Here is a 144,179-nt window from a genome sequence, read left to right as displayed (position 1 = left end):
AGGATACGCCCAGATTGGGCTTTGAAGATTAAGGAAGAGGTCACCAAGTGGATAGGCGCATGGTTTTTGCTAGTATCTGAGTATCTCACTTGGTTGGCCAATATCATCCCAGTGCCGAAGAAAGATGGCAGAATTTGGGTGTGTGTGGACTTTAGAGATCTGAACAGAGCTAGTCCGAAGAATGACTTTCCCATGCCGCACATCGATGAGTCGGTGGACTTCATCGCAGGTCATGCATTGCTCTCCTTCATGGATGGATTTTCTGGGTACAACCAGATTCTGATGGCACCTAAAGACAGAGAGAAAACCACATTCACTACGTCATCAAGAACCTACTGCTATCGGGTGATGCCGTTTCGGCTGAAGAATGGTGGGGCCACCTATCAAAGGCTGCAACCACAATTCTGCATGATATGATCCACAAAGAGGGCGAGGTGTACGTGGACGACATGATTGTCAAGTCCAAGGAAGAAGAGGGCCACTACACCGCCTTGAAGAAATTCCTCCAACGGATCAGAGAATACAAACTGAGGTTGAATCCACAAAAGTGTACTTTCGACATGACAGCAGGGAAAATGCTAGGTTTCTTGATTACAAAGAGGGGCATTGAGGTAGATCCTTTCAAAATCAAGGCCATCCTAGAAATGCCACCACCAAGGACTGAAAAGGAGGTGCGAGGCTTTCTGGGTAAAGTGCAATTCATAAGACGGTTTATTTCAAAATTTATCCTACTATTTGGTCTCCTAAAAAAAGGAAAGAAATTCTGATGGGATGATCGATGTCAATTCGCTTTTGAGCAGATCAAGTAGTATTTTCAAAATCCGCCTGTGTTGTCGCTGCCAAAGCTAGAGAAGCCTTTGATTCTCTATCTGTCAGTAACGGACACAATGATGGAAAGCATGCTTGCTCAAGTATCTGAGGATAGAGTGGAGAAAGCCATCTGTTATCTGAGCAAGAAAATGCTGGATTGTGAGACCTATTACACCCTGTTGAAGAAAACTTTCTTAGCCTTGGTATGGACTACTTGGAAGTTGAGGCACTACTTGTTAGCTCACTCCGTAATTACGGTTTCGAGATTAGATCCCATCAAATATCTCTTTGAGAAACCAGCACTTACGGGTAGGCTAGCCTGTTGGTTGCTACTTCTCTCCGAATTTGATCTGAAATATGTCACTCGTAAGTTGGTCAAGGGGAGAGCTGTAGCGGAATTCCTGGCAAATCACCCAACAGAAAGGGATGAAGTGGTAGAATACCTGTTCTCAGATGAAGCTATTCTGTAAGTCTAGGAAGGGATTTAGACAATGTACTTTGACGGAGCGTCTAATTAATACGGCTATGGGATAAGGGTGTTGCTGATAGCACCCAACAATTCCCATATACCCTTAGCCTTCAAACTTCGGTTCAAGGTATCCAATAACGAAGCAGAATACGAGGCATGTATTGCTAGTTTGGAGGCCGCCCTGGAACTAGGGGCAAAAAGGTTGAATGTAATCGGGGACTCGAACCTAGTTGTGTCTCAAGCTAAAGGAGAATGGAAGGTCAAAGAAGAAAAGATGAAGATCTATCACTAGACCTTGGATGTTTGATTCCTAGATTTGAGAAGCTGACTTTCACGCATCTACTAAGAGAGAACAACAAGTTCGCTGATGCCTTATCAACTCTATCTTCCATGATAGACATCCCACTTGGAGTCTGGATGCATCTGATCAACATTGAGCAGAGGCATACGCCGGCCTATGAGACTATCGCCGCAATAAATGAAGCGCAAGATCAAAACCCTTAGTACTATGATATCTGGAACTTCTTGGAAAATGAGGTTTATCCACCAGGGCAAAATACCAAAGATAAAAGGGCAATACAGCGAATGGCCGTTCAATTTATCATCTGTGGAGGTAAACTGTACAAGAGGCGTCATCTAGGAATGCATAAGCTGTGTGCCGAAGCAGAGGAATCAAAGCGCCTAATGGAGGCCATCCATGGAGGAAAGTGCAGAGCACATATGAACGGAGTAATGTTATCCCGGAAGATTCTTAGGCAAGGTTACTACTGGTCTACTATGGAGGAGGATTGTATCGATTTTGTTCGGCGATGCCACAAATGCCAAATTCATGCCAATCGCATGGACATCCCGCCGTCGAAGCTGTACAGCATGACTTCACCATGGCCTTTCTCAATCTAAGGAATTGATGTCATCGCCGCGGTCACTCCGAAAGGGTCAAACGGGCATGAATACATTCTGGTAGCAATTGATTACTTCACAAAGTGGGTGGAAGCTCAGTCTTATGCAGTGTTGAAAGCAGCGCATGTGGCCATGTTCATCTGAAACAACATCATTTGCTGTTATGTCCCAAACGAGATTATTTCAGATAATGGCTGCCATTTCAAGAAAGAAGTGATCGACTTGTTGGAGAAATACAATGTGGCTTTTCCTAAGTCATCTTCATACAGGCCGCAAACCAATGGAGTTGTTGAGGCCGCCAACAGGAACATCAAGAATGTCTTGTAGAAGATGGTTGAGACCTACACGGACTGGCCAGATAAATTGCCATTTGCACTTTGGGGCTATAGAACTTCAATCCGGACGTCTACAGGGACAACTCCTTATTCTCTTGTCTATGGGGATGAAAGTTGTTCTGCTAATCGAAAAAGAAGTTCCGTCGCTACGAGTTATGGCTGAGTGTCAAATAGTAGAGGCGAACTAGCAACAAAGCAGGTTCGAAGAACTAATGCTATTTAATGAGAGAAGGCTGAAAGCATTGTACCATCTTTAGGGTTATCAACGTAGGATTGCCAGGGATTTTAACAAGAAGGTTAAGTCCAGGAATCTCAAAGAAGGGGATTTGGTGCTGAAAGACAACTGAGCTCCCATTCATGACCCTAGGGGCAAGTTCAGACCCAATTGGACTAGTCCTTACATTATCAAAACCATCTGGTCGGGTGGAGCTGTTATTCTTATAGACCTGGATAACCAAGAATTTTCCCAACTGACTAACATGGACAAGTTCAAGAAATACTATCCCTTAGAAGCTCGCTAGGCCGGAAACCCGAAAAGGCGACGTAGGCAAAAGTTAGAGCACAAAAAAATTGAAAATAAAGAAAAACTGAGCATGCAAGGTTAAAAACCCTAAAAGGCAGCCTTGGCAAAAGTTAGAGTGCAAAAGGAGAGCATCAACATTCGAGTGAACCCGAACCGAACTATGTAAGGCCTGATTCCCATCTTCGGGATACATAGGCAACTTCATCCTGAAGTTCGGCCGTAAGCACCTCCAACTCAACTATCATGTCCATGTGTTTGATCAGGTCATCTTTGTATGTTCTTTATCTAAAAGTTTGTTTGTGATCCTTACTCTAAGAGAAGAGCTAGCTACAGTGCTGAACAGTGTTATTCAAACAAAGGGCAATTTGGGATCTTTGGATTTAGGGTTGTACATCTCAAGGATAGATTCCGTGCGTGTTAAGTGGTGATCTTTATCGAAAATCATTTTGAAAAGTTTTGATAAAAGTTGATTTTTGCTCAAATTTTACCCATTACAACTTAGACCATTTTTGGACCAAAAGGAAAGCTTTCAGTGCACACACCTTTAATTTCATTGATTTCAATAAAAAGTTCTCCAACTCTCTATACAAATCAAAGTCGCCTTTATTACATTCAAAAAACTTGAAAAGTAAGATCAAAGCAATAAACTAGGAGCATAGATGAGTCAGGTGCTCCTGCGTCCCCCGATTGTGCTTGTGGAAGCTTCTGATACCAAAGTGGGCCCGATTTGTGCTTTATCCTCAAGCCAAGCTAGGCATTCGCCAGAAAGGGCGCAACTGAAACTAGGGGCAGGGGCCAGAAGCTTTCTCATTCTCTAAGTAGTGAGGTACCTAGCTAAAAGTGATCCTCAAATAGGGAATGAAACTGGGTACTCTACCCCCTCTTCTGGGCAAGTCTGACCATGTCCAAACTGACGCCTGAACTGGAATGAAAAGTAAAATACACAGTGTGTCAGGCCAATCAGCTAAATGCCAAGTTACCTCGTTATGCTGTAGCTCATTTCGGTCAGATTAAGCCAGGGGCAATGCCAAGCAATGTCAGCAACAGACCTATTGCACATCCAATGGCACCATTATCCTTCATTCGAAAAATCCACTAGCTGTTAGTGGAAAAAGTATGCCCGAGCTGAGTATGCAGGGCAAGAGTCCACTACTTTCAGCTTGTCCATTAGCCACACCTGGGGAGGGATGAAAGAAAAGAGAGATTAAAGCATAGAGAGATGTATGTTGAGAGAAAAATGAGAAAAGAGCTTTGAAAGAAAACCAGAGCATGAATGCCGAATGATGTGAGAAACACATAAGAGAAAGGGTGGGAAACAATACCTGAAGAAGCAATGGACTTCTCGCGAATTTGGTAGTCTCTCATCGATGGAAGGCGTCTAAGCCCATCAAAGTCTCGGCCAACACCAAACTAATGTAACTCTTGCCCTCTTTCAAACCATGGGCCACTTTGATGAGTCGAATGCTAGACCCTCATAAACTAGGGGCAAGAAGGAAATGAGCCAGCATGCACAAACAAAGGGCGTGTTATCGAAAACCCCACCAAAGAAGATTACCTCAGTCGCCAACTTTAGAAAATCGATGGATTAAGCTGGGAATATCCAGCTCTCCATTGTGAATCAATGATCAAGCCTCGTGTAGAATAAGTCTGCACATCCATCCCAAAGTTTGGACGTGGCCAAAGCTGGGTTGAGGTATGATTTCCTCATTGTGACGGGATTCCATTAGCACTTGAAATTCTTCGATTGTCGGGCATATCTCTTGTCCTCCAAAGCTAAAGATATGTGTAATCGGGTTCCAGCATCTAGCCGCGGCATGAAGGAACGAAAAACAAAGCGAAAAACAACTTAGTGGAAAAAATTCATTTATGTCGAAACTCCAGAAATTCACCTTTTTTGAGCCATCTAAAGTCGTAATCCAATTCGAGAGTTTTTCAGCAAAAAACGGCTCCATTTGTGAAGAATTTGCAGCCAAAATGAAGAAATTACGAAGCTTAACCTTTTGTAGAAGATAAGGTAGTGAGTGGAAGCTAGGTGTCAATAATCTGGAGGTCCTGTACATCGATGGTCGGCAAGGCTCGTTAATGGCCGACAAGAGGCATTGATGGCCGGCAAGCCACCTCTCATGGCCGGCATGTGGCAAGCAACCTTTGTTAGTGGCCAACAGTCTCTCACTTCCCTCTTTATGCTGAATAATGCTAAAAGCATGTGTTTTGTTATGCTTTTAGTCTATTTTAAGGTCTTGTTTTCAGTCCTTTTGGCTTTAACAAGTTTGTTATTTTGTATTTCAATTGTTGTTTCATAGTTTTTCTGATCAAGTTGTATTTTTCTCTGTTTATCAAGATGTCATCATTTTTTTTATCGAGTTGTTGTTGTGTTGTTTGTCGAGTTGTATATTACTTTTTTTATTTTTTAGTTGTTGGTCAGTTTATTACCCGATTAAGAACGTTGTGCCAATACAAGTGTTCAATTTTCATTATCAAATTCAGCCTCATTTCCATGTTAAGTGGTGCCCATGATGCAAAATACAATACTTTTTCAAAAAAAAAAAAAAAAAACCTAGTTTCATTTCGATCATGGTTGTTTTTACAAAAGTGCAGTAAAAGTTTTTAAAGCAAATAGAACCTATCTGAAGCTGTACAATGTGCTAAAACTATAAACAAAAAGAAACTAAGCAAAAATACAAAAAATCAGCGTTGGTCACCTAAAGCTCGAGAAGCCCTCTTCATCCTCTTCCTCGGAGGAAAGGACTCTGGGGCACTGTCCCCGTCTGCGCCACTGTCAGAACCTAGACCGGAACCCGAACTAGTGTCATCATCACTCTCAGCCTCAAAGCTCGTCTCAGCATCGCCTCCACTCTCGAAACCTGAGGCGGCATCATCACCTCCATTCTCAAATGACTCTAAATGCTGACTCGCTGCCTCCTCAGAGTTGCTCATCTCTGCATCATCATCACTCAGAATGGGCTCTGAAGGGCCACTCCCATCTCGAGTGCCTCTGGCTCTACCTTGGCCATGTGCGGGAGCCTGTCTCTCTCTTCTCCCTGCTGCTAGAGGAAGTATTACTGTAGACACCCCATTTTTGACCGACTTTAAGACTCAAACATCATCGATTCAGCGCTCGGTGATGATGCATGTTATGCTCGTTTTGAGATCTCAGAGTTTTGGCTGAGAGCCTTGCCTCCAGGCCTCGGAACTCTTTGTGCTTTGGCTCGGTTTGCGGACCAAGTCTTGTTTTCCCTTCCCAGAGGGAGGGAGTGGTCTTGTAGACCATCTCTCTTTGGTCGTAGACTACTTTTCCTGGTCGTAGGCCACTATTCCCGTTTGGAGACTAGTTTCCAGTTTTTGCAGCCTTCGGCCGCGCGCCTTGTCTCGGGACCGCTTAACATTCTCTGTTTGGCATGGTTTTTGAACCACACCTTGTTGCCTCTGCCTAGAGGAACACTATGGTCCGGGAGACCACTTTTGTGGTTGCATACCACTTTTGATGCTCGTCAGCTAGTTTTCAGGGCTTTTGGCTGCGTGTTTAGCCTCCCGATTTCTCGTCTTGCATCCGCTTTGGTTTGTTTTTGGTACAAACCTTGTTTTCATTGTTTGGAAGGTGGTACAAGGGTGGGAGACCAGTATTTCTCCTTGGAGACCACTTTTCCTTTCTCCAGCTAGTTTTCTAGTCAAATAACTGGCTTTCTTGGTCTTTGGGCCTTCTTTTCTGGTCGGCCACCACGCCACCACCTTGCATTTAGTGTGTTGACCTCTCCCACCTATGGCGACCAATTTTTGCTCTGGTTGACCACATAAATTGGTCAGCCGACCACTTTTACTAGCAGAAAGTGGTCGGCTGCTTTTTGGCACCTTTTGGAGATATTTTGGGACAGTTGACACAGCTGGAGAACATTTGAGCCATCCTCCATACACGTGTATAGACAGATGGCATTGAAGCTTAGCTTCTCCAAGAAGCTTTAGCTTTCCTCTTCTATAAGAGGGAGGCTCCTCCTCCCTCCTCTAGGTTCAGAAAAACCAGCTGAGAAGGATAGATATAGCTTTGTCTCTATATTGCTTTGTTTCTTCATTTTTGTGCATCAAAAGTGTAGATTTGTCTTACTTTAACACATAAACACACACTCAAACACCTTGCTTGGGTTGTTGAGGCTTCTTGAGTTTGTTTTTGGTGTTATTGGACCGGTTTAAGCTCAAAAAACTTGTTGAAGTTGCAGCCTTGAAATGGTTCTACAAGGGTGAGTTTCTAAGCCTTAAAACCCCCTTTCTTACTTAAGATTTTAGCCCTTCTTGCACACGTTTTTAAGCTTACTTCTTAACTGATAAAAGTTTGGTTTTTTCATGCTTAAAAAGTTTGTTTAAGATCACTTTTGTGTTTGGGGTTGTTTACCCCCTCTTAGGCCTTGTTTGGCCTTGTTTTTTAGCCTTTTTTATGACCTTCGGGACCACCTTGTTTTGGTCTTCTCACCACTGGGATGGTATTTTAAGATCCTAAGAAGGAGAGGGCCATCCCCTCTCCTTACATCTTCAATACATGCCTTAATATGCCTCATGTTTGAGCGCCTTTGTCAAGTGTTTGTTGACCATGTATTAGCTTGTATTTGTGGCTATTTTGCTGAGGCATACCACTATTTTTACTTGCTTTGGTCAGTCCTTGCATGGTTCACACACTTGTAGTGTAAATCACACAATCTAGTCTTGTATGCCTCATGTTTGAGCATGTCTTTCTAGCTTGTTTTGGAGCCATCTCAGTGGGTTTATGGTGTTGTTTCAACATGCCTTAGATCTGTTTTGGGTTGGTTTGGTTGACTCTTGCATGCCTAATACACTTGTAGTGCAAATCCCTTAAACTAGCTTTGTATGCTTCATGAAGTAGCATGATTTTTTAGCTTGGTTTTGGTCCATTTCAGCATGTCTTTGGTGATATTTTACCATGTCATACCTCTGTTTAGGTTTGGTTTGGTTAGCCTTTGCATGCTCCATGCACTTGTAGTGCATTTCCATGATTTAGCCTAACATACCTCATGCCTTGACATGTCATTTTAGCATGCTTTTGGCTCAACTTCATGAAGACTTTGTTCATGTTTTAGCATGTTTAAGGTCTGATTTATGCTGTATTGGTCATTCATGACTTGTTTTGTATAGCTATAGTTCAATCTAGCTTGTTAGCCTTGTGTATTGAATCCTCTAGCATGCTCTATTTCGCCTATTTCAATGATTTGGCATCATTCATAATGTGATTTCAGTTCATATTTCATGCCCATGTAGTCACATTTATTACTCATTCAATGCGTTGGAGGGTTTTCCCTTTTATGTCTTAACATGAACCATTGCGTATGCCTTCATGCCTTTGCTTGTGAGCCACCATTTCAGTGCTTATTTAGGGTTATTATGCCATGATATAGCTCTGATTTTTATCGCTTAAGTCATCCCATGCTTGGTCTTAATAGGTGTAGTGTAATCCACCTTATTTGCCTTGTATGAATCATGCCTTAGGCCCTCCATGCTAGCACATTTTGGCTTACTTCCATGCATGTTTTAGAATCATTTTGGCATGTTCTAGGACTATTTTGGGTTGCCTTAATCACATGCTTCATGTTTTGTATACCTGCAGGACAAATGCTCTTGCTTGCTTCAAGCTTTGAGCACCATTGCATGCATCACTTGTGTTGTGTACATGATTTAACATCATTTAGTACTTCATTTTAGAGCTTATAGCTTGCTTATATCCCCACTTCATTCATGCTTTGAATGCCTTTAAGTGTTGTGCATTTTGGCCTTGTTATGGCTTAGCTTGCATGCTTGCATGCCTAGGTACTTGGGCCCTTATCCCAGCATGTTTTGGTCTATGATTGGACCTATTTAAGCTCTGTCCATGCTAGATTCATGCATGTGTGCCATGTATTGCATGCCTCCTTTGTGTTGCTCTTTGCAAGCTTTCATGCCTTAGGACCATAGCATGCTTTGCTTGTGTTGTTTAAATGATTTGGCATCATTTCTTGCTTTATTTCAGTGCACTTAGTGTTGTTACACTTCCATTTTTGTCACTCTTTGAGCACTCTCGAGAGTTGTGCTCTTAGGCCTCTTTGATGGCCAATGCATTGTGCATGCATGCCTTGCTTTATGTGCCTTCATTTCATCACCATTGGCCACTGATTTGGGCATGACTGAGGTCTACCCCCTTTTGGTTTAAGTCCATTTAGCATGTTTGTTTACACGCTATTCGCATGCTTATTGTTCATTGCATTAAGTATGCCATCTTACATTGCATTGTACATGCCATGTGGTTATTTGCATTGTGCATGCTAACTGATATTTGCATTGAGTATGCATGTTCTTAACATTGCTAAGTTGCCCTTGTAGCGCATTGTGCATGCATGCATTAGCATTGTCTGCATGCCATTAGCTTTGTTAAGTTAATCGTGTCACATTGCATTGAGTATGCCATGTAGTTCATTTGGATTGTGTATGCCATGCTTGTTTGCATTGTGTTTGGAGTAGGTGTTAGTCCAAACATGGGAAATGAGGGACGTTTCATACTTAAAGTGATGAAACGTGCCTTAATTCTCAGTCACTGACACTCTTGATCATCCATGATAGAGTTTTAGGCTTTATGTGTTTACTAGTGCATTCATTTTCATATTGAATTGTGCAACTTTGCCTCTCGGCAATCATGCATGAAAATGCGCAATTGGTGGCTCAAGGGTCGAGAACCTACACTCCCTTGAGTTCATGACATGATAGGGAGGGTGGTTGTGCACACATATCTTGCAAATACATTGCCATGCCCTTTCTTGCTCTCTATTGCAACAAACTGGAGTTCAGCAGCAACAACTGGTCGGCTAGCCAGAAAAAGTAGCTGGCCGGCCACTTTTCTTGGTTTTCAACAACAAAACGTGGTCGGTAGGGGTTTGGAGAGATCAATAGTGGTCGGCCACCCTCCCACTGGATTCCCAAGGTGAATTTTCAGCTTTCTGGAGCTTGGTGCAAGTTTCTGAGAACAAATGAAAACAGAGGCAAATCGGGGCATTGCATTAGATTTCCGAACGAGGTGACCGAGCATGCATCCAGTCTTCTCCCTCAGAGAACCTCGTGCTTTTATTGCTTTCCTTAGCTGTCATGCTTAGATAGCTAGGTTTTGCTTTGGTTTGTACTTTTAATAGTTAATGCGTTTAGCTATTTCAATTCATTTTGTAATAATTAGTTAACTAGGATTAGTTAATTAATTTGTTGTGTAATAATTAGTTTAATTAGCTTAGATTAGCTAGTTAGCTCTTATTCGGTCTGTCCCTCAAGAGAGCCAATTGTTGTAATAAGCGTGCGTGTGTGTGATATATGTCTTCCAATCCCCATTTCTTTCTCTCTTTTACTTAACCGCTTACGATGGCTAGTTTTAGGGCACGTTTCATTTAGCATACCTTATGCTTGCATGTTTGCATCCATTCATTTGTATTGCATGCACCGGGCTCGGCGCATCATGCTAAATGCATTGTATTTCAATTCCAACTTGAATACATGTACCAAGTTGCATCTCATATGGCATTCTTAGGATAGCCGAGCCTATTTTAATTGTATTTTCGCATGTGTTGCATTAGCCATTTTAACATGAACCAGGATCATGCATGATTTCTAACTAGTTCCTTATTTTGGCTCAGAGTACACTGTGAGTGTTTACGCTTTAGCATACGGCATGTGTGTTATTGACTGCCATGAAAGCATGCTTGCCATGAGGCTATTTGCTTATTTGCTATAACTGCCTGAATGCCTGTGGGTGAAGGTTGGATTACTTGAATTGGGACAATTCATCAAAATCCACATTTTAGCCTACTTGCGAGTAGCGAATTTCAAACCATTTTCCAAACAAACGGATATTCAATGCTTTGTTCCAAATTAGGCGATCTAGTCTATACTTGTTTTGTTGTGCGCATCACGTAGTAATTCTAGCTAATTAACCGAAATAAGAACGCATGTGTTTTCAAAAACTCGATATCATGCTTAGTTCAGGCCGATCTTTGATCGGGCGAGCGGGGGTGCTCTTTAAATGACCTTCCCCAATCGTACCCAAGTTCCTGAGCCGAGGCAACTTTGGTGATGACGGATACATGGCCTTAGGCACGAGTCAGGATTTCCTAAATTTCCCCAAAATAAAATATTTAGGTGGTGACTCTGTATCTGGCAAAGCAGTCCATGTTTCGCACTTCTTTACAAAAATCAGTTTTCCAAAACGATTTGCCGAATTTGGACTCTTTGGTGATTTATCAATCTCACATCGCACATTGTGAGATCAGATTAAGAACCGTGACATTTGAGTCCAAACTATAGTAGCTAGAGAGCAAACGAATTTCGCGCCTTCGCAAAGTGCGGAGCTCGGGAGCCCTCGAGAGCGCGTCTACAATTACTAGTATGGGTGCTGCAGCTGCAGCTACCGCTGATGCCATTGGTATGAGTGGAATTTGAAAAAGACAGTCGTTGCATATCAGTTATAGCATGTGTATCAGATGCAAGCATAGTATGCAAAATGAGTATATGTCGAAGTCAGATACAATGTGTGAATACAGTATGTAAGTGCAGTGCGTCAGATGTGGTCTATCGATGCAATGTATTAGTACAGTTTGGGAAGTTTTCAGTTGAAATGTCAGTGTCAGTGTGTCAGTGAAAATTTGATGTCTGAAATGTAAAACTGAAGAAATTACTTGAACACCATAGAGGCTGAGCAGTGCCTCTCTCCTCTGTACCATACCCATCAGCGAGGCTATCAACTTGAGGGTACCTCCTCTATACTCGATCGATGGCTGCAAATGCAATTTGAATGATTAGTATCTGCAAATGAACATATTTGAAATAAAACATGGAGTGCAAGTGCTATAGTGTGGTTCATACTGGAGTCAGGCCTCAGATCCCAACAAGCTTATGACCAGCAGCTGCAGGCTCAATCGGGACCTGGTAGGCATCCCCAGTGTGTCGCCAGCAAGTCAGTGTTGTGGGAAGCTCTGGCCAAACAACCCTTGGCCCCGCTTAGCAAGCCCCTCTGCCACGGGCCCTGCTCGTCCGGGTCGTTATGGGCCTCGCTCTTGCGGCAGGAGCTCTCGCCTCCTCAACTCCATGAACACTAGTCAAGGGCAGCATCACGTGTGTCTGGATAAAAGCTATATAGTTGCCCTCCACTAAGAAAAAGTCGGCGTCCAGGCCCACCATGAACTAGATGACCTCCTCAACGAATAGGCTCTCTATGGATCATATGGACTCTGGTGGAGCCATCGGGACGATCGGGTTGCACAGGCCTATAATCTGGCACATGAAGCACTCGCCCAAGAACCAGACCTGGCAGACCGGGCCTTCAAGCAAAATCCTGTAGTGAGAGATGGCCCAGGCGCCGGCAAACTGGTCCCGGACCCCCCTGGCATCAAGGCCCATGGCTGCCACACGATCTGCAAATAGAAGTTGTGCAAATTATTAGTTGCTGTCAGTTGCTAAATGTGTGAAGCAAAACAGTTTCAAAGAAAAAATGACTATGTTTCAGATTACCTCATGGGCAACTACTATGTCGAAGTATTGGTTAAAGAATATGAAAGGCTCACGAGTCCTACGGCGAAGCTGACCGCCATATATCTGCGAATAGGGGGCTGTCAATGGAAGCTCCTCTACAGGTTCCAAGGCGAGAGTCGGAAAGTATGCATATACCCATAGTTGCAAGGAAAGTGCAACGATATGTGATCAGTATAGTATTGAGCAGGTGCAGAAAGTGAAAAATGGAAAGCACAGTGTCTGAACAGTGTTTGAGCAGATATAGAAATACGAAACAGAAAGCATGTATTGAGATAGATATAAAGCAAAAATTGTAAAGAAAATATGAAGTACAAAGAGGGAACTAAGATGTGTACCTCTTAGGCTCACTAGTAGCCTCTAATCAAGTCTCCCCGCAGATGAGAGGTAGAGCTCATATGTCTGTGCAGTGTGGTGAGACCAGCTCCACCCTAGTTGTAGAAACGAACCCGAGGAAGGGTCACCAAGGTACTTAGCAAATGTAGGCCTATGGTATTCTACCTGTTCGAAAACAAGGTGGTACCGAAGATGAACATCAGGAAGCCCCTGGCGTAGTGCTCGATCTCCTCTATCGTCTTGGGCTTGGTCCCTCTGAATCGCTTAGCGAACCAAGTGTATCTGACCATCCATGTCCGGTATATGGGTGGGTATGCCCCCAGCAGCTTGAACCAGGCTGCCTCTCACTCCTCCATATCTGTATCGATAGGGATCAGATCGCCTCCTATGTCTAAGCTAGTGATCATGGTAAAGTCTTAAGGTGTCATCGTCATCTTTCCTGCGGTGGAAAAGTGGAAAGAGTTGGTGGTATTCCACCACCTCTCCACCAACACTCCTAGGAGGGAACAGCTTGTGGTGACCCGAGTCAAGCCAAAGCAGAAGCGGCCAAAACCTACCTCGTCAATGATGTCTCAAACTCCAACTGGGAGCTTGTCATACCAGTCTCGAGTGATCGTAGCACCATAGCCTCTAAAGGCGTGAGACTCGCCCTGCGGTAGAGAATAAATGCATCAGATATAAGGCAGTGCATGAAATGCAATCAGATGAAGGCAATACATGGTCAGATACAAGGCAGTGCAAGAAATGCAAATAACTAAAGGCAAAAATACATGAAAACAGAGTTCATACCTCAATAGCAATGGCCGACAAGTGAGAATCTGGCTCCCTCAGCAGGAGGTCCTCCGGTGCGCCGTAAGCGAACTCAGTGAAGCGTCTGATGCCTCCGGAAGTGGGCAATATGTGTGCCTGTAGGTGATATCTCACCGGATCGAAAGGCCGTACCCTTAGTGGTAGCGGCTCTGGCTTGGCCTCTTGCTCGAACTCTGCCTCCAGGTCAACCTCAAGGTCAGATATCGGCTCCTCTACCTCCGGCACAAGTGGAACTACTGGGGGGAATCTCGAGAGGAGCCCCGTCATGAGAAATCTCATCCGCCATCTGAAGATAGGTGCAAGATGGGTGAAAAGTGAAGAAAAATGATAAACTTGGAAAAAGCCAAACCTTAGGAGAGAAAAAATGGAGAAAAAAGTCAAAGTCAAGAAAAGTGCACCAACTCGAGGGAAACTCGAGGGGAACAAGCCTAGAATGGTGGAAATGAGGAAAGAAGCACTGAAATCAAATTTCAATCAGTTAAAAGTGAAGGAAATAAAGAGGGTTTAGCAAATCAAATTCGCATAGGGCGTTAGAAAATGCATAGAAAGTGCAAATCTAGAGAGAAGTGTCTAGAGAGAGAGGGAGAAAGATTTCGAACTTAGGTGAGTGAGGAAATGAGCCGTAGTGGCTCATACTTAAAGACCTAAACCAAAATGACCAAAAAACCCTCGATCTGCCATCGATAGCCAGCAAGGCTTATCAGTGGCCGGCACCTAGCCGGTGGCTTTCCCTTATGGCTGGCAGGTGGTTGGCGGCTTCCCTTGGGGTCCAGATGATGTTTTGTGTCCTTGGTTTTCAAGAATTGAAGGGATTGTTCACTGTTTGGCTCAAAATGTCTCTACGGAAGCTCAAAACTATGTTTCGGTGCGTGATTTTCATCGCTTATCAACATGAACGAGGTGTATCCTTTAAACATATTGTAACTCTTCCGAGAGGTGAATCGGAAGTTGCTACTGAGTTTGTTTTCATCAAATCATGCTTTGGTATCTTGCATAGAACATGCATTTCTCATTCATTGTTGCATGGAACATGCATTTCACTTTGTGGCATAGAATGTGCATTTGCTCTTAAATCATGCATGGAATGTGCATCCGTTTTTAAATCACACATAGAATATGCTCCTGTTATCAATCATGCATAGAAAATGATTCTTGATAGTTTCTTTCTCGCATTGAACATGCAATTAACATTGTATCTCGATTATTTGTCTTACATAGAACATGCAGCCATACTGTATCGCACTTGTTAAGTCTCTTTCCTATACATGCACAATATTATAAGTACGGTTCATTCAGAGGAGTTCCAGGTAAAATCATTCTTGCCCTTCAAATCGCATCCTTCCACTCTTCCTCCTCTCATGTGAGACACATTAGGACCCCTTCGGTTAAAAACATTCAGATGCGTCCCGGTGTTCACACCACTCCTTCGATTAAAAACATTTGGGTGCATCCCGATGTTCACACCAACCCTTCGGTTAAAAACATTTAGGTGCGTCCCAGAGTTCACACCACTCTTTCAGTTAAAAACATTTGGGTGCCTCCCGGTGTTCACACCACCCCTTTGGTTAAAAACATTTGGGTGTGTCCCAGTGTTCACACTAACCCTTCGGTTAATAACATTCGGGTGCATCCCGGTGTTCACACCACTCCTTCAGTTAAAAACATTTGGGTGCGTCCCGGTGTTCACACCACCCCTTCGGTGAAAAACATTTTGGCTGCGTCCCAGTGTTCACACCAACCCTTCGGTTAAAAATATTCAGGTGCGTCCCGGTGTTCACACCACCCCTTCAGTTAAAAACATTTGGTTGCGTCCCGATGTTCACACCAACACTTCGGTTAAAAACATTCGGGTGCATCCTAGTGTTCACACCACTCCTTCAGTTAAAAATATTCGGGTGCATCCCGATGTTCACACCACTCCTTCGGTTAAAAACATTTGGGTGCTTCCTGGTGTTCACACCAACCCTTCAGTTAAAAACATTTGGGTGCGTCTCGGTGTTCACACCACTCCTTCGATTAAAAACATTTAGGTGTTTCCCAGTGTTCACACCGCCCCTTAGGTTAAAAACATTTGGGTGCGTCCCGATGTTCACACCAACCCTTCGGTTAAAAACATTCAGGTGCGTCCTGGTGTTCACACCAACCCTTCGGTTAAAAACATTCGCGTGCGCCCCGGTATTCACACCAAACCTTCCGTTAAAAACATTCGGGTGTGTCCCGGTGTTCACACCAATCCTTCGGTTAAAAATATTCGGGTGTGTCCCGGTGTTCACACCACCCCTTCGGTTAAAACATTCGGGTGTGTCCCGGTGTTCACACCATCTCTTCTCCTCTCGTATGAGACACGTTAGGATTGTTTGTATCGGTTAAAAACATTCGGGTGCATCCCGGTGTTCACACCCTCCCTTTCCTCCTTACGTATGCAACGCACTAAGATCTCGATGGAGACTTTGGGAACGCCCGATGGTTGTATCGATCTTCACCTTTCCTGCGCGTCGCGTAGTTAACCTTTAATTTTCTTACATCCTTTCTTCCTGAAATGTAGTTTGGGCTTGTGTTTCTTGCGCGTTGCGCGTAGTTTTCTTTTCGTGATTGGAATTACTATGTCCTGTTTCAGTTTGTTTCACTGTGGCATTTCTTTGCATAGCATTTGCATTTAAATATTTCATTGCATAGCTTCATTGCATGATCATAAGCTATGTTCTTGCATCATGCATATCATTTGCATTTTACCCTAGAACTACGCTAGTTTGATTCCTTGCAAAGGGATATGTAGGCAGCTTGCGGGCGCAACCATCCGTTTTCTATTTTGTTTGTTTGTCCAAGTCTTACGGCCTTGTCAAAATGGGTCATCTTTAGGCTTTGACATTCACTCGCGTCGTTTCATGACTCCGAGTTCTGTCAAAGAGAGGCAATTGTAGTCATCCCATCTTTTATGGCCTTTCAAGACTTGGATATTCTTGCAGGTACATCCGATAATGAGTTTGTTTGCACACCAAGCGCTCAAAGTCCTCAGCGGAATGCCACAGCTTTGAGCCTTTCAAACCCTGTATCTATTTTGTCTCCTTTTTGGACCATGCCTTGGCCTTTTCATCCTGCAATCTCTGGTGGCCTGTCGGCCATCTCTGGAGGCTACCGACCATCACTTCTTGTCCGCCGACCATTGATGTGCCTTGTCGGCCATCAATGATACCTTGCCGGCCACTAGTGTTTTCTACAGATATTTTATGCCAGCTGTGCCGGCTGTTTGCATAGATGGTTGCATCTATCCACACATGGAGGGATGGATCTCTTTGTATAGATTTCATGTTTTCTATATATAAGGACCCCCTCTCTCATCCTTTGGGGTAAGAAAATTTTAGACTCAAAATTTTCCTCTCTCTCTCTCTCTACAAATTTCCTACACATTTGCCTAAAATTCCTACACTCTTGCCTATACCCCCTTAACCAAATCCCCTCATCTCTGAGCTGAGGTGTTCTTGGGCTTGGTTTGAGCTCTAGAAGGCGGCATTTGCTTGGAATTGTTGCTTGGAATTACTCTTTTCTTCAAGAGGTATAATACTAGCTTTGTAAGCTTGCTTTACATACTTGTATTCCTATCTTTTTTTTCATTGTTTTGGGTTGTTTTTAAGCTGTAAAAAAACTTGTTTTTATGGGCTGAAATTGGTGTTTTTGGCCATTTAAAGTTAGGGGGTGGTTCATCCCTCTTTATTCCTTGTTTACAAAACCTTTGCACCTTTGTTTTCCATTTTCAAATCATCTTTTTTTGGTCCTTTAAACACTGATTTTCAGAGTGTTTTCAGCGGTAAAAATCATGTTTTGAAATCCAAATTTGGAGGGGTCAGCCTCCCCTCTTTGTCTCTTGTTTGCTAGCCTAGTTGGTGCCATGCTTTAGCTTAGTTTTCTAGCTTGTTGTAGCTTTATTCCAACATGCTTTAGGCTCTATTTTGGACTGTTTTAACTCTATTTTGGGTTGATTGTTGCATTTGAGTCTTGTTTTGCATAGCTGTAGTGTAATAGTCTTCACAAGCTTGGTGTCTTAGGCCTTTAGACATCACTTGTTTATGTTGATTCTATGCTTTTGGTGCTTTTCATACTTAATTTCAGCACTAATCACCTCCGCAACCTCCCTTCTTTCTTGGTTTTTCTTTTTTCTTGGAAAGTTGTTTCAAGTCACTTATTTGCCTAAGTGTAGAATTGAGGTTTCATACTTAATGGTTTAATCCCTTAGGGGATTCATTACCAACGGTATGAGACATCTTTCATACCTAAAGCAATATGTGTTTTGAGCCTTCTTTCCATTAGAGGACTTTAACTCACCTTTTGGACTAAGTTGGATTAAAGAATGGTTGGTAAGTTAAAATCAGTAATTAACAACTTGGAACTAAAATTGAGCATGATAATAACTTGAATGTTGTGTGTTCAATCGAATGATAATTGAATGCAAGGAACATTGGGACATTTCATACTCAAAGTGATGAAATGTGTCAAGTTTCCTTGGTCTCCATTGCTCTTGATCATGCATGATAGGGTGATGTTTCTTGAGTGTCTTGTTTTGCATTTATTGAGCTTGCACATCTTGAATCACAAGCCATCATGCAATGAAATTGCTTGGATTGGTGGTTTATGGCTTAAGTTCACAACTCCTTGGATTTGTTCATGAAAATGAGGGGTGAATTGTGTAGACAATCCTTAGAAATACCCTTTCTTTGCTCTATTTGTCCTCTGTTGCAGCATGATGATCCAGTGCATCAGTGGCCGGCAGACCACTATCTACGGCCGGCAGAGCACCATAGATGGTCAACAGTCTTTGCCAATGGCTGGCTGGCCACTGATGCAAACCTCAGCAGAATGTTGGTAAGGGGCAACAAAATTTTTCTGGAAGTGTTCAACCGTGCAAACAGAGGCTTTCGAGAGCGAAGCGAAGGTGTTTTCTAGCAGAAATTGAGCATGCGCATACACATCTTTCATTTTTGAAGCGGAGCAGTAATTAGTTTAGTCTAGTTACTTAATTAAATTATTAGTTGCAATTGTTTTGTAATTATTTAATTTGCTAGTTAGCTAATTAGTTCATTTGTTGTTGTAATAATTAGTTAATTAGTTTAGCTAGTTATTCACTTGGTTTGTAATAATTAGCTTAATTAGCTTAGCCCTAATTAGTTGCTAGTTAGTTTTTCTTTATTCATTCAGACTCTCCTTCGTGAGAGCGTAATATAATAATGTATATATCTTCCAACCCCACATCTTTTTCCCTTTTATTTACCCTCTTTTGATGGTTAGATTAGAGACATGTTTCAATTAGCATACCTCATGCTTGCGTCCATTCATCTTGTCTTGCATGCACCAAGGCTTGGCACATCAATCAAACTACATTGTCATTTCAATACATTCTTTGAATGCGTGCTTAGATCGCATATCTTGAATTCATTCATATGTCATATTAGTAGCCGAGCTTAGTAATCGCATATTGCATGTGTTGCATTAGACATCTTGTATAATTAGGGATCATGCATATTTTTCTAACTCATATCTTCTTAACTTGGAGTACTAGGTGAGTTTTTAGTGTTTTAGCATACTTGCATGAGTATGAGTGATTGCCATGTCTAGCATGCTTGCCATGAGGCTAAATGCTTACTTGCTAAACTTCTTGAATGCCTATGGATGAAGGCTTGTTGTTTGAACTGGAATGATTCAACGAATGTACGTTTTGAGCCCACTATGTTTGGTGGCAAATTCGCAAACTTTAAAGCCCACTTGAGGTGGAAAATTCAAACCCTTTTCGCAAACAAACATGAAATTGAAATGTTCCAATTCTTGCAATTTTAGTCTATACCTACTTGTGTGTATCACATAATAATGCTAGCCTAAAAACCAGAACAAAAGCACATAATGTATATAAAAATCATATCATGATTAGTAGAGGCTGATCTTTGATCACGCGAGCAGTGATGCTCAATTCATGACCTTCCCCTCTCGTACCTAAGTTCCCAAGCTGAGGTAACTTTGGTGATAACGGACACGTGGCCTTTGGCATGAGTCATAAGTTTTCTAAATTTTTTCAAAAATAAAATATTTAGGTGGCGACTCTGTATCTGGCGAAGTAGTTCATTTTTGGCAATTTGATTAAAAATCGATTTTTCAATAGATCTACCGTATTTGGACTCTTTGGTATTTATCAATTTCACATTGTACTTGTGAGATTAGATTTAGAACCACAGGAGTCCAAACTATAGGGCTTCTTTCAAGCTTTCGAAAGGGAGCGCGAAAAAGGCGAGCTACAGTAATCGAAAATCAACCATCACAGATGGTGGCATAGTGGTGGAGCTACCGCTAGGGGAGTCTAAGAAACACTGTGCACACAGAGTTTGTACACAGATTGAAAATCTATAAATAAATAGGTTGCATGTTTGTTTGAGATCGAGTGAGAGAAAATGTAATCTCTAGAGTGAAACACAACATCTCCAGATAAGGAGAATTCTAAGAGAGTAGAGAATTTAAGAGTTAACAACGAGTTTATTATGTTTTGTATAGTTTATTTATGATCGAATAAAAGGACTATTGGAAGTGGGAAAGGAGTGTATACCGGTTATGTAGATATACAAAGAGAGGAAATAAAATTGAATAAACACTCATTTAATTCAACCACAAACAAATTGTACAAAATAGAGCAAACTCTTTGTTAACTCTCAAATTCTCTACTCTCTTAGAATTCTCCTTATCTAGAGATGTTGGGTGTGTTTGGTTTAGTTTTGGGAGATAAATTTTCAAAAAAAAGATTGGGAAAATAGTTTAGAAATTTTTTTGGTTTATTTGGTTGTATATTTTAGAAATAGTTTTGGAGTATGAGAGTTTGGGATGATTTGATAGTTTGTTGTAGTTGAGTAGATGTGTATGGGAGAAAAAATGATTGAAAATGAAAGAGTAGAGAGAAAAAGTGATTGATTGACGTGTAGGATAGAGAAAGTGATTTTGAAAAAAAAAAATCCAAAATTTCCAAAATAACTTCACTATTAAAGAGCTTGTTGGAAACACTCCCCCTTGTCACATTATGTATATATCCATTCCGTAGTGCTCTAGGAGATAACACCCATAGATGTGTAGCACAGCGCCAAGGTAGTACCCATGTTGCCCCATGGTGACCCCGAGCTTGGCCCAAAAGCACAGTTTAAGGTAGTCGAAGACTTGACAGCGATAGAATTTGGCATTATCACCATTTAATGAGTAATTTCATATTACATTAGTAGATATTTATATTTGGATTGGATTTGTGGAAAACAATAAATTTGTACTTGATTTTGGTTTTTTTTTTTGGGGGGGTATTTGATTTCATTTCTAGTTTTTATTAGTCGGCAACATTTTTAAGATAGTATTACCGTTGTACTCAATATTTGTTATAGTCTAATGAATAGACAAGAATATAACGCACAAGGAAGATAACATGTGTCACAATAAAAAAGAATCCGATTCACAAATTTTAAAATGTAAATATTTTTTATTTAATTTTTTTGAATAGGTAAAGCTGCTCATATTTAACGAATAATATTTACTTCTTTCTCATAATAAGCACAAGTTACTGACTAGTTCATTCTGTTTATCCTATGTGTTTCAAATGATGGGAACTATAACTGTATAGAGTAATTCCAACGCTACTATCTACTTTTACTCTTTAAAAAAAATGTGTTTGTTAATGATGGAGGACACAATTTTGCGTGTATAAAGCAAAAGTGGGAATTGATGTAGAGTCACTTTTCTAGTTTTCTTGCACCTATAAAGTAGAATTGAGAATTCATGTAGAGTTACAGTTTTTTAGTTTTCTCAAAATCGCCCTACAACATTATCTCTGCTTAGATATATAGATTTATGAATTGTTTTAAAATTATTTTTTCCAATTTTTTATTCAAACTTGTTTCAATTTTGCATAATTTTAAATTCATGATTGTCTGCCAATATATATATATATACATATATATAATTTTTCGGGCAAAAAAAAATTTTTTTTTTTATCATGCAAAGAAAAATTTATTAGAAAAACCAAAAAGTGAAAATTGTGCAACTTTTGGGATGCAAGCACCTTGTTGCCGCAGCAAAATCCGATTATCTTGTATAACCCAATCAAGGACCACTGGTACTTACCCCCGAAAGGCCTAATACTGTAGGAGAATCACTGAATAGTAGAATAAAAAATCAGAAATAAAAAATTAAACTATAACACTGTGGGAATGCAACTCGAGTTGCACCTTATTTCATATTTGTGTAATTTTTCCCTCCCATTTTTCACTGATTCCACAAAATAACATTTAGGTATTTTAAATTTTTGGTACAATCATCAATCATGTGTTTGATTCTTTTGTGTTGAAAACATGTGAGAGAGAAGGAATTCAATAAAAAGAAAAGTCCTTAAGGGCATGTTTGATTGGAGGGATTAAAGCATGGGATTGGGATTATTAATCCGTGGGGCCAATTATCCTATGTTTGTTTTGACACTTTGGTTTAGGATTATTAATCCAATGGATAATTAATCCAACAAATTTGTAGGATTATTAGTAATGGGGTAGGGGTGGGATAGTTAACACCACACTAATTTGATAGGATTATTAATGCTTCACTAATAGTGAAGTGAATCAAACATGACCTAAAGGTATAAGTATTTAATACCAAACTTGATAAGCAAGTAAAGTTCTAAAAAGGTTTACCTTCCCTAATTGAGCTTGTTTGTGGACAAAGTTGATTTAAACAAATCCTCTTAGACATGTGTAAAAGTCCCATTTGCCCAAGCTACACACACAATTACTTCAATCAGCACACTCAAATAGTTTGTGTGAACTACACCAATTCATATATATAGAGAGAGACTTAAAAAAATATATACATTATTTATTGAACTCATTTTCGCACAGAATATACGATTTTATAAGCCTTACAAAAAAAACATGTTTAGTTTTAGAAAATGCCATGGTGATTAGCATTCCCATGCTGAAGGTGGTCTTGCTACTCTAATTTCAAAAAATTAGATATGTTGCATGTCAATTTACAAAAATAGCAAAGTCACATTCTATATATATTTTTTAATCGGAAAAAATTAGTGATTAGTTGTTAAATTAGGCACTTAGGGGAGTTAAAAGAATACTTTCTCCATTTTTTTTTTTTTTGAGCAGCAAAAAAAAAACCCCTTTATTGATGAAAATTGTCAAAATGAAATTACAACAGATAAAGGAAGAGGCAGTGCAAAAGGCATCAAAGCAAACCTCATGATCCCAACTAGGTTGGCACCGTGAGGACAGCCCAATCATTTGCCAGGACACCACAAGGTTGAAGAGAAAACAACCACAAAAATACAAGAAAAAACCAAAAACAATCCTCCAAGACAAACTTCCCTCTGCGGACAGACTCCCACTGCAATACTGCAATAGTCCAGCTTCAGACCACTGCCACTTCCACCAACATACACCATCACAGCAGCTGGTTTAATAGCAGACCACTCCCACAACCAGCACACAAAACTCCCTCTGCATCAGTCCAGCATCACCAAACATGCACCAAGACAGCAGCAGGCCTACTCAGATCACCAAAACCTGTCCAGATTAAAACAGAACCATCTTCCCACCCAGCAGCAAAAAACCCAGCAGACCTCACCAATGCAGACCAATCCACAACCTTAGAGTCTAAATACACTCCTCTGCTGAGAAGCAGCCAGAGATGCTTGCTCCAAGCAAAAACAGTCAAAGATCACTGCCACTACCTAAGCAAAAACAGCCAGAGTGCCTCCAGCAGCAAGCTTCACACTGAGCAAAACCAGCTGCCCACACACCAATGCCTAACTCAGCCAATACCCCTGAAGCAGAACCTTACCTGTTGCAGATTATTCACAAAATCAGTTACTGAATAACCTGAGCAGAAAGAGCCAGCATCTTTGCACCACAACGCAACTCGCACTTTAATGACCTCACACAGCTCCTCAAAATTTGGATGAATGCCATTAAAGATACAATCATTTCTTAATTTCCAGATAGACCAAATCATGGCCAGAGGCATGGCCTTCCAAATCACCCTCTCTTGTTTTTTCAGTCTTGTACCAACCCACCAATCAAAAAGACAGAGCACAGTACCAGGTTGAACCCACTGCAAACCCCACCAATTTAGCATATGTGCCCAAACCTTCCAAGCAAAAGGGCAAAGAAGAAGCACATGATTTAGACTCTCCACTTCTTCATTGCAGAAAGTGCAACTCACATTGGCCTCATCAGAGAGCACTCTAATTCGTTGCAAAAAGCTGGAGGTCTTTAGCCTTCCTTTCCATGCCAACCAACCAAAAAATTGAGCTCTAGGTGAAGAAACATTATTCCATAACAGATCTGAAACCTTTCTCCATGCAAGCACTTAGAACTTGCATCCCACTCCACTCATAAAAGTAAAACCCAAGATCTCCCCTTAGGAGAGACTTTATGGCCAAATGAGTAAACACACGAAAAACTATTGAATGCCCTACCTTCTCCACTAATCACAACATCTTGAAACACCATGTCACTATGTTCCAGGAGCACTCGATACAATCCCTTGGTTCAAAGTCACATTCTATATAACCAGGTTTTACATAATTTCATATATTATAAGTTAACTAATATCATCAAATCAATATACAAATAAACACAATTTATTTTATATCTCCAATTGGACAAGAATTAACACTTTTGGCAACAAAAAAATTGGTCGCTAAAAGTCTATTTTTGGTCGGCAAAAGTTATCCGTGACCAATTTTTTTGGTCGCTACTTTGGTCGCCAATTGAGGGTCGGCAAAAGTAATTCGCGACCAAAATTGTGGTTGGTCGGCAAAAGTTGGATTTGCCGACTAAATTTTTGGTCGCTAAATATTTAATTACTGCGACTAATTTATTTTGTCGCCAAAACACTTTTGTCGCGAAAAGTAATATTTTCCCGACCAAATTTCTTAGTCGCCAATTGTCACATTTCGCGACCAAAAAGTTTGGTCGCCAATTATTACATTTCGCGACCAAATTTTTTGGTCGCCAATTATCACATTTCGCGACCAAAAAAATTGGTCGCCATTTGTTACTTTTCGCGACCAAAACTTTTGGTCGGCAAAAGTGAGTTTCCACGACCAAAAGCTGTTTTGGTCGGCAATAGATGTATTTTTTGCGACCAAAACTCTTGGTCGGCAATTGTCATTTTTTGCGAAAAAAAATTATTTATTTGTCGCGACCAATAAATTGGTCGCCAAAGCAGGAAAACAATACACTTGTAGTTCCTAATAATTCATTCATTCCATAATAAACCTATAATTTTAAAGCATCATTCAAATTAACTGAATCATTAACATTCGACACAATACATAATTCATTAACATTCGACACAATACAACTATTCTAAGTTTTCATTCACAAGTCACATCCATCTAGCTAGATAACAAGGTAAAAGCTACATACTAAACTTTACATTCCCAATATATACATTCATGCAGCAGTGGCATGAAAGTTACCCTTAGATGGCTTCACACATTCGCTTGCTTCTTCCATTCTCTGAATCACTTATAACAAAAGAAGCAGAGTATCAATTGAAGTATCCTCGAAATAACCAGTACAAGGTTGGTTTATTTAATTTATATCAGTGCTCAAATTTACAAGCCTTTTCCCAGTTACATGTCAATAATACCAAATTAAAAACCTCACCTTTTCCTTCTCAAACACCTCAGACGAAGCATCAGGTGGAACTAAAGGCCAAACTGCAGGCTTAGGCCAAGGTAGCATGCTGAGTGAAGCACTGCACAAAAGAAAAATATATTAGAGAGAGAGTTGGAGGACCACAGTGCAACATCAAAGGAACTCTTTGGCAATGCTGACTACTACTTTCAAATAGGATTGGTATGCTAAAAAGTTGTGTTTCTACCTGTTGACAGGACTTCTTTCTATATCTGATCCATAACCAATTAGTTATGCAAGCCTCATGAACTACAACATGGGGAATTACATTGCAATAAGCAATAATTTTGGTATTAAATTTGTAGAAACAAGTGAACAAATGCATGGCTATTCTTTTTTTTCTTAATAAAAAAAAAATGGGGGAACTTACTGATAAGTCCCATGTACTAAGTTCAAAACCCAGCTAATCCCAAAACAAAATACTTGCACCAATTAGTCCAATACATTTTTAATTGTTACCAAAAAATCCTTTTTTTTTTTAATTTACAGACACTGTTCACATCTTACTACCGTCGGACTTCCGTCAAACGGTCGCCGGAGACTCGTCGGAATGTTCAACATCGCCGGAGACTCGTCGGAATGTTTAAAACATGTTATGAAACTACAAAATTTTACAGTTCTAAAAAATGTTATAAAACTGCAAAATTTTACAGTTTTAAACCATGATTCATTCCAGCACCAAAAAAAAAAATTGAAACTGCAAAATTTTACAGTTTTCACCGCCTGTAACTAAAACTCAAAAATTACTTGTTCAGAATTCAAAAATTTTCTCATTACAAATCTGTGTGATATCTGTACAAATCTGAGTCATTACAGATCTGTTTCAATGATATTATAGATCTATTTCATCATCAACAACAACAACCATAGATCAACAACTATCCCAAAAAAAATCTGTAAATAGAGAGAGAAAGAGAGACAAATTGACAAAGATATATACACAAATCTGTTCAATCTAAGCACAGACCTGAGGATGAGCGTCTTCTTGTTCTTGTTCTTCATCGTCTTCTTGTTCTTGTTCTTGTTCTTCATCGCCTTCTTGTTTGACTTTAGGACTGAGATTAGGGTTAGAGGAGGAGGCGTAAAGAGGGAAGCAAAAAGCAGAGAGAGAGAGGGGAAAGGACTTTTGGGTGTACTCAAAAAGTTATGGGATTAAATGGTGTCCACATGTTCCACATGGGACCTATGGGTAATTTTCCCAAAAAAATGCTTGTTAATTGTCACAGGGAAACCATTGAGAAATAAAAATAGAATGAAACATATCATCGCATCTATATGTCAGTAAAAAACATGCCTGGACAACTATTTTTTCCCTCAAACTCCATTTTCGGTTGAAATAACAAATGTTGATTACTTCCACTCACCAAGTTACATAGTATAGTATGAAAACACTGCACTATATCACACTAAGTATATGGAGTTTGGAAGTCACTTGCAATGCGTGTAAACTTTACCTTAATCCGGCATAGTGAATAAAGATCACCTTGAAGGCGATAAAACTCTGTTTCTATATCAGGTGCCACTTGTCCATCACTATAATGAGAAGCAATTGTATTGATTAAAGCCAAGCAAGCAGTTATCACCCAAACTTCACGCATACAGAAGGGTAACATACTCTGAAAAGAACACCAAGAAAAGAGAGGTAAAAAGGATAATAATAAATAACGTTTCAATAATAGCTTAAAAAAAGTACTATTATTACTGTGAGTGAACATTGAACAACATGTCAAATACCTCATGCAGTGCCAATGCCTTTGAAAAGCCGATAATAAATGAATAGCCCCTTGATGCAACCTCAAAGGGACGATTCAACTTGAATAACAGCTGCAAAATTGAGATGTATAATTGCAACAAAGTTAAAACACAATTGCAGAAAACCAAGTACCCTTGAAATGTGGCGAGACAAAACATTTAAAGTTTTGACAAATATAACAACCACTGTAGAAAACTTAAGAAAGTATGGCTCCAGTGAGGCAATTAGTATAGATATTAGAAATTAAGTTTAACAATAAAATGTAGAATTAAGTTAACTATGATATACTGAGCACGTACTAAAGCAAGTTCAAGCAGTGCATCCCAATTTCCAATATGCAAGGAGAATAATATAAGTGTTACTGATAAATGAAAGACTCAACGCTACGAAAAATTTTACATGCCATAAATTGAACATGATTGAGGAAAACAAATAATGCAATAACTTCTGGTATGAAAAAAAAAACATAATTTTCCATTATGTATAACTTCTCCTGTTATTATCTAAAACCAACCTAAGTTAATCCTACTTCTTTATCTTGCACACCTTTGCTTGGCTGGCAAAAAAATACTGTCTAAATTCAAATTCTCTAAATGAATCATCTTCAGTAATCTGTGTTAATGGTTTGTTCCCAGGGTTTAGCACTGCAGCTTGATCATCTCCATGGTCCATTCCTCCAAAGTCCCAATGTTCCCCTCACATAACTGCATTACATGAAAAAAGTAAACACATACGAAAATTGACAGATATTTTTTAAATTGGCAACACTAATGAAACACATAAATTGACAGCTACTTTAATATTGTCGTCACTAATGAAACACAAAGAATGAATTAATTTTGTGAATCAAGAGAAGACAACAATGATTGAGAAAACACAATACAAATATAGCTAGAGAAAGATGTTTGATGATTACTTATAACTTATAAGAACATAGAGATTCAAATTTCGCATAGTAAGGCCACTGAGGGACTTCAAGTCTTCGAGACAGAGTGCTAAACAACAATCTACATACCCTAAGGAAATTGACAGTTGTTTAGTAGGAGAAACAATCAAGAAGATGAAAATAAGGCCCCAACATGGTCTATTTTTAACATGGAAAAATTATATAATACGATCTTAAAGAGTGAATAAAGAAAAATTCTTGGGGGGGGGGGACAATAGACAAAAACTGAGCATGCTCATTCAACAAAGCCTTATTCAACTACAAGGAATTCACTACACAAAGCCATTTTGTGATTCACTGCCATCCTATAGTATGTCTTAAACCAATTTCTAATGATACTGCCTTGAAAAAAGATGTGTACTAAAATAATAAGCATGAACCGGGGAAATTGAATTCCCAACTATGCTGGACTGGCATCAAGTGTCGTGTCCCTACATACCTGTATCCAATTGAACTTTTCCTGTTATTATGACAAAAATTATAGACTGGTTGTCATATAAATGAGCTGTGATTTGTCCTTTTCGTGCCTTGACAGAGAAAAAAACTAACAGCAATAACAATAACAGGATGGAAAAACATTATTGTCCTTTTTTTCTTTTGGGTGTAGGTAGGTGGGTAGGTGGGTGGGTGGGTGGGCAGCAGGGACATGGGAGGGGGATGGACCAAATTGCATCATAAATAAATAAAAAAATGTTGTTAGTTCATGACACTTTAAAAAATGTAGCTACTTACCTCATTACCATGCAAATCAACCAGTGTTTTCAACTCAGCTCTACAGAAAAGTGCTACATGTACATGTCCTAGCAGAAAATATAATAGCTAAAAATCACAGAGAATAAGGGTAGCCAAGAAGACTAATTAGAAAGACCAACCAATGAATTTGCTTAACTAATGCAATGCAATAGTGCTGAGCAAACACAAGTACCTTGCTTATTGGATATGCTACAGGAAAACAAATCCAAACAAGAACGCAGACAAATGGGGCTACAACTGCACCAATAGCCAACCCATATCTAGAACAAACAGATTGTGGTATAATCTGTTCATACAGACTAGTAGTAATTAGCGCATGCAAATTCCCCATGCTGATTTAACTAGGAAAATTGAAACATCATGATGCGAAAAATAAATTTGAGTTTTCTAAAAGCACTTCTTCAGAAAATGTATCCATGCTACAAGAACATAACTCAAGTTTTCTAATAAGCACTTTTTCTAATGGACAGACACATTCCCACCTCAATTGCCCATGTCGCAAATTGCAGGGATAAGAAATCAGTTTTACGTGGGTAAAATCGGGCACGAATACCCTAATAAACCATAAATTGCACTGCAAATTCAAGCAGCTGTCCACCTGCTCCAAATTTTATAGCTCTCTTCTAAAGAAATATTACCTAAGATAAATCCCTCACCTCTCCAAACAGAAGTATCAATGTAACTGAAATCAGGATGGCACCCCAAGCAGTGATCAAACTATACAGAAATATGGGAAGTGCCTGAGGAAAAGAACATCTAAAAACATCAAGTACTTCACGTTACATGTTACTAAAAATAGCTTGGTTCAACATGTCATAATATATGTACCTCCATGGCAGCAGCATTGCATATAAGCAGCAGCATTGCATATAACCACAATAATTACGAATCTGACACAGTTCACCCAGAAATCCAAAGTAGGTTTTCTCAATGAAAACTTGAAGGGACAAATATAGTCCAAGAGACAAATGGTAGTGCAGATAATAAAATACCAAAACTGGCAACACATACAAAAACACCGAGTACCCTAGATTTATCCCTCATGTGATCTTGAACATACAAACCTTATAGTACTTAATGGACCAACCGCTGGCATTGCCTCCCAAGCTCTCCTTCCAAGATTCATACTCCGACATGGAATAAAACGCTAGAACTTTCCCATTTCTGTGAGTAGCATGTGCAACAATAAATACCAGTTATTATAAACTTCACTTTCAGTTCCACTAGACAGTAATGGAAGTAAGATTGGACAGGGATTAGCATTCTTATTCCTTCCAAGATTCATACTCCGAATTGTCAAAGTCCCTTTGGTTTGAGAATCAAAAGCTGGGTTGTCAATAAGAGCATTGACAAAAACCCATAGGTGGTTCTTCACTGCATGGGCTTTGAGATTAGCATTCTTATTCTTTTTATTAACAATACTCATTACATAGTTTGTAATCTAGTTGGTAACATAATACCACCATACTAGTAATTCTTTCACTCAATCTTATTGTGCTCATAATATTCCCACCAATCTAATATGGAAAACATGCATAGCCTAATTGTACTCATAATCTAGCTGTCAATGGACAAAGCACTTTTTTTTTTCTTTTTGTTTTTTTTGATCGGCAAAAAAAAAAACTTTATTGATGGAATAAACAAGTACAAGGTACAGGACAAATTACATCAATAAAGGAAAGAGAAGTGCAAAAGCATCACAATGAGCTAAATGATCCCAACTAGATTGGCACCACAAAATTCAATCTATCATTTGCTAGCACCCCAAGGTTGGTGAGAGACCAACAGAAACAAAAAAAAAAAAAAAACAAATAGAACCAACCAACCAATAAACTACACACCAGATGCTAGCAGAATCTCCATCCATAGATAGAAGCTCCCAACCTCAAGCTGCTTAGCCAAGCTTCACCTTTCAGCAAATTGATGAGTACTCCAGGCATCATGCAGCTTTAATCACCTGTAAACAACACCAAATCTGACTGGTCTGGTTTAACTTGACCATAGAATCAGTAGCAGCAGCTTTAAGCACCTGTAGACTCCCCTCTATGTGTTCCACAGAGTACAAACTAGCATCACCTAATGAAGAGCTCTGAATCATAAAACCAGTAGTAGAGAGAAGCTGCCAAAATGTGTTACACAGAGTACAAACTAGCATCACCAACTGCAGAAAACCAGTAGTAGAGAGCAGCTGCCAGAATGGATTGGAGCATACCCACACCTTCAACAATCACCAAGACTATGTAGCCTCAAACTCAACTAGTAGAAAAGCAGTAGTAGAAAGCCAGTAGCCCATATCTGCAGCAGATGTTTGATGCATCCACCATCTTGGAAAAAGGCATGGCTGGCCAAATATTTAGCACATCTCAACCAATTCTGTTGTTAGCTGAACCAGTCAACAGAGCTGAGCAGGACAGACCAGCAAATTAGACTAACACATACCTGAGACAAAACACCCAACCCATACCAGACCAAACCAGAGCAGACAACCTATGTTACATGGACTCTTCAAAATAAATCAAGTACCCGTGTCGGACACCTGACACTCGGACAAGGGTATGGGATACGTGTCGGATACTTTTCAACGGATACTTCTTATATAATTGTATATAACACTATTATTATATGTACATATTGTTGTATAATTGCTATAAATGTCATTTTGACACTATAAGTTAAATATAATACCATTTTATCTCACATATTAGATTAAGAATATAAAAATATGACATTTTTTTGCCGAGTCTGCGTATCCTTAAATTTATGATTTGATGAGTCCGACCTCTAGATACATACCCGCACCCAACACCCGTACTCGAGTCCATGTAACATAGCAGACAACTAACCAGCATCAAGCATAACAGAGCAGAGAGCAACTAAGACACTGCATAATCAAACATCAGAACAACTAAGACACTGCAGCTAAGACACCAGAGCAGACAGCAGCTAAGACACCAGATACCATCATAGCAAACCAGCCTCAGATCAACAGAACAGTGGAAATAGAAGAAGTGATTCATGAATTTGGGAGGCGCAAGGATCCAGTCCTTGGAGACAAAAACTGGGTTGCATCCATAATAAATGCTGGAGGTATGGATAATTATCTCTCTGATCTATTATTATTAATCAGGAAGCATACTCAAGTCTGTTTTACACTTTTTTTTCAGTAAATATTTAAAACTCTTTCTGACTTAGGTCTCTTAAAAAAATGGTTCATGTCATCGGTTTTTCTGTCACCTTATATATATACTACTGTTTGATTGGATATTCATGATTAATACTCATTAAGGAAGTAAGTAATGGATGAGAATAGTTTTTGCATGTAGCCAGTAATATAGAACTGTTAAAAAAAACTGGGTGATCTACTCTTGAAATTATCAGTTTTCCTTTTTTTATTTTTTATTTTGGCTTGAATTTACCATTATCAGACCAATACTAATGCCCCGTTTGAGAATTAATTATTTTAGTTGATTTTTTTATTTTTTATGAAAATATATGCAAAAAGTAAAAAGAATTATGTGACAACTTATACTGACTTTTTACCTACAAATCCATATTGCCAAACGAAACCTAACTATCTACATGAAGAATAATAATGTGCCATTTGGGAATTGATTATTTTAGTTGATATTTTTTTATTTGTTTAAAAGACGTTCGAAAAATAAAGACAGTGATGTGACAATTTATTGTGAGCTTTTAACTACAAACTCATGTTGCCAAACGAAGCCTAACTATCTACATGAATAAAAGAGAGAAAGATGAGAGTTTTTATTTTTTTTTGTTTTTTATCGACATCAAGCCATGCACACGCAAGGATCACAATTAGAGCCAAGGCTTGCCCGGTATGGATGGGTTCCAAAAAATTGATTGCATATAAGAGATTTTTTGAACCTCAGACTTTAGAGGCATTACACCCCTAAACCCTAAGCCTGACCAGTAGGCTAAGGAGAGTTACTAAATTCATTTCCTATTGTTTATTCATCTGTCTACTGCAATTATTGTTGTTGTTATTGTTCTCATGGATTTTTTTATTTTTTTGCTTTTTATTGGTGAAAATTAGTTGTTATGAGTTAAATTATTGCCAATAAAAATTAACCTTCTCACCCCTACAAAGTACGAAGTGCTTGCTTTCTAATTTAACTCTCCTTAAGGAGAGTTGAACTTATAAACTTCCCTTAAGACTAAATCCTCAAAAGAGTCATGGTGACCGAGTAAGCTATGCCTAGTTGGTTATGGATTATTTAACTATGTGAAGCAAATCTGGTAAACACATGGATCAAAATCAGATAATATTCTGAATAATGCCTTTGATCATTCGTTTTTTTTTTCTAGTGTAAGACTACTTGTGCATACTTCTTAGGTAGTTTTTCATATGTTGGAATTTAGGTGGAATTCTGTAAGAGGTATTGGTCTTCAAACCTTTGTTAGTTGGACTGTGCTGCATATATGTTAATTATTATAGCTAGTATAATATATTATTATATTTTAGTCATTTAAACAGACTAATTATTATAATAATTATTTTTTAAAAAAATTTCAAGGCTAATTGCAATTGCAGAGTCTTGGGAGGACTTTTGAATAATTTGTGTATAGATAGTTAGAACAAATAATAGCATTGGAGTACATAGATAAAAAAGAAATTATGCAAAATATAGAATTACCTTTTCTTTTATTTTTATGTTTTAACCAATAAAAAATTGAAGAGCATGGTTAGACTTACTCTAAAGTCATACCTTGATTCTCATCGATAGTCTTTTTGTCTTTGTTGATAAAAAAAATAAAAATAATGAGACTTATCACTAATTTTCTCAATATAAAAGCTCATGTATGTTATTAGGTAATTTTTCTTTTCTCATAATAAATTTAAGAAAAATAAATTTTTTTTTTTATCAGCAAAGAAAAATTTCATTAACAGCATGAAATTAAAGGTACAAGAAGATGACATGCATCGAGAGAGATTCAGAAAATACAAAAATACCCCTACTACTGCTACTCGCAACCATACAACCAACCCCTTGGCCTCATGATTTTTTTTAAATAGAAAAAGTTAAGAAGGACTTAACTAGAAAATAAAATACATGAAACCCCACAAACCTCTTTTCAACAAATTAAAATTATCTTTCCAACACCCAAGTTGCTGAACTCCTCTGTTCAACCCAATTATTTTATTTACCATATCTGCAGCCCTCCCAAAGCCCACACCACCCAAACTAAATCTTTTGAACAACCCACCCTACCAAGACCCACGCCTATACTGCTACAACTCCCTATGCCCTCACCACCCACGCCTATGCTGCTGCCCACACCACGCCTAAGCTGCTGCCTACACCAACCATGCCTATGCTGCTGCCCACACCACACCTATGCTGCTACAACTCCCAATACCCACACCTACGCTGCTAATCCGACCAAGAAAACTCCATAGCCAACAACGGAAAACTCCAACTCCTATGCTGCTGCAACTCCCCTGTTGAACTTGACATTGCAGCTCCAACATTAGCTGTCGTAGACAGATCATCTCCCATTGCCACCACTATCTCTTCCACTGCATCTTCAAAGCCAACACCACTAACTCACACCCACTGCAAATCCACACACCGACCAACCGCTGGGACACCTCCATACATTTGGAAGAAGATCACCTCTCAAACTCTCACACGAAGAGGAGCGCTCGAATGAAAACCAGACAGATCTGGACCGACTTTGACACCCATGTTTCCGCCTAAACAAAGCATCTATACTTCTCCACCAATCGGAACCAGAGTTCACCCCTCAAGCTCCTACTCGCAAAAGAGCGCACAAATGAAGATCCTGGACGTCCCCTGATAAATCAGCTATAACAGGCCCTGAATCACCAAAAAATAAAATCTATCGCAGCAACACAAAACACACGTAGGTGGGAAAAATAGGGGAATCAAGTTTATTGGAGGAAAAAACTAACAAACGAACGCCGGAAAGAGCTAGGCCAGCAGACCGCCATAGCCAAAGGCAACGGCCGACCGGCCCAAAAAGAGGCCTGGGAAGGAGGTTTTTAGAGAGAGAGAGAGAAAGTTAGAGAGGTTTTGAAAAGAGACCACTTTTAGAAAAATAAATATTTTTATTTAGAACTTAAACTGCTAATAGAGGTTAACATATGAAAAGTATAGCTTAAAGTAGTTATTATAATGCATTAGTTGTTTTAAGCAAAAGTTTGATATATGCATATCCATATGTATAAGAATAGCTTTGGTTGAGAAGACTTGTTTTTGTTGCCTATTTTGCCACTAGCTTCTTTTTGAATTTTTTTATTTTCATTGTATGGTTGGTGAATTAATTTGGGTGGTGAGCTTTTGAAAACTACGTAAGAAAATTTGGTTCATTAAATGAGGCTAATAGTCCAAAAGGAGAGATTTTTTTTTTTAGTTTTTTTATATTTTAAAAGTGATGTTAGAGTGATTATTTTTATGGTTGTTATACTTGCAACTTTTGACTATTGTATCTTTAATTTTTGTACAATTAAATACCAGTAATTTAAAAAAAAAAAACTAAAATTGCTTTAGAGAATCCGGACTCATAACTAAAAGTCTTAAATATGTATTAAAAAAAAATATATATATATATATATGTATGTTTTAATTGTAACTCTTACCAGCATTTTAACTATTTAAGTTTGGTTTCAAAACTTTTATGAGTTTTAAAATTTGTTCAAATTTGGTTCATTTTACTTTTTTATGTTTACAAAACTAAATGAGCAATTAATTGTTCAATGTAACATTTCGTTCTTTTTTAATTTCATTTTCTATATTTCAAGTAATTTCATTTTAAACTTTAGAATGGTTGAATTTTTGATAAAATGAAGATTCACACAAATAAGATCAAAAAACATATAAAATTGAAAATTGAAAGCTGAATGTTGAAAATTAAATAATAAAAACTAAATGATAAATTTATTAAATTGAAAAGTTGGTTGTTAAAAAATTAAGTGTTAAACATAAGATCAAATTTAAAATGTATTATTTGTAAATTATAATTTTTAATTTTTATATTGTAATGAGAGCGTCGACAATGGAAATAGTGATAAAGGTGATAATGATAGAGAGATAATGTAGTGAAGGTTAAAAAAAAAATCAAAAACCAAAATCAACCACAAAATGTATAACCTCGTCACAAAAAAAAAAATGGACAACTCGCCGTGCGTTACACGGGCCTACCTACCTAGTATATATATAGGGATGGCAATCTGAACCCAACCTGACGGGGATCTGGCCCTCCGACCTCGATTAGAACGGTTTTTCTCCAAAAACAAATCGAAAATGGTATTCAAAAATGAATCCCCAATAACTTTTGGGCAGAGAACGGTGATACATTGCCTATCCCCGACCTTGACCCAGTGTCACGGCCTTGGATTTGCTGAACCAACCCTCAGTCTTTCCAAGCCAACCGTGCGGCCTTAGATGCTTGTAGCACGCCTTGCTTGCACCTAAGTATGCCTTTTGTGGAAGGGAGCTAGGAGAATGCACACATAAGAGAGACTTGGAGAGAACACTTGGAGAATGCTAACTTTGTATTACTTGGGAGAAGGCTTACAACTCTTGGATACTTAGGTTGGTTTGGCCAAATGAGGGCCTCCCCTTTATATAGCCTTACATAGAATATCCTAGAACTACTATGGTGGAGAGTGTTCTAGACACTTCCTCCTATTACATCTAATAGACTATTCTAGATCTACATAGATGGAGGGGATTCTAGATCCTTCCCTTATCCTCTCAAAGTGCCTATTCTAGAATATACAAGACTTATGTACAAGCTTCTAGTGTTAAGTACAATTCTCTACAATACTCTAGGAAGTTCTAGAGTCTTCTAGGCAATTCTCTTATAGCCTCTCTTCTTGTAGCCATTCTAGAGAGTTCCAGAACCCTCTAGCATCCTTTATGGTCTTCATACTTTCTCAATTCTTCCAAGAGCTTCCAAGCCATTTCAATAGTCTCTTTTTCTTAAGATTTCCTCCTGTTGGACAATTTGGTCTGGTCAAGTTGGCGGGTCGTGACACCAGGCACCATCCCTGTTTTCCCCAGAACTGAAATCACTATTAAACCCCTATGTCTTTATATATAAACCAAACCCTAATACAGCCTCACACACAAACCGTCTCTCATCTTTCTCTTCCTCTTACTTAGATTTATCTCTCTCCTTCAATCTTGCGTCACTCACCGTTGCCTCAAGAACATCACAGCAACTCCGACGGCTTTCCCTTCTCTGCCTTCTCTCTTTCATACAAGCCCTAGTTTTATCTCTCTAAAAGCTTCCATGGCAAAACTAGGCATCAGATCGCCATCGATCTCAGAACAAATCTATGCAGATCTGAATCAATCGCTGACTCTCGCTCACGCTCAAGCTCAAGTTCACCTCCATCACCCTCTATCGCCGACTCTCGTTGATTTCAGCATCACTCGCCGCCGTCGCCATTGTTTCTATCATCATTATTGTCAACATCGTTGTCTTCAATCATCAAGCTACCGCCGTTTGAGAGCTACGTACTACCACAAATTTGCTGTCAATCACTCTCTACTTTCATCCACACTGATCTTTTTCTATTTTCTCTCTCCAGATTTGTCATCGATCCACACCGATCTGTCGTCGTCATAACCAAATTGTGTACTTTTTTTTTTTTTTGGTAATTGTTGATCTGTTCTGGTTCTTATTCTTCTTCTTGAATGTTGTTGTTGATGATGAAACTGATCTATAATAGTATTGAACAGATTTGTAATGATTCAGATCTACATAGATTTGTTGTCATTTGGGTTTTTTTTGAGCTTTGATTTTGATTCAATGAGCTCTTCTCCACTAAAATTGGAATATATCAAAAACTGGGTTGCAGAGATATCATGTTGGACGTGGACCGAAGAGAGACAATCGACCAAAATGAGGATCAAATACTTGGGTTGTGGAATTTTCAATATCGGGGGCGAGGGCGGGTGGGGGGGTGGATGGGTTCCTCACCGAGGATCGGGGGCGGAGACGGGGAATTTTATATCTTAAGGGATCAGGGACAGGGAGTGTAATCTCTAGCCCTGCCTCGGCCCGTTGCCATTCCTATATATGTAATAGTTGAAAAAGTTTGTGTAAGGCGCGGACTATTATTATGGTACATTTGAATTTAAAAAATACAACAAATATTTCTCTTACAAAAATAGAATAAATGATTAAATATATGATAGAATTATTAAGAGAATCAAAAAAGATAAAAGAGATAAATTAAATCTAGAAACAAAATTAAATAAAATGTAATCATAATCACTCTATTTTATATTAAATTATCAAAAACAATTTTTGAGTTTTTAAAATAGAATTTTTTGTTTCTAGTAATTTTGTAAAAATATTTTAGTTATTTTTTATTTCTAGATACACCTAATCTAGATGTACTTAAAAGTAAATTTTTTAAAAAATTAAAATAAAAGAAGAAGTAAGCAAAAACAAAATCTACTATTTTTTTTTTTAAATCTTTTCTAAGCTTTTTTGATTTTTTAAATATTTTTTGATTTCGTTTCTTGGAGTAGAGTTTAGAATTTTTTTTTAATTTAAATAAAATTCACTAAAAATGAAAATAAGCTAATTAAAAAATTATCAAAAATGCAAACCGATAAGATTGCCAAAGTTTGCCTGTGGAAAGAAAAAAACAAATAGATAAACGAGGATAAATTATAAATATATTTTTGAAGTTTATTTAAAATATAAATTGTCTCTTATGGTTTAAAAAATTATAAATACACCTTCGTCAAAAAAATTTATTTAACAGAATTAATCGTAAAATTAAAATTTCTAACTGTTCTCCTGCATAATAATAAAATTACTTGAATTATTAATTGAAATAAAGTTCTAACATTATCAAACACTGTTAATTAATTTAATAATTTATTAATAAAATAGGCTATTTGTCAAATGTTTATATTCCGTTCAATTATTTATGTCCGAACAACTAGTTTATGTTCATAAATTTATATTCGATCATTTGACTTTTGTTCTAATATTTATATCCGAACACTGTTTGTGGCGTATATTGAAAGTTTGTACTATGTGTAAATAGAATTACCCAAAAACAATACCTTTATGAAAGTTGATTCTTCCAAAATAACACTCAAAACTCCCCCCCCCCAAAAAAAAAAAAAAAAAAAATAGAAAACAAAGCAGCAAAATAGGAAATAAAAATAATCCAAACAACCTTACTTTGTCATGTAATATGTAAGATATTTTAATGGTAAATTAAGAAGCATATAGGACCATGAGCAATCCTTTTTTAGTAAATTACAAAATAGGATCTCAAATGACTAGTGAAACAAAAAGAGGATCGAGTGCAATTACCGTTAAAAAAGGTCAAGAAAACATGTCGTCCGTCCTCAAGCACGAACCAGGATCCTCTCCTTAATTTTTTACTTATTGGGCCATTGGGCTCAATTTCGATGATCTAAACCGTTCATATTTTAAGATTTGTTGAATATATTATATTTGTAAAAATCAAGTTGATCAGATATCAAAAAGCATGTATTCGGAAAACTGTTTATTAAATTTTTTTAAAAAATGATTTTGTGGCTCGATGATCCGAACACATGGTTTCTGACATCCGATCAATTTGATTTTTTACGGGTATGATATACTCAACAAATCTTAAAATGTGAACGGTTCGAATTATCGAAATTGAGCTCAAAAGTGAGTCCAATGGCCCAACAAATAGGGAGTTAAAGAAAGAAATGAAGGAGAGGAACTTGATTCCTCTACAGCTTATATATATGAAATAGATATAGTGCCTGTTTAGTGGAACTTAACTTCAGCTTATTTCAACTTATGACTTAATTTAAGTCATTCTGATCTGTTTGGTGGAAATTAAAGCAGCAAATTATAACTTAAAAAAAGTCATTTTAAGCCAATTTTCTCAAGTTGCTCCGGAGGTGTTTCTAATTTCCGCTTAAGCGCAGCTGTTTGGAGGGGCATGAAATGACTTAAATGCCCCTCCAAAACTTCAACAATTACGGTTATATAAATAAAAAAAATCTCATTTTTGTCTCTTCTCTCTCTGTCTGGCGATTTCTGGCCATTTCGGGCGATTTCCGCCGAACCCAGAGATCTCTCTCCCTTGCTTTCTCTCTCTCTCTCTCTACTACAGCCATGGCACCGAACCTAGGGTTTGTCGTCGTCGGGTTCAGAGGATGGATCGTGATCACCAGATCGCGACAGATCGCGATTTTCGACGAACTCTCTCTCTCTCCCTCGCTCTCTCTCTCTCTCTCTCTCTGCACATCCATGGCACCAAACCTAGGGTTTTTTGTCGTTGGGTTCGGAAGGTGGATCGCGATCGCCAGATCGCGGCAGGTCGCAATTTCCGGCGAACATGAACCAGAGATCGCGGCAGATCGCGTGCAACGTCGCCGATCGGATCTCTCTCTCTCTCTCTCTCTCTCTCTCTCTTGCACCGATGAGAACTCTCCAATCAGATTTCAGTATTTTTTAATAAAAGAATAATAATAATAATTAAGCCATTATTATTAACAATTTTAGTATTAATTATTAACATTGATTTCAAAAATTAATAATTTTAGTATTTTTAGTATTAATTTCAGTATTTTTATATTAGTTAATACTAATTAATAATTTTATTATTAATTGATTACAAAAATTCATTAATTGAAATAATATTGAACAAAATAATTAAACAAAATAAATTGAAATAAAAAAAATAAATTAAACAAAATAATAATAAAAATAATTTATTAATATTGAAATAAATTGTGCAATTTATAGCCATTAAATAAATTACACAATTTAATTGTAATGAAAAAGAATAATAAATTAAAAAAATAACAATTGTTATATTATTAATTGTAATAAATTCTTTTTAATAAAAACAGAATCAAAAAATTTAATAACAATTGTTGATTATTGTATATTTTTGTAATGAATTAATTATTAATTGACACAAAGTAATAACAATTGTTGATTATTAATATTAATTGATACTAATAAAAATTAATTATTAATATTAATTGATACAAATTAATAATTTTAGTATTAATTCAGACTAATTAAGCCATTAATTGATACTAATTAATAATTTTAGTATTAATCGATAATGATTAAGCAATTAATTGATACTAATTAATTTATAATGACAAAAAATTATTACAATAATACTTCCATTACATTTTTATCAAGTGTATCAATTTTTATATTAGTTGATACTAATTAATACTAATTATATTAACTTTTATTAATTAAATAATTTTTTTAAATTAAAATTGAAAAAAAAATGACAAAATTCTCATTTTTATATCATATAAGGGCAAAAAGGTCAATTATACAGAAAAAGCTATTTTACAGCTTATTTACCAAACACTATTCTGCTACTTAAATCTATAATCCCACAATTATACCAAACAGGTTACCAGCTTATGCTCACAGCTGTAAGTTATAATCTGTTAAGCTATAATCTATAATCACTTTCTCACAGTTCTACCAAACGGGGCCATATACGTGTGATAATTCTACAAATAATTAATAAACATAATTATATTAAATTTTATTTTGGTGCTTCTGAATTTTATTTCCTTTCTCTCCTCTCTATTGGTCATTAGATTTATAAGTAAACTTTTTTCAATTTTTTCTCTTAAAATTTAAATATTAGAAAAAGAAAATAAGAATAACATTTATGAAAGGTAAAAAAATAAAATAATTACAATAACAAATTAAAATGCATAAAAATGTCCGTTTCATTTCATAAAAATACAGAGATGTAGTCAAAATGCATAAAAGTGTTTCTTTAATTACATTTGTTTTTGGACCAACATGTGGTCAAATTTAAGGTTTAAGATTTTTTATTTTATAATAGAACATAAAAACTATTTATCAACATGTTTCAAATTAATATATACTATTATAAATAATTCACCTTAAATTGCTTAGTTATGTTTTGGTCTTTGTTTTAGAAATAATTTTGCTATACTAATGGTAAGCGACTTTTTTAAATATAAAATTAATTAGTTATTATCATATTAATATCTATAAAAATAAATATTTTTTAATTATTATTGTTTTTTTGAGTACAGTAGAAGCCTAAATTGCTAGGAATATAATCTTCCATGGAAATGGTCATAATTCTACCTAATTATTCTAATTTCTCGAGGTGAGTATGGTTTAGATTGGTTTGATTTAGCCATAAATTAAGACCAATCTATTACATACAGTTCTGTCAAATTTGGAACCAAACCAATCCATGAAAATCTTGGAAGCAATCCGAACTGAACCACTAAACCACGGTTCGGTTTGGTTTGAAACCACGAATTTTAAAAATAGTATGATTATTTACTGATAAGCTACTTAAGTCACAGCAGAATATATGTTTTATTACATAATTGAAGCCACAAGCATTGAAGCAGCTGAGAGAGAGCTGTATAGGTATGAGAGAGATAGGAATATAACTGAAAAGTAGTTAGAGAAGAAGTTAGAGTTTGTTATAACAAACTCTAACCATTTTGTATAAGTGTAAACGCATGTGAATTGATCATTGAGAATTTAGTTTCAATTTTTGTTATGGTATCAGAGCCACCACAAGCTCCAATGAGCATGGTGTAACAATGGTGATTTCATCATCTTCTTCTTCAAATTCTCAATCTATACCGTCATATCTGAGTCTTATTCTTACAAATTTCAATTCATTAGTCATTGTTAAGCTTGATTCTACAAATTTTTTGATTTGGAGAAGCTAGCTTCAGAATGTACTTCGAGTGACGAATCTTCTTGATTTTGTTACTGGTCTAGTACCTTGTCCTGTACCAGATATTCTTGATTCCTCTGGAACTGTGCCAAATCCTGAGTTTCTAAAATGGATGCTCGTCTTTTGAGTTGCATCACTACAACACTCTCATCTTCTATATTTTCTTCAGTCATTCATCACCAACACTGCTTCCAAGTATGGAGTGCTCTACAGAAGAGATACACTTCTTATATCGTTCTCATATTCATCACCTGAAAAATCAATTACAATCAATCACAAAAAGAGGTGCTTCAATGGAGGAATATTTGACCAAGATTAAGGAGATCTACAATCAACTTCGACCTGCATCTTCAATGATTGATGATGAAGATCTTATACTTCTCACACTAAATGATTTACCTGATGAGTATGATTCTCTCAAAACTGCTATACGTGCTCGAGTAGAATCTATTTCAATGGAGGATATATGCTCTCTTTTATGTTTAGAAGCCATACATATAGATAACAAAGCGAAACTTGTTCTGCAAAATGAGTCTCCAGTTGCTTGTGCTACAACTAAAAATTCTAAGAATTCACCATCTTATTCTTAGTATTCTAGGACTCATTCCTCTGCACAATCTAGTTACGGAGGTAGAAATACTTTTCGTGGTTTTAGAGGTGCAAGATACAGAGGAGGTAAATCAAATCAATCTCACAGAGGTATATTTGGAGGAACCAGTGGCAGTTCTTCTAATTCTTCTGGTTGTCAGATATGTAGAGGTTTCAACTGTATTGCTTGGGATTGCTGGTTTCACATGGATCCCAACTATTAGACATCTCAATCTTTTTCAACCTCTACTCCTTCAATGCCTCAATCTAAGGCTTATTCAATCACTACAAATTTGAATTCATCCAATTAGGCTTCTTTTCCTTCAAATTCCTCTGCTACACTTTGGTATATTGATTTTGCTGCCACAAATCATATCACAAATGACCTTGGCAATCTTCATCTCTATCATCCATTCCAAGGGCAAAATCAAGTGATAGTAGGAAATGGTCAACATGTTCTTATTCAACACATTGGTAATGGACTGTTACCTACTCCACAATATTCTTTTCAGTTTAATAATCTTCTACATGTTCCTACCATTTCTTCTAATCTATTATCTATTCATCGATTAGCTAAGGATAATAATTATATAGTTACTTTTGATGCTAATTCCTTTGTTGTTCAGGAAAAGCTTAAGAATCAGGTTGTGTACAAAGGTCCTAATGTAAATGGTCTTTACCACTTTGCCTGTTCTTCTCCACAGTCTCTTCTAGCTCACATTGCTCACACTTTCTCACATATTTGGCATCAAAGGCTTAGTCATCCTTCACCTTTGAAATTTCATCATATTACCTAGCATTTATCTACTAGTTCTAGGAATAACGATTGTACTGAATTTGCTTGTACACCATGTAGTGTTGCTAAAATTTATAGAGTTCCTTTCAAACTATCTAGTTTTACTGTTAAACAACCATTTTCTCTTGTACATAATGATGTTTGGGGACCATTTAGTGCTTCTATACCTAGTTATAAGTACTACTTGTTGTTTGTTGATGATTTCACCAGATTTTGTTGGATTTATCATCTTTATGCTAAGAGTGATGTCTTTTCTACCTTTTTGGTGTTTAAGGCTTATGCTGAAAACCGTTTCTCTACTACTCTAAAAATTGTTAAGGACTGATAATGGGACTAAATTTGTTAATAATAAAATGCATGACTATTTGACCACTTATAGTATTGTTCATCATCTCACTTGTCCCTTGTCCCTATACACCAGAACAAAGTGGCATAGCTGAAAGGAAGCACCAACACATCACTGAGACTAGTATTGCCTTGCCTTATCAGTCATCTCTTCCCCTTAAATATTGGTTTGAGGGTATGGGTACTATTGTATTTCTCATTAATAGGATGCTTAGTCTTTCTCTTGGCCACAAATCCCCTTTTCAACTTTTGTTTCACACCATTCTTGATTATAATTTTCTCAAAGTGTTTGGATGTCAATGCTTTCCTTGGCTTATGCCTAATATGTCTCACAAGCTAGAACCTAGGTCTACTCCTTGTGTGTTTTTGAGTTATCATCCTACTACTAAAGGTTACAGATGTTTAGATCCAATTTCTGGAAAAGTTTATCTTTCTAAATATGTCCTTTTCAATGAGGCTTGCTTTCCTTTTTCCCTTCAGTCGACTGATTCTTCTTCTTTCTCTACTATTCACTCATTTTTCTGGCCTACCTCTATCCCATCTCCTGTTTCAAGGTCTGCTTCACTTGTTTCTCTGTCTTCTTAATTTGTCTCTAGGTTTGCATCTTTGCCTCCCTCATCCAGCTCTGTCACGCTTTCTCAGCCTGGTGCCTCTGCACCTATTTTACCTATTGTTTCTGAGCCAATTCATCCCTCTTTTGTGCTTGTACTTCTCCTACTTCTACTTATCTTCACCCTCCTCTTTCTGCTTCATCTCCTATTTTTATTTCTTCTATTTAGATCCATTTACCTTTATCTTTTGACCCCTCTTCCTCGACTGCGGTTCCGTCTTTTTCTACTGCAATTCCTCTTCTCAACACTGACCCCATGATTACCAGGTCTAAGCCATGTCATCTCACTCATGCTCCTTCTCTTGATCTAACTCTTACTGAGCCAACTACAGCTACTCAGACTTTGGAATCTTCTCTTTGGACTGTTGCTATGACTGAAGAGTTTACTGCTCTTCAAAATCAAGGGACTTAGAGGTTGGTCTCTCTTCCTTCCAACCAGACTTTCGTTGGTTGTAAGTAGGTATTTCGTATCAAGAAAAATTCTGATTGCACCATTACAAGATACAAGGCTAGGTTAGTGGCTAACGGTTATCTTCAACAAGGGGGTGTGGATTTTCAGGATACCTTCAACCTAGTTGCCAAACAACCAACAATTCGTATGTTGTTCTGTTTAGTTCTTCAACATAATTGGCCACTCAAACAACTTGATATATCTAATGCCTTTTTGCATGACACACTAGAGAAAGAGGTCTACATGGTTTAGCCACAAGGTTTCATTGAGTAAGCATTTCCTCATCATGTTTGGAAGCTTCAAAAAGCTATCTATGGTCTTAAACAAACCCCAAGAGCTTGGCCAAGGTTTCAAGCTTAGTTCCTCTGACTCTTCTTTGTCTGTTAGACAAACTCCTGCTCATATTACCATCTTATTCATCTATGTGGATGATATTTTTTTAACTGGTAGTGCTTTCTCCATGAAAGAGCTTGGTGATATATCATATTTTCTTGTGATATTAGTTCATTCTCATTCGCGAGGATTATTTCTCTCCTAGCAAAAGTATGCTAGTGAACATTTCAGAAGGCAGGAATGGTTTCGTGTAAGCCTTGTTCTACTCCTCTGACGCTTAAATCCACACTCTCTCCATCAGATGACTTGCCCTATTCCAATCCTTCTTTTTACAAAAGTTTGGTAGGTGCTCTACAGTATTTTACTATTGCAAGGCTTGATTTGGTCTTAGCTGTCAGCCAAGCTTGTCAACATATGCAAGCTCCTACACTTGGTCATTTTGCTATGGTTAAAAGACTACAGAGATATGTTAAGGGTACTATTCATCATGGTCTTAGTTTCAATCCTAGACCCTTCACTCTTCATGTTTTTTCTGACTCTAATTAGGCAAGTGATGTTCTAATAAAAAGTCCACTTCTGGGTTCTGTGTCTTTTTGGGTCCCAATTTAATTTCCTGGTCTGCCAAGAAGCAACCCATAGTCTCTGGATCCTCTACAGAAGCTGAGTGCAGGTCCATGGCAAATATTGCAGCAGAGCTGCTTTGGTTGCAGCAACTTCTCAAGGACTTATCTGTTTCTTGTTCTTCTCCTCCAGTCCTTTGGTGTGATAACATTTCTGCAATATCCCTGGGTTCCAATCCTACGTTCCATTCTAGATCTAAACACATTGAAGTTGATTGCCACTTTATAAGGGAAAGAGTTGTTTCTAAACAAATTGCTTTATCTTACATCCCTATTGCTGATCAACTGGCTGATATATTTACCAAGCCCTTAACCTCTTTCAGGTTTCATTAACTTAAGGACAAACTAATGGCCCTTCCTAGTCCCATAGTTTGAAGGGGGCATGATAGGCTACCTAAGCTATAACAGAAAATGTGTTCTATTACACAATTGGAGCCACAAGCATTGAAGCAGCAAGAAAGTGAGAGAGAGTTGTATAGACATGAGAGAGATAGGAATAAAATTGAAAAGTAGTTAGAGAAGAAGTTAGAGTTTGTTATAACAAACTCTAACCTTTTTGTATAAGTGTAAACACATGTGAATTGATCATTGAGAATTTAGTTTCAATTTCTGTCATACAATATGATCACAAAATATTATTTACAACTTAAAAATTGTTTACATTTTTTTTAAAAAATCTAGTTCTATCACTATACAAAAATATACTTAAATAGTATAGAGTTATAATTTATATATAGATACATATATAGTTAGGAATTGTTTGAAAAATGCTAGATTAATATATTTTTTGACTTTTTACTAAAAAATATGAAATGTGGGTTGGGGTTAAAGTCATGTCGTAGAAAAGTGATGTAACCCAAACAAGTCATGTGCTATTTTAGCACATGCCAAACAAGCTATTGATACTAATAAAATATTTTTCTATTTACAATCTGTAACAATTTATATAGGTTAACTCCTATTTAAAAATGTACTAACCTAACATTTAACAATTGACTTTTGTAGATCAAAAAATATATATAATCTAAACGGTCCAATTCCAACTAGATTCATCGTGAAAAGTGATTCGCTTATTTCAAAACCGAACTATGCATTGAGAAAATCAAATCAAGCTGTACGATTTGGTCTGGACCGGACCGATTTACATTTTTTGTGAAAATCCCTATAATTTCAATGTAAAAAGTTTATATTTATTATACCTTATTAGTCGTGATTTCTTTTTCCTTTGATAGTTATATATGATCAAGGTCATGATTCAATAATTATTTAATTTCAACTTCACTAAATTTTAATTTTTAAATTATTAATAGGGTAAATTACACCAATAGTCCCTATATTTTAACCATTGTATCACTTTGATCCCTATAATTTAAATTAATTCACTTTTGACATTGAATTTATAATTTTGTCTTAGTTTTGTCCAATTAACAGCAACTGATAGCATTTTCTTATGAAAAATGTGCAAATAAGTGGCATGTGCCATCATTTGAGGGACGAAATTATAGACTTGTATAACTCAATGAGTCAACCTTGACCAAACTCAATGATTATTTTTTGTCAAAACTCCTGATGGTATTATCAATAGGACCAAATTGACACAAATCCAAAATTTATAGTCAAAATTAAGCCAATTGAAAATGTAGGGATCAAAATGACACAAGAGGCAAAATATAATGACTACTAATATAATTTATCCTTACTAATTAATATTTTCATCAATTTGATTACAAACCATGCAATGATTTCTAAAAAAGAACAAAATCAATTGAGTGATGAGTTTGCATAGTAATACAATAAGTGTGAAAAAATGCCAAGGTAGGATTAATACCCAAAACAATGAATTTTTTTCTTAGGTTTTGTGTTAGGAACATTTTCTTCTCATTTATCATCATATACATATATATATATATATATATATATATATATATTTGTATTATTGTTTACCTTGATTGGGTTGCTAACTTAGTCTGTCAATGTGAATTAAGCAAGCCAATCCAAAACCATTGTGCATCCAAAGGGTTCCTCAAATGCTTCGAAAGACTAAGAATTATCAGAATAACTATGCACCAAGGGTAGTTTCTATTGGTCCATATCACCATGATCATAACAACCTCACGCTTCAACACATGCAAGAGCTCAAGTGTAGAATCACAAGTAAGCTAGTCTCAGATGACCAACAGTTGCTTCAAGACTTACACGAGCGGTTTTTCCAAAAGGTCAAGCAATTGAGAGATTGCTATGAAGAGAAATCAACAGATGAATACAATGATGATGAATTCATAAGGATGATGCTCATGGATGGTTACTTTATTTTGTATTTCATTAACTATGTCACTGAGCGAAAAGGACATAAGGTTGAAATAAAAAAAAAAAACCACAATGTAGCCTTTATACGATAGGACTTGTTCTTGCTGGAGAATCAACTTCCCTTCCTTGTCATCAAGGAACTTATTAATCACCAAAGAATATATTCAAAAGGTTACACGATGAAAATGATTGATATGTTCATCACCGATAGCATTATGGCACCAAATGTAGGCAAGAATATTGAAGAGCTATGTCTTTTGCATCTTCTATGTTAGGTTTTATTTCTTGGCAATCCCGTTTGACAAAACTCCTTTGAGTTGTAATTTTATTCACACTTTTATTTCAGTGAGGCTATGAGAGTTTAGATGCGAATCCAACCCGAATTGTGCTTTTCAGAGAAGTTTGTGATGCTAATGCATTCAAAAGTTGCCTGTTCGATCATGTTATATTTTTCCAGTTTTTCCAGTTTTGGCCTTCCCGCTCAAGCGGGGAAACGGGCGCTCGAGCGGATATTGGAAGCTCTCAGCATCTCTGCAGTCGCCTGAAAAAATACTGGTGGGTGTGATTTTACGCTCGAGCGGATTATCCTACGCTCGAGCGCATCTCAGTTTGTTCGCACGCAGTTTTTGGTCAGTCCGCTCGAGCGGGCTGTGTTGAGCTCGAGCGGAGATCGCGGGACAGATTCTATAAATTCGCGTGTTGGGTCAGATTTTAGGATAACTACTCCAGATCTACTTTTTGGGTTCTAGGGTTTATATCTGGGGATACTTTGGGAGTTTTCTTTGATATTTTTTAGAAGAGTTCTTCAACTCATGGTTTAAAGAGAGTACATCAAAGGTTGTGTTTTGTTCTACAAAAGAGAGCTGTTCTTCAATTGTGGATTCTGAAGAGTTCGAGCCTGAAGCTTTGGTGGAATCCGGAGTGGCTCATCAGAAAGACAATTCCGTGGTGAAGATGGGGTTGGAAGAGGCACATAAAGGTTGGTTCAATTAGGCGTTGTGGATTCGCTAGGTAATTGAGAGTATACCTCTGTAATTCCTTTAATTCTTCTTAGTGGATTGTCTTGTGGCTGTTGCCCGTGGTTTTTTGATCACAGTTGGAGGTGTCCAATTGTGGTTTTTTCCACGTTAAAATTGTTGTGTCTCTTTGTCTTGATTGTTTGATTATTTGATTGGGATTGTTATATTCTGCTTAAAATTGATACATAATCACAAATCAACATCTAGGGGATTTCTAGACTTTTTTCATTCTAGATGTTCTGCACAAAAGACTTGTAGGTTGCAAACATGTTGAACTTTGTGTATCAAATCGATACACTTTTCGCAATGTTGAGGAGCTTATTGATGTGGGGATCCATGTTAAGAAGAACAAGAAGAGTAGTTTCTTGACGGATATTAACTTTAGTTCATTTTGTAACTTTGGATGGCTTGAACTTCCCACAATAACAGTTGATGACTCAACTGAAGCAAAGTTCTTGAACTTGATAGCCTATGAAATGTGTGGAGATACCCCAAACAATCTCTGGGTGACCTTTTACATATGTTTTCTTGATTCACTTATTGATAATCCAAACGATGTTAAGGAGTTGAGATCGGCTAATGTACTACAAAATTGTCTTGGTAGTGATGTTGAAGTAGCTACCCTCTTCAATAAGATAGGCAAAGATTTGGTGCCACACCCTTATGCCTTGCAAGTGTGAAAAAGGAGATTCAAAGTCACCATTGATAACAAAGGGAAGACTTTTATTGCTTAGTTCAACAACACATACTTCAAGAGCCTATGGAGTTTTCTTGCTTTATTGGGTGCATTATTATCTCTAGTTTTCAGTGCATTCAAGCTGGCTACCAAATTTGGCCTCAAGACAGCGAATTCAATAGTGTTTGCAAAGTACATCAAAATGACTGGGCATAAATGAGGTGAGCTCATTTGTTGTTGTTCAGGGGGATCAATAGAGGATGGTCTCTGTCTCTGCTTCTGTTCTTCATTATTAGTGGGTTTTGTAATAGTGGAAGTTTTGTGAGCCATTGTTCACTAGTAGATGTATGTTGTGCTTAGTTGATTGGATGCTGGATGGGTTTGGATGCATGTTTAATTACCTCTGTTAAGGAATGTTTGGTATTGGTATTTGTATTGTGTGTTGTTGCGTAACTAGTGGTGGTTGGGGTGAAGTGTGTTTTGGTTGGTCTCTCATCAACTTTTGGTATTGTGCTAGGATATGATTGGGGTTTTCTATTTAGTGCCAACCTAATTGGGATCATTTAACTTGATTATGATACTTTTTACACTCACCATTTTATTGACGTATCATTCACTACAAAAAAATTAAGGTTTTAGAGACTAAAATTTAAGGACAAAATTATTTTTTAGAGATGAAATATTTTTGTTGCGAAAAATGTCGTTATTATATTTTTAGCAACGAAAATTAAACATTAGTGATGAATTATTATCCTTTTGGAACCATTTTTTTTTCTAAAAAAATAAACATTTTGAGACCAAATTATTTTTTCCTTAAAAATCTATTTATTAGTGACATTTTCAAAATTTTGTCACTAAAAGTCTTGTTTTAGATTTTTCGGGTTATCTTTTTAGGGGCTATCCTCATGACGATGGAAATAAGTCCTTAAATGTCTTTTGCAACAAAATTTTTACTTTTAGAGACCAAAACATTTGGTCTCTAAAATTCTTATATGTTGTAGTGATTTATCATCTCTTGTTTTATACTTTGATTTTCTATTAATAAAGTTTTTTTCTTTGCTAATCAACAAATAAAAATAAAATAAAATAGAGGAACCAAAAAATTGCTTTAGTTTCATTATGCAAGTGTTTCCAATTTGGAACTTGTTCTTCAATTAAATGTATGTTCCGTTAATTGTATTTATATACCATATAGTTACAATGATTAAATTTTATCAAATTTAAAATAACATATGATTGTGTTACCAATGCGCCCATTGGCATAATGAGCCCTACCTGGCATGTCTTTCAATAATTATTTATTGGTGACATAAGATAGTATTCGAAATTTGGTAATCAAATTTAATTATTCTAGCATTAGATATGTACAAGTTGCTTTGATCTCAACATTTTTTTTATTGATAGGGAAAAAAATTGTTGATATGTATTCAAGCATAATACAAAACAGGTACAAATAAATACATTCATGAAAAGAAGCCAAAACTATGTTGAATTTAGGAAATAAAAATATTGTAATTATAGTAGTGTGTATAAAATCCATGATTATGTAAATCATAGATTTAGTGTCTTTATAGTTTTGTTTCCTATTTTGTAATATTGTTTCATTATATATATATGGCTTTATCTCATTCAAAGGTAAGCCAATTCATTCTTTTTGGTATCAGAGCAAAGTTCTTGCCTTCATCGGTTGTCCCTTCTCTCCACCCACCATCATCGACTATTAGCCCACCTCTTCCTAGCCTCTAACAGTCAGTCCAAGCCTCTGACAGTCAGCCCACACCTTCTCCTTCACCCGAAACTTAGACCTTACCCCTCCAGACCCTTCGTTAGCCCTCACTCACATCTTTCCCACCGTTGAAATTCTTTTTTCTTCTCTATCGAGGGTCTGTGTGTTGATGACCAAGCTGTTTTCTGGTCCCAATTGAGTCGAACCCTTTTTGTGGGTAGTCCGAATCTTATTTTCCCTTTTAGGGGTGGTGCTTTGATGTATTAAGCACCCTTTTCAGTTTTAATAGCCCTTTGGGCTACCATGTTGGTTCAATAGCATTGATTTGGATTAACCATTGGATTTTTTTCACCTTCTTGCATTTTTTTAGATTGTGTTGCTGTGATTCTATATTTTTTTCAACCCTTATTATCCCACTATGTCTGATCCATCTCTTGTTGTTGTGATATGCCCACAAAACATGTCCCAGTTAGTTCTGATTTGTCTCTTTCTCATCGCACTTCTGTTCATTGTATTACGAGTGTGGTGTTGAATGGGAAAAGCTTTGCCACCTAGGGCCGCTCTCTTAAACTCTATTTAGAGGGAAATGGAAAGGCACATTGGCTCTTATCTTTCATTGCTCAGCTTGCTACAACATACCCTACACGGGCTCAGTAGGATATTAATAATTGCACTATTCTAAGATAGATGTTCATTTCCATGGAGGACCGTATTTACTACGTGTTTCTTTATTACAACACAATTCCGAGTCTATGGCATGCCTTGTCATAGATGTATGCTCATGCTCATAATGATGCTCACATCTTTGAGCTATATCAAGACATTGCTTGTATTTCTCAATCTACTTTGGGCCTTTCAGTGTTAGAGTTCTTTGGATATCTTCAGGCTTATTGGGAAGAATTGGCTCAATATGAGCCCTTAACTGAGTTACCTGTAGACGCTGCATCTCTTGTGTCTAAACGTCTTGCTCGCCAACACTTACCAATTTCTAATAAGTTTAAACTCCGAGTTTGAATCCCTTCAGACTAAGATTTTAAACACATTCACTACAACAATTTACACTTTTCGCTACCGAATTTGGCGACTAAAGTTTTTTTAGTCGCCAAAAGTTGTAGAATAGGCGACTAAAAATTACATTGGTTGGCGTTGAATATGGGTTTTAACTACTAAATTTTTTAGTAGCTATATCTTAATTATTGGTGACTAAAAAAAATTTAGTCGCTAAATATGAACAATAGGTGACTAAAAATTGTTTTAGTCGGCATTAGTTTATGTTTTAGGCTACTAAAAATTTTTTTAGTCGTGGTATATCAATTTTTGCCTACTAAAATAATTTAGTCACCAAAAAGATAGCATAATGTTTTCTATTAATCTTCGGCGACTAAATGTTTCACTACTGGAAAATTCACTTTTAGCGGCATTTAAAAAACGCCGCTAAAAGTATTAAAAACGTCGTTAATTTTTTTTGTGGCGTTTAGTACCAAACGTCAACGACGCGGCCGTCGCTATAACTTTATGGCGTTTAAAAAACGTCGTTATATTAGTATAGGCGGCGTTTTAACGCCACCAAATGTCCTACCCTAACTGTACTGTGACGTCACTCTGACATTTAGCGACGTTTTTGAAAATGCCGTCATAGACATTTATTCATTTTAAAAATCTAACCGTTGGGATGGGATATAGTGACGTTTTTTAAACGCCGCCATAGCCTTTTTTTTTAATTTTTAGATTGTGTTAATTTTATATGGTTGAACAAAAAAAAAACCTGGCAAACAATTATTAAGAACTAATAATTAATGTTTATTAAAATAATAAATAAATTAAGCTTGAAAACAAAATTAAAAATAAAAAAAAACAATGCATTGCATACCTAAGAATAAAAACAATTCAAACTTTAAATACATCAATTAAAATCAAAATGGTCTATATGCTTGTCTAATAACTTATCCTGGTAAAGTCAAAACCATGCTGTAAAGAAATTACAAGAATTGCTTCCTTTTGAGGCTTATGATTCAACCTCACATGGACATGAAAATAATATTTATGGCTACAACCTTATCCCTACTCCATAGGAAAAGATAGACCAAGCAATACAAAAAGGCAGTTAACCGCATTTCAATATCTAAAATCAAGAAAATGGAGGTAATCAATTTTAAATGTTCAACTAGGGCTAAGAACTTTCTATGAATTGCCATTAGACCATTGATAGAAGACATATATGTTCAAAACATGGTTCAACTACCATACACTATGCTTCTTGAAGAAAGAATTCAGTTAACCCTTTTTGCATAAGCAGTTAATTCCCACTGTTTACATACCCATAAGACCCTTGTAAGTTTCATTTTTTCCCAAGAAAATATTAGAGTTGGCTTCTTGCTTCTCATGTTTGGCTATAATAACCTTTTTCTGAAAATCCAATGGTATATCCTTAGGTAGCTGTGCTTGCAAATTGTCTTTGTCTGCATTTATTGATAGTTCCACACATTTTGGATCTTTATTGATGCTTCAGCTCTCGTTCTTGATAGTCTCTGCATCCTTAGCCATAGAACATCTAAGGTCTTCTCTAACATCCTGCACAGATTAAATCATGAGACACCAATCATACCATAGAAAGCAGAACTCAATTAAGTACTTACATTCGGAAAGGTGGTTACTTGCTCCATAAAAGCATCAAGAAAACCTTCTATTGATGCTCGTAAGCTGCAACAGAAGTAAATCGAATTAGCACATGGAGAGCATTCTGACAATTATGTAAAAACTGAAAACAAATTAATTAAACATATACTTTGGAAATTACCAAAGGAGCTATATTTGACCATCACCAGCAAAACATCTATAATTGGTTCATACCTTACTTTTAATGCCTTTGGTATGCTGTGGAAAGGTGCATGATTTTTTAGATATCCATAAAAGTAGATTAGAATTAGTAATCACCAAAAACTAGCAGAACAGCTTATGCTTTCTTTATTCCATTTGTTTATAAACGAGTGATATAGGATTTCAGCAGCTAATATGCAACTCAAAACTCCAGAAGAAAGCTCAAATCTCTATCATTTGGGGTTGAATTCTAGTTAATAGTTCATATCTGTCTATAGCCACATCTTCCAATCATTGTCTGGAAGCATGTAGACCCATGGGTGAATGAGAATATGCAAGACACTAAAAAAAATGTAGGCAGATAAATGACGCCCCGAAGAATGTATAACAGTTTTATAGCTCATACTAGCCTTCTATTAGGTCTACATTTTTGCTCCAGGCATTTTACATTCATAAACCCTGGTCACTACCAAAAATATTAACTTCATGGAGCTAATGAAAACATTCAACTAGTTAATCACATTTGACATTGCTACCTGTCATAAAATCAGTTTGAAGCAGACATAGTAAGCAAGAAAAGTCAATAACAAATAAACAATCTTCTCAGAACAAATATTAGTAAAAAATAGGAAATAAAGGACCAGACATTCGGATGGTTTTGATATATACCATAACAGAAATAGAAACCATAAGCCTCAAAAGGAAGCAATTCCTCTCAAAAATGCAACACACCAACAAACAAATTAATAAGAAAGAAGAGTGTGTGCACCTTGGCCACAAACATATCTCTGCCCCATTGGGCGACAGCATCATCTGTTTCAAATAATCTTTGCGATTCCTCATTCAGAAATTTCACCAGGGGTTCAAATGCAGCCTACACAATACAGTTCCTATCTAGTCCTTATATCTAGTAAAACAAAAGCAAACAAATTTGCCTAAATAATTACAAACTTGAAAGCTTTCATTAGTTTCTAGCACTCAAATAAAAGATTAAAACAGAATACCAAGTATGTTTATTAAAAACTAAATACAAGATATATGAAATTAACAATTGCCAAAAGTGTTGCTTATAACAAAAGAAACAAAACAAAACAAATGTAACAAAACAAATAATTGAAGAGGATGTCATGATCAAAACCTTCTTCAGTGAAAAGCTTCGACAAAAATCGGACAGGAGAGATCTTGCATTTGGTAACTAGGAAGTGAAGATGCGTCTGGAAAACATTATTTGACTGACATGCAGCAAAGAAAATAAATAGATCCTGAAGTGTGCATACCCACTTCCTATTATCATCCTGGAAGAAAACAAGCTCACATTCAGCAATTCGATGGATAAAACTTAGCCCAGCTACTAATTATGGGGTAGTCTTCTACCTGGAAAAGAGAAAACGGATATACAAATAAATAACAGGCATCACCAACCAATGAGACATCTGCAGGCATTGTTGAAATAAACCCCCCAAGTAACCTCCAAAACACACATATTTGTATCTTAGCATTCAGTTGCCTAAAATTAGTCTTAAAGTTGGCCTCAAACAGCTGATCTAGAAATCCTTTACAGTCCCCATCTAGCATTCCTGCATTGGACTATACATTATATAGCAGGGTCAGATAAAATGCAACTCAACAAAAAGATATATAATCATAAGAAGTAGGAAACACAAATAATAAAATATCAAATCTAGTACAAAGATACATGACCAAACAATCAATGGTCTTCACTCAGATACGTCTTTTGCAGATACGTCTCCCACAGACTTTAACACATTCCACTCAGTTTTCAGAACTGGATAGCAAGCATCATACAATGCATTAAATTGACCAATGTCTGACAAGGAAAAAAGAAAAGATCAGCATCAGCAACTTTGTAATCTCAATGTAAATGCAATAGAAATAGATAAGCATGATAAAATGAAATTTCATAATACGATATCAGTGGCATGTAACCCCAGAACACATTCTAAGAACTCAGCAAATTTCAAATTACCAACATTGAAAGAATAGAAAAAAACTGAAATTACCAAGAGAGTATCTAACGAAAATAGATACAGGAAATCTTTAACTACAGACCTGTTTATTATTGCATCCAAAGACTGTTCTACAAAGTTAATAGAGGAAAATACAGAAGGGTTTTTTTTTTCCTTAATCATACAGTTCCAAAAATGCTAGCTTTCTAGCATTTTTGGCTTAACTAATGGCATTTTTAAGTGGCTAAAGTTGGCTTTTTGGTGGGAAATGGACATGCCAAATGACCTAGTGCTTTTTTTTTAGAAAAATGGATTTATAAGAGCATCAAGTTTGAGTAAAAAATAATTACATGTCTTCATCTATATGCTAAAATTAAAGTTTTACACAAACCTAATAAAGGTGTGAATTAACCTCAGCACAGGTTTGATGCAATGTTTCCAGAGGGGCACCACTAAGCATAAATTGCCCCCCAGGTTACAGTGATATGCTTTGCTTTCGCTGCACAAAATTAATGCAAAGTCGCTATTTAGAACTCACCAAAAGTAAAAGCCAAAATTGAATAACAAGAATCACAAATGTTTATTGGTTTTGAACCAAAAAGTCAAGCATCACCATCCATAACAAAGCAATGTATAAACTGGAAAAGGGTTCAAAACTAACCAGTTACCATGGATTTAGAGAAGAAGTTTTTGCATTTTGAAAACGTTATGGAAGAGAAGTTTACTTTGAGTCCAATAATGTTGTCACCCCCCATTATTTTATCCCAATCAAACCTCTCAGCAATACCATTGAGCAACTCTGCAATTTGTTCATACTTCATTGGCCGTAAAGTTCCAAACTCAAAGCCAAATACCTCCTAAATTCATTTTATTTTAAAATTTTCTGGAATTAAGAGGAAAGTCCATAAAATTATCTACTGATCAGCAATGAGATGGTTGAAATGAATAATTATGTACAACTAATCGTATAACTATGTCTCAATCATCAATTCACTGAATATAAAAAATTAAATGCATGGAATGGACTAGTGATGAGCCAAACACATGATTTGTTTTAGCTTAGAACTATTAAGAAAAAAAGCAGTCATGTAAATTGTAACAGTGATTTCCCTAGGAGATAATAAACAAAACATCAAAGTATCTCCAAGTAAAATACACCACAAGAGATGCCACTTGAATCTAAGTACCAATAAAAGCTAGAAGTTGAACCTCCATTTCTCCTCAGAGATGAACGGTCCGTATTCGAAAACCAAAGTCTTACACTGCCCAAAGAATTGAAATAACATAATCAAAAAAAGAGAGGAGCATAAATTGGAGTCACAAAATGGATTGTTCATCTTACTTAAGCTACTAAAATGTTTCTAACCTTTTTGACATAGTTCTCCACAGCATCACATGCTTTCAGAAGCAGCTCAATTATCTCCAACTGAACTAAAAGGCAAAAACAAAACTAAATATCCATGTGAATTGAGATAGATTGTGAAATATTAATGCTTCAAGACACATATAAGATAAATTTACGAGTTTGAACTATCACTCAATATCATTTACCGTCCTCAACTAGAAAGAAAATGTTCTGGAGATAGAAATGAGTTTTAGACATGAAATCCACATTGAAGAACAAAATAAAGTCACAAAGGTAATTTGCAGTTGTAAATTGAAAGATACAATTTATAATTGTATTTCTTGGAGATCAGCTGATGATTGGAATTCATTAATCCTATTAGTGTTTACAAATTAGGCATGAGAAACTTGACAGTGCCTAAAGCTCGGGATTATGGTTAACAAACAAGTTTATTCAAATCCAATGGCATTTATGTCAGTTACTACCTTTTGCTCAAAAGGGATCAGCCGAGCACAGGTGTTGTGAAGGATATTAATGATCTCCGTCTGAGTCTTGTTGTCCTCGAGGTACTCAATTGCCTTGGCAGCAAACTCTTGACACAGCGTGCACACATTTTCATTTCTTTCAACTTCTTCTGAAGCTTTAATTATGCCTTCTGATTCCTGGTGATTTATCTGCAACACTGTAGCCAGAAAAGATTGATTTATTTGGATATATACCTAAGTATCATGTGCTGCAAACATTAAAATCTTAAAATTATATAAATTTGGAAGAGGAAAAAAGAAAAAAGAGAACTACCTGAAACATCAGATATCACCGTTTCTCTACTAGAGAGTTCGGTTGTCGTTAATTCTCTGGCATCACATGCCCAACTAGTGCCCAAAACGAAAAGAACGAAGAGTCTAACCGTTGCAACCATGGTGCCTGAGGCAAAAGAAATTCAATTTAACCCAAAAAGCATTGGAAAAAGAAAAACAATATGAAAGGAAAACACTCAAATCACCAATATGATAAACTTATTGACAGTAATAGATGAAAATCACAAAATATCGTAACCCACCATTCTTAGATGATGAATTAATGAACAAAAGACACAAACCAGGACACAGGTTTTCATAATGGTAGGACCAACTCCTAGATGCATACAAATATGAAGAAGTGAATGAAAGCCAAATCATAAGACAATGACTAATATTTACCCAATTTAAAAACTCAATTAATATAATTTGAATGAATCATATATGTACTAGATGAAATCTATTATCCATTAACTTCTTCGTTGGATCATGTTCATGTTCTTAGGTTGGACCAATCAATTATAAGGTCAAAAAACCTTAGCAGGTCTTTGATCCACAAAGTTTTCCTTGCTTCCCTAAAAACACTTCTTTTGATGACAATAATTTGAATTGCTAATTCTCTAGCTCAAATAAAAAATTAAAAATTAAAAATTCCCAAATGGTACAAATAGAAAAAAAGATCAGAACTAAATTTTGCAGAGCAGAGTACATAAGTTTCAATTGTACCAGAATATATGAATATAATATACACTATTGTGCTATGTCTGCAAAAACATGTACTGAAAACTAAACTTATTCACACAAATAGACAAGCTCAGTCACACAAGTTTTCTCCCAAACTAGTGACATTCCACTTGTAAGCTTTAAATGCCATACCAAAATGTAAACTTTCAGTAATGAACTTGTTTTTAGCAACCATAAAATTTCCCTACGATGTATCTTGTGTTGTTCACTTGCAGTTCCACACTCCATATACATCTACATAAATAAGTATATACATGGAAGGTTAAATATGGAGTGACTTGCCTCTTTCCCCAATTAAATACACGACTACCATTCCCAGCCTGTGAATGAGCTCATAGAACCGTTCTATCTCTTTTTTTACCTTTTGTAAATGAGTTCATATTAGTGAACGAGTTTTTGAAAAATTTCATTAAATTGTAGAGTATGTTCCATGTTCACAAAAAAAAAAAAAGGGGTTAATATAGCCAGATGAAGTAGCACCACAATACCATGTATGAGCAAATTCAAGCAATCATTTTTTAGGGATTCAAGAAGTTACGAAAATATGAAAGTGCTTCTGTACTAAAGAATGATGTAAAAAAACAACTAAACTGCTATATATGCTTGAGATCATAAGTCCTAATATGGAAATAAGAATGTAGATAACATATGACTCACTTATTCATCCACTCGTCCATCAAGTCTGTCTCATACCACACACACAACCACGCAGAGAGAGACAGAGTGCACAAAGCTTCACACACTCTTATTTTTGAATTAAGGGTTTCTGTTAATTTTGAAAACTTACAATTTTTCTGTCTCTGTTTTCAATTTTGTATATTAAAATAAGCCTAATCATTTTCATCCTATTCTCTTTGCATTTTGACTACCAACTATAACTAGATTAGTGGATCATTGAACATTAGCAAATACATGATAAACCAAGTCAACTAGCAGCATCAGGAGCATGAAAATATTAATTGTTTACCTTAAAATAAGTTGTTATTTTGCTATTCAAATAGCAAACTACCTCAAATTCGCTATTAAAATAAGTTGAAAATAGTAAAACAAATCCATTGGCATAAACTATTTGAAGGTAAACTCATAACATTCAAGGATAGATTGTCAATAAGTTATTACACTTGTTCCATGAATATGGCATGAATTGATAACACACAGAACATAGCAGCAAACCTCATCAAGGATGTCATTCATATATGCAAAACATTGAGTAATCAAATTCCCTCAAAAATCAATAATCAAAAAGAAGACTATACCCAAAAAAAATCCCAGCGAGTTTTTAGATCTCAAACAAATAAAAACTGTCAGATCTGAAACATGTATTTTAGAATGAAAATCTCATATCTAAAAGGATATTGTTTCGAATGAAAATTTTTAATGAGGAAAGACTATATATTTTCGAATGAGAAATTTCAAATCTCAAAAAAATATTTTTGAATGAGAAATTTGAAGTCATAAATATATATTTTTGAATGAAAAATCTCAGATCTGAAACATATATTTTTGAATAAGAAATCTCAAATCTCAAACATATCTTTGAATGAGAAATCTCAGATCTGAAACATATATTTTTGAATGAGAAATCTCAGATTTGAAATCTTAAACATATATAAACCCTAGGAGAAGAATCGACGGAAGGAAGAGCTTGAGAGAGAGAGAGAGAGAGAGAGAGAGAGAGAGAGAGAATACGAAATTGAGATTGTAGACAGTGGTGCTCACCTTAGTTAACGATGCAGATGGTGGTGGCGGTGGAGGTTCCAAATCGAGAGAGAGAGAAAGAACTTCGAATCGAAATCACTCTGAGGTTGAATCGTAATATCTGAAAGTGAAGGGTTTAGAGAGAGAGCCAGCGATCGGGTGAGTGAGAGATTTGAGGGATTGGTTTCTCTGAGACTGAAGGTTTCCCAGATTCAAAATGAGGGCTTGAAGAGAGAGAGAGAGAGAAGGGTTCTCTGATTCTCACAGAGCCAAGAGAGAGAGCGAGGAATAACATTATTGTAACACATGTGAAGGCGTTGAAAAAACGACTTCGATTCCCTAAACGGTACCGTTTTATTCAAAATAAAATGCGACGTTTATAAAACGTCGTTAAATGTTAAAAATAGTGACGTTTAAAAAAGCGCTGTTAAATGAACGCCGTTAAATCCTATATTTCCTGTAGTGTTTGGTCGACAAATACTAATTTTCGGCAACCAAAGTACCTTTAGTTGCGAAAAGTGGTATAATAGGTGACTAATATTTTAGTCGTCGTTACTTAAGCTTTGGCTACAAAAAGTTTTAGCCGTTATATATTGGTCATTTATCGACAAATAAGCAATTTAGTCGCTAAAGGTCTAAACATTTTAGAGGGAAATAAATTTTTAACATTCGCGCCTCTTCTCTGGGAAAATAAACACAAGACAGAAGTTCTCTCTCTCACACAGAGAATCAGTCACCACCAAACCTCACCCCACCTCATCTCAGCGTAGTCCCTCACCACTGTCGCTCACCGTACGTCGCACATCGCCACCACCACCGCCACCACCGCAAATCATAGGTCCTCTCTTTCGCTCTCTGTCTCGCTCGTGCTCTCTGTCTCAGTATCTCTCTCTCTCTCTCTCTCTCTCTCCCCCCTTCCTCTATTTCCCCAACTATCAACTCTTGCTCTAGGGTTTTATACGATTTATTCAGTTTAATTTTGTGTTGATTTCTTAAATGGATTTGGTTTAAGTGGTTTGATTTCTATAGTTTTATGGGTTTGATGTTGTAAATGGGTTTGATTTTACTGGTTTGATACCTTTCCCCCTCTTTTTCCTTTCTCTCTCATTAGTTTCAAAGCCCTAATCCATTGATTGTGGGTTCTCCGATCTAGGGCCTTTTGGTACTTCTTGTGCATATATTTGGATTTTTGAGCATCTGGGTCGCTTTCTTTTTGGTCAAAATTTAGACCCTTTTGAGTGTGTGTACTAATTTTGATATATGAACTAATGAAACTGTAAAGGGTTATTTAGGATTTGTATTATTGGATGATGGCTCGGTTGATTCTTCCATGAAAAGGTTCAGGTCTACCGAAGACATGTCTCTTGGGTTTGATCTCCTCTGGCCATGTGATTACCCAATCCCACTTACTTATTAGTAACTGTTTGTGTAGTTCCAAATTTTTATTTTTTTTCCCTGATTGATTCTTGAGAAAGCAGAGAAAAGAAAGTGAAATGTTTGAAATATTATAGCTACCTGCTTACTAGGGTCGAAATGTTTTTGTCATATTCTAAGTTTTCCTTTGTTTCCATATGGGTTCACAAATCATTGTTGCTTCTGTTGTTATTGTTGCTGCTCTAATTTTTTCCCCCTCTCATTGTTTCTTTTGTAAATCATTATTTGTAAATGAGAAAGTACTGCATACATTCAGTTTGACTGTTGATAGTTGGTTTTCTTATTGTTTTTCTACATATACTTGGTTTTTCTTGATTTTTTTTTGCCACTTTTTTTGCTTTGTAATGCAAATTTAGCTTTCATGAGAATTTCAACCTTTTTTAGAAGGCCAAGCAATTCAGCAAGAGGCTAATTTGTTCAGTTGCAACAGAACCCTTACCAAAGCAAGTTGAAGAATCCAAAATGGACATGTCCAATGAATTATTTATCAAAAAATAAGTTCATATCTGAATTCAAAATGTATTATTAATACTTGTAATTTTGATAATGACATTTCGGTTTCTTCTGTAATTATAAATATTCAGGTTGATTTGAAATTTTCACTGGGTGAGGAGAAAACAATTGTCTGTTCCAAAATAACCATCTACCCCAGCGTCAACGGTAATATTGCAACTAGAATTGAATTGGTGAAGGAGTGTACGTTTCTGTAACATTTCTGGGTATTATTATTGTTAACAACACAAAACTATTGGATTTACTTTAACTAGTTTTCACCTTTTTGTGTGGAAAGACTAAATGTCTCCATTCATTCATTTATCTGTCAAGTTCCGTTGTTGAATGTTTCTTTGATATAAGCTTTCAAAATTGACTCTTCTTATGATCTTATCTTGAGGAACAGGCTGTACTTCTCCACTAGTCTTAGATGGGCATGATATGAAGTTGGTTTCAATTAAGGTCTACGAAGCACGGACACCTCTCCGAGGGCTCCGTACCAGTGTCGGACACGGACACGCGTCGGACACACGGTGGACACGTGTCCGACACGCAGCAGAGAGTGTCCCTTTTTTTTTTTTTCACATTCGGACATGTTTCGGACACGTTATAGACACTTTCGGGGGTAATTTCACAATTTACAAAAAAAATTTGGGGTCGATTTGTAAATAAGTAAAAATAGATCAGCCCTAATCTACTTCGATTAGAACAGAAACAGCAGAGAAAGGGTGAGAAAGAGAGGAAAAGACAGGACCTGATCGATTCGTCGTTCGTCTTCTCTTCTCGTCGGTCGTCACTTCTCGTCGATCGTCAGTCGTCTCTCGCCCTTCGTCGCTGCTATTCTTCTTCGATCTTCATTCCTCTTCGTCTCTCGTCGATCGTCAGTCGCTCTCTCTCTCTCTCTCTCTCTCTCTCTCTCTCTCAGCCTCTAATTTCATTTCATTTTTTCTTTTCTTTTATTTTCTCTGATTTTATTTTTTCTTTTATTTTATTTTTTGTTTTATTCTGATTGTATTTTATTTTTTCTTTTCTTTTATTTTATTTTTTCTTTTCTTTTATTTTTTTCTTTTATATTCTAATTTAATTTTTTCTTTTCTATTATTTGGGTATAAAATTTTAATAATGTAAGTTTATTAATTTTATTATAGGAACCAATTTTTAATTCTAAAACAATGGCTACGGGTCGTAGTTCTAATGATATGTTATGTATTGATGGAATGCAATTTTATGTTATTTGTGAATGTGATGTTAAATCAATTAAATATTTATTTTTTATAATTTTAATAGTGTTATTTTGTATATTTTATTACCTTTTAATGATTTTTTAAAATAATTTTATGACATATAATAAATAAAATTAATTATATATATTGAACGTGTCCCTAGCGTGTCATGTCCCCTATTTTTTTGAAAATTTGCGTTTTTACGTGTCCGTGTCGTGTCGTGTCTGTGTCGTGTCCGTGTCCGTGCTTCATAGGTTAAGGTCAATAGCAAAGAAGTGAAAGAATGAAATATATACAAGATTCTTGCTAAAGTTTCTGCGTTACCATTTCAACTGCTCTGGCACATTAATTCATCAACATTGGTGTTTTCTCATTGCTCTCCACTGTTTGTTCTGAATTGTTGTTTTTTTGATAAGTTAATGTTTGTTTGAATTATCACTAGAGGTAATTTTTATAGGTGATTTTTTTACTCTATTTTTGTTGCCTTGTCATTTTATTATTTATTTTTACTTAGATCATTGTAATAAGGCATGCACATGTGTGTGTGTGTGTGCATGGATATCATAGCTACTAACCAAAGTATTTGCAACTTTTTTGGGTTCACATTTCACAAGGTTGCATTGTTTGTTTATATCCTTTGAATAATTTCTTTTATAATTTTGTACAACCAATGTATATTTGATTTCTCTCCCAAACAACTTTGCTGGTTTTCATCAAGAAGGAAAATTGTTGTAATATTTGTTGTACCTCTCTCTCTCTCTCTCTCTCTCTCTCTCTCTCTCTCAGTGGGGGTATTGTCAAGAATTGTTGATTGTAATTTAGAAGCTATGAATAGTGCTTTATAAGTTCTGAATATTCCAAACTTCAAACCCGTTCCTTGGTATGGAATCAATTTAAGACCTGTTTGGGAATATACATGTTACTTGTCCTCTTAGCTAGGATATATCACTTTCTTATTTCTTTCTCCCTCATCCCCATTACAACTGCTAGAGGCAACTCTTAAGCACTGCTTGGTGCAGTGTCCGCTGGTAGGTGTCTATTAACCCCATTCTCCTTCCCCTATCAAAGTATCCTATGTAAAAATGATGTAAAAGAATTAGCCGCTATGTTGGTTGGTCATAACACTAACTGTTTGGTTCTGCCCCTTTCTTATGCTAGGCAAGCCAGTGGTAGTAACTTTTTGGGCCTACTCCAAGGATTAGATCATTTTGATTCTTCAGCAGAGGCCAAAGGTAATTTTTGTGCTCTTTCTATAAACAAACAAGTGTCCTGTTTAGTCATGCAATAGCTTTTTATTATTTCAGATTGGATCCTAAAAAGATCAAGTGGTAAACCCTAAGAAAAAGAAAATCACTTTGGCTGTAGCTATTCTTAGTATGGTAATGGTTTCACATTTGAATGCATATATGCATTTCATTTCCAGTCAAGTTGGCCAAAGAATCGATGTTTCCCCTAAGGTTTGAAGATATGAGAAATCATTCAATTATGTAACACGTCCGCGAGGGGACCTCGCTACAGTTCGGACTCGATTTGTGTCACGGTTCTTAATCTGAACCAAAGAGTCCAAATCCGGAAAATCGTTTTGAGAAACAGATTTTTGAAAAAGTAGTGCCAAACACGGACTGCTTTGCCAGATACAGAGTCGCCACCTAAATATTTTTTAATGGGAGAATTTAGGAAACCTTGACTCGGTGCCGAAGGCCACATGTCCGTTATCACCGGAGTTGTCTCGGCTCGCGAGCTAGGGTACGATTGGGGAAGGTCAGCTATGAGCACCCCCTCTCGCCCGATCCGAAGATCGGCCTCTACTAACTGTGATATCCGTTTTTGAAAGCGTTATGTGTTTTTAATCCATTTATTAGCCTAGCATTACTATGTTATGCGCACAGCAAACAAATATAGACTAGATCGCCTAATTTGGAAATAAACATTGCATATCCGTTTGTCTTGAAAAACATTTTGGAATTTGCTACTCGCAAGTAGGCTAAAATACGGATTTCAACGAGTTTTTCCAACTCAAACAATTCAACCTTCACCCACAGGCATTCAAACAATTTATCACATAAGCGTCTAGCCACATGGTAAGCATGCTGTCATGATAGCATTCACACGCATGCGGTATGCTAAAGCGCAAATACTTACAATATACTCCGTGCCAAAACAGTAAACTAGTTAGCAAACATGCGTGGTCCTAGTTTATGTCAAATTGACTAATGCAACACATACAAGATGTACTTAGAATAGGCTCGGCTAACCTAAACATGGCATGTGAAGTGCAGTCAATCAATTGATGCACGTATTCAATTTGGAATCGAAGTACAAATGCAGTTAGCGTGATGTACCGAGCCTGATGCATGCGATACAAATGCATGGATGCACGCATGCATAGCATAAAGTATGATAATTTAAACATGACCTATTACTAACCATCAAAGCAGGTAAGTAAAAGGGAAGAAAGAAGTGGGGATTGGAAGACACACACACCACTCACGCACACTTATTACAGATTTGCCCTCACTTGGAGGGACCAAATAAATATTACAAATAATTAACTACGCAAGCTAATTAAATATTACAAATTGCCTAATTAGTTAACAAACTAATTCAAACTAGGAAAAACAGTAAACCGCCTCGGGAGGAGAGCCAGATGCACCGCATGCTCGGGTCCTGCTCGGAAGTGCACCGCCATGCATAGTCTGCCTCTGTTTTCCCTCCTTTACTCCTCTGGAGGCTTCCAAAACCTCAGGATTGCTTCTCTGGATGCTGAGAGACATCACCGGCTGAATAGAATTACCACCGGCAGTGAATTGTGATCACCGGCACAAAATGAATCCATCGGCTGGTGATTTACTGTCGGTCGGCAATGTATACTGCCGGTCGGCAAAGAATGCCTGTAGAACCTGCAACTCACAGCAGCAGAGGACAGAACTTGCATGGCAATACAATTCAAGCAATGTATGCACCAATCATGTCCCTTATCATGTTTGTGACTCAAAAGGGCATGTGTCTCGATTCTCGGACCACCAATCACGCATTTCCATGCATGATGGCCCAAAGGACCAAGTGTGCACGTTGATTTCAAAATGCAATGCAAACCAACAAACAAATGAGGAACTCAACCTCAATCATGGATGATCAAGAGGCAAAGCATGCGTGCAATGCAGCCTAAGCATGTTGACTAGGCATGCAACATGGCAATGCAAGCAAACAAGCAGTGAACAAGTATGCACGCTAGTATACGAGGCAAGCATGCAAACAAGCAAAAGGGTGAACTTGAGCATGGTTTGGGCAACTCTAAATAGGCCCAAAACAGTGGCCAAAGTGCTATAAAATGAGGGCTAAATGGCATGCAAATATGCATGCACACAAGGACCAACACTTAAGCATAAAAAGGCAACTCTCAAGCACACTTGAGAGAGGCATAACATGGGCTAATGGCATTCATGGTAAGCATTGAAAATCGTGTTAAGATGGTGCCAAACCAAGCAAACAAAACAGACTAAGTATGCAATAAATGGCCCAAGTACTTGAAGCAAGTCAAAGGGACTTGAACCATGGCTAAGCCAGCCAAGCCTCACAAGGCTAAGAGGACTTAAAATAGGTTCAAGACAGACCTAGACCATGCAAAGGGGGCCCCCTAGATGGCATCTAAGTGGCTCAAATTCGAAGGCATGTACAATGGCCAAAACATGGAACATGCTACACAAGCTTTCAAAGCATTAAGGAGACATCCAAGGCAAACATATGGGCATGCCAAGGGGACTGAAATAACATGTAGGGTGGTCCCAAACCACCAAATCAATGCAAAAATGTCATGTCATACATTCACATACTTAAGGCCAACAAGCCGGGATGCAAAGGGGCTATACTAAGCATGCCAAATCCGACCCAAACAACCTAGGACAGACCTAAAACATGGCAAAATGAGCACAAAACCTTCACAAGACTAAGCCTAAAACATGTTAGAGCAAAGGCTAACAACCTAAGGCATATTGAGGCAATAACAAGGCATTACATGGTAGGTATGCTAAGCATGCATGGTGTACCAAAACCAACACACAACAAGATTATATCATGGCATAATAAGCATGGAAAACAGCCAAGACATGATCAATACACACTCTATCATGATGCTCCCTCGAGAGGCCGAAAAGGGTCCCTTTCAAGGACAACAAGGAGAGGGGGTGGCCTTCCCCTTTTGGAGACTTCAAGGCACCATCTTCACCACTGAAATCTCTCAAGATTTCAGTGGTGAAGAGGCCCAAACACCAAAGTCTCGAAACTTACACAAAATAGCACAAAATGGGGCCTTACAAGGCTTAGGAGGGGTCAAACAAACCCAAACCACAAAACACTCTTAATAAACAATCAAGAGGGCTAAAAAACAGAACTTTTTATGTTTTACACTAAGCACAAAAACAGTTCAAAGATAGGTAGAAAAGCAATGCAAAAATGGGGAATAAAAGGGAAGTTTCTCACCCTTGTAGACCACCTTCACAAATGATGCTCCAATAGCCCTCCTTGGCTTGAATCCGGCTCCAAAACACCAAAACCACCCCCTTAGAACCTTAGTAGCCAAAGGAAGGTGAAACACTAGGTGTTTGTGTGCAATAGTATGGACTAAAACACCTAGAACACAAAGAGAGTAAAAGAGAGATAGAATGTGTATCTAACCCTAACCCTAAAACCAGAGCTTCTCTCTGTGTTTTTTGTCTCTAAAATGTCTAAAGTCTCTAACCTTCAACAAAGGAGACAAGGGCTCCTCTTATAGAGCTTCTTGTCTTGTAAAGCTTACAAGACAAGCTTCTAAAGAGGGAGATCCCTCCATACACGTGTATGGAGGGGAGCCAAATGCAAGACAGCTGTGATAAAATATCTACAAAAGCAGATGCACAGTAGTCGGCCGGCCAAAGATGCCATTTTGGCAAAAGGGAGTGCCGACCGGCAATATACATTGCCGGTGGAAGCAAAAACCAGCCGGTGGCCTCTGGCCATGGCCGGTGGTGTGTGGGGATGCCTCACAAGGCATTCCCTGCCCCTCCAAGGAAAGATTCAAGTGTTTGGTGCAAAACAAGACACTAAACGGTCGAATTCGGAGATCCTGAGGCAAGGCACGTAGCCGAGACCTCCGGGAACTCCAAACGAACACAAACATGGATGATCACCGGGTGTTCAAACGGTGACATCCAAGTCTTGAGGACGGTCAAAAAAGGGGTGTCTACAGTTGCCCCTCTTTGACAGAACTCGAAAGTCATAACAATGACGGGAGTGAATGTCAAAGCCCAGAGACGACCCATTTTTGACAAGGCCGAAGACTTAGACAAACATGCATGACAAACTAGGTATGCGCCCGAAGGCAGGGGCAAAATGCAAGACAATGCACGAAGCCGAGCATAACTTATGATCATGCAAAGAAAGCTGTAATGAAGCATACATGCGACAACTTTAAGCTAGCATACACCAAACTACACTACAATGCAGAAAGGATGTAAGAGAATTATGCAATTCTCGATACTTCTCACTCGGAGGATACAATACCTGTGCGGCTCGTCTGGTTGCACCAGCCTTAAATGAACCGTACATACAATATCGTGCCTGCAAAGAAAACAAACTTAACAGGTACAATATTGTTAACAACATGCATAGTAGTGTACTCGAAATGCGTGACAGTGCAAAGCAAGTGGAGAGCATAACAATGCTGTGAAGGTACAGATGTGTAAATGGAGCACGCGGTCTACGCGGGCAATGAATTTGATCATAAGCACGCGGTCTACGCAAGCAACGAAGTTGGACAACCATGCGGTCTACGCAAGTAATGAATTTAACAATCATGCGGTCTACGCACGTAATGATATTGAACAATAATGCGGTCTACGCAAGCAAAACATGCGGTCTACGCAGGTAATGATATTGAACAATAATGCGGTCTACGCAAGCAAAACATGCGGTCTACGCAGGTAATGAAATTGAACAATAATGCGGTCTACGCAAGCAAAACATGCGGTCTACGCAGGTAATGAATTTGAACAATAATGCGGTCTACGCAAGCAAAACGTGCGGTCTACGCAGGTAATGAAATTGAACAATAATGCGGTCTACGCAAACAAAACATGCGGTCTACGCAAGTAATGAAATTGATTACAAGCATGCGGTCTACGCAGGTAATGTAATTAACATGCGGTCTACGCAAGTAATGAAATTGGTTACAAACATGCGGTCTACGCAGGTAATGTAATTGGCATGCGGTCTACGCAGGCAATGAAATTGATTACAAACATGCAGTCTACGCAGGTAATATAATTAACATGCGGTCTACGCAAGTAATGAAATTGATTACAAACATGCGGTCTACGCAGGTAATGTAATTAACATGCGGTCTACGCAAGTAATGAAATTGATTACAAACATGCGGTCTACGCAGGTAATGTAATTAACATGCATAACAATGCAAAATGGATGCAAGACAATGCAGGTCGCAAGGAATGTAAGACAATGCAAATGAGGCACGCATGCTAATGCAAGTGAGGCACACGTGCCGATGCAAATAAGGCACACGTGCCGATGAGAACGAGGCACACATGTCGATGCAAACGAGGCACACGTGCCGATGGGAGTGAGGCACACGTGCCGATGGGAGTGACACAAATGAGACACGCATGCCCCATAGGATGCAAAATGATGCAAAGTGTGACACGCATGCCACACGGAATGTAAAATGATACGAACGGATTTAAATGCGTAACGACGCACGTGTTTCAGAATGCATGACAATGCATGGTAAGGGAATGCACGACAACGCGAACGATGCGCGAGGCGACGTATGCATTGAAATACATGACAATGCTTGTAATAAAAATGCAATGACAATGCATGAGAGATGTGCATGATAATGCAAGGGGTGCGTGTTACAACGCATGTAGTATGTGCATAACAATGCAACTGCGAGGCGCATGATAGCGCGATGTAATGCACCGAAATAATGCGATGAACGCATGCAACGCACACGGGGTAACTTTTGGATCTTGTAACAGGCAAAAAGGATACCAAAGGATACAACATTGCATGAGTTGGAGTGCTACGCACAGAAGACACGGTCCGAGGTCAAAACGGAGGCCGGCTGAGCGTCGGAAGCGCACTGTTTTGCACTGTTTTGAGCACTAAAGGCCCTGGACCCCCCACATAACTCAAACAATGGTGTAGGAAGCTCCAAAATCACTGTAGAAGACCAACGGATGTCCACCGGCCATCAAAATGAGTCACCGGCCGTCCAACGGCCATCATTCAATTCCATCGGCACAATATTCTGCCGGCCAGCACAAAATGTTGCCGACCGGCAAAATGTTCCTGAGTCGGGGCAGATTCGACATTTCACCATGGGTGTTTTAAAATAGGGTTTCTAAACCCTATTTCCCACTTCCTCTTCCCCCGAAATCTCACACCCTCTCTCTCTAGAGTGTTTTCCTCTCTTCTTTTCTCCGTTTCTTCGCGTTCTACGCCCGTTTCGTCGTCGGATTCGCAATTTCTTCGCGTTTCAGACATTTTCAACCGAACAAATCTTTGTTTCGGTGCCTCGTTTGCCGTTCCCACCTTTTTGGGGTTTGTTCCCCTCGCTTTCCTCTCAATTTCCGTACCATTTTCACATCTCGGCCTTTCCGGCCATTTTCGACCTTCTCGGGGGTTGACTTTTCAGTTGACTTTTCGTATTCTAGCTCGGTTTTCCTTCCTCCGGCTATTTTCTCATCATTCTCGACATGGCGGACGACATTCCACGCGGCGGGACTCCCCCGGATCATGAGATGGATCCCGGGGTCGAGCTTCTACCTTTGAGCGAGCGCCCGTTCGACCCGGCGACTTACCGACCGGCGATTCATGTTCTGCCCCCTGACGGACTTCGCCAGTTTCGGAGCTTCGAGAGGCACGTGCCACCCGAGCTATTATTGCGTGAGCCTACCTCCCACCTGTCCTTCTGCGCTTCCGAGGTAACTCTCTTCTCTCTGTTTTACTTTCTGCAATGTAGGGCACAAAACTGTCGTAGCTTATTTATGCTCTTTAACTGCTTTAGCTCAGATACCCTGTATACTGTAGTTGATCGTAAACATGCATACAACTGATATCTGCTTGAAACTGACACATGCACGCACACTGCACTAACTCCGAATCACCCGAACACACGGCGCACACTGTATTTCACTGCACACACACGGGTACCCAGCATTTGCTTGAATCTGTCAAACTATGCACACATGCTATACTGTACTGAGCTACCCGAACACGCTGACGCATCACACGTATTTCACTGTAAGCACACCGGCACCCGGTATTTGTCTAAATCTGTTAAACTTGCACGCATGCTACATCTGTTTTGAACCATCCAAACACGCTGACGCATCACACGCTGTAGTTCACTGTAAGCACACCGGCACCCGGTATTTGTCTGAATCTGTTAAACTTGCACGCATGCTACATCTGTTTTGAACCATCCAAACACGCTGACACATCACACGCTGTAGTTCACTGTAAGCACACCGGCACCCGGTATTTGTCTGAATCTGTTAAACTTGCACGCATGCTACATCTGTATGCTTCTTAAAACTGCATTTTGAACGTTGCCTTGCAGTTGTTATTTTCTGTTTACAGGGGGATTCCCATACCATTCGCGGGTATGGGAACACTGGCGCTCGGGAGTGGTACGGCGAGCTTCCTGACGCGGTCCGTCGCATAGTGGATCAGGCGGGCTTCGGCGCCTTCTGCAGAGGACTCTCCAGGCTCACTACATGCAGACCTCTCCTCGCCGCTCTGGTGGAGAGGTGGTGGGACACCACCGATTCATTTCATTTCTCCACGGCAGGGGACATGACGGTGACCCCTTACGATTTCTCGATGCTCACAGGCATCGGGGTAAGGGGTGATCCGATCCCCTTTAATGTCGACATGGACGAGTGGACTGCCGCTCAGGTCCATCTGCTGGGTGAGGCGCCACCTCTCGCCCGTCCAGGCTTTGTCCGATATTCCTGGTTCGAGGTGCAGTTCAGGGTCCAGCCCACCCTTGTTGATGCAGCCCCGATGACTCCGGAGGCCGTGGAGAGGTACGCACGCAGCTTCCTCATGTTCTTGTTTGGGACGACCATTTTCGCCGACCGGGCAAACACCGTGCCTCTCTGCCTGCTCAGTGCACTGGCGGACGTCAGGGACATCTTGCATTATGACTGGGGTGGCGCCGCTCTGGCCACTCTCTACGGATATATGAGCTCAGCTTCCCGCGGCAGCGGACAGCTGCTCGGGGGCTATTGGCGTGTCTGGGAGGTACGTCTTCTTTCCTTTTTACATTTCTGCTTTCTGCTTTCTGTATTCTGTACACTGCACACTCTGTAGTCTGCTTTATACTCGCTGTATACTGTACACACGGCACACACATACTCTGCTTTACACTGACTGTACACTGCTCACACTGCATACACATAGCTCTGCTATTTCTGCTCTTACTCTATATTCTGCTTTATCTGATAAATGCACTGGTATTTACCTTGCAGTTGTGGGTTTATGCCTACTTTCCTAGGCTCGCTCACGTGCCGGCGACGGAGACTCCTCTGGTCGTCCCCTTTTCGCGTCGCTTTGAAGGGAGATGCACCCGGAGGCCGCGAGAGACATTCAGCTTCTTCCGCCATTTCTTCGACACCATTACCCCTGCCGAGGTATGTTTTACTTGCAGTTCATTTAAGCTTCGCCTTTCCACTGCATATTTCAATAGCGATAGATAACAAACTGTATGTCACTTTCAGATCACTTGGCAGCCGTGGGCTCCGTTGCCGGCGATGATGCGGGGCCGATTTGCCGGTGCTGAGGAGACCTCGCGTTTTCGGATCTTACTGGAGGGCCCGGTCTGTCGGGCTTGGTACCTGGGTGAGCGTTTTCTATGCCAGACCCTAAGGTTACCGGAGCAGATAGTCCCAGTTCACCCTCTTGAGGATATGAGCGAGACCGAGAGGCTCACTACCGAGCAGATGGCCGATTATACTATCGGCTGGGAGGCGACCCGCTTCAGAGGCATCGGCGACTACAGAGAGTACTTGCAGACGTACCTTATACGACCTCTGAACGGCGGCCGTCGAACGGAGGGAGCCAGGCCCGTGGCGTCAGCAGCTGGGGTAGGAGCGGCAGCTGGAGCAGGAGCTTTGAGGAAGGCTCGAGCCCGTGGCAGGGGCGGAGTTCAGGGAGGACGGGGGACCGGTTGGCCTGCTCTGCCCGCTTCATTGACTTTCCGAGGGCAGGGTGGGGCGACCTATTAGATCCCCTTTGCCCCTCCACCCCTTCACCGGCTGATCACGAGTTCGTCGGTGTCCCCGACTTGCCTCCAGTATGTATTACTGCATTTTTGTACAGTCATTTCATTTCAGTTTATTTGATATTCCAAAGAGTATTAATGCATCTGATACTTTTGCAGGCTTCTTCTGAGTATACCCGGCAGTCATTGGAGATGAATGCCTCCATAATGGGGATGCTTCAGCGGACCTTTGACCTCCTGGCCCTCTACAGCATTCCGGTATGTTCTTCTGATCACGGCCTCAAATCACTCACAAGCTTATTCACGTAATCTGATGCATGGCACAACACCTGATACACTGATCTCACAGTATCTGATACACTGCATACACTGCATTCTGCACTGTACTCTATACTGATAAACTGCTCACGGCATTCATACATTGTACTCATACACCGCATTCTGCACTGATAAACTGCTCACGGCATTCTCACACTGTACTCATACACTGCATTCTGTACTGATACACTGCTCACATTATTCTGATGCTATACTCATACACTGCATTCTGCACTGATAAACTGCTCACGGCATACTGATGCATTTGCCTTTTGTGATTTTTTTCAGCCTCCCTTCTAGATTCCCGTTGTAGGAGGCATTCCAGCTGGACCTTCCGTCCCCGCTCAAGGGAAAGATGAGGAGGGCAGAGCATTTCCCCGCACCAAGGCGGGGCGCACTCATATCGGGAGTAGCTCGCGAGCTCCAGTCGCCGATGATGACGACGATGAGGATGACGGGTCGGAGGCGGAGGCAAAGTCGGAGGCGGAGACCGGAGACGGCACTAGCTCGGGCTCTGATGACAATGCTGATGATGCCCCTGGACCTTCGTCCAGGAAGAGGACTAGGACAGACCGATAGCCCCCGGAGTGCTCGTCATGGATACAGATTTTTGTTATTTTTTTCTTTCTTGTACTTTTCTCTTTTGTTGGTAGTTAGATGCTTTGTACTGCCGCAGGCAGGTTTTTATTTCCAAAACTTGTATATTTGAAAAGATGATGAAATGAAACAGGCTTTTTATCTGAAAAAGTGTTTACATCCGTATATCTTTACACTTCATACTTCGCATCGCATCACACCATATTACACCTCAATGTAAATGAAATTGATTGGTTGTCTGAAAATTGAACACTTGCACTGTAATAATCAGATAACTAAACAGCCAACAGCAAAATAACCCAAGCAACCCACTGCCTGATTCTGGACACACAGCCCTTACACTGTTGGGGATTAATCTGCATACAGCCCGTAACACAGCGCTCGGTTCATTTTGCACATAGCAAATCTTGAGCGAACGACCCAACCTGACAAGACGGAGCTCAAAGATGGAACCGGTTGGAGTTGAAGCACGCTCAAATATAGAGAATGGCACAGCATTCTGAGTATAAACGATTTTTGAAATTAAATAAGGGTTTTTCAAACCGGGGTATCGAGCCTACAACTGAACATAGCGGGGAGGACTCAACCAAAAGGGTACACGACCTAAAACACAACGAGACACGCTCGAGAGAAACCTAGAACAAAGGTTGTGGTAAACGAAACAAAAGACACGACACACAGGCGCGTTGAATGAATACGGGGAACCTCGGATCACGAGGAGCCAGTTTCCCTGGACATTGTTTCCCACCCTTTTCTCATTTGTGATTCTCACATCACTCTGGCACTCAAGCTCGGTTTTTCTCTCAAAACCCTCTGGCTTGCTCTTTCTCTCAACTTACACCTCTCTATTATTCTCTCATTTTTCGTCCCTCCCCAAGGTGATTAATGAATGAATAGGAAGTTGCGGGTTCATGCCCGACACCGTTAGCTTACAGCTATTTCTTCTGGTGGGTAGAGTGCCCTCCTGGCAAGTACGTTGATGACGGGGGGAAAGACAGAACGCCTGACTCAACTGTGCCCCTAGTTCATCATTTTGACCATTTTTTTTTTTTTTGGGTTTTCTACTAAAACAGTTTTGATCAAAATGAGAGTCGGATTAACGTACTTGTTCGATTTTTGATTTGGAAACCATGCAAGTCAGGCTACAAGCACTGAAAATTTTCCTTTTTGGGTCCAAGAAAATGGTCCAGTTTTGGAAAACGAAATAGTTTTCGAGAGAATAGTCAAACTCAGTAAAAATCTTCAAAAACTATTTTTGCAAACGGCTGATGCTCAACGAGCATGGAACTTACCCTTTGAGATGCGCAACCTCGGATCGGAGGCAATGGAAAATTGCCCCTGGCTTAAAGGGGGTGGATGGCAACGGAAAGTTGCCCCTGGTTTGGATGGCGGCTCACAACGACTCGTGGCAACGGAAAGTTGCCCCTTGTTTGGACGATGCCGCAGCAGTCCGCAGACAGTCTTCATTGGCGGTGGTCGAACTCTTGGACACAGAGATAACGAAGACGGTCATAACAGATATATGGACACAATCACCTTGGAAGGTGTTGGCGACTAGACTTTGGGATGAAATCGGAACCATTGCATGGACTGAGACGCTATGAAAGCGTTGGGGGCTGGACTTCATGATGAAGTTGCCTACGTATCCCAAACATGAGAATCAAGCCTTACGTAGTTCCGGTTAAGGTACACTCGGGAATTTTAACCTTCACTTTTCAAGCTCTAACTTTCGCCAAGGTGCCCGATGCGGGTTTTCGACCTTGCGAGCTTCTTTTTATTTTCTTTTGTTCATTTCTTTTTCTTTTCTTTTTCGTATATTTTTTCTTTTCTTTTCTTTTCTTTTCCTTTTTTTGTATTTTTTGCTTCTTTTTTTTTTCTTTTGTATTTTTGCTTTTTTGTATTTTTCTCTTGCTCTAACTTTTGCCTGGGTCGCCCTTCCGGGTTTTCGGCCCAGCGAGCCTCTCAAAGGGTAAAAAGTGTAACAAGTCCATGCCAAATGGTTTCTGAAGTTGAAGCCTCTTTATATCTAGGAGAACGACTGTTGCAATGATTTGCAGAAGAATCCATCATGGCTGCTCGACGAGCTTGTTCTAGTGAGATCTAATCTTTTTTATTCGACTTTGGTGCCTCTTGTTCGAGGGCTGCTTCAGAACTGGCCACGCGGGCTTCCTCCGACAGTTGATCGTTAAATGTTCCGGATGAATTCGTGGCTCAAAACGAACAGGTCGAATCTTGAGGCTGAGAGCGATCCTAGGCTGCACAGTCTCAAGAGCGGTTCCACACAGGTCTTCACAGGGCCGTGTAAAACATTTGTTTTTGAAAGTTTTTAAGAAAGCGACGAATCGCTCGTGCCGAAGATAGTGTGGAACCAATCTGGATCAAGCCAGGGTCCTTCTCAGTACTCACGCTGACAAGCATGGTTTCATTCATTAAAAAAAGGCTTAGCATGCTCTTCTTTCTCTCATAATGATCAAAATTTTGCAAAACCCGGAGGAATTCCTTCCACTTTGTTTTTATCACCGCAGTGTTCAAAAGGGGTTTTGGAAAAACTTAGGCTAATGCAATGAGTTTGGCACGCAGGAGAGCAGGCGAGATGTACTGTCAGTCCATTCAAGTCCTCTGGCACAATTAACTTATACTGAAAGCAAGCACGGAAATAAGATGGCCACAGCTGTTTTATTCAAATTTGTTGGTATAACTGGCCCCTCGGCAGAAACAGACTCAAAAACCAAAACAGGTAATTACAAGTCAAAATGGTGTTCGGGACAACAACCCTAGAATCACCTGGTATTCTATACAAAAGGGGACTGACTCGATACAACAAGACAGACCCTTAAGCAAAAAGACTGACTCAAAACAGAGAGACAAACTCAAAACAAAAGACTGACTCGATACCCAAGCCAGAATTTACAAAACTCGGTTTCACCGATGCTCAAAAATGCATGCCAGACGCTACATCCAAAATATGCCGAATGCCGCCCGCAGGTGGTTCACTTTCTGATTACATACTTGCAGTATCTGTGTCCTCAAAATCCAATAACTGGGTGGTAACGGACTTGGCTGAGGTGGGCGGGAGGATAACCTCGTTATCGATCAAATCTTGCACCTCATGACGGAGGCGGAAACAATTGTCGGTAGCATGGCCTGTCTGCTGGTGGTACGCGCAGTACTGAGCAGCATCATGCGTAGCGGGGAGATTCTTCGGGAGAGGACGAGGCTCCAAGGGTTTAAGGTGCCCCTTCTCGGCAAGGATCTGAAGTGCCTTGGACAGAGGCATGTAGAGAGCATGAAAGGTCCTGTGCCCCCGGGGTAGGTACTTTGGAGTCTGAGCGCTCTTACTAGCCGCACAAGCGAAAGGGTCGGCAGGCGCCACCTTAGCTTTCTGATCTTTCCCAGGTGCAGGGGCGAGAATAGGAGAAACTATTCTGGCATGACGGGGCCCATCCCGATTTTCCGACTGACTTGAGCTACCCTCGGGTGGAGTGGGGAAAGCATCCTCCACAGTTTTTGCCACAACTGCGGATATCTGTTGCTTATTCATCCCCCCGGCTTTCAAAGCCTCGACTGCCCACAGCAGTTGTTCGATGGGATCGGCATCTATCTTTGCTTTGTCTTTTCCTTTGGCCTCAGCCTGATCGAGGATTTGGGTCGATGTCGGCATGTCATTGCCATAGCTGGAGGCCATCTCCGGTTGGCTAAGTTCAATCACAATTCGCTCCAACAGCGGGGGCTCCTGGGGTACAAAACTCCCGGCATACGGTGCGGCTGGAGGTGAAGCTGACATTTCGTAGGCAAGATCCGCCACAGACCTCTGGAGATCACCTATCATCCCCATTAGTTCAAAGGTGGTGGGCTCACGAGCCTGATACAACTGGGGGGCCCAGACCGGATGCACAACAGGCGACCTGGGTGGATGTGGCATATCAATGTTGGTCTCACTTTGCAGAGTGATCCATTGATCCAATGCAGTCGTCATAACGACGAACTCTTCTGAATTCTGTGTCGTCATAAGTCCTGCCTCAGCAAGGGGGAACACCAGCTATTCTGTATCAACTCTCTGAACTCTCTGAACTGAAAGGGAAAACAAGCAGCATTTCAGCCCAAACAGATCGGATACGGGCATAGCCGGACAACTGCACTCCACTACTGATCACTGTTCCCCAGAAATCACTGTCCCTAAAACTGAACCTGATATCCGCAGATAACTGATTCTCAACAACACTGATACTGGTACCCTCGGGCCCGATATTCAAACTTGCAAACTGATATGTATTTTCCTGTAGAGATACATTCTAAAAGCATATAGCAAGTAAAGAGAGCCAAAACACCCCTATGTTGGGGTAGGGTTTCCCTGTCCTATTTTGTCAGGAACAAGGGTTCCACTATGCACGCAGCAGTTTCAAACAACCTAGCATCGGGTAAGCAACCTGTCCTAGTTTGGAATGGTCACTACGGATACGAATATGCACTAGGTCGAGTGGTCGAAAAGGGTGCCCCGGTAAAAACCGGGGTTTGTGTTCCCATACTGTCAGAGCCCATAACCGGTCAGCCTTATGGTCATGCTTGGACAAGACAAGCCTCCGGCAAACCGTTCAGGAATGGCAGATGGCAAACACGGTGTCCTAGGCGCACCAATGCACATGCAATGCAAAGAGACACATAAATGAAATCAAAATAGGATATCACGAGTTCGAGTCAAGCTCTCTAAAGTCCCCAGCAGAGTCGCCAGAAACTGTAACACGTCCGCGAGGGGACCTCGCTACAGTTCGGACTCGATTTGTGTCACGGTTCTTAATCTGAACCAAAGAGTCCAAATCCGGCAAATCGTTTTGAGAAACAGATTTTTGAAAAAGTAGTGCCAAACATGGACTGCTTTGCCAGATACAGAGTCGCCACCTAAATATTTTTTAATGGGGGAATTTAGGAAACCCTGACTCGGTGCCAAAGGCCACATGTCCGTCATCACCGGAGTTGTCTCGGCTTGGGAGCTAGGGTACGATTGGGGAAGGTCAGCTATGAGCACCCCCTCTCGCCCGATCCGAAGATCGGCCTCTACTAACCGTGATATCCGTTTTTGAAAGCGTTATGTGTTTTTAATCCATTTATTAGCCTAGCATTACTATGTTATGTGCACAGCAAACAAGTATAGACTAGATCGTCTAATTTGGAAATAAACATTGCATATCCGTTTGTCTTGAAAAACATTTTGCAATTTGCTACTCGCAAGTAGGCTAAAATACGGATTTCAACGAGTTTTTCCAACTCAAACAATCCAACCTTCACCCACAAGCATTCAAACAGTTTATCACATAAGCGTCTAGCCACATGGTAAGCATGCTGTCATGATAGCATTCACACGCATGCGGTATGCTAAAGCGCAAATACTTACAATGTACTCCGTGCTAAAACAGTAAACTACTTAGCAAACATGCGTGGTCCTAGTTTATGTCAAATTGACAAATGCAACACATAAAAGATGTACTTAGAATAGGCTCGGCTAACCTAAACATGGCATGTGAAGTGCAGCCAATCAATTGATGCACGTATTCAATTTGGAATCGAAGTACAAATGCAGTTAGCGTGATGTACCGAGCCTGATGCATGCGATACAAATGCATGGATGCACGCATGCATAGCATAAGGTATGCTAATTTAAACATGACCTATTACTAACCATCAAAGCAGGTAAGTAAAAGGGAAGAAAGAAGTGGGAGTTGGAAGACACACACACCACTCACGCACACTTATTACAGATTTGCCCTCACTCGGAGGGACCAAATAAATATTACAAATAATTAACAACGCAAGCTAATTAAATATTACAAATTTCCTAATTAGTTAACAAACTAATTCAAACTAGGAAAAGCAGTAAACCGCCTCGGAAGGAGAGCCAGATGCAGCGCATGCTAGGGTCCTGCTCGGAAGTGCACCGCCATGCATAGTCTGCCTTTGTTTTCCCTCCTTTACTCCTCTGGAGGCTGCCAAAACCTCAGGATTGCTTCTCTGGATGCTGAGAGACATCACTGGCTGAATAGAATTACTACCGGCAGTGAATTGTGATCTCCGGCACAAAATGAATCCATCGGCTGGTGATTTACTGCCGGTCAGCAAAGAATGCCTGCAGAACCTGCAACTCACAGCAGCAGAGGACAGAACTTGCATGGCAATACAATTCAAGCAATGTATGCACCAATCATGTCCCTTATCATGCTTGTGACTCAAAAGGGCATGTGTCTCGATTCTCGGACCACCAATCACGCATTTCCATGCATGATGGCCCAAAGGACCAAGTGTGCACGTTGGTTTCAAAATGCAATGCAAACCAACAAACAAATGAGGAACTCAACCTCAATCATGGATGATCAAGAGGCAATGCATGCGTGCAATGCAACCTAAGCATGTTGACTAGGCAGGCAACATGGCAATGCAAGCAAACAAGCAGTGAACAAGTATGCACGCTAGTATACGAGGCAAGCATGCAAACAAGCAAAAGGGTGAACTTGAGCATGGTTTGGGCAACTCTAAATAGGCCCAAAACAGTGCCCACAGTGCTATAAAATGAGGGCTAAATGGCATGCAAACATGCATGCACACAAGGACCAACACTTAAGCATAAAAAGGAAACTCTCAAGCACACTTGAGAGTGGCATAACATGGGCTAATGGCATGCAAGGTAAGCATTGAAAATCGTGTTAAGATGGTGCCAAACCAAGCAAACAAAACAGACTAAGTATGCAATAAATGGCCCAAGTACTTGAAGCAAGTCAAAGGGACTTGAACCATGGCTAAGCCAGCCAAGCCTCACAAGGCTAAAAGGACTTAAAATAGGTTCAAGACAGACCTAGACCATGCAAAGGGGGCCCCCTAGATGGCATCTAAGTGGCTCAAATTCGAAGACATGTACAATGGCCAAGGAACATGCTACACAAGCTTTCAAAGCATTAAGCAGACATCTAAGGCAAACATATGGGCATGCCAAGGGGACTGAAATAACATGTAGGGTGGTCCCAAACCACCAAATCAATGCAAAAATGTCATGTCATACATTCACATACTTAAGGCCAACAAGCCGGGATGCAAAGGGGCTATACTAAGCATGCCAAATCCGACCCAAACAACCTAGGACAGACCTAAAACATGGTAAAATGAGCACAAAACCTTCACAAGACTAAGCCTAAAACATGCTAGAGCAAAGGCTAACAACCTAAGGCATATTGAGGCAATAACAAGGCATTACATGGTAGGTATGCTAAGCATGCATGGTGTACCAAAACCAACACACAACAAGATTATATCATGGCATAATAAGCATGGAAAACAGCCAAGACATGATCAATACACACTCTATCATGATGCTCCCTCGAGAGGCCGAAAAGGGTCCCTTTCAAGGACAACAAGGAGAGGGGGTGGCCCTCTCCTTTTGGAGACTTCAAGGCACCATCTTCACCACTGAAATCTCTCAAGATTTCAGTGGTGACGAGGCCCAAACACCAAAGTCTCGAAACTTACACAAAAGAGCACAAAATGGGGCCTTACAAGGCTTAGGAGGGGTCAAACAAACCCAAACCACAAAACACTCTTAATAAACAATCAAGAGGGCTAAAAAACAGAACTTTTTATGTTATACACTAAGCACAAAAACAGTTCAAAGATAGGTAGAAAAGCAATGCAAAAATGGGGAATAAAAGGGAAGTTTCTCACCCTTGTAGACCACCTTCACAAATGATGCTCCAATAGCCCTCCTTGGCTTGAATCTGGCTCCAAAACACCAAAACCACCCCCTTAGAACCTTAGTAGCCAAAGGAAGGTGAAACACTAGGTGTTTGTGTGCAATAGTATGGACTAAAACACCTAGAACACAAAGAGAGTAAAAGAGAGATAGAATGTGTATCTAACCCTAACCCTAAAACCAAAGCTTCTCTCTGTGTTTTTTGTCTCTAAAATGTCTAAAGTCTCTAATCTTGAACAAAGGAGACAAGGGCTCCTCTTATAGAACTTCTTGTCTTGTAATGCTTACAAGACAAGCTTCTAAAGAGGGAGATCCCTCCATACACGTGTATGGAGGGGAGCCAAATGCAAGACAGCTGTGATAAAATATCTGCAAAAGCAGATGCACAGTAATCGGCCGGCCAAAGATGCCATTTTGGCAAAAGGGAGTGCCGACCGGCACTAAATAGTGCCGACCGGCAATATACATTGCCGGTGGAAGCAAAAACCAGCCGGTGGCCTCTGGCCATGGCCGGTGGTGTGTGGAGATGCCTCACAAGGCATTCCCTGCCCCTCCAAGGCAAGATTCAAGTGTTTGGTGCAAAACCAGACACTAAACGGTCGAATTCGGAGATCCTGAGGCAAGGCACGTAGCCGAGACCTCTGGGAACTCCAAACGAACACAAACATGGATGATCACCGGGTGTTCAAACGGTGACGTCCAAGTCTTGAGGACGGTCAAAAATGGGGTGTCTACAAATTACAAGTTGATAATTGAAGAAGTTGCAGGTCGATGTTTTCAGTGTTTCCACTAGGAATGCAGTGTTGTTATCATGGCTTTTCATCACTTAATGTTAGACTCATTTTTTAAACATAGTGATATGACACTTTATTAAAATATCTAAATTAATTTTTTCTCTTATTTATTCTTAAATCATCAATCAATCGTCTTATTTGCATATCACTAGACATAAAAAGTAGATCTAAAAAGTAGATATGTATATTATTTTTCTTAGACATTCTTGAAACATCAAATGATAGATGGACACATGTGTTTTAGTAAAAATTTTAGTGAATGTAGTATTGCTCTCATATTTTTGTCGTGTTAATGCCAATTCTTAATTCATGTCACAACCAACACTACAATAAATTAAGGTTTTAGAGGAGGGGAAAAGACATTAAGGACGAAAATGACAAATTTTTGTCATTATTGTATTTTTAGTGATCAAATTGAAAATTTAATATTAAATCACTATCCTTTTGAAATCAAAATTTTCGTTTGAAAAGGTAAATCCTTTTTGTATGAAATATTTTTTCCCTAAAAGTATATCTATTAGTGATATTTTTAAAATTATGCCGCTAAAGTTGGGTTTGGATCTAAAATTGAGTAGAGATTGGAAATGTTTGGAAAAATGTGATGGAACTTGGATCATCCCTAAGGAGCATTAAACTTAACCAAAAAAGGCGTTAAGGGGGTTAGAGCCAAAAACGTCACAACCAGTTTCCTCACGTCAAATAGGACCTGTGACAATAAACGGAATGTCATTAGCATATGTAGGTTGGGAGTTAGAGTCGAAAACAGCTTAAACTTAACCAAAAAAGGGCGTTAATGGGGCGAAAATGCAAAACAGCCCTCAAATCACTGTACGGACATCACCACTAGTTTTCTCACGTCAAATAGAACCTGTGACAACAGACGAAATGTCATTAGCAAGTGTAGGTTGGGAGTTAGAGTTGGAAACGGCTTAAACTCAACCGAAAAAGGCGTTAAGGGAGCAAAAATGCAAAACAGTCCCCGAACCACCGTACGAACATCACAACCAGTTTCCTCACGTCAAATATGACCTACAACAATAGACGGAATGTCATTAGCACATGTAAATTGCGAAGTAGAGCCGAAAACACTTTAAACTTAACCGAAAAAGGGCATTAAGGGGGTGAAAATGCAAAACAGCCCTCGAACTACCATGCGGATATCACAACCAGCTTCCCCGTGACAAATAGAACCTATGACAATAGACGGCATGTAATTAGCACGTGTAGGTTGGGAGTTAGAGCCGAAAAGGCTTTAAACTTAACCGAAAAGGGGCGTTAAGGGGGTGAAAATGCAAAACAGCCCCCAAACCACCGTACAGATATCACAACTAGCTTCCTCATGATAAATAAGACCTGTGACAATAGACGGAATGTAATTAGCACGTGTAGGTTGGGAGTTAGAGCCGAAAATGCTTAAAACTTAACCAAAAAAAGGGCATTAACGGGGCAAAAATGCAAAACATCCACCGAACCACCATATGGATATCACAACCATCTTCCCCATGACAAATAAGACCTGTGACAACAGACGGCATGTAATTAGCACATGTAGGTTGGGAGTTAGAGCTGAAAACGCTTTAAACTTAACCGAAAAAGGGCATTCAAGGGGCGAAATCCAAAATAGCCCCCGAACCACCGTACGGATGTCACAACCAGCTTACTCATGACAAATGGGACCTGTGACAATAGACAAAATGTAATCAGCACGTGTAGATTGGGAGTTAGAGGCGAAAATGTCTTAAACTTAACCAAAAAAGGGCATTAAGGGGGCGAAAATGCAAAACATCCCCCGAACGACCATGTGGCTCACACGGATAGCTTCTCCATGACAAATAGGACTTGTGAGAATGAATGGAACATAATTTGGACCCGTAGGTTGAGAGTTAGAGCCGAATACGCCCTAAACATAGTCGAAAAATGGCGTTTTGGGGGTGAAAATTCAAAACAGCCCCCAAACGACCGTGTGACTCACACAGATAGCTTCACCATGACAAATAGGACTTATGAGAATGGACGGAACATAATTCGGACCCGTAGGTTGTGAGTTAGAGCCGAATACACCCTAAACTTACTCCAAAAAGGGCGTTTCAGGGGCGAAAATTCAAAACAGCCCCCGAACCACCGTGTGACTAACACAGACAATTCCCCCATGACAAATAGGACTTGTGACAACTGACGAAATGTAATACAGACTCATAGGTTGGGAGTTGGAGCCGAATACGCCCTAAACTTTGTTGAAAAGGGGCGTTTCGGGGGCGAAAATTCAAAACAGCCCCCGAACAACCGTGTGGCTCACACGGATAGCTTTGCCATGACAAATAGGACTTGTGACAACTGACAGAACGTAATTCGGACCCGTAGGTTGGGAGTTAGGGCCGAATACGCCCTAAACTTACTCGAAAAAGGGCGTTTTGGGGGCAAAAATTCAAAATAGCCCCTGAACAACCATGTGACTCACACAGATAGCTTTGCATTGACAAATAGGACTTGTGAGAACTGACGGAATGTAATTCGGACCCGTACGTTGTGAGTTAGAGCTGAATATGCCCTAAACTTACTTGAAAAAGGCATTTCGGGGACGAAAATTCAAAACAACGCCCGAACCACCGAGTGACTCACATGGATAGTTCCCCCATGACAAATAGGACTTACGACAACTAAAGGAATGTAATCCGGACCCGTAGGTAGAGAGTTAGAGCAGAATACGTCTTAAACTTACTAAAAAAAGAGCTTTTCGGGGGTGAAAATTCAAAACAGTCTCCGAACAACCATGTGACTCTCACAAATAGGTTCGCCTTGAAAAATAGTACTTCTGAGAACTGACGGAACGTAATTCGGACCCGTAGGTTGGGAGTTAGAGCCGAATACGCCCTAAACTTAGTCGAAAAAGGGCGTTTTGGGGGCGAAAATTCAAAACAGCGTCCGAACCACTGCGTGACTCACGCAGATAGTTCCCTCATAACAAATAGGACTTGTGATAACTGACGGAATGTAATCCAGACCTGGAGGTAGAGAGTTAGAGCCAAATACGCCTTAAACTTACTTGAAAAAGAGCTTTTCGGGGGTGAAAATTCAAAAAAGCCTTCGAACGATCGTTTGACTTTCACAGATAGCTTCCCGATCATAAATAGGATTTGTGAGAACTGACGGAACATAATTCGGACCCGTAGGTTGGGAGTTAGAGCTGAATACACTCTAAACTTAGGAGAAAAAGGGCGTTTTGGGGGCAAAAATTCAAAACAACCCCCGAACTACTGTGTGGCTCACACAGACAGTTCCCCCATGACAAATAGGACTTGTGACAACTGACGGAATGTAATCCAGACCCGTAGGCTGGGAGTTATAGCCAAATACGCCTAGACTTAGTAGAAAAAGGACGTTTCGGGGGCAAAAATTCAAAACAATCCCCGAACCACCGTGTGGCTCACATGGACAATTCTCCCATGACAAATAGGACTTGTGACAACTGACAGAATGTAATCCGGACCCGTAGGTTGGGAGTTAGAGCCGAATACACCCTAAACTTAGTCGAAAAAGGGCGTTTCGGGGGCAAAAATTCAAGACAGCCCCTGAACCACTATGTGGCTCACATGGACATTTCACTCATGACAAATAGGACTTGTGACAATTGACGGAATGTAATCCAGACTCGTAGGTTGGGAGTTAGAGCCGAGCACGCCCTAAACTTAGTCGAAAAAGGACATTTCGGTAGCGAAAATTCAAAACAGCCCCCGAACAACCATGTGGCTCACACGGATAGCTTCGCCATGACAAATAGGACTTGTGAGAATTGACGGAATGTAATTCGGACCCATAGGTTGTGAGTTAGAGCCGAATACGCCCTAAACTTAGTCAAAAAAGGACGTTTCAGAGGTGAAAATTCAAAACAGCTCCTGAACCACCATGTGACTCACACGAACAGTTCCCCCATGACAAATAGGACTTGTGACAACTGACGGAATATAATCTGGACTCGTAGGTAGAGAGTAGAGCTGAATACACGTTAAACTTACTCGAAAAAGAGCTTTTCAGGGGCGAAAATTCAAAACATTCTCCGAACGACCATGTGACTCTCACAGATAGTTTCGTCATGACAAATAGGACTTGTAAGAACTGAAGGAATGCAATTCGGACCCATAGGTTGGGAGTTAGAGCCGAATATTACCCAAAGTTAGTCGAAAAAGGGCGTTCCGGGGGCAAAAATTCAAAACAGCGCTCGAACCACCGTGTGACTCACACGGACAGTTCCTTCATGACAAATAGGGCTTGTGACAACTGATGGAATGTAATCCGGACCCGTAGGTAGAGAGTTAGAGCCAAATACACCTTAAACTTACTCGAAAAAGAGCTTTTCGAGGGCAAAAATTCAAAACAGCCTCCGAACGACCATGTGCCTCTCATGAATAGCTTCCCCATGACAAATAGTACTCCTGAGAACTGAAGGAATGTAATTTGGACCCATAGATTTGGAGTTAGAGCCGAATACGCCTTACACTTAGTAGAAAAACTCGCAACACTTAGTTTAAAAAGCAACAACTTTATTAAAATAGCATCTACAAATTCTAATAATTGTCTTTATATATTTATAGGACGAAGAAATTACATATTACATTGTTTGTGCAGTTGGTTGGAATATATAGCGACCCCGGTCTTCTCCCATTTGATTATTGTATCCGGACTTAGGTTCCGTAGATTCTGTCATAGTATTGTTGTTGCTGTTGTTCCTTATTTGCTCATTTGAACTTATAGGATGTGCTGGGCAGGTTTGTTTCAGGTTGGTTGGGTTTAGAAACCAAGTGTTGCTGTCCAGAATTTTGGGTCTTCGCTCGAGCGAGGAGTTTGTCGCTCGAGCGAGATGTTATTTTTGGTTATTCGCTTGAGCCGGGGTTTGGTAGCTCGAGCGAGAGGTTGCGTCTGACTTGGACCTGTAGCTGTGCATTCTTGGCTCGAGCGAGCTTTTCTTCGCTCGAGCGAGTTAGTTCGTTCTTCGCTCGAGCAATAGTTCCTTCGCTCGAGCGTGAGTCTGGTTACAGACCTGAGGGTTTGAGTTCTTCGCTCGATCGAGTTTTCTTTCGCTCGAGCGAGCTTTTGGGTTGTTGGCTCGAGCAAGGTTTTCTTGGCTCGAGCGTATCTTTTCTGTGTCTGGTCGCTCGAGCGACCAAGTCTTCGCTCGAGCGAGCCTGTCAGGTTTAAATAGGCAGCAGCGTGTTTCAGATCTGTTTTTCATACACTTTCATATTCCAAAACCCTAGTTACGAGTTTTCTCTCCCTATACACACCTTCTCTCTTAGATTTGATCCACTTAGGGTGTGTTTCTACCATAGATCCTTCATTAAAAAGATAGAGTGAGTCGAGGGCTTCCATCTAATCTGAACATTTGGCGATTTGGAGCACTTTGGTATTTGGGTATTCATCTTTGTCTTCTCCATTTGGGTTGTTCTCTTCGAGGTAGGGATTTCCTACTCCATTTTATAGGTTTTGTTCTAAGCCTTGGTCTTTTGATATGTTGGGGATACTTTGGTAAATTTTGGGAAAAACCCTAGTTGTATTATTAAATTAATTTGTATAATTAATTCATGGAACTGGGAAAAGATGGTTAAATTCATGGAATTGGGGAATTCATTGATTAAATGGCGTAGTTGGATAATTTGAATCATTTATCTATTGAATTGTTGACAATAGTTATTTTCAGTTTAGAAATAACTGTTTTGGGCTATCGGTGGAGGATAGTCGTGATTGTTGTAGACATTGCATGTGGATTAGGAATAACTGAAACTAATCACAATTGGTTGAGTCATTAATTTTGACTATTGCATTGATACAGAAAATACATGTATTGATTGAGCATTGCATTTGCATACATTGTTTTGTGTGGGAGGAGATAGGGGATGTACTCCACGGTTTAGGGGAAGATAGGGGATGGACCTCTAAACCGGATTTTGTTTGGGAGGAGATAGGGGATGGACTCCATTAGCATCACTTTTATGTGTGCTTATCTATATTGAAGTGTTTTATTGATACAGCACTAAAATGTGTATCAATCTAGAAGTATGAAGTGTTTTGATTTGAGCTTGAGTCTCATATGTTTGTTGATATTCGAAGGATGTGAACATGATATATGTAATTCACTGTTGTAAGTTTGGCCAGGTTCTGAGCCATGTTGATAAAATTGGAAAGTAAAACATGTGTTAGACAATAGTGTCATGAGACTGTAAAATGAAGTAATTGATTATCTTGGTTAACCATCTGTTGAATGCTATTGCTTTATTCATTGCTTATATGTGGTTTAGTATATTTCTACTGGGCTGTGGCTCACCCTATATGGGAACATCATTTCAGGTTCAGGTGATAAAATACCTCCAGGGACTTAGCTTGGGAGGGTTTGGCTTCTGGATTATGAAGAAGACTATCTTAGTTAATTGTCTTTATTTATTAGTACATGTAAACATTCAAGCCTAGGGCTTTTTTTGTATTGAGTTAGAACTCATATTTTTGTATCCAAGTGTTGGCTTGGAAAGATGTAAGCCTGTAGGGCATTTAATTTGATGTTATCTGTAATGTTTTCGTTTAGTAATCCTCTGATGAATGAATTAATAAATTGTTTTCTTTGAATAATGCATGTCAATGAAATGTATATAATGGGTTTATTTTGAGGGCGTTACAGAATAAATATTGCATGATACATATATATACTTTCTTTTATTTCGAAGAAGACATTTCTCTATTGTTCTACCTTAAATGCATGTTAGAACATGTTCCATATGGATGATTGAATTGATATTTTGTAGCCAATTCTAATGTTTCGTTTTCTGTTTTCCTTTGCAGATGGCTTTGTTGTGTGGACTTGTGGATAATCCATATTGGTGTATGGAGAAGAATTTTCACTTTTGTGTAGAACTAATATAATACTTTTGTCATCCTCAACTTTTGTGTAGTTCATTATTACTGATACATAAAATTTTTGGCAATCAACAAATAATGACTGTCATGGTACATAGATCACCTTCTGTCGTGGTACATGTATACCATTTGTCGGCGTACATATAGGACGTTTTGTCATGGTCCATAGAAAACTTTTGTCGTGGTACATATATCACCTGTTGTTGTGGTACAGATTACAATGGTAATTTGTACCATGCCAAATGGTAATTTCTCTTGGTAGTAAATGTATTTTTTGTATACGGAGGGCTTTGATTTTTGTATGATATATTTTGTATGGAATTATTATTTTAGTTTGGACAATAGTTGATTTGTATGGACTTTGATATTTTTATTTATTTTTGGTATATGGATGCAAATTGTGGAATGATTGATAGTATGTATCATTTTGTTTATATTAGAGCTAGGCAACGAATCCACCGACTCGCCAGATCCGCCCGACCCGACCCCAAATGGGTGGATGCGTGGTACCTGGCAAATGGGTGCGGGCCAAGATTTTACATTTTGGCGGATTCGGGTCAGGTGGCGGGTGGCCCGCCATTATATCCGTGTAACCCAACCCGCTGTTTGTCTCCAGATTTTTTACATTTTTTTTTTAATATTTTTTGTACGCCCCCTCCCCCCTTCTTTTCTAATCTCATCATCAAAAGACCTAACCCTTTCTTCTTCTTTGACAGTACTCTCTCTCTCTTCTCTCTCTCTCTCTCCCCCCAAAACCCTACCCCACCCATCTACCGACGGCGACTTTCTTATCATCCGACAATCTTCTCCATCGGTGATCGAAGATCTGCTTTTTTTTTTACTCCCTTTTTCTGAGAATCTCAGATTAAAACCCTAACGGTTAGGGCCTACCCCTTTCTTCGACTGAAAGAGGATCGTTGATCATGGTGGTGGTGGTGAGTTCTGTTTTTGTCTTCATCTTTCCTCTTCTTGTCTTCTTCTCCTGAATCTCTAACTGTTTTTATTTTTTTAATTTTTTTTTTTGTTTTGTTACAGTTCTGAAAGCAAAGAGATGGTGAGATTAGAGTGAGGGTTCTACACACACACAGAGAGAAGCTTACAGAGAGACGAAGTTTACAGAGAGTTCGAAAACCAGAGGTTTGTGATTTTGATTTTATATCTGTTTTTGTGATTTTTGTAATGTTTATTGGTTGATGAATTTTGTAATCATATCCAATATATTGGTTGACACTCCACGCAAATTGTTGATTACAAATCGGTTGAAACACAAACGGTTAGGGCATGTATCAATTTGGATACTCTTTAATTTATGGCCAAGCTATGAAACACAATACCCAATTTTTTGTTGAATATTTTGCTCTGGATCTATTAATGGGCAGTGATGGTATGTTAATGTCTATGCATTCTCATTTACCTCTTAAACTGATTTATGGTATGTTAATGACTTGAGCAATTTGTGTTATAAACTGATTTAGAACTGCTTGGGAAATGAATGATTTAGGAACTACTTTAGAAATGAATGATTTAGGAATTGATTTAATACTATTACAGTGCTTCCATACAGATTAATTTTTGGACAGTTAAGAGAGGAGGGCATTTGAGATATTCAAAATGAAAATAATAGATTAATTTTTGGACAGCAACCTGTTAGACAGGGTTTTTTGGATAGTTCATTGGTTACTTTTTCATATTTATCATCTTTTTTATGCATTAGTCCTTCATGTATTAGCCCTTCTCTCTGTTTTGAAATCTGATTTGTATTACTTTTTCATGTATTACTTACTGCTGTAGACCATGGATTGAAATAGACCGTGTTGTAGTCCTTCATGTGAATGGGTGTAGACCATTGTAATGAATTTTGAGAGTGCTTTTCAAAGAATTATGCCCATTGTCCATGCTGTAGACCATGGATTGACTGAAATACATAATGCAAAAATACATAATTCACTCTCCTCAGTAATGCAACCTGTTTGAATGCAACCTGTTTGAATTGTAATGCAACCTGTTTGAATTATGGATTGAAATACAATGGGCATAATTCAAACAGGTTGCTGTAATTGTAATTGTAATTGTAATTGTAATGCAACCTGTTTGAATTGAAATTCATAATTCAATATGTATTATGTAATGCAACAAACAGGTAACATTGTAATGCAACCTGTTTGAAATTCATAACATTTTCCTTTGTAATTGTAATGCAACCTGTTTGAATTATGCCCATTATGTATTTCAGTGTGGACCATTGTAATGCAACCTGTTTGAATTATGCCCATTGTAATGAATTTTGCATTGCCTAGGTTGCACTGTCCAAATTGATTAATAGATGTGAATGAATAAATATTGCATTGTCTAGGTTTTTTTTTTTTTTTTTTTTTTTTTTTTTTTTTTTTGGTATGTTGAAAATTTGTAAAATTTCAGACCGCCAAACCGATTCGCATCAATTCGCCAATCCGCCAAATCCGCATCTGCCGGATTGGCGGACAGATGCGGATTGATTTTCTCCAATCTGCCAATTTGGTGGACGGATGGCGGATTGGAGGTTTCGTGGCCGCAACCGATCCGCGCCCACCCCTACATTCTAATATCATGTTTGGATAGAGTTTTCCAACTATATTTCCACAACAAACAGAAAACTGTGTAAAGTGCGATTTTTGAATTTTTTTTTTTTTTTTTGAAATTTAGCCTAACCGATCATCCGCCGGTTGACTGTAATAGTGCAATTTTTTTTTTTCAATTGACACATGTTAATTTTTATATATTTAAAAAAAAATATTTTCTGAATTTTTAAAAAAAATTTATGAGCTTTAATAGAATTTTGAGTTATGTGTTTGGTTATAAGTTATAAGTTTTTGTATCAAACATCACATGTCACATCAAAAATTCTCCACTCAATTCAATACTAATTCACCAAACAAATTTTTCACACTCAAATCATAATTTCAAAATTTAAAAACTCAAAATACAACTCCTATTCTCAAATCATATTTAGAAAGTTCTACCAAACACAATCTTAAAGTTTCACAACATTTGTGTATTTTTTAGGTGATTAGGTCCACCAAAACAACAATCACTTAAAACTTCTCAATTAAAATTTGTGCATAAAATTAAAAATTTTATTTTATTACTACTCATAAATCCTTTTCATATATAAAAAAAACAAGTCTTTTAATTAAATGTAGATACAAGAAAATATATTTGTTTATATGTTTTCATATTTTTTTTACTTTTATGTCGGTAAAATTAAAGATTTTGTCTAGAGTATTACAGTCGTCTTATTTGACAAATTTACTGTTTATTCACTATATTCTTGTTGATAGAACCAATTAAATCATGTATCCCTTCTCTTAATATAAAGTTTTATTATCATTCAGTTATAATATTTTTGTCGATCCATTATACATATGGTTTGTCCTTTAATTATTGTTTTGATTACCAAACTTTAAGTCCCATCAAATGAAGTAATTATTATTTTAATTAGTAAAAAGAAATTTTATTGATAAAAATCAAAGTACAAGACATTAGATAATATATATATATATATACAAAAGATATTTATATCTACAAAAAATTATACAAGAGCAAAGTGGGCATTAAGAAAAAAATTATATATCTATCTCATCAACTCCTTTCATTGTCATTGACAAAAGCATAGCATCCTAGGGAATCTGAAGCAATGTCCCAAAGCAGTAGAGAGGTAAGTGTAATTTTAGAAATTTAAGAGGAAGTTTCTGTAATTGTCATAAATTTCAGAGGAAGTTAGTATAATTAATCCAATAATTTTATATATAGGTATCTATAAATATACATATAAATAATTTAACTAATTTTGCTAAATAAAGAACTTTTTTTCTGTTTGGTATATGCCACGAGTCAACTGGTAGCACTTAAATATTATTGCAGATTTGGTGCTTGTTCAAGAAATGCATTAATCTAAGATTTTGAATAGCCCTAATTGACTAATGGTTCCAAGTAGTCAATTCTCGACCTCCTCCCTTGTTCTGCTCCGTTAGAGCATCCGCATCAGTATAGTCAAAATAATAAAAAGGTAAAATATAACTAGTAAATCACAAAATTGTTTCTCCATCAGGCTCAATAATTTTTTGTAAATTAACTTTTTGTTAAATTTGGTAGTGTCTTGTTTAGGCACTGTTCATTAGCTATATGATTTTTTATTATATTTTCTGAAGCAAAACTGGGCCAAAATCTTTAACCAGTCATCCACCCGGATATTCCACCGGATGTCTCGTGAGTGCCTGTAGCAGAAGAAGAAAAAATACTCAAAATTAGTCTAACCGGTCGACCAGCGGGTCAACAGGTCAACAACAACTTTTTTATTTTTTTTTATTTTATATTTTTTAAGAATTGTTTGGATGACACCTCATCAATTTAATAAAAAAATAAAGAATAACAAATACAATAAGAAATTAATATTTTAATAAAATTGAGTTAGAATAAAGAGTTTGATGCAGTGAGTACAACAAGGTGACTAGCTAAAATAACAAAAGTTGATTTTGGGTTATAATTTGACTCAAAATTTGTTGAGGCTTATCAGCAAAAGGGAAACTTTATCGATGAAGAAAAAAATTACAAAGGAGAACTTACATCAATAAAGAGGGGAGGTGCAACAAGCATCATAACTATACTCAACAATCTCAATCAGGTTGGCACCGAAGAGGAAACTCAATCATATACTAGCACAACACCCAAGATTGGCGAGGATCCAATCAACCATCCAAGAAAAGGAAAAAAGAACAGTAAAAAACAGTAAAAAAACAGAACACACCCAAAATAAACACCCCAAGTCTAATACTGCACTTTAGCAGCAGGAAACAACTAGGGGCAAATTCATAAACGCCACTCCCTGAGCTCAAGCTTCCACACAAACTATCCTCTGTTTTCAAAGATCAAGACAAACAAACACTAAGTATAAACACTGCAGCAACCATTCTGATATTTTCCTCAACAGCCACAACCCATATGATATAAGCACGGCTGATGTGGATGCTCTTATGCCCTGCTTCTTTTTCTTCACTTCAATTCTCTGTTGTTGCTTAGTATATCAGTAAATTAGAAAATTCCTCTATTTCCCTAAAAATAAAAAAATAAAAATCACACATGACATGAGAGTCACATGGGAAATTATTTCTGTAGTTGGAAGTGGATTTAATTTTGAGAATAGTTTGTGCAAATATTTAAGGCCTTGTTTGTTGGTTTAGGGGATATAAGGGGTAGATATAAAGTGAGAAGGACATTATATGAGGTGGATTTCATAATTTTTTTTTTTTTCCGTCTCTTTATATCGTTTGTTTAGTTTGGACATAGACAGTCCATAAATTATCTCTCTCAAAAGAGGGGAATATGCAATACTAGTCCAATGGTATATTATATATCCCTCACTATCGGATATAGATTTAATTTTCATCCAACGATCAAAAATAATTATTGTCTTTTTATTCTATGTTATATCGTATCCTAACTAAATATAGCAAAAAGAATCCCATAATATATATATATATATATATATATATATTTATAAGGAAAATTTATTTATAAATCCCCTCTTGAGGAATGATAATCTGTTTAGCTCCAAGAATTTTTCTTATAGCTCAATTAGTTCCATTGATTTTGGAAAAATAGATTTAATATATTATTTAGAAATTAAATTTACGACTATACCCTTATTTCTATTATATTTCCTTTCTTTTTTTCTTTTGTACTAGAAATGTAAGATACATAATATATGAGAATCAAGTTTGAGCTGAATTTTTATATGAGAATCTTTTTTGAAAATCTAAGTGATTCGTGATTAGATCAAGATTAAAATATTCCAAATCCCAAAAAACCAAAACACACAATCTAAATCAACAAGCACTTACGAAAGTGATTTAGATTGTTTGTTTTTCAGATTAAATAATAAATCGACACAAACGATTTTTACGTGGAAAAAACCACAATTGGACACCTCCAACTGTGATAAAAAAAACCACGGGCGAAACGCCACAAATCAATCCACTACTGAAGTAAAAAGATTACAAAGATATCATACAAATTACCCAACTTAGTCAATCTGTCTTCGAATCTTCTGTAACTCTTTTTCACGACTTCGTCTCGGAACTGATCAATCTTGAAGTTGATTCCACAACCTCACTCACATATCGAATCAAACACCTTTTGAAACTATACGCTAGAATCTTCGGAATCCACCGAAGAGAACTCTCTCTTGAATTTAAAGAAACCAACTCCTTGATGTATGTATTTTAGATCATGAGTGAAGAACTCTTCTCAAGACATCAAGGAAAACTCACCAAAATCTCTCCACAAGAAAACCTCAGAAAATCTCAAAGTAGATCTAAAAAGTAATCCTAAAGTTTGGAGAACCCAACTACTTATAGAATTTCGAATTCGGAAGCTCGCTCGAGCGAAGCTTATCTCGCTCGAGCGAGAAGCTTATCTCGCGTGACTTCCATAAGTACCTTCGCTCGAGCCATAAAGTCTTCGCTCGAGCGAGGAATAAACTCTTTCAGGTTTGTACGCAGATGCAGTTCTTCGCTCGAGCCTCCAATGCTTCGCTCGAGCGCACAATGACCTTTTTCAGGTTTGCAGCCAGACGCAGTCCTTCGCTCGAGCGAGCAACACAAAACAGCACAGAAATTACAACTCGATTACACAAGTTTGTTCATGGAATTGACAAGACTTAGGGACCTAACAATCTCCCCCTTTGTCAATACCCGGACAAAACTTCCTAACACAATTTCCTAAACAGACGAACTAGCTAAAACGATTACAACTCAAAGCAAACGAACTAGCTAAAACTATTACAACTCAAGACAAACCAACTATGCAACCAATCTCAAAACAAACTGGAACTAACATCTTGAACTAATAAACCAAACTTGAGGAAAACCTGTAATCAAAGCTAACTCCATCAAACCTGAAAAGTAACATATCAAAACAAACCATCAAGATATAACACAAAAACATATAGATAAAACATATAGCCCCCAAGATCCATATCAATAATAGCCACATCATATAAATGTCCAAATGCTCATCTGCAAAAAGAAATCATGAGTAACCACTCCCCCTTTTTGTCCGGGAGTGACCCAAAAACAACAACAGGCAGATACAGCAAACAAAAAACTATCCAGAGTAAGAACAAAAACTGTCCAAGAGAAGCATATGCCAAAAGTTAAGAAGGAGAAGATGGTGGCTGCTGCAACTGAAGAAGAGAAAGAATCTGAGCAAGCATGGCACTCTGCTCATCAAGGCGGCCATCAAAACCATCAAGACGTGTAGCCAAAAGATCAAGGCGACGTGTAACAGACTGCTCAAAGTGCTGTAGCTGGCCACGAAATGAGCGAGGACGTAGCTCAGGAAGATCAGGGGCACCGGCATTGGCGGCCTCAAACTCCTCCTCCTCGGCAAGGGGATCATCATTACCTGCACCAGAACTCCCAACCCCCGACACACTCCCCCTTACATGAGCCTGACTCTGAGAGACTGTCAATTTAGTAATGGGTTTGACAGGGTAAGCAAACTCATCATCATCAAAAACAAGAACATCAAGGGCAGTGAGAAAACGAGTAAGCAAACACCCATAAGGAAGCCCCAAAGATTTTCTGCCCTCAGAGACCCCAATCATTTTTGACACAATCATCTCCGGAAGGTCAATAGGGAGTTGGTGATGAATACAATACAGAACATAACCTTGGTCCTGAGTAATATGCGAGGAATGGGTGGTGACATAAAGATTCGCACACACGATGATATTCAAGAGACGGAACCGAGGAAGCAACTCATTTTGCTGAAGGAGATCCCCAGTGATCCAAGTCCGGTCAACACCACATAACTCAGAAGCAACACAATTAAAATCAACACCTGACCGGGTAAGAAACGGAAAAAGACAATTACGAACTTCAGGAAGACCAAGTAAAATCCGAAACACATCCCCAGTGATAACAAGTGACTTCTTCCTAACCCAAGTCTCAAAGGATGCCGGAAGTTCTTTGCGAATGGAATGGATATTGCAATAGAATTCCCGGATGAGACTCAAATTTTGTGGCCCGGAGAAATGCAACACTTGATCTCCGCCTAACGAATCAAATAAAGACCGAATGGGAAGAACCTCAAAGGCATTTGGGAGGATATTGCGCTCTAAATGTACGGTGCGAGATGCAAAAGACTCCCTAAACAACTTAGATTTTTCTTTCGATGGGAACTTTTCAGAGTTGAAGGAAGAACGAGAAACCGTAGCTTTACGGCGCTTGGATGACTCAGCCATGACTAATACTACCCAAACAGAGCAACATAGACAAGAGCCCAGAAAGACAAGTAACACCCAATAAACAACACCAGAAAACCCCCAAAACAAAACACAAAGAGCCAGTCAAAACAAATTAGTGCAACAGGGGTTAGAAAGACAGTGAAACTCGTAACATTAGCATAAAAGAAATGAAATGATTAGCAGTGCTAAAGAGACAAATAATCAGCCACAGAGAAAACAAGATAGTACAGCATTATAGAATCGAAACATCAATGTATGAAACAATAGAGAGAAAAACATATTACAATCACATAATGGCAATATATGTATATGTAAATAAAATCCCCAATGTTAAACCCTAACAAACCCCCAATGGTAAACCCTAAGCACAATGGAGAGTGCAATAGACAAACTCACGAACCCTAGATGCAAGAGTGAGGCTCGAAAATTAGAGGGAAGAACCACAATCAACAAAAAACAAACCTAGAGCCTAACAAAGAACAACTACAACCACATCTCAATCCAAGTATCATACGAAAAGAAAAAAAAAAATAAAGCGAAGAAAAGAAAAAAAAACTTACCAGAAACGGAGAGAGAAGAGGAAGAAAAAAAACAACTCCGAAATCAAGAGGGAAAAACGCAGACGATCGCAGCAAAGAGAACCACGAAAAACCCTAGGGGAGAGAGAGAGAGAAAAGACGAAGGGGGAGAAAAGATGAACTGAATAGGCACAGATTCAGAATTTGAACCGCGACAGGTCGCTCGAGCGAATACTGTATCGCTCGAGCGAGAGATAAAAATGCCTAGGCGGTCGCTCGAGCTAAGAAAGGGTCGGTCGAGCCAAAAAAGCATGTTCTCAGGTCTAATGCAGTGGCAAAAGCACGCTCGAGCGAGGAAATTGTTGCTCGAGCCAAGAGAGAAAAAAACAAGCCAAAAAAGTTTTTTTTTTTTTTAAAAAAACAACACTATACTCAAAATCAAGAGGTGAGTCCTGAAACAAAGATAGATGATCATACTGAGCCAAGTGAATACTAAGATGAAATAATCCGCAATTCATGAATCTTGTGAACTTGCAATTTTAAAAAACGACACTGGAAATCATGAGCAAAGCAGATAAAATATAATCAATGATCATAAGCTACATGAGAATGTACAACCCAAAAACCAATATGAGAGCTCACATAAAAAGTGTGTGTGTGCAATCCATGAGAGGTCACTGAGCTAGAGTTAATCCTAGTAGTGATCGGATGGCTGGACCTCCATCAAGAGTAACTCAACAATACAGTGAAAAGTCAAACCACTAGGAATCACGGGGTATTTGTTGAGTAAATGCGGAGGCTCCCCCTCAATCAAAGAGTCCCTTTTTTTTTTTTTTTTTTACATTTTCTTTCTTGTGGGCACTCACTGGTGGCTTTCACTCTCAAGAGTATGGAAACCAAACCAGAGAAGAATGAAATCAGAAAGGATGGCCTGGTTGGTGCCTCTGAGGTAGCCTTTTCCTAATGCCCGGACTTCAAGGAACTGAGGGAGAAACCGTGGAAGTGAAAACAGATGGTAGATGGTTAAGAGACTCAACATCACCCATGATATGCTAGTATCGGTCAATTCCACAGTAAAAGTACAAGAAACACTGTTAGTGGTCCATAGAGAACTTTGATCACATGTGCGGAAACCCCTGCAACAATTAATCTCAAGGATGTGTACAAAATGAGATCATGAGGTTAATGAGCATGGGCATTCAAAATGAGCTATGACCAATGAACAATGAGATCTTGTAAGCAGCATGAGTAGTGTAAAAAAATTGGATGCAAGTAAACAGATATCAATGATAATGAGATTATCACATCCAAGCATTCATAAGGCACAAACATTTACACCTACTCAAGAAACAAGTAACACTCTAGTGATCGAGCATGACACCCAAGGTCTTTCTAAGGAACTCAAACCGAAGAAGATCAAGGGGTTTTGTAAAAATATCAACTTTTTGATGCTCAGTGGGAATGTGCTCAAGAACAACAAGGCCCTCTTCTACTAACTCTCGAATAAAATGATGACGAATGTCAATGTGTTTGGTGCGAGAGTGTTGGACAGGATTTTTTGAAATGTTTATGGCACTTGTGTTATCACAGAAAAGAGTAAGAGTGTTCTGTTCTATCCCATAATCATGAAGCATTTGCTTCATCCACAACATTTGAGCACAACAACTCCCTGCAGCAATGTACTCAGCCTCAGCAGTCGAAAGAGAGATGGCATTTTGCTTTTTATTATGCCAGGAAACCAGATTATTCCCAAGGTAAAAACACCCCCCAAATGTACTTTTCCTATCATCAGCACACCCTGCCCAGTCGGCATCAGAAAAACCAGTAATCTCAGCTGTAGTATCAGTAGAAAACCAAACCCCATACCCCAAAGTCCCATTAACATATTTAATGATGCGTTTGATAGCAAGTAAATGAGACTCTTTAGGACTAGCTTGGTAACGGGCACAAACACCTACACTGAAAGCAATATCTGGACGACTGGCTGTGAGATACAAAAGACTCCCTATCATACTCCTATAAAGGGTAGGATCAACATCAATACAAGAGGAATTTTTGGAGAGGTGAAGACTGGTGCTCATGGGAGTGTGGGCATGTTTGGCAGACTCAAGACCAAACTTAGACACAAGATTTTTCGCATACTTAGACTGAGACACAAATATACCTGAAGGAGACTGTTTAATTTGAAGACCCAAAAAATAAGACAACTCTCCCAACATGCTCATCTCAAACTCATGTGTCATGCAATCCGAAAAATATTTCACAAGATGTTTCGCAGTGGATCCAAACACAATATCATCAACATAAATATGAGCAACAAGAATATGAGACTTAGTATGTTTCACAAATAAAGTCTTATCCACACTACCCCTTTGAAAATCATTATCAAGAAGAAATGTAGTGAGTCTATCATACCAAGCACGAGGGGCTTGTTTCAATCCATACAAGGCCTTGTCTAACTTGTAGACATGATTAGGACATTTAGGGTCCTCAAACCCTTTTGGTTGCTCAACATATGCCTCTTCTTTCAAGTACCCATTCAGAAAAGCACTTTTCACATCCATTTGAAACAATTTAAAGCCAAGAAAACATGCAACACCAAGTAAAATACGAATAGATTCGAGACGTGCAACTGGGGCAAACGTCTCATCATAGTCAACACCCTCTACTTGTGTGTAGCCTTGAGCAACCAACCTAGCTTTGTTCCTAACAACTGTACCATTCTCATCAGATTTATTTTTAAAGATCCACTTGGTACCTATCACATTCATGTCTCTAGGTCTGGGAACTAGAGTCCAAACTTTGTTACGTTCAAATTGACCTAATTCTTCATGCATAGCATTGACCCAACTATCATCTAGCAAGGCCTCTTTAAAATTCTTAGGTTCAATTAAAGAAACATAACACATATGTGATACCTCATCCCGAATCTGTCTTCGGGTTTTCATTCGATCCGAGACACTTCCAATCACCTGTTGAGCTGGATGATTCAGTTTCACCCTAGCTGATGGTTTAAGCTCAGGACTTGTGGTGACAGGGGCAACAGGAGTGATGTCCCTTGGAGCACTCTTTGGACTTGGCCTTACCTGTGAGGATGGTTCGGTAACCATTTCTTGTGATGGGTCTGCACCTTCTCCTTGATTTTGAGATTCGGTATCCAAGATTGGAGACTCATCATTATCATCCTCATTTGTTGCTGGAGGAGGTGCACCTGTGTCATCTATAACCACATTGATAGATTCCATTAAAGATGAAGTCCGCAGGTTATAGACTCTAAAAGCCCTACTAGTGGTTGAATACCCTAGAAAAATACCTTCATCACTTCGGGAGTCAAATTTGCCCAAAGGCTCTCTATCTTTGAAGATGTAACACTTACTCCCAAAAGTTTTGAAGTATTTTACATTAGGTTTCAAGCCCTTCCACAATTCATATGGAGTTTGTAAAGTGCCGGGCCTTAAATACACGCGATTTATGACATAAACAGCAGTATTTATGGCTTCGGCCCAAAATTTTGGAGGAAGTTTCTTACTAAGGAGCATGACCCTAGCCATTTCTTGAACAACCCTGTTCTTCCTCTCAACAACTCCATTTTGTTGTGGAGTAATGGGTGCAGAAAACTCATGCTTAATTCCATGTATATCATAAAAGTCCGAAAACGAACTATTTTCAAACTCACGACCATGATCGGTTCGGATTCTTATGATACGATCAATGGAAATACCTTGTTCATTCTGGATTTTAAAGACTAAGGCCTGGAAAGCATCAAACGTATCAGATTTTTCCTTTAAAAAATTTACCCATGAAAATCGAGTAAAATCATCAACAGTTAAAAAAATGTATCTTTTACCTCCGATGCTTTCAGTGCGAGTAGGACCCATTAAATCCATGTGAACCAATTCGAGAGGACGTTTGGTTGTAAAGCTGTTCACCTTTTGATGCGGGGCACGGGTTTGCTTTCCAAGTTGACATGGTCCACACACATGGCTCAAATTCTTACCCAGTTTAGGTATTCCCCTCACAAGCTCTTTGTTGGCTATCTTAGTTAGGTCATTGAAATTCATGTGACCTAATCTTTGATGCCACAAGTCAATGTTACTAATGATGGCAGAGTGACAAGTGAGATCATTAGTAGTAACAATCCCATAGCAGTTATCAGATGTGCGAACCCCATGTAAGACAGTATTTCCCTTTTTATCCAAAATTTCACATTTATTTTTTGAAAACAATACTTCATGATGGGAATCACACATTTGACTAATGCTTAAAAGATTTGCTTTAAGACCATCAACTAGTAGAACATTATTTAGCTTGGGAAGACCAGCAACACTTATAGAGCCCTTACCAATGACTCTCGAAGTGCCGCCATCTCCAAAGGTAACAATTCCTCCTTCATATTTTTCAAGGGAGGTGAAGTAGGATTTGTTACCGGACATATGACGAGAACACCCACTATCAAGATACCACATGTGTGAATCACGTGCTTTTAGAGCAGTGTGAACAACTAAACAAGTCAAATCATCTTTTCTCACCCAAATGTTTTTAGTCTTGGTATTCCGCCTAGACATGTAAGGTTGTCTCCTAGCCCAAAAAGTATTTGAATTTCTACTCTTTTGAGACACCTTACCAAACAATTCATAGCAATAAGGACGAATGTGGCCATACCTACCACAGTGATGACAAATAAAAACCGGTTTTACCTCCTTTTTGTTGATCTTACCAGCTTTTGGTGGACGAAGAGAGAGATCATCCTGGTCTACCTTCAATTTTCCCTTTGCTTGAGTCTTCTTGTCATGTGAAGTAGAGGCCAGTCCTTTGTGAGCTGTTGCACCATAGCCTAACCCGCTTTTGTCGCAACCCATTTGTTGAGACCCGAGGATATCTTCTAAAGATTTGGAACCTTTGTTCCACATGGCAATAGTGGCTCTAGCAAGACGAAGCTCTTCATCCTTTTGACAGACTATCTCTTCCAATCTGGCTTGTGACAGCTCAAGACTTGCAAGCTTTTCTTCATATGTGGAATACACCTTCAGAAGTTCATTCCTTTCAGTTTCACAGGATAGTAGTTTTCCACCTAAGTCTTGCCTGTCACTCGAGATCTTGACGATATTCTGCTTTGCTGCTACAAGTTCTCCTTTCAGCCTGACATTCTCACTCTCACATGTTTTGATCTTGAGAGAGAGTTTGTCGTTGGTTTTGGACAAATTCAGAGATTCCTCGTATAGCTTTTCGTAAGCTTGTTGTAGTTCATCGCCATTGATCTCATCATTGTCATCAGATGTTTCATCATCCTCTTTTTGCTCTTCATTCTCCTTTGCCTCTTCCAATCTAGCAACTAAGACTGAAAAGTTGCTGGATGGTGGTGAATATGAATTTCCTCCTTCATGGAATTGGCTCAAAATTTCCCATGCCTCTTTAGCCTTTGTGCAACGAACAACCCGTTGCTGTTCTTCAGTAGAAATTGCTCCACGAATAGTGATCAGGGCTCTCTGATTGCTCGGATTGTCAGCCCTGTCTGTATCATCTTCAATGGCCTGCCAGCCTTCTGGATCAAAAGCTCTCAGAAAAGCTCTCATTCTGATTTTCCAAAACAGGTAGTTACTCCCGTCAAAGGTGGGAGGAAGATGCAAATTCTGACCACGAGCTAACTCTGCTGGCTTTGGAGGAGGTGGTGTCAAAGTAGACCAAAAAGCCATGAAAGCACTATCCCCGTCTTCTCCAGATTCAGGTTCTTCGGGTTCTTGCTCCGACCCGCTTTCATCATCCCAAGTTACAGTGTAGACTTTCTTTCGATTCTTTTTCGAAGGGCATTCAAGGGCAATGTGACCAAAACCTTGACATTCATAGCACTTGACCCCTTGCCCCTTTACAATCTTCTTTTCAGTTTTTGAAGCAAGTTTTGGTGGAAAAGTTTTGGGTTTGTCATTACTCTTATCTTTTGAAATAGGGGCTCTGAAATTCGGCTTCTTTTTCAAAAAATTTTTAAACTGTTTTGTAAGCATAGCTGTCATCTCAGACTCTAAATCAAATTCACTCTCCGGAGGTTTTGCAGTCTCATGGGCACTCGTGAAAGCCATATTTTCTTTTTGCTTTTTCTTAGAAATTTGGTGGGCTTCATAAGTCTGCAAATTTCCAACCAATTGATCGAGCTTGAGGGTATCAACATTCTGAGCCTCCTCAATGGCTGTCACCTTTGGTTGGAACCTCTCGGGAAGGGACCTCAAAATTTTTCCAACAACTTTTGCTTCCGGGATTTTTTCACTGAGAGTGAAACAGGAATTCACGATATCACTGAGTTTTGCATAAAATTCATCGAACGTCTCATCGTCGCGCATAAAAAGGGTTTCAAAGGCGGACGTGAGACGTTGAAGTTTTGCCCTTTTAACAGAGGTAGTACCTTCGTGAATCGTTTCAAGAATATCCCACACCTCTTTTGCTATTTCACACGTGCAAATTCGACGGAATTCTTCAGGTGTGACAGAGCAGAAGAGGGAGTTGAGAGCTTTGCTGTTCCAACTCGAATTCTGGTAATCGGTTGTGTCCCATTTATCAAGGGGTTTAGGAATATCAATCCCATCCATGGTGATTGTAGGTTCACTCCACCCAAAGATTACGGAGTGCCAAACTTTCTCATCGATGGATTTTAAAAATGCTCTCATACGAGCTTTCCAATAAGAATAGTTTGTACCGTCAAGTAATGGGGGTCTATGAGTCAAGTTACCTTCACGAATAGAATCCATGATACTAATCACACAAAATCACACTCCTATAGTTTTGAAAAAACTAAGAGTGACCCGCTCTGATACCAATTGAAAATCTAAGTGATTCGTGATTAGATCAAGATTAAAATATTCCAAATCCCAAAAAACCAAAACACACAATCTAAATCAACAAGCACTTATGAAAGTGATTTAGATTGTTTGTTTTTCAGATTAAATAATAAATCGACACAAACGATTTTTACGTGGAAAAAACCACAATTGGACACCTCCAACTGTGATTAAAAAACCACGGGCGAAACGCCACAAATCAATCCAATACTGAAGTAAAAAGATTACAAAGATATCATACAAATTACCCAACTTAGTCAATCTGTCTTCGAATCTTCTGTAACTCTTTTTCACGACTTCGTCTCGGAACTGATCAATCTTGAAGTTGATTCCACAACCTCACTCACATATCGAATCAAACACCTTTTGAAACTATACGCTAGAATCTTCGGAATCCACCGAAGAGAACTCTCTCTTGAATTTAAAGAAACCAACTCCTTGATGTATGTATTTTAGATCATGAGTGAAGAACTCTTCTCAAGACATCAAGGAAAACTCACCAAAATCTCTCCACAAGAAAACCTCAGAAAATCTCAAAGTAGATCTAAAAAGTAATCCTAAAGTTTGGAGAACCCAATTACTTATAGAATTCCGGATTCGGAAGCTCGCTCGAGCGAAGCTTATCTCGCTCGAGCGAGAAGCTTATCTCGCGTGACTTCCATAAGTACCTTCGCTCGAGCCATAAAGTCTTCGCTCGAGCGAGGAATAAACTCTTTCAGGTTTGTACGCAGATGCAGTTCTTCGCTCGAGCCTCCAATGCTTCGCTCGAGCGCACAATGACCTCTTTCAGGTTTGCAGCCAGACGCAGTCCTTCGCTCGAGCGAGCAACACAAAACAGCACAGAAATTACAACTCGATTACACAAGTTTGTTCGTGGAATTGACAAGACTTAGGGACCTAACATTTTTTATTTAGAAAACATTTCAAAAAGAGTACAAAAACTCTTTAATAAGTGTTAGGCAAATGTATAATTTCAACTTGTAATACTTAAATGTAATACTCCAAAAAAATTCTTTAATGTACTTTTCTCAATGTAACACTCTAATATAACACTCCAAAAAAAATTCTATAGTGTAACACTCCAATGTGACACACCAAAAAAAATTTCTTAGTGTACTTTTTCCAAACGTAACACTCTAAAAAAAGGATGTGGGATTCTTCAAAACATTCCAAAAGAATGTGAGATGCTTCAAATCATTCCAAAAAGTGTACAAAAATTCCTTAGTAACATTTGGACAAATGTATAATTTCAAACTGCGAGGGTTACATTTGGAAAAACTGCACTAAAGAATTTTTTAGTATTTTTGTGTGTTACATTGGAGTGTTACATTTGAGATTATATTAATTAGAGTGTTACGTTTGGAAAAAATATACTTTTTTGTGTGTGTGTGTGTGTGTTACATTAGAGTGTTACGTTGTTACATTTGCGAAAAGTGCATTAATGAGTTATTTAGTTTGTTACATTGGAGTGTTATGTTATTGAGATGTCACATTGGAGTGCTATGTCTTTGTTGGTAATGTGAGATTTGTTGTAGAAGAGGGAAAATCCAAAACCTTTATAGTGCGGATTGCCTAAATGTGTAATTTCATATTTGGAGAAACCCGCTTTTATCTCTCAAAAATTAAATTCAAACGTGTAAATGACTACCCTTTTGTGTAATTTCCACTTTAATGGGACATTTGGATTCATAAGAAAAAAGAGAGGACTAAACAGTTCACATGATCACATTTTGAAATTTATTGGTGCGTCACCCAATTTATAATTCATCTCATATCTTAAATATATTACATCATATTTTATATTCCTAAGTATTACATATGATCCTCGAACTTTTATATATAATCTAGATAATTTGGCTTGGTGATTGTGTAATATCCTTTGTGGTGTGAGGTCTCAATTCTTATGAAGAGGATTTTAATACCTTTGTGATAGTGTTTATTTGACTGCGTTATGAGAGTTGCATGTAAGTAGTAGTATAGTGATTGTTGAGCTTGAACTTAGTGAGTTTGGTAATTAGTTGTTAGACAAACTTTGTTGACTTTTTTTTTTTTAACTATTATGTACTAATAGTGTTTGATGATGTGACATTTCTTAGATTTATAATTACTTTTCATCTATTGAAAAAAAAATAGAATAATTGGTAATAATCTCGACTACTTGATAGAATTGAGTCGTTTAATAATAGAGCAATGTACTAACAGGTAAAAGGAAGAGAAGGCGATTTTTAATGGAGGAGGAGACCAGTAATAGAGAGGTGAATCCAGAAATCAAGGTAATCGATGATGGACAAAAGCCAAGTAAAAGTAAAAGTAAAAGTGAAACGATCATCAAGGTAGAAGAGTTGTTCACACCTCAAATACCGAGGGTTCCACCGATGATGAGAAACCATGAAAATAACAAGGGAATGTTTGATCCAAAAAGGGTTTCTATAGGTCCATACCACCGTGGCAAAGAGGATCTCAAGCCTATGGTAGCAACACCATGGCAAAGAAGTGGCTAATGTTTTCAAAGAGCTTACCACTTTTGGATCTTCGATTGGTGCATACAGGTGTGTCAATGAAGGGATTCAGAATCACTATAACAGCACCGCCAAGACTTGGATGGCCAAATTTATTAACAAATATTTTAGCGGACCATGGACAGCCATTGCTTTCGTCGCTGCAACTTGTCTATTTGTCTTAGCTTTTCTCCATACTTACTACACTATCTCCCCTCACTCATCCCATAAATAAAGAAAAGTACACTAACAAAATTTCACTACTAAATTTGTATTTTTCTTCTATTTGTTATCTAGGTATCATCAAGATTTGTGTGAGCAGGGGGTATTGTAACCCCTTCTACTTTTGTTTTTTTTAGTGTGTGTTGGTGTATATTAGTATTTATTACATGCTTTTTCTTATCATAATTATGATTAGTGCTCTTGTAATTTGTGTTTTTTCAGGAAACACAGTAATAACTTTGTTCGTTGTTACATATTATCAGACTTATTTAATATTTTTTCCTTCTATTTTTTTTTTGAAAGAGATTATAATATGATCACTTCTTATTAACAAAAGTTAGAGAACAAATACTCGAAGATCTCTAATCATTACAATATATAAGATTTTTACAGACCAAATGTTTTAATAAGCCAAATTAGCAACTTAATTCCCGAAGTAGCCTAGTTTGGACGAAAATTTTAAATTAGGCTAAAACGTGTTGTGAACCACGCGTTCAATGTTTTTGTGTCTATTGTACGGAAATTTTGTGAAATTGTAAAAGTGTGAGTTTTTGACAGTCCAAAACTAGCCTCAAAATACTCCAAAACAATGGAAAAAGGAGGGTAAAGCAAATGTGCAAAAACAAGCTTGAAAAGGAAAAAGCCCTTGACTGGTTGACCGGCCGGACTTCCCGGCGGACATCGGGTAACACACAAGTAGCGATGAACAGTGCCTCACTTGTTGTAACGAGTTACTGTAGCCATCGTAAATTTTGATAAGCTGCAAGCGAGTTTGATGGAGTTGATTTCATCGCCCAATATGCTTACAACACTTAAATTGAGGTCATAACCCGTGATCTCAAAGCAACCAGGCAAGAGCCGAAAGAGGGCTTTTCTGACTTTGTCACTCAATGGGGGGCAAAGGCCTCCATGATGACAACTCGGCCACCCGAAAAGAGAAAGAAAAAGACGACCTAGACAGGACTGTGGCATCTGGGTTATCACGCCTAGGAATACCGGACTCAGACTCAGTCGAGCTGGAACCTGATTCCGACTCACAAGACTGGATTTCCTAAATTCTCCAAAAATAAAATATTTAGGTGGCGACTTTGTATCTGGCAAAGCAGTCCATGTTTGACACTTCTTTCTTAAAAATCAGTTTTCCAAAACGATTTGCCGAATTTGGACTCTTTGGTGATTTATCAGTCTTGCATTGCACTTTGCAAGATCAGATTAAGAGTGAAAATTTTGTTACAAAAGACATTTAGGGACCAATTTCTATCGTCATGAGGATAACCGCTAAAAGATCGTCCTGAAAAGTCAAAAATAAGGCTTTTAGCTACAAAATTTTGAAAATGTAACTAATAAATAAACTTTTAGGGATAAAATAATTTAGTCTCAAAATAGTTTATTTTTTGAGACAAAAAACTTGGTCTTAAAAGGATAATAATTTATCACTAATGTCTAATTTTCGTTGCTAAAAATATAATACTGACACTTTTTGCAATAAAAATATTTGGTCCCTAAAAAATAATTTTATTCCTAAATTTTGCTCTCTAAAACCTTAATTTCTTGTAGTGAATTGGTCCTTTTTGAAGAGAACCAAACCTCATTCACTTCACAATGGAACACTTCTCAAATAAGCAATCTCCCTCTTCATTCATTAATGGAAAATTCCTGAGGCCTCGAATTTGAGGCCTCGAATCTCTTTTTTTTTTTTTTTTTTTCTTTTTTCTTTTAAGACAGTGTTAGCTTTTTTTTTTTAATTTCTTTTCTTTTCTTTTTGCAAGGGTAGTTTATGTGTAGGGATGTACTAAAAAATTAGACATTCTACAAGTGAGTTGGGTTAGATTGATTGGGTAATAAAATTAACTGATCAATTTTTATTTTATTTTATTTTATTTGCTGGGTTGTGTTAGTTTGGTTTTTTTTAATTTTTTTTTAATTTTTAAAGGTTATGTGCAGGGGTGTGCCAAAAAACTAGACATCTCGCACCAACTCATCGTACAAAATTATATGGAATTAATAAATTTTAACCAGCAGTCTAACTGATCACTCATCGTACAAAATTATATGGAATTAATAACTTTTAACCAGCAGTCTAACTGATCAGTCAATTAAGTTCAACTGGTTGAGTGATAAAATTGGCTGATCAATTTGTTAATTTCATATAATTTTATATGATGAGTTGGTATGAAATGTTTTTTTGGTACATCTCTAAACATAATCATCCTAAAAAAACAAAATAAAAAAAAAAGAAAAAAAGAAAAGAAGAAAAGAAAAAGCGCAGTTGAGGCAAATTCGAGGCGTCGATTTCGAGGCCTCTATCACTACTATTCATTAATATTGTTTTTGTTTCTATACCAGAGATAGTTTCACTCATCAACTACCCATGTCTTATAAAATAGGATACCCATGACTTCCCCTCACTAATTAATTAATTAAAAGATACCTAATATATTTTTAGAGGAATGTTACATATCATCGAGTATTTGTTATTGTTTTATATCATTTTTTACATGGTACTTCTAATTAGTTTGTTTATTTGTTAAAAATTATTAAGCATTTAGCAAAAGCAAATAATATTTTGTCATATAATTTGGTGATATAAAAAAGTTTGAGGAGAAAAAATAGTGACCTATAGTAGTCCTCTATTAATATTATTTTTTAAATAAAAATACATATCATTCAAGTTAAGGTCGTTCAAATTATCCAGCAAACTGAAGAACTAAACCAAATCGGCCTTTTTGGGTTAGGTTGGGTTGAGTTGATTTTTTAAGTGCATTGGTTTGGTTTTAGGTCTTCAAATCATCAAACCGATAAAATTGGGCTGATTCTTAGTCTAGGCCTTACTTAAGCCGAACTAACCTGAAAACTTAACTTATTTTTATATGTACTCTTTTTGAAAAATATTTATATTGACACGTTTTCACCTAAATTGATCTATTAATATGGACTTGGTTGCATCTAATAATTATCCACAAAAGCATTATTAGGTGAATGAAGTACTAGAAGTTTGAGTTAGATTTCACAATTGATTTAATTTGTATTCGGTGTATTAATAAATTAAATTGAGTGCTGCTACATGCACCAATTGGTATACTAATTAGTGTACCAACATATGCTATGACATTGCCACTTTAAAATTATGAATTTCACTCATTATACAAACTACAAGACGCAAAGCCTTTAAAACTATGACATATCATCCGTTAGGACACTAATTAATATACCAATTGGTACGTATAGGTTCATTCAATTTAATTTGTATTGGTCACGTTTAAGCTTAAGTTAGATTTAATTTGTATTAGTTTGCATTAAATAATATTTTTCTCTTTGTTTGTGCTATATTTAAATATTAAAGATTTGTTTATTCTAATTATTTATTATTGATTGTTCTAATTATTTTTAATATAGTTAAACCGTAGTTTCAACTCGAGCTAAATTGGGTTGGTTTGTGTTGGTTCTATTGCACGATTGGTTTGGTTCTAAGTCTAAAAACTTGGAACCGATCATGATTAGGTTGATTCTAATTTAGTGTCAAACTAAACCAAACTGACCCATGAACATCTCTCTTTTTTTTTTTGATCAGCAAAATGAAACTTTATTGATAAAGAAAGAAAAATATGCAAAAACTTACGTCAACAAAGAGGGAAGTGCAAAAAGTATCAACGCTGACCATAGCAATCCCAACTAGGTTGGCACCACTAAGGAAGCACTATCATTTGGTAGCACTTAACCCAAAATTGGCAAGAAACCAAACAAGAAGAACCAAAACAACCCAAAGAAAAAACGAAAATAGAACAGACCAGCAGACTAGCATCATCAGGCCAAACCACCAGCCTCATAGAGCAAATCAGAGCACCAGACCAGCAGCATTAGGCCAAACCAGTAACCCATACAGCAAACCAGTAGCAGACATAACCAGACCAGCCTCAAACAACAGCAGGTCAAACCATCACCCGCCATCAACAGGCCTCTGAACAGCAGCATACAGAAGGCCAAACAACATCATACTTCAGCAGCATACAATATCAAACCTGCTTCAAGTTTGCCACAATATCATGCACACAATACTAACTTTCAAAAGCACCACCATCTCCTTGGCAGCACCAAAATTAGTAAGCTTCCTACAACAGCAAAATCAACATAATACCAGAGCAGCCCCAAAGTAGCAAGCAACAGCTATAGGACACACAGATCTGCACCAACAGCAAGCAACAACAAACAAATTTACACTAGACCGCAGCATATAGGACACACAGATCTGCATAGACAACAATCTCCAAAAACAAGACACAACCCTCCATCCCCAAAGTGACAGAATAGATATGCACATCCAAAAATTTGCAGAACCTGAATAGCTAAGGATTACATCTAATCAAATTGGCCCAAAATATCCAGTAGCAGCAGTATGAAATAGCAGTAACAACACCTTTACTATAAACAAAATCAGACCTATTGAAGATTAGCAACCAAATCATGTACTGAAAACTGAAAATCCCTTCCACTGCTTGTCACCCACAATGCCACTCTTGTTTTTATCAGTTCAAGCAACTCATCAACCACCAAATGTTTACCATTAAACATCACCTCATTTCTCATCTTCCACACAGACCACATCAGAATCAGAGGCACAACCTTCCATATTTTTCTCTCCGTTTTCTTCATCCTCACTCCATCCCACCATTGCAAGACATCAGCCACTGATCCTGGTATTGCCCACCATAGATCCCACTATTTTATCACACTAGACCATAATAACCAAATCTTTGGGCAATGAAGAAGAATATGATTTAAAGACTCTATTTCATTTCTACAAAACACACATAGAATACTAGCATTATCATTTAAAACTCCAATTCTTTGCATCAAGACAAATGTTTTGATTCTACCAAGCCAAGCTAACCAACAGAAAAACTTCACCTTGGGAGGAGCAACATTTCCCCATACCAACTCAGATATTTTGAAATCGGATTCCCTATCTTCCACTTTCCATCTCCAGATTGAAGCTACAGAAACAACCCAGATGAAGATGCTGTCCACCTCAAGGAATCCTTCACTGAATCTCTAACAATTGGGGCCTCCAGCAGCAGAGTATCCAACCTCCCCAACTATTCCATTTCCCAAGCAAACAAAGGTCTTCTAAACTCCAAAAGCCAATTGCTTGAATTACTCCTTCTCAGACTAATTTCGTTCAAAGAGACCTAAATGTGTAATTTCACATTTGGAGAAACCCGCTTTTATCTCTCAAAAAATAAATTCAAACGTGTAAATGACTACCCTTTTATGTAATTTCCACTTTAATGGGACATTTGGGTTCATAAGAAAAAAGAGAGAACTAAACAATTCACATGATCACATTTTGAAATTTATTGGTATTTCACTCAATTTATAATTCATCTCATATCTTAAATATATTATATCATATTTTATATTCCAAAGTGTTACATATGATCCTCGAACTTTTATATATAATCTAGACAATTTAGCTTGGTGATTGTGTAATATCCTTTATGGTGTGAGGTCTCAATTCCTATGAAGAGGATTTTGATACCTTAGTGATGGTGTTTATTTGACTGCATTATGAGAGTTGCATGTAAATAGTAGTATAGTGATCGTTGAGCTTGAACTTAGTGAGTTTGGTAATTAGCTGTTAGACAAACTTTGTTGACTTTTTTTTTTTAAACTATTATGAACTAGTGTTTGATGATGTAACATTTCTTAGATTTATAGTTACTTTTCATCTATTGAAAAAAAAAGAAAGAAAAGAAATAGAATGATTAGTAATAACCTCGAGTACTTGATAGACTTGAGTCGTTTAATAATAGAGCAATGTACTAACAGGTAAAAGGAAGAGAAGGCGATTTTCAATGGAGGAGGTCTTTAATAATAATAATAGTACAACGAAGACCAGTAATAGAGAGGTGAATCCGGAAATCATGGTAATCGATGGAGAAGAGCCAAGTAAAAGTAAAAGTAAAAGTGAAAGTGAAACGATCATCAAGGTAGAAGAGTTGTTAACACCTTGAATACCGAGAGTTCCACCGATGATGAGAAACCATGAAAATAACAAGGGAATGTTTGTTCCAAAATGCGTTTCTATAGGTCCAGAGAGGATCTCCAGCTTGTAGAGAACATCAAGCCTATGGTAGCAACACTGTTTCTACAAGATAGCCGCAAGAACATGGATGAGGTCTACAACATGATTCTTGAAAAGGTTGTTGATGATGCTAGAAGCTACTATGTTAAACATTCAATCGATGAATACAATCGTGAGCAATTTGCAAAAATGACGCTCTTGGATGGTTGTTTCATTCTAGCTATAATTGAGGACTTCTTCTTTTATTATTCTCCTACCTGTCAAGAATCAAAATATGATGATGTTAGAAATCATCTAGGCACTTATCTTTGGTCTTCAATAGTTCAAGATATATTTTACTTGGTTGAGAATCAGCTCCCATTTCAAGTTCTTGAGTTGATAATGAGCTTAAAATTCAAAGAAGATGACCACGATGAGGGGATGAAATCCATCAACAAGATATTGAATTTTTTGATTTCTCATGACACTAGACATATTGAGAATAAGGAGAAAGTTGATGTCAATGAAACTAACAGGGAATCGTTTCATCTCCTTCAATTGGCGCGGACAAAGTATCTCAATCTCAACAAATCCCTTCACGTACTCGAATCTCAAAAGGGCACAAAGAAGGAGAAAGACAAATTCCAATGTAAGCAGCGCCTTAAGTATTACATTCGGTACTTACTTTGTTTTCTCAAGAAAGTCAAGTTCCAGTATATGCTCCTTAAGATGTTACGTTTTGTCAAGAAACACAAATCTTCCAAACCTAAGTATAACCTGATGGAAGATGTTTACCCATTTCGTTCAGTTACTGAGCTCAAAGCAAAAGGGATATACTTCACGCCTAATAGTTCTTTATCTCTTGAGGCTATTGAGTTCAAATCTTTTTGCTTCTATGGACGTCTTGAACTTCATCCTTTCATAGTTTCTGGAGGGACCAAACTATTTTACTCAAACATGATTGCTTATGAAATGGTTTCAAGCACTATGTATAAGGGCCCTGTCATTACCGATTACATTGATTTCATGAAATCACTGATTGACAGCCAGGATGATGTGAAAGAGTTGCGGTCAAAGCATATACTATTCAACGGGTTTGGCAGTGATCAAGAAGTGGCTAATGTTTTCAAAGAGCTTGTCCCTTTTGGATCTTCGATTGGTGCATACTGGCGTGTCAAGGAGGGGATTCAGAATCACTATAACAGCACTGCCAAGACTTGGATGGCCGAATTTATTAACAAATATTTTAGCGGACCATGGACGGCCATTGCTTTCGTCGCTGCAACTTGTCTATTTGTCTTGGCTTTTCTCCAGACTTACTACACTATCTCCCCTCACTCATCCCATAAATAAAGAAAAAGTACACCAACTAAATTTCGCTACTAAAAATTTGTATTTTTCTTCTATTTGTTATCTAGGTATCATCAAGATTTGTGTGAGCAGGGGGTATGTGTAACCCCTTTGTCATGACCCCAAACCGCCCCTAGTAGTTTAGTGCCGTGATGGCCAGTAATCCGAGATTACCGAAGGCCAACTTCCAAAATTCACACACAACAGAGTATAAATATATATGGGGCTCACAAGTGCGGAAGCAATAATCTTAAAATACAAGTGGTCCATAAGAGCAGTGCGTAAGTTACATGGAATGGCATACAACTTTACATAATATTACAACTTGGATACAAATACTATAAAGTACAAAATACATTTTACATCTTGATCAAAAGGCTTCTTCAGCCGACATGTGTAAATTACAAGCATTATAAGCCGAGAAGTATAATTTTCAAGACTGCCGACGTGAATACAAGTTAAGCCGACATAACAAAAACCCAAAACAAGCTTGCGAGTCACACCTAGGCGTCACCGCCTTCCTGCTCATCACCTACATATATATAGAGAGGGTGAGCTTGGATACTCAGTGAATGGTATAAGAAATAAAGGGATTTGCATGACTGGTATTCAAGATTTTTATCAAACAATACATAACATAGTTGGTACAAGTCAAGGGATGAACCAAGTCCATCTTCCAAATCTGTCAAGTTTCAAAGGATGCTTACTAACATCATTATAATACAAGTGATGACATCTCGGCAAACAAAACCCACGCGGTAAACCGTCAGTGGTAAGCAAGACAAAACAAGGCAAGACAAGGGAGATATCTCAATTCAATGGTGTCGTTGCATTATAGTCCCCGGACACTAGGGACTTGTGCTACTAATGCTTAGAGTCCCCTAGCATGTACGGACTTCCAAACTTTGTGCTACAAGTGCTTATAGTCCCTTAGCACGTACGGACTTCCAAACTTTGTGCTACAAATGCTTATAGTTCCTTAGCACGTACGGACTTCCAAACTTTGTGCTACAAGTGCTCATAGTCCTTTAGCACGTACGGACTTTCCAAGAATGTCATCAAAACAAGATATGTATATATTTTCCAATTAGGAATAACCATTCATGCTTACAAATACTCTCCAAAACGAAGCAAAACAAGACTTTATCAAAGCATTATAACATAGCTTTATTAAAAATACCACTCACTTAGTTCTTCAAACGTCGGGATCGAGGCAAGTCCAAACCCTACAAACACATGGCAAAGTCTATTGAATGCACTTTCAAACAAGTTTCACATGCATGCAGATGATCTCGGCATTCCCCAAGACTAAGTCAAGTCAAAACAAACACAATTCTTTATCTCGGAAAAACATGCTGGGCGACTACCAGGTCTAGGCCGAGGTTCCACATCCCCTGGCCGAGGTGTGGCCTCGATGGCCACATTCAAAGGAATGAAGTCGGGAAAAATCTGGGTTTCCCTTTCTTGAAGAACATGATGAACATGAAGAACATGAACATGAGGATGATGAATGCAAAGATCGTGATTTGCTATTACAAAATCTGAGATTTCATGCTATGAGTTCAAAAACATGGACCTGGGTACCCATATTCAAGGATCTAGTGAGAACAAACACAAAAAAAACACGAAACTTAATGCAAACTTTCAGATCAAACAAGACCTTTCTTTCAAGAACACATGAACACTATTTTCTCTTTCTAAAACCAACTTTAAATCGATGCATGACATGCAAAACGGGTTCGATCATGCAATGCAGCTAGATGATCAATAAGAATGACAAGAGTAGATCAAGAATCTAACCTCAATACGCGAATCTAATGGTTTGATCTCTAGGAATCAAGCTCGAAACCCACTCTCTCACTCTAAACTTCTTATTCTTCTTCTAGAGCTTCTCTCTCCTCACAAACAAAGACATATAGCAAATGATACATTTCTAAGTCTGCTGGCTGACTTAACCCTCTACAGAGGCACGTGGCAGCGACTGGTTGGTGCTACACAGAAAGGTGGCTGAGTGACAAGACAAAACTATGACAAAGCGTGTTCAACAAGTAAGACGGCATGGGCACTCTGGCGAGTAATGATCTCGGCTAAGAACAAGACATCGGCAAGTAGGGAACAATGACCTCGGCTAGGAAGGACAACACTTGACTAAGCTGTGCCACACCTTGGCCTAGATGTGCCACACCTCGGTCTAGGTCATACCTCTCCGGGACAAGATCACTTTGGTGCAAAGATAACATCTCGGCCTAGATAATTCACACCTCGGCCTTGGTGATGAACACCTCGGCCTAGATAATGACATCTCGGCCAGTATGTCAAAGCGAAGGTAGAGGTCAAACAAAGTGGTTCCAAGGAAGTTCTAGACTAAAAATGGCCTCGGCTAAACTCACACCAAGCAGGGTACAAAACATGCTGTAACACTTAAACGAACAAGGACGAGACTCGAAATGCAAGTTTACAAGACAAAATCACATGAATGCATATAAGTATGGTTAAGATAGCGTGAGGGTTATTACACCCTTCTACTTTTGTTTTTTTTAAGTGTGTGTTGGTCTGTATATTAGTATTTATTACATGCTTTTTCTTATCATAATTATGATTAGTGTTCTTGTAATTTGTGTTTTTTCAGGAAACACAGTAATAACTTTGTTCGTTGTTACTTATTATCAGACTTATTTAATATTTTTTCTTTCTTTTTTTTTTGGAAGAGATTATAATACGATCACTTCTTATTAACAAAAGTTAGAGAAGAAATACTCAAACATCTCTAATCACTGCAATATATAAGAGTTTTATAGACTAAAATGTTTTAGTCCCTAAAAGTGAAAATTTTGTTACAAAAGATATTTAGAGACCAATTTTTTTCGTCATGAAGATAGTCGTTAAAAGATCGTTCCGAAAAATCAAAAATAAGGCTTTTACCTATAAAATTTTGAAAATGGAACTAATAAATAAACTTTTAGGAACAAAATAATTTAGTCTTAAAATAGTTTATTTTTTGAGACAAAAAACTTGGTTTTAAAAAGATAATAATTCATCACTAATGTCTAATTTTTGTTACTAAAAATATAATACTGGCATTTTTTGTAAACAATCTCCCTGTTCATTCATTAATATTGTTTTTGTTTCTATACCAGAGATAGTTTCACTCATCAACTACCCATGTCCTATAAAATAGGATACCCATGACTTCCCCTCACTAATTAATTAATTAAAAGATACCTAATATATTTTTAGAAAAATGTTACATATCATCCATTATTTGTTATTGTTTTATATCATTTTTTACATGGTACTTCTAATTAGTTTGTTTATTTGTTAAAAATTATTAAGCATTTAGCAAAAGCAAATAATATTTTGTCATATAATTTGGTGATATAAAAAAGTTTGAGGAGAAAAAATAGTGACCTATAGTAGTCCTCTATTAATATTATTTTTTAAATAAAAATACATATCATTCAAGTTAAGGTCGTTCAAATTATCCAGCAAACTGAAGAACTAAGCCAAATCGGCATTTTTGGGTTAGGTTGGGTTGAGTTGATTTTTTAAGTGCATTGGTTTGGTTTTAGGTCTTCAAATCATCAAACCGATAAAATTGGATTGATTCTTAGTCTAGGCCTTACTTAAGCCGAACTAACCTGAAAACTTAACTTATTTTTATATGTACTTTTTTTTGAAAAATATTTATATTCACACGTTTTCACCTAAATTGGTCTATTAATATGGACTTGATTGCATCTAATAATTATCCACAAAAGCATTATTAGGTGAATGAAGTACTAGAAGTTTGAGTTAGATTTCACAATTGATTTAATTTGTATTCGTTGTATTAATAAATTAAATTGAGTGCTGCTACATGCACCAATTGGTATACTAATTAGTGTACCAACATATGCTATGACATTGCCACTTTAAAATTATGAATTTCACTCATTATACAAACTACAAGATGCAAAGCCTTTAAAACTATGACATATCATCCGTGAGGACACTAATTAATATACCAATTGGTACGTATAGGTTCATTCAATTTAATTTGTATTGGTCACGTTTAAGCTGAAGTTAGATTTAATTTGTATTGGTCACGTTTAAGATGAAGTTAGATTTAATTTGTATTAGTTTGCATTAAATAATATTTTTCTCTTTGTTTGGGCTATATTTAAATATTAAAGATTTGTTTATTTTAATTATTTATTATTGATTGTTTTAATTATTTTTAATATAGTGAAACCGTAGTTTCAACCCGAGCTAAATTGGGTTGGTTTGTGTTGGTTGTATTGCACGATTGGTTTGATTCTAAGTCTAAAAACTTGGAGCCGATCATGATTAGGTTGATTCTAATTTAGTGTCAAACTAAACCAAACTGACCCATGAACATCTCTCTTTTTTTTTTTTTTTTTGATCAGCAAAATGAAACTTTATTGATGAAGAAAGCAAAATATACAAAAACTTACATCAACAAAGAGGGAAGTGCAAAAAACATCAACGCTGACCATAGCAATCCCAACTAGGTTGGCACCATTAAGGAAGCACTATCATTTGGTAGCACTTAACCCAAAATTGGCAAGAAACCAAACAAGAAGAACCAAAACAACCCAAAGAAAAAACAAAAACAGAACAGACAAGCAGACTAGCATCATCAGGCCAAACCACCAGCCTTATAGAGCAAATCAGAGCACCAGACCAGCAGCATCAGACCAAACAAGCCTCAAACAGTAGCAGACATAACCAGACCAGTAGTAGGTCAAACAGTAGCCTCATGTAGCAAACCAGTAGCAGACGTAACCAGACCAGCCTCAAACAGTAGCAGGTCAAACCATCAGCAGACATCAGCAGGCCTCTGAACAGCAGCATACAGAAGGCCAAACAGCATCATACTTCAGCAGCATACAACATCAAACTTGCTTTAAGTTTGCCACAATATCATGCACACAATTCTAACTTTCAAAAGCACCATCTCCTTAGCAACACCAAAATTAGTAAGCATCCCACAGCAGCAAAATCAACATATTACCAGAGCAGCCCCAAAGTAGCAAGCAACAGCTATAGGGCACACAGATCAGCACCAGCAGCAAGCAACAACAAACAAATTTACACTAGACCGCAGCATATAGGACACACAGATCTGCATAGACAACAATTCCCAAAAACAAGACACAACCCTCCATCCCTAAAGTGACAGAACAGATATGCACATCCAAAAATTTGTAGAACATGAATAGCTAAGGAATACTGTAGACACCCCATTTTTGATGGACCTTAAGCCTCAGACGTCACCAGCTGAGCACTCGGTGATGTTGCATATTGTGCTCGTTCTGAGGTTTCAGTGTCTCGGCTGTGAGCCTTGCCTCCAGACTTCGGGGCTCTTTTGTGCTTTGCCTCGGTTTGCGAACCAGGTTCTGTTTTCTCTGTTTTCTCTTCCCAAAGGGAGGGAGAGGTCTCGTAGATCATCTCTCAATAGCCGTAGGCTACGTTTCGTGGTTGTAGGCCATTTTTCCCGTTTGGAGCCCAGTTTCTGGTTTTCGGAGCCGTCGGCCGTGTGCCTCAGTTCGGGACTGCTTAACTACCTCCGTTTGCTCTGGTTTTTGGCACACACCTTATTTCCTCCCTTTTGAGGGACACTGTGGCCCGAGAGACCACCTTCGTGGTCATACGCCACTTTCGGTGCCTAGCAGCCTGTTTTCGAGGCCCCAGACTGCGCGTTTTGGCCCCCGAACCTTCGTTTTGCATCCGTCTTGGTCTATTTTTGGTAGGGACCCTATTTTCATTGTTAGAGAGGGGGTGGTATGGTGGCCGGCCACCTTTTCCCCTAAAAAACCAATTTTCTCATTTTCTCTCTCCAAAAGCCGATTTTTTTTTACAGAAAGCTGATTTTTCTCACTTTTGAGCCACATTTTTTGGCTTTTCATACCACCATTGTGTTGTGCACAACTGGGAGGCCACCAATATGAGTAGGCCGGCCAGAAATTCACCTTGTCCATTTTGAACCTTGTTTAAAAGCTCGTTTTCCTCTCTCTTGGGTCATATTTTCTGGTTTTCCACCATACAGTTGTGTTGCACTCATCTGGGAGGCCACCTTTTTGGGGTGGCCGGCCATAAATTTTTGTTGACCTTTTTGACCCCTGGTCGGCCGACCAGGGGGAGTGGTCGGCCGGCCACTTGAACTGGCCGGCCTGCTTCTTGCTTTTGCTCTCTCTGAGTGTAATCCAGCTGTGCCAGCTAGAGGCCATTTGGTGCATCCTCCATACATGTGTATGGAGGATACTTGGGGTCTCTTGGAGATATTTTGAAGCCTCTCCTCTATAAAGGAGAGGCTTGGCTTCATGTTTAGGGGTTAGAAAAAACCAGCCAAGGCTTACACACTTCTCCCTCCATATCTCTTTCTTCCAAGCTCCAAAACCCTAATATTCTTGGCCATTTACACTACACCTCATAGCCTACCACCTCTACCATCCATTCAACCACCTTGGAGCTGATTTGCAGAGGTTGAAGGCTCACCATCTTTGTCCAGAAGTTGCTGGAGATCTTCTCTACAAGGGTGAGTCCTCATTTCCCCAATTTTTGTATTATTTTACTCTATACCTTAGCTTCATTTGCAAGAATTTTTGAGCCTTGATGTAAACTGAAAATAGTCTTATTTTGAGCTCCTCTTCATGTTTGTTTAAGAGTACTTTTCTTTTTGAGGTCTCCTACCCTCTTGTATGCTTTATCTCTCTTTTAGGGCTCATTTAGCATGATATATTAGCCTTATTTGAAAGCATTTCTGGGCTTCGACCTAAACTGTGAAATATCTTATTTTGAGCCCCTCTTCAACTTTGTTTAAGGGCACTTTGCTGTTCGAGGTTATCTACTTCCCTGTTTGCCCAATCTCTCTTTTAGGGCTATTTTTGCATCCTATTTTAGCCTTACTTGTGAACATTTTCGAGGTTTATTGTAAACTGGAAAAAGTCTTTTTTTGACATCCCCTTTAAGTTTATTTGAGGTCACTTTTCTTTTTGGAGTCATCTCCTTCCTTGCATGCTTCATTTCCACATGCTTTGAGCCATGCATTCGAGCATTTGCATTGGTCTCGTTTTGACCTCTTGGCCACTGAAATCCAATGGATTTTCAGTGGCCTTGATGCATCTTTGAACTCCAAAATCATAGAGGAGTGAGCCTCTCACCCCTCATTCTCTTTACTAGCATGGTTGGCCTTCCAAAGGGACTCTATTTTGCATGCATTGAAGTGATGTTTCAGGCCTCATTTTGTGGGTTTTAAGGTCTGCCTAAGCTCTGTCAAGAGCCCATTTTGCCATATTTTATGTCCCTTATGCATGTGTAGAGCAATCCTATTCAAGGCCTTTCAAAGGGACATTTCTTTGCATGTTTCCTAGACTAATTTCAGGGTCAATTTGGTGGTTTTTAGGGCTGTCATAATCCATTTCTAGAGTTGGTTTTGCCATGCTAAGTGTCTATGTTGTATGTGCTTAATAACCCCTTGTATGGCCCTCTAAAGGAGCTTATCATTTTTGCATGCATTGGCTGCATTTTAGTGGTTATTTGGGCATATTTTGACATGTTTTATTCCCTGTTTTTGGCTGGTTTGATGAGTTCTCACACGCTTCATATACATGCCATATAAACCATGCTTGCTGGCCAATGTTGCATGCTATTTTAGTCCATTATATTAGCATCTTTTGGCCATGCTTTAAACTATAAATGTGCATGTTTTGGGACTGCCTTGGCTCTGTATTTAGACTTCATAATCAAATAATGCTTGCTTTGTATACTTGTGGTTCAATACATGTGCCTAGTTTTTAGTTTCGGGGCTTATTCCACGCATCGGGTGCCATATTTCCATGTTTCGGGGCCATTTAGCATCATGTTTTAGTGCTGGAAATTACATTTTTGTATTCCATCGTTCATCCCTTACCATGCTTTGGTAGAGTGGCCTTTCATGCCTTAGGTTCGGTCCTCAGTATGCGTGCATGTGTGCACGCATTTCGGTTATCTCATTTTCATCTGATGGCCACTGATGTGAGTGTGGTTGAGGTCCACTCATGTTGGTGTAAGTCCATTGTGCATTGTGTATGTCATTTTATTTCATAGCATTGCGTATGCTAGGTTGCATGTTAGAGCATTGTGTATGCCATGTTACATCGAGCATTGTGTATGCCATTTCATAGCATTGCGTATGCTAGGCTGTATGTTAGTCACATTGTGCATGCCATCTCATTCGCATCGTGTTTGGGATAGGATTTAGCCCAAGCACGGGAAACGAGGGACGTTTTGTACTCTGAGTGACGGAACGTGTCTCAATTCCCTGTCGCTGACACTCCGGATTACCCATGATGGAGTTTAGGCCTTGTTGTGTTTATATGTGCATTCATTTCATATCGAGTTGTGCAATTCGACTCCTCGGCCATCATGCATCGAGATGCGTGATTGGTGGCACGAGGATCGAGGCATGCATACATATGTGAAAATACTTTGCCATGCCCCTTTGTTGCTCTCTGTTGCAGCAAATCAGAAATTAGCAGCCTTCTGGAGCTTTGTACAATATTCTGAGAACAATTGCGAACAGAGGCAAACCGGGGCATCATAAAGAATTTCCCGCCGAAGGCAACCCGAGTATGCATCATTCATCATTCGGAACAAAACTGAGGCGGTCCATAGCTTGCATGCTAATTTATCCGCTTTCCTAGTTAATTTGTTAAGTAATTAGGATTTTGTACTTATTCAGACTGTATTATTTATTCGGACCCTCCGAACGAGGGCACAATTGTAATAAGTGTGCGTGCGTGTGATGTATGTCTTCCAACCCCACGTCTTTCTCCCTTTTATTTACCAGCTTATGATGGTTAGATTAGGGTATGTTTCAATTAGCATACAGTATGATAGCATGTTTGCATTCATTCATCTGTCTTGCATGCACCGGGCTCGGCGCATCATACCAACTGCATTTGTATTTCAATTCTGAGTTGAATACTTGTTAGTTGTAGCATTTCACATGCCATCTTTAGAATAGCCGAGCCTATCTTAGTTTCATTTTACATGTGCTGCATTAGGCATTTCAGTATAGTTAGGATCATGCATGATTTCTAACATGGCTTCTGTTTTGGCTTGGAGTATTCGGTAAGTGTTTTCGCTTTAACATCCTTGCATGCGTGTGAGTGACTGCCATGATAGCATGCTTACCATGAGGCTAATTGCTTATGTGATATAACTGCCTGAATACCTGTGGGTGAAGGTTGGGTTACTTGGATTGGAACAATTCATCAATTGTGAGTTTTAAGCCCACTTGAGAGTGGCAAATCATCATATTTTCTAAGCCCACCTGAGGGTGGCAAATCTGCATTTTAGCCTACTTGCGAGTAGCAAACCGCTTTCAAAAACAAACATGAAATGTTTGGTTCCAATTCAGGCGATCTAGTCTATACTTGTATGCTGTGTGCAGCACATAGTAAATCTAGGCTAATAACCGGAATAAGAACGCATAATGTTTTCAAAACTAGATATCATGGTTAGTAGAGGCCGATCTTTGATCGGGCGAGCGGGGGTGCTCACGAAGTGACCTTCCCCAATCGTACCCAAGTTCCCGAGCCGAGGCAACTTTGGTGATGACGGACACATGGCCTTAGGCAACGAGTCAGGATTTCCTAAATTCCCCAAAAAAAAAAAATGTTTAGGTGGCGGCTCTGTATCTGGCAAAGCAGTCCATGTTTGGCACTTCTTTCAAAACATCTGTTTTCCAAAATAATTTGCCAGACTTGGACTCTTTGGTGATTTATCAATCTTGCATTGTACTTTGTAAGATCAGGTTAAGAACCGTGACATTGAGTCCTGAACTGTAGTGAGGCCCAAGGGCGCGTCTACAGTTTCTAGCAACTCTGCTGGGGAGGTAGAGAACTTGACTCGAACTCATGATATCTTGTTTTGATTACACTTATGTGTTTCTCTGCCACGACGGGAACATAAACCCCGGTTTTACCGGGGCACCCTTTTTGACCATTCGACTTAGTGCATATTCGGAATCCATAGTGACCATTCCAAACTAGGACAGGTTGCTTACCCGTTTATAGGTTGTTTGAAACCGCTGCGTAGTGAAACCCTAGCTCCTGACAAAATAGGACAGGGAAACCTTACCCCAACATAGGGGTGTTTTGGCTCTCACTTGTTTGTTATGTGCTTTTAGAGTGCGTCTCTATACGAATGCATGTATCAGTTAGCAAGTTTTGGCATCAGGCCTGCAGGCGCTAGTTCAGTATTTTGGGTATCAGGCCTGCGGGCACCATTTCAGCATTTTCAAAATCAGTTATCTGCGGGTATTAGATTCAACTTTGGGGACAGTGATTTGGGAATAATGATCAGTCTTTGAAAACGGTGTATCAATTGCGTGTTAATTATACCCGACTGTGTGTTGTGTTTATTTACGCCGTTATGCTGTCCGTTTGTTTGCTCGTTTATTTTCTTATTATTGCTTTATTTATCTTTTTGCTAGGTAGTTTAGCACAATTGCTTCAAGCCAAGCAGATATTCCCCAAGCACTCTGGACAAGAGGTCGCCGACTCAATCGATCTGAGGATCTGGTCGACGGACAACCAGTGTTTCACTCTCTACCCTCGGTTATCAGACGGAGGTCGAAAAGACGCAGTGCATCCGAGCAGAGGTTGCCAGAGCAGTGGATTACCCCATCAGTGGATAGTCGGACTGAGATCTCAATTGTTGCTATAGAGATAGACCTGCTAGTAGTTCAGACAGATCAGGGCAGTATGGCGGCATCGACAGGAGTTGAAGAAATGATACGTCAGATGCAGGAGACCATGAGAGCCATGCAGCAGGATGCTGTTCGCTGAGATGAATTTGCCAAACAACAAGCCGAGATCATGACCCAGCAGGCAGAATTAATTGCCAGGCTGCAACAACAAACTGGGGCATCTACTTCACACCCAGTTCCTCCCCCACCAGGAGTCTCGGCACTCAGGGAGGCACCAAATGTCCAGGCAGATGCGGACATACCAATGGGACCAGCTCCGCCCCCAATTCTGCCTCAGCTATCTAAGGCACCTATGCCTGTCAATCAACCGGACTCTCCCTTCGAGTTTGAGGTAGACCATACAGCAGTGAAATTGAGCAAGCTCGAGAAGTTGTTCAAGAAATCCCAAGGGGTGAAGTCCATCCCAGACATTGAGGACAGATATACTGATGTGGCTGTGACGCTGCCGGATAGGTTCAAGATGCCACAAATCGTCCGTTTTGACGGATCCGGGGATCCCATGGTCCATCTTCGGTTGTTCTCAGATATACTGCGACTGATGGGCCTCACCAGACCACAGAAGCTTTCATTATTCGGCCGGACCTTGTCAGGGGTGGCCGCTATCTGGTATGCAAAATTAGAAGATGATGTTAAGCGGAATTGGGACGAGATGGCCGAGGCTTTCATTGCACAGTACTCCTATAACACTCAAATCGAGATTACAACCTGTGATCTTGAGACAACAAGGCAGGAGCCTAAGGAGAGCTTCTCAGATTTTATGGCCAGGTGGAAGGTGAAGGCCTCAATGATGACCCTAAGGTCTACAGATAAAGATCAAATCCGGATGATTGTGCGCAATCTCCAGCCAAAACTGATGCAGAAAATGATTGTGCTCCCCTTCCCTACCTTTTCAGATTTGCACGAAATGGGGGTACAAATAGAGGATGCCATGAAACAAGGTCTGATTGACCAAGATAAAGAGCAACCCCGAAGAACCTTCAACCGCAACAACAACACAGGCACCAACAATGTTGCAAATGCTAGAGCTTCAGAAGTAAGTGTGGTCACCACCACACCCCCTCCAAGACCCATGGCGGCTACACCTTTCTCCGGCACGTCCGGAAGCAACACACAAACCACCCGATTCCAACCCAGAGGCCAAAGAACCTTCACCCCACTGTATATGCCCCTGTCCAAGGCTCTAGGGGTATTAATCAGGAAAGGGCACTTAAAGCCCCTGGAGCCGAGGCCATTGCCAAATCCACTCCCCCCCTTCTCATAACCCAGCAAAATACTGCGCATATCACCAACAACACGGTCATGACACTGACCAATGTTATAGATTGCGTCATGAGATTCAAGATCTCGTTGACAAGCAGGTGATTGTGCCTCCAGAAAAACCCAATGTCACAACAAACCCTCTCCCACCGTACAACCAAGCTCCACCTCTCAAAAGAATCAACTTCATCCAGACTGGGGTCGTGTCTTACGATCCCAGCATATATATCACTCCTTCCCACCTACCTAAGCCAGAGGTGCTCCTTCCTGACTGCATTGATTCTTTGTGCATGTTGGACACCTCCAAAGCCCAACCTGGACCATTGGTGGTGGCTGTCAAAGACAGAACATGGGAGACTCCAGGGGAGAATGGGATTGTCGAGCCGGGATTTGAGGAATCTGGGAGCTTTGCTGGGAAAGCCTATGATCCAAGTGATTACATTCTGTCAGTAGGTCAGTTTGAGCCTAATATTGAATTGCCAGAGAGGGCAGAGCTTTGTATGATACGGGGGGATGAATCTGGTCAAAGGATAGATGACCAGGCAGCTGTGGAAGAGAACTTTTCTAACCTCCAATTTTTTGATGAACAAGAGCCAAAGGGTATGGTAGTCAACTAGTCAGATTTTGAGGAGTCAGCAGAGGTCGCCGGGTGGCTTGATGACCTACCGGATGTTGTCGATAAAGCTCAGTTGGAACGGGGCTCGGCAGGGGCGAGAACATCAGTTGTGGCCTAAAGGGCCGGAAACCAGAATGAATCGCCGGAGAGTGCCGGTGCTAAGAATTTTGCTCGAGACTTGGGCATTATGAATTCGGGAATTGTTGAATAGCTAGCTGTACTGACGTAGTTGGAACAAGAAAGGTTTGAGGATGCTGAGAGAATTAGGAAAGCTAAGGGCCCTGAGGGGACTGAGAGTGCTGTGTGCACAAAGATAGAGAATGCTACGAACATGTGGATGGAGAGTACTGCGGGTGCAATTGAACCGGAGCCAGACAGGTGTCTGTTGACTACCGACAGAATGTGGTGGGAGGACGATGATTTATGTCTTGCCCACACGGATGAGGATTGGGGGAGTAATCAGCCAGATGATACCTGGTATATCGGTGAGGTCGATCATATGACGAGAAGCGGGCGGTATTTCAAGCCCCCGCACCTAGACCAGCCAGAGGCATCTGGGAAGGATAAGGAAGCTGAGAGACAGAAAGAGAAGCAAATCGAAGAAGAGGCTGTACTGAAGCAGTTAAAGAAGATACAAGCAGACATCTCCATCTGGGGACTGCTTATGGTAACGCGAGTACACAGACAGGCTGTCTTATCAGCCACGGACAAAGCCAAACTCTCAATAGACACCACACCCGAGCAGTTGGTGGGCTTAGTTTTTTCAGGAGGAGCTACCCCGATGTTGACCTTTTCTGACAAAGAACTGCCACCTGAGGGTGCGAACCATAACAAGCCACTCTACATCTCCGTGGAGTGTAGAAACAAATGGATACCCGTGGTGCTTGTCGACACAGGGTCCGCCATCAATGTGTGCCTAGTAAGGACTGCATATGCAATCGGTTTAAAGGCCGTGGACTTTGTGTCAACAGCCCAGGTGATTCGGGCATACGACAACACAAGCAGAGAAGTCATGGGGACAGCGAAAATTCAAACCAAGGTTGGGCCGGGGCAGCATGAAATTGACTTTCACGTCCTAGAGGTTCTCGCCACTTTCAATCTACTCTTGGGGCGGCCATGGTTGCATCAAGTGAAGGCAGTTTCTTCTACCTTGCATCAAATGGTGAAATACCCCCATGGAAAGGGAGTAGCCACTGTTTTTGGGAATTCATCAATCCATTCATCACCGGAAGTATCTACGCCAGTTTTGGAAATTGAGCACGGTATGGAGGATGTGTTCTTATCCGGTTTTACCTTAGCCGAGGCTCGCGTTGTGCAAAACATCATGGCTGTTAATGAGGGGTTGTATGTCAGTGCTCAATCAGTATACCTCATGAACAAGCTTCAACATATCCCCGGGATGGGATTGGGAAAGAGCGGCCGGAAGGGCTTCGCAGCATTGGTCGAGGTGCCACACAACCTACATACCTTTGGCTTGGGTTATCTGCCCACCAAAGAGGATTGGATAAGGAAGGGTCAAGAGATGGCTGGGAGAGCCAAAGCAAAGAAGGCAGGAAAGCCTTTTGACTTAATGTATCGGCCCATTCAGGGTACCCTAAACGGACGCTTCGTCCGGGAAGGGGAGGACTTTCCGTTTTGTGGCTTCCCAGAGCCGTGGCTGAATGCGGAGGGGAAGCGCGTGACAGGTTTTGAGATTTTCTTTGACCTACAGTTACTCGGGGAGGACGTTGCCGAAGAGCAGACAGACCCATTAGCTGAGGTTGAGCAGAGCAAGAAAGTGGAGTGTGAGGACGCCGAAAGTGAAATGGGGGTAGCGCTGGCATGTCTACTTTCAGATCCTCCGATCGAACAGAAGTGCTTGGGGGATAACTTCTCGGTATGCATGATCGGGAATGGAACAGCTGCAGGCCTACCAGCAAACATTTTGGATGCATCTATCGCACCCTCTCTCATCTGGCAGTACGAAGAGGGATTTTTGTCAAGTAGCACCGGGTCAGGTAGTGAGCCGGAATCTGATTCCACTGAGTCTGTTGAGTGGGAATCAGGTTCCAGCTCGACTGAGTCTGAGTCCGATATTCCTGAGGGTGATGACCCGGATGCCACAGTCCTGTCCAGGTTGTCATTTTCTTTCTCTTTTGAGTCTGTTGTAACTGAAGAATCGGACGATTTGGACGTGCTTAATGAGAATGATGTGGCTGTGGTTTCTGAGTACTTTTCTGTGCCTTTGATTTATTGCATTAACTCAGACTTTCAAAATTTTGATGAAAACGACGAGGAAGGAATTCCTCCGGTTTTGCAACGCTTAATTGAACAAGAGCAGGAAAGATTTGTTAAACCCTTAATGGATGAAATCACTACTGTGAACATTGGTACTAAAGAGGACCCGCGGCTGGTCCAGATCGGGTCCACATTGTCTTCAGAGGAACGCGAGCGCTTAGTCACTTTATTAAAAGATTTCAAAGACGTTTTCACGTGGTCCTACGAAGACATGCCTGGAATCGACCCTGAGATTGTACAGCACCGGATCCCTCTTGACCCCGAGGCCTGACCCGTTAAACAAAAACTCAGAAGGATCCGCCCGGACTGGGCCCTCAAGATTAAGGAAGAGGTCACCAGGCAAATTGACGCAGGTTTCCTGCTAGTATCCGATTACCCAACTTGGTTGGCCAACATCGTTCCGGTGCCGAAGAAGGATGGTAAGATCCAAGTATGCGTGGATTTCAGGGATTTGAATAGAGCTAGTCCGAAGGATGACTTTCCCTTGCCGCATATCGATGAGTTAGTGGACTTCACAGCGGGGCATGCTTTGCTTTCGTTTATGGATGGCTTCTCAGGCTACAATCAGATAGTGATGGCGCCCGAAGACCGAGAAAAGACTGCATTCACCACCCCGTGGGGTACTTATTGCTACAGGGTAATGCCATTTGGGCTGAAGAACGCTGGCGCTACGTATCAACGGGCCGCGACCACAATATTGCACGACATGATCCACAAAGAGTTTGAGGTGTACGTGGACGACATGATTGTCAAGTCCAAAGATAGAGAGGGCCACTACACCGCCTTGCAAAATTTTTTTCAAAGGATCAGAGAATTTCGGTTGCGGCTGAATCCTCAGAAGTGTACGTTTGGTGTTACCGCGGGAAAAATGCTGGGGTTTCTGATTACACAAAGAGGTATCGAAGTCGACCCTTCCAAAATCAAGGCCATCTTAGAAATGCCACCACTAGGGACTGAAAAGGAGGTGCGAGGCTTTCTGGGTAAAGTGCAATTCATAAGACGGTTTATCTCAAAATTAACCTTGACTTGTGAACCACTTTTTGGTCTCTTGAAAAAAGGCAAGAAATTCCAAAGGGACGGCCGATGCCAAGCTGCTTTTGAACAGATCAAGGAATATTTACAGAACCCACCCGTGTTGTCACCACTGGAACCGGGGAGACCGTTGATATTATACCTTTCAGTGACTGAGACCATAATGGGCTGTATGCTCGCGCAAGAATCAGAGGACAAAGTGGAGAGAGCCATCTACTATCTGAGCAAGAAGATGCTAGAGTATGAGACTCGCTACACACCGTTGGAGAAGGCTTGCTTAGCCTTGGTATGGGCTACCAGGAAGCTGCGGCACTACCTGTTACCTCACTCTATAATGTTGTTTTCGAGATTAGATCCCATCAAATATCTCTTCGAGAAATCGGCACTTACGGGTAGGCTAGCCCGTTGGTTGCTGTTGCTCTCCGAATTCGATCTGAAATATGTGACACACAAGTCAGTCAAGGGAAGAGCAGTAGCAGAATTCTTAGCCGATCATCTAGTGGAAGGGGGTGAAGCACTTGAGTACTTATTCCCAGATGAGGCTATTTTGCATATCGACGACGAATTTTGGACGATGTACTTTGACGGAGCGTCTAACCAGTACGGGTACGGGATAAGAGTGTTGCTAATAGCACCCAACGATTCCCGTATCCCTCTAGCCTTCAAACTCCGGTTCAAAGTCTCGAACAAAGAAGCAGAATATGAGGCATGCATTGCCGGTCTAGAAGCAGCCCTGGAACTAGGAGCAAAATGGTTGGACGTCATCGGGGACTCGAACCTTGTTGTGTCTCAAGCAAAAGGAGACTGGAAAGTCAAAGAAGCAAAAATGATGATGTATCACCAGACCTTGGATTTGTTGATTCCTCAGTTTGAGAAGTTAAACTTCGCTCATCTGTTAAGAGAGAACAACAGGTTCGCAGATTCACTAGCAACTCTATCTTCCATGATAGACATCCCATTTGGAGTCCGGATGCATCCAGTCATCATTGATCAGAAGTTTACGCCAGCATATGAATCAATTGCTGCTATAGATGAGGTTCAGGATGAGAACCCCTGGTATTAAGATATTTGGAATTTCTTGGAGAAAGAGGGGTATCCACCAGGGGTAAATGCCAAGGATAAAAGGGCAATCAGAAGAATGGCCATTCAATTCATCATCTGTGGAGGTAAATTATACAAGAGAGGTCATCTGGGAATGCATAAGCTGTGCATTGAAGCTGAAGAATCAAAACGCCTGATGGAGGCCATCTATGGAGGGGAGTGCGGTGCGCATATGAACGGGGTAATGTTTGCACGGAAAATTCTCAGACAGGGTTATTACTGGTCCACCATGGAGGAGGATTGTATTGGCTTTGTTCGGCGATGCCATAAATGTCAGATCCATGCAAACCGCATGAACATCCCGCCGTCGAAGCTGTACAATATGACTTCGCCATGGCCATTTTCAGTTTGGGGAATCGACGTGATCGGGGCTGTTACTCCAAAGAGGTCTAATGGGCATGAGTTCATCCTGGTCGCGATAGATTATTTCACGAAGTGGGTTGAGGCCCAATCCTATGCGGTGTTGAAGGCGTCACATGTTGCAAAATTCATCAGAAACAACATCATCTGTCGTTATGGGGTCCCAAACGAGGTCATTTCAGATAATGGTTCCCACTTCAAAAAAGAAGTAATTGATTTGTTAGAAAAATACAATGTGGCTTTTCATAAGTCGTCTACATACCGGCCGCAAACCAATGGAGCGGTTGAGGCCGCCAACAAGAATATCAAACACATACTGCAAAAAATTGTGGAAACCTACCAGGATTGGCCAGATAAGCTACCGTTTGCTCTGTGGGGTTATCGGACTTCAATTAGAACTTCTACTGGGGCGACTCCGTATTCATTAGTTTATGGGATAGAGGTCGTTCTACCTATTGAAATTGAGGTTCCGTCATTGCGAGTGCTGGCTGAGTGTCAGATAGCCGAAGCAGATTGGCAGCAGAGCAGATTTGAGGAACTCATGCTCTTTGATAAAAGAAGACTGAAAGCACTGTACCATGTTCAAGGCTATCAGCGCAGGATTGCCAGGGCTTTTAACAAGAAAGTTAAGTCTAGGAATCTAAAAGAAGAAGATTTGGTGCTCAAGGACAACCGAGCTCCCATCCACGACCCTAGGGGCAAGTTCAGACCCAATTGGACTGGTCCCTACATCATCAAAGCTATTTGGTTAGGTGGAGCTGTGGTTCTGATGGATCTAGATGGCCTAGAGTTCTCCCAACCAATCAACATGGACAAGTTGAAGAAATATTACCCTGAGAGGCTTGCTAGGCCGAAAATCCAAAAGGGCGACCTAGGCAAAAATTAGAGCATTGAAAAATTGGAAAATATAAAAACTGAGCTCGCAAGGTTGAAAACCCACAAAGGGCGGCCTTGGCAAAAGTTAGAGCGTAAAAGGAGAGTGAAAAAACTCGAGTGAACCTAAGCCTGAACTACGTAAGGCTTGATTCCCATCTTTGGGATACGTAGGCAAACTTCATCTTGAAGTTCAGCCATAAACTTTTCCCCGATCAACTTTGTCCATTTGATCATCTCGACCATCTTTGTCTATTCAGCATTCAAGAGTTCGGTAATGATTTCCGGTGCAGTGCTCTTCAGACTAGGGGCAACTTTTCGTTGTTGTGCAGTGTTGCGGTACTATTCAGACTAGGGGCAACTTTCCAGTTGCAGGGATCCGGGATTGTGCATTTCAGTGACAAATCTCAGGTGTGTCCAGTTCTGATCCATATCGAAAATGATTTTGAAAAGTTTTAATAAAAGTTGACTTTGTTCAAAATTAATCTTTTTACAACCTAGACCATTTTTCGACCAGAGCGGAAAATTTTCAGTACCCACAACCTTCAATTTCATTGATTTCAATATAGAGTTCTCCTGCTCTTGCATACAAATTGAAGTTGCTCTTTATTACAATCATAAAAAAAACTTGAAAGTACGAATAAAGCAATAAATCCGGGGCATAGCTAAGTCAGGTGTTCCTGTGCCCCCTCCCAGAGTTGGTCGAAGCCTCTGATGCCAAAGTGGGCCCTTCCTGTGCCTCTTCATTGAGCCAATCCAAGCACTCATTAAACAAAGTGCAATTGAAAGTGGGAGCAGGGGCCAGGAGCTCTCTAGTCCTCCATGCTGTGGCATACCGAGCAAGCTGTGCGCTGCGAACCGGGAATGCAGTAGGATACTCTATCTCCTCTGGCGGGCAAGTTTGATCATGTCCGAATTGGCGCTGGAACCGGAACGGAAAATAGAAGACACAATCTGTCATGCCAATCAATTGAATCCCAGGTTGACGGGTCATGTTGTAACTCATCACCGGTAGATTGAGCCAAGGGCAGCGCCAAACGATGTGGTTAGCAGACAAACTGCACATCCAGTTGTACCACCACCCTTCATCCAAGGCATCGACCAGGCGTTGTCGGAAAAAGTAGCCGCGAGCTGAGTATGTGGGGCAAGATTCCACAATCTGTAATTTGTCCATTAACCACACCTGGGGAGGGATTGAAAAATGAGAGAATAAAGAATAGAGAGATGTATGATGAGAGAAAAGAAAGAAAAGGGTTTTGTGAGAAAAACCGAGTTTGAGGGCCGAGTGATGTGAGCAATACATATGCAAGATTGGGTGGAAAACATTATCTGCAATAGTAGTGGGCTCCCCGCAAGTCTAGCCATCTCCCGGTGATGAAAAGCATCCAAGCCCATCAATGTCTCAGCCAATGTCATAGCAATGCAGCTCTTGCCCTCCTTCAAACCTTGGGCAACCTCGATCAACCGGACACTGGATCCTCCGGAACCTGAGGCAAGTAAGAAATGAGATAACAAGCATAGGCAAAGCGCATGTTGCCGATAGCCCTGCCAATGATGGTCGCCGCAGTCACCAGCATCAGAAAGCCGGCAAACCAAGCTTGGGATGTCCAACTCTCCATCATGAATTAATGATCGAGCATCACGCAAAGTGAGGCCGCACATTTGTCCTAAGGCTTGGACATGGCCGAATCGGAGTTGAGGCAAGATTTCCTCGTTGTGCCCGGACTCCATCAAAACTTGGAAATCCTCGAAAGTAGGACACATCTCTTGCCCACTAAAGCTAAAGACGTGTGTTACCGGATTCCAAAACCTCGCCGCGGCATGGAGGAAGGGAAGATGCGGCGGAGTACGGCCCAGCGTGAATAGTGCATTCAAGCCGAAGCCCTGGAAGTTTAACTTTTCTGAGCCATCTAGAGAAGCAATCCAAGCTGCGAGATTTTGGGTGAAGAATGCCTCTATTTTGGTGCAAAACTGAGGTAAAATGAATGAGCCACGGAGCTAGGACTTTTAAAGAGGCTACGGCACTGTTCGGGGGACACGTGTCGAAAAACTGATGGTTGCTGAGCTAGGTGGTCGGCCGACCACCTTTTTTGGTAGGCCGACCACCCCCTTGGTCTCCAAATGAAAAAGCTGGTTGGCCAGCTCCCAAAGGTGGTCGGCCATGGAGGAAAACACCCCTTTGGTCTTGTTCTAGCTTCTAGAAGAAAGTTCCTAGCATTTCCATGCATTGGGGGGTGTTGAAGGTGCGAGTTTTCCTCTATTTCGGATGCGTTCCGTCACCCAGATCGTCCGAAATGCCTTTGTTTATCGAGTTATTGTTAAGTCTTGTTTATCGAGTTGTTGTTAAGTCTTGCTTATTGAGTTGTTGTTTTGTTTATCGAGTTGTTAAGTTTTGTCGAGCCATTGAGTTTTGTGTATTGAGTTGTTACTCTTTGTTTAATCAACATTGTTGTGTCCTGTTTATCGAGTTGTAAACCTGCTAAGGTTCTATTGTTTCTTAGTAAGTTAGGTTGTTTAGTTTGTTGTGTCGGTTCACTACCTGATTTGGCAGATTTTCAATGCACATTCCATTCAATCTCATTTTGTGCAAAATGATGCGATGTGATGCAAGAACATAAAATACAACACTTTTACAAAAGCTGTTTCATTCCATCATGTTTCTTTTGATACAACATTTTACAACAAGGGTACAAGTTTTACAGAAAATAAAACTGCCTAATAATGTGCAATGTGCTACAACTACTAGTAAAAAAGGTAAATAAAGCAGGAACATCTGCACTCTCAAGCGCGAGAAAAAGAGGCCCTCTTCGTCCTCTTCTGCGGAACCGCCCCTGCGTCATCCTCATTAGCACCACTATCTGAATCGGAGCGGCTGTCCTCGGAACCCTCCTCGGTATCATCTCTGCCATCAGAACCGGACTCAGAGTCATCCTCTCTGCCGGCGGATGTCTCTGACTGAGGATGCGCGGACTCCTCCTCCTCGCTAGACCCCTCCTCGATGATATGAGCTCTGCGCCCACCTCGTCTACTAGATGACTCCCCTCTCCCAACTCCTCGAGAAGGCCTAGATGGCCCAGCTCCTCGGAAAGGCCTAGATGGCCCGGCCTGTGGCTGAGCATATATCCGAGGCATCTGAAAATGAACAGTGCAATTTGAATACATCAGCTCAAATCTGTATATCAGATGCAGATACAAGAAAGCTACATGAAGTGGGTGCATGCAAATACAGTACGTAAATGTGGTGTGTGTCAGATGTGCTCTACCCAGGCAGCCTACCAATGTAGTGAAATGTTCAAGATCAGTGTGTCATCAGAAGTATGATAAATGAGAGAAAACTAAAGAGTACCTGGACACCCATGATGGACAGCTGCGCCTCTCTTCGCAAGACCATACCCTCGAGTGAGGCCACCAATCCGAGCATCCCCTCCATGTACTCTCTGGGTGGCTGCAGATACAAGCTCAAATCACCAATGAATAAATGAGTGTCTAAGTATCTGAGTGATAAGTGAAAGCCAGTGGGGCATACCGGTGGTGAGTCAGGATCACTGACATATCGATGATCAGGCATGGGAGGCTCAATCGGAATCGGGTAGGAAGTCCCGTATCGCCAACCCGTCAACTCAGTCGGAATGTCTGGCCATCCGCCATGATGATAAGTCGGAGGAATCGGGGGGACCAGTCCAGCCCCACTCCTAGATGTACCAGCCCTACTGGCCGCAGCAATGTCCCTAGCTCGGGTGCGACTCGAGGATGGCATGCCAGTAGACCTCCTCGAGGGAGTACGGACACCTGTCAATGGAAGCATCAAGTAGGTGTGACGGTAGGTCATGTACTCCCCGTCCTCTAAATGCAGCAGTGCATCAGTGCCCAGCCTGGCGTCAATGACACCCTGGGGAGTAAGCCTATCAGCGAGCAGCATATCGTTCGGGGGTGCTGAAGGGACACTCGGCTCAGGGAAGCCCATAGTCTGACGAAGGAAGCGGTCTCCCAAGAACCAGGCCCTACCAACTGGCCCCTCGAACAAGATCCTATACCGGGAGGCGGCCCATCCTCTGGCAAACTGAAATCGGAGGTCCCCACCCAAAGGCACCCAGGGCTGCCAGGTGATCTGCAGATAACCAATGCATAAGCTGATAAAAAATCGTAAATATGCAAGATGAATCAAAGATGAACACACGAAGAATTGAGAGTTCTAAAAATACCTCGGTCGCCCGCACCGTGTCAAAATACTGCCGTAGGTAGGGGAGAGTCTTCCGGGGCCGCGGCCGGTACTGGCCCTCGAAAACGAGCGAGTAAGGGGTCATAAGGGGCGCCTCCACCTCGAGCTCTGGGGCTAGCGTCGGGAAGTACGCAAAAACCCATAACTGTGGAAAACAGGGCAAAAGCCATCAAAATACAGAATGCTGAGTGCAGAATCAGAATACAGAATGCTGAGTGCAGAATCTGAATACAGAATGCTAAGTGCAGAATGTAAGTACAGAATGTAAAGTGTGTAGTGCGTGCAATGTACAGGTAATGAAAAGCAGAAATGTAAATCAAGAGGGCATAAGGCACCTCCCAGGCTCTCCAGTAGCCGCCAACTATGTTCCCCCGTCCACGGGAGGTCGCGCTCATGTAGCAATAGAGGGTAGCCAAGCTGGCACCACCCCAGTCATACTGACTAACCTGTGTGAGGTCTACCAGGGCACTCAGCAGATATAGCCCAACGGTGTTCCCCCTATCGGAGAACAGAGTGGTCCCGAAGAGGAACATCAAAAACCCTCGGGCGTACTGTGCAATCTCCTTAAGAGGCTCAGGCTTAGTCCCCCTAAAATGTGAAGAAAACCAGGTGTACCGGACTTGGCCCGAGGATCGGTCGACCGGTGGGAGAGCTCCCAACAGATAAACCCAGGCAGCCTCCCACTCACCCATGTCCTCGTCGTAGGGGATCGCCCAGCCTCCCACGTCAAGGCCTGTCAACACGGCGAAGTCAAATGGGGTCATAGTCATGTCCCCGACAGATGAGAAATGAAAGGAGTTGGTGGTGTCCCACCACCTCTCCACCAGGGCGCCCATCAACGTCCTGCTAGCTGGATAGCAAGATATCCCGGTACAAAAGGGCCCGAACCCTGCTAGATCAACCCAATCGCGGACGGCCTCCGGGAGCTCCGCATGCCAATCTCTCGCAGCAATGGAGCCGTATCCCCGTGTAACACGGGAGGACATCTGCATTCATAATGAACACACGTATTCAGTTTCAGAATGAAGTGAATAAGCTGCGTGTAAATGAAAGATATGAGCTGTGTGCAAATCGAATCAAATTCACAATTAGATTTGGGCTGTGTGTTCAGATTTCAGAAATTTAAAGTTTGGGCTGCGTGTTCAACTTTCAACAAATGTGGGCTGCGTGTTCACAAACAAATTTGGGCTGTGTGTTCAGATTTCAGAAATTTAAAGTTTGGGCTGCGTGTTCAACTTTCAACAAATGTGGGCTACGTGTTCACAAACAAAATTGGGCTGTGTGTTCAGATTTCAGAAATTTAAAGTTTGGGCTGTGTGTTCAACTTTCAACAAATGTGGGCTGCGTGTTCACAAACAAGTTTGGGCTGTGTGTTTAGATCTCGGAAATAGTATGGGCTGCGTGTTCAAAATGAGCAGAAGTATGGCATGCGAATGTGTTCAAAACGAGCCATAAGCATACATAGCATGAAATGCATGAAAAATGCAGAATTAAGGTAAGAAATGTAAAAAAGTGAAGTACGTACCTCTCGTGCCTGATGAGAGAGATAAGACTCCGACTCCCGCAGTAGCAAGTCCACAGGAGCTCGAGGATCGAAATCGGTAAAGTGATAAAAAATCGCCTGAGGGAGGACGTGTGGTGAAAATGAGAAAAGAAGCTCCGAAATCAAAATTTAATCCGTTCAAAGTGAAGAGAACTGAATGTTTTCGCGAAACAACTTGGCGTGGGGCGTTGGAAAACGCGTATAAAGCACAGATCTGAGGGAGAAAATAGTTTAGGAAGGAGGAGAAGGTGATTTCGGATCTGAAGATGTGAGCAAAAAGAGCTTTGGCCGAGTATACTTAAAGATCCAAGTGTGAAAGTACCAAATTGCCCCGGATTTGGGCTAGGTGGTCGGCCAGCCACCTTTTCTGGTAGGCCGACCACCCCCTGCACTCAAACCTGGTCGGTGGCATCCCCCTGGAACAAAACCTTGTCGGTGGTGCTCCCAAGGTGGTCTCCATGGTCTCTGCAAATTTTGGTAGTGATCGGAGTCTCCGGCACCCAAGAAAGTACAAGAAAAGTGCACTTTTCGTCGTGAAATCCTTCCGCGGGAACTTCAACTCTAACTTTTGATGCCTTTCATTGTCACTCGTCAAGAGAAAAATGTATCCTTTTTGAGCACGTTGTGACCCTTTTGGGAGGTAAACCAAAGGTCGCGATTGAGTCGCACTCGTCGAAACTTGCATTTCTTCGCTCTTTGTTTCGTGTCAAACATACATTTGAGTTTGCACTTATCCTGCATTGTGTAGACACCCCATTTTTGACCGACCTTGAGACTCAGACGTCACCGATTGAGCGCTTGGTGATGTTGCATAATGTGCTCGTTCAGAAGTTTCCGAGTTGCGGCCGTGAGCCCTGCCTCCGGACTTCCGAACCCTCTTTTGTGCTTTGCCTCGGTTTGCGAACCAGGCTCGGTTTTCTTTGTTTCTTTTCCTGAGGGGAGGGAGAGGTCCCATAGACCATCTCTCAGTGGCCGTGGGCTACATTTGGTGGCTGTAGGCCATTTTGCCCATTTCGGAGTCCGGTTTTCGGTTTTTCGGGACCGTTGGCCATGTGCCCCGGTTCGGGACCGCTTAACCATCTCTATTTCCCCTAAATTTTGGCATACATCTTATTTTCTCCCTTTCAAGGGACACTGGGGCCTGAGAAACCCACTTCGAGGTCGAATACTGTTTTCGGTGTTTAACGGGCAGTTTCTGGGGCCCCGAACTGCGTGTTTTGGCCCCCGAACATTCGTTTTGCATCGGTTTTCGTTCATTTTTGGCAGGTACCTCTGTTTCATCACTAGGAAGGTCACTGAAGGGTGGGAGGCCAGTAATTGTTGCAGCAACCAGTTATACATCCTCCGACGCCCTCCGGCGCCCGTTTTTCGCACTACCAGGCTAATGTTGAACACCTTGGGCCCATTTTCTCGAACTTTGAACCACATATCTGTGATGTACACACATGAGAGGACCCTAAAAAGAGGTGGCCGGCCAGTAATTCAAATTGACCCTTTTGAACCCCTCTTTCCGGGCTAATGTTGAACCCCTTGGACCCTTTTTCTTGAACTTTTAGCCACATGGTTGTGTTGTACACACAGAGGAGGACCCCACCAGTTGGTGGCCAGCCAGAAAATCTGATTGACCCTTTTGACCCCTAGCCGGCCGGCTAGGGGGTGTGGCCGGCCGGCCACCTGCAGCAAAAGCACCAGGCCGGCCGTATTCCTTGCACTGTTCCCTTTACAGCTGTGAGGCTTTATCCCCCAGAAAAGATCTTTATCCGGGGGATATTTTGTGGGGGAAAGTTTGTCTCCTTTTCCCCCACCTTTACACCCCTTCTTTGGCCTATATAGCAAGAAAGATATATCCTTTGTTGGGGTTAGAAAACTTCATCTTCAAGCTTCCATACACAACTCCATTGATATACCTTTCATTTCCTTGAAAAACCTTAAGTCCTTAAGCACCATTTCTTCTACACCACCAAGCTCTACCACCACCACCTTATTTCCAGCAACAAGGAAGGTTTCTCAAAGGCCAAAGAAGCTGCAAATTGATCCAAGAAGCAACAAAAGTTTGAGTCTTCAAGGGTGAGTAGCTTTTCTTCACTTTGACCCTTTTTCTTGATCTATTTGTAAGCCCCACTTTCTTTTTGTTTCAAGCTCCGGCCCTAACTAAAAAGGGCCCTCTTTTGAGCTCATTATCACTTTTCATTAAGGGCTCAACCCTGTTTGAGCCCTCCATGATGCACTTGCTTCATTGATCCTCTTATATGTCATAATCTTGCATGCTATTTTTGACCCATGAGTAATCTGTTTTCGAGCATGTTGTAAAGTGATATTAGGCTTATTTTGAGCCCCTCTTCAATATTGAAGAAAGGCTCAATACCATTTGGGACTTCCATGTTATACTTACCTTTATACTCCTCTTTTATTCCCCATTCTTGCATGCAATGGAAGCCTACCATGCTTTTTTTTTTGGCCATTTTACAGTTCTGAAAAAGTGCTTATTTTGGTCCATACTTCATGTTTCATTTAGGTCCTTTCATGGTTTGGGACCTCCATAGGTCACTTCATGTTATATCTCTCTTTTATTCCCCATTCTTGCATGTTTAGTTAGCCTACCATGCTTTTGTTTTTGGCCATTTTACAGTTCTGGAAATAGTCTTATTTTGGCCCATTATACATGTTTTATTAAGGGTCTTTGGCTGTTGGGTGATTATTTTGCATACCTCATGTTATAGCACCTTTTGAGCCTCATTTTGCATCACATTTTTATCATGTTTGTATACTGATTTTGAGGCTGCCATATACTGTAAATGTTCATATTTTTGGTCCCTCTTCAATGTTGTAGAAGGAAATTTTTCAGTTTGGGTTTTGCTTATATCACTTGCTTCATTACCCCTCTTTTGGCCCCTATTCTTGCATGCTATTTTTCCCCTACCTATGCTTACTGTTTGGCCATGTTTATAACTGTGAAAGTGCCTTTTTTGGGACTGCCTAGCTTCTGTCTTTGCATTGCATGTCCATATTGTGCATGTTTGGCATAGCTATAGGCCATTTCGGGTGCCTAATGTTGCATTTCGGGACAATTTCATGCATTTGGTGTCATTTCGCTTCATTTCGGGACTGTTTTCCCCCATATTTTGTTGCTGAAATTCTGTTAGAATGATTTCC

The 144,179-nt window shown here is 39.5% G+C and overlaps 2 protein-coding genes and 1 long non-coding RNA gene across 6 annotated transcripts; all 3 read left to right on the top strand.

The window, feature by feature from the left end:
• The first annotated feature begins 48,394 nt into the window (after positions 1–48,394).
• Positions 48,395–50,373, top strand: LOC145803535 (uncharacterized). The gene is made up of 2 exons (XM_082896833.1): positions 48,395–48,668; positions 49,952–50,373. The coding sequence occupies exons 1-2, from the start codon at positions 48,395–48,397 to the stop codon at positions 50,371–50,373; spliced, it is 696 nt and encodes a 231-aa protein (XP_082752959.1).
• Positions 50,374–65,408: 15,035 nt separating this feature from the next.
• LOC145804478 (uncharacterized) lies at positions 65,409–109,867 on the top strand. 4 transcript variants are annotated; one of them, XR_014346266.1, is made up of 4 exons: positions 65,410–65,844; positions 91,158–92,167; positions 92,268–92,369; positions 93,024–93,524. It is a non-coding gene; the product is annotated as an uncharacterized LOC145804478 (long non-coding RNA). The 4 variants fall into 4 exon arrangements; XR_014346264.1 differs by lacking the exon at positions 93,024–93,524 and adding an exon at positions 109,064–109,867 and having other exon boundaries at positions 65,411–65,844; XR_014346265.1 differs by lacking the exon at positions 93,024–93,524 and having other exon boundaries at positions 65,416–65,844; positions 91,158–91,197; positions 91,673–92,167; positions 92,268–92,582.
• A 5,787-nt stretch (positions 109,868–115,654) lies between these two features.
• On the top strand, positions 115,655–116,995 carry LOC114256957 (UPF0481 protein At3g47200-like). The gene has a single exon (XM_028196658.2). It carries the CDS (start codon positions 115,655–115,657, stop codon positions 116,993–116,995), a length of 1,341 nt encoding a protein of 446 aa, XP_028052459.2.
• Positions 116,996–144,179: the final 27,184 nt, after the last annotated feature.

This window comes from Camellia sinensis, chromosome 12, assembly GCF_055761805.1.
Source record: "Camellia sinensis isolate YWXY chromosome 12, ASM5576180v1, whole genome shotgun sequence".
In the NCBI taxonomy this organism is placed as follows: Eukaryota; Viridiplantae; Streptophyta; class Magnoliopsida; order Ericales; family Theaceae; genus Camellia; species Camellia sinensis.
The sequence above is the reverse complement of the archived record's forward strand: the minus strand, read 5'-3'. Positions and strand labels throughout refer to the sequence as shown.

Coding starts and splice junctions, on each gene's coding strand:
- LOC145803535 (XM_082896833.1), top strand. CDS start 48,395: ATGCTTCGAAAGACTAAGAATTATCAGAATAACTATGCACCAAGGGTA. Junction 48,669..49,951: donor AAGGATGATGCTCATGGATG/GTTACTTTATTT, acceptor AAAGACTTGTAG/GTTGCAAACATGTTGAACTT.
- LOC114256957 (XM_028196658.2), top strand. CDS start 115,655: ATGCGTTTCTATAGGTCCAGAGAGGATCTCCAGCTTGTAGAGAACATC.